This window comes from Gigantopelta aegis, chromosome 1 (assembly GCF_016097555.1).
Source record: "Gigantopelta aegis isolate Gae_Host chromosome 1, Gae_host_genome, whole genome shotgun sequence".
NCBI lineage: Eukaryota > Metazoa > Mollusca > Gastropoda > Neomphalida > Peltospiridae > Gigantopelta > Gigantopelta aegis.
In genome coordinates this window covers 13,591,732-13,735,910 of record NC_054699.1, presented here as the reverse complement: position 1 = coordinate 13,735,910, position 144,179 = coordinate 13,591,732, and positions in this window count along the sequence as shown.

Here is a 144,179-nt window from a genome sequence, read left to right as displayed (position 1 = left end):
AAAATTACGACTTTGATTTAATTTATAAAATGATTAGAAATGTAATTGCAGTTAGAAAACACCTCTATGACTGGAAGATTGAGTCTACTCCGAAGTGCCTTGTGTGCGACGGAGTGGACTCAGTCTTGCACGCCTTTTTTCACTGCAACAAAACAAGACTATTTATTAAACAAATTGAACCCATTTTCAAAAAACTTCTTGGTAAGAAATTCAAACTAAATCCATACGCAATGATTTTTGGAATCAAACATAAACCTGGTAATTATGCGTCGCAATTGGGAATTTTTCTCTGGAGTAAAGCTATAAGGGTAATTTGGACAACACGTAAATTATTAGAGGATGATAAGCCATGTAATGAAATGGCACTTTTCAAATATTTAGTTTATTCAAGGGTTGAAACAGAATACTTTGCCGCATTAGAACGGCCCAATAGAAGAGAAAAATTCTTAAAACACTGGTGTTTCGAAGGGGTCATTGCCTCGTGCAATGACGCCTTCGACATTACATATCAATTATGAAAATTAATGGCTAAATATGCACAAAATGTAGAAAAACTAGGCCTGGACCCCCCGGCTTGTAGCTTTGGGGGCCAGGCCTGCAAACCAGGTTAATTTCTTGTAAATATCTACTCTTTTTAAATAACACACACTAAAGAAAGTAAAAGAAAACAAGAACACAAGCATGCACTAAACAATTTATTTATCATAATACAAGCACAAATACTCCTATGTACATAAATATTTTTAACATTCAAGGAGAACCTGGTTCATTGTAAATAAGTAGGATTTTGAAAAAATAAATGGGGCACCCGGCAAATCGTCCGGAAATGCCCGAAACGAAAAAAAAAAAAAAAAAAAAAAAAAAGTAAGCATCAAATATACATAATACACATACCGAATTACCGTACGTTAAACAACTGAACATTAATCAATCGCAGATAATCTTAAATCATTATTTACAGCAAACAATTACACATATGGCGATATATAGTATAATAAAATAAAAGTAAGATACACAAAACATTATCCTCAGGTGATACGGTTACCTAGACTCTGAAATACCAGTACCTTTAGCTGTGGGCTTTAGGGCGGTAACACCAAAAAACCGTCAAAACGTCTACAAGAAACAAGTAAAATAAAACTAATACCATTCTAATTTATTATACGCAAATACACAATATTCACATACATTTCTAAAACAATAACTCATTTAATTATGGCTTGGCCACGCCCAAATTCTAACACTTACATTAATTCAGTTTATTCCTTTATCAAAGTAAATGCTAATTGAAGTAGTTATTTATTTAAACCTTATTTGTAGTTTATAAACTGTACTTTATGTATGTTAGTAAAATAGTAAAGTGAATTAGAAAAGTAGAAATATAACTCACCAATTATCCCAGTGTAAGATTAAAGCAGATGAGTGCGTGGCCTGTGCAGCTCGTGACAGTTAAAGGAATGTCAGGTGAGTGACAATGAATAGCCACCAACTGGGGCAAACACAGCTGGCCAGTCTATTGGTTGATCGTCACTGTCCCTGGTCAGAGGTCAGATGTAAAGACAGGTAAATGCATATCCCTACAGCTCCTAGCCAAAGGTTTAGGTGCATGTGCGTTGTGCATAATAAAATCATTAAAACAATAAAACCCACATGGTTACATTCTTCCCCTATTAATTAAAATAACGTCCTCGTTATTACTCATTCTTAAGCACTAACGACAACAGTGCTTCTCGAGCACTGTCAGGCATGCTGCTTAGAACGCCAGTGGTTGCTAAAGACGTTAAAAATGTTGCCCGCTCTTTCCAGTCTGGTCTACGATTAAGAAATTGGACTTGTGCAGACTGACACATGGATAAGTCACCTGACCTTATCCACTCGGGTGGTTTCCTATCCCTCGGTGATCTTCTTGGTGGTGGTCTTGGAGGTGTTCTATCGACGTTGAGAACATCTGCACGGTCCTCCTGTACCTCATTCTCTGAATCACGTGATCCCTCCGTGATGCCCCCCTCTGGTAAAGGATCTTCTTGAACAGGAGTGTCTCCAAGTTCAAGAGGAATGTTCTCAGGAACTGGAGCAGTGTCCTGTACTACTTCCTCAACAGGAGCACCGAAACCTGCTGACACTACCTTCTGTCCAGATTCCATAAACTGCACAGAATCAGCATCTGACGACTCATCATTTTCAGATGGGGCTGATCCATCTTGCTGATCTGTGGCAGGTTATATCTTCACGGGTGCCGCTGGCCTGGTGATCCTTGGTGGCGGTACAGGCTTAATATTCACTTTTGCAGGAATTGGCAGTGAACTGACGGGAAGAAGGAGATTTCGATGCAAAGTCCGTGGCTTTCCAGGTCCTTTCTCCTTCTTGACAACAAACACTGGAACATCTGTGCTTGGTTGACTTTGTACCACATAAACATCCTCCTCCCATCTGTCTGCCAACTTATGCTTTCCATCAAAAGCTAATGTTCGGACAAGCACCCGATCTCCGACCTGAATAACAGCCCCGCGGACTCTGGAATCGTACTGCTTCTTCTGCCGAGTTCGACTGTGATCAGCAGCCTCACTAGCAAGTTTGTACGAGTCTTCCAGGCGTTTCCGCAGAGACTTGATGAACTCAGTATGATTCTGATTATCATCATTGTTATCCAAGCCCAGAGCAATATCCAGTGGTAGACGTGGATGCCTACCGAACATTAAAAAGAAAGGCGATGTTTCTGTCGATTCATGTCTTGTACAGTTGTATGCATGGACCAATGGTGCATCATCTGATTTCCAGTTGGCTTTCTTGTCTGGAGTCAAAGTCCCCAACATATCCAGTAGTGTCCGATTAAATGTTTCACACATCCTATTTCCCATTGGATGATAGGGTGTGGTCCTGGATCGGTCTATCCCGGATATCTGGTACAACTCCTTCATCAGCTGACTTTGAACACCTTTCGAAGACTCCAGAGTTAAATAATCCATGCACAGCAATTCCAGCGGCTGGTTTGTTCGGATGTTCACCAAAGGTGCTCGAATATTGGTTGGAGATTTTCTCCTCAGGCATCTGTCGCATCCATTGATCCAAGCATCCACAGCTTTCCCCATGCCTGGAAAATAAAACCTATCCCTGACCAAAGTTAGGGTTCGTTCTTTACCCAGGTATCCTGTGTCGTTATGCAGACCTTGAAGAACAGTGTTGACAAACGCTGTGGGAAGGACTAGTTGTCTCTTCTCAAGACCACTGACCACTGTTTTCCTATGGAGAACACCTCTGTGGATAAACAGATGGACAAATTCCTTCAACAGAGCTAAATGCACTGATAAAGAAACATCGTTTCTTCTTGGTCGTTTACCCTGGGCAATATCCCTAAGGATGGGACTAATGCTAGGATCTCTCATCTGAGCTTGTCGCCACTCCTGAAAAGTCATTTGTTTCAGATCACCAGCTTCATCTGCATCTACAGCATGCATCTGCAATCACTGAAGACATGCAGATACTTTCCACCAGACTCGGCACCTGTAAACCTAAAGAAATCGCCTTAATTGAATCTGATGAAATAGTTTCTACATTGTCTTCTGGTGACCTTACTGGCAGTCGTGACAACACGTCAGCATCAGTGTTGGCTTTACCTGGTATGTATTGTATTACAAAATCATACGCAGACAAAGCAGCTAACCACCTATGACCCGTAGCATCGAGTTTAGCTGTGGTTAACACATATGTCAGTGGGTTATTGTCAGTAGGAACAGTAAAGCTATGTCCATAAAGGTAATCGTGGAATTTTTCAGTCACTGCCCACTTCAGTGCTAAAAATTCCAACTGTTCTGTCTTGCTTAATCCTCGGCTTGCATAGGCTATCACCCTTTTACCATCCTGTTGTTCTTGGTAAAAAATGGCTCCAAGACCATGGTGACAGGCATCTGTATGTACTTCAAAGGGCAGTGAGTAATCTGGATACCCAAGTACAGGCTGTGTTGTTAAAATCTTCTTAAGTAATTCAAACGCCCGCTGCTGATCTGTTCCCCAACAAAATCTGACATCAGGCTTTGTCTTCTTGCTTCTTCTGTTTTTCTTGGTTGTCGGTGGTAACAGATCAGTCAGTGGTCGATAAATCTTAGAAAAGTTGGGAATAAACTTCCTGTAATAGCCGGCAAAGCCAAGGAATTGCCTGACCTGTTCAGGACTTTCTGGCTGAGTCCAGTTCAAAACCTTGTCCACCTTGGCAGGATCTGGCTTGATACCATCACCAGAGACGATGTGTCCTAGATATTTCACCTCAGACTGAAAGAGTTTACATTTCTTCGGAGACAGTTTTAAACCATTCTCACGAAGTCTTTGAAAAACACGTTTCAATCTGGTAATATGTTCCTCGTAGGTGTCTGAAAAAATAATCAGATCATCTATGAAAATCATACAAATACCAAAATGCAAATACCCTAGGCAGTCTTCCATCAACCGTTGATAGGTAGCTGGGCTGTTGGTTAATCCGAATCCCATTTGGTTATATTCATAAAAGCCCAAAGGTCCAACGGTAAAGGCAGTACGAGGCTTGTGCTCTTCCAAAATCTCAACCTGGTGGTAACCACTCTTCATGTCAAGGACAGAAAACATCTTTGAACCTGCCAACCGATCAAAAATTTCCCCCGTTCTTGGCAAAGCATATGCGTCCTTGATAGAGCGCTGGTTGAGCATCCTGTAATCTGCACACATGCGTAGACTACCATCAGGTTTCCTGGCTATGACCACAGGCGAAGCTAAAAGACTTTCTAATTATCCCACAAGCCAGAAGTTGTTTCAAGTGTTGCTTCACTTCTTCAAACATCGAAGGTGGAATTCGGCGATGAGGAATCTTGAATGGAGTCTCATTTGCCAAATCAATTCGGTGTTTAACATGTGGACAGAATCCAGTGTCGTCATCACCTCTGGAAAAGATATCTTTATACTCTAAAATGAGTTGTCTTCCTTGTGCCAGTTCATCTTTGGAAATGTCAGTCGACAAAGTAACTTTAGAAAGATGTGATGCATCAGGACTAAATTCTTCTAAAGCTTCGTCTTCAATAGTGACTGGTTGCAGCTCGCAGATTACAGCTCTCGGTGCTATCACTACCGTCCGGGTTGTTGTATTAGACAGCTGAACATCTATTTCCCCGTTGTCTCTGTACCTGTATTGCACAACACTTGGTGTAATTTCAAGATCTGAAACCGCTGACTTGCTACATGCCAGTACAACAGCACAATAATCTCGAAAAGGCAATCACTTGTCCATATAGCCTCTCAGTAGTATGGTTGAGTTTGGCCCACCAGCTATATTCTGTGTCTCGGCGCACCTAACAAGACAAAGTCGACCCTTCATCCGAGACAGCTCTTTCTGCTGGAGAACCATGGATTTAAAGGCTAAATAATACCCTGTATGAAGATCTGCTGATTCAAGAAATTTATCTCCATACTTCTGGCGACAACCCTACGTCGGCTCCATTGTTACTTCCCCCGAACAGACAACTGGACTCGGTGAAGAGAGTTTAACAGGGTTCTTTATTCCGGAGAATATAAGTATATAGTCGAATAAACCCTATAAGCAAAAATGGCATTATTAAAATGCATTCACAACTATACATAAACAGTCTTAAAACACCATATTAAAACGCATTAAAATATATATAAATACACTCTGCAGTCTAGTTATTATCTACAGATAATAGCAAATCGCTTAAACAAAAGATATACAACCATACACTGAGCAATATTTAAGATCGCTCCAATAAGCATGAAATATACATAATACACATACCGAATTATCGTACGTTAAACGACTGAACATTAATCAATCGCAGATAATCTTCAATCATTATTTACAGCAAACAATTACACATATGGCGATATATAGTATAATAAAATAAAAGTAAGATACACAAAACATTATCCTCAGGTGATACGGTTACCTAGACTCTGAAATACCAGTACCTTTAGCTGTGGGCTTTAGGGCGGTAACACCAAAAAACCGTCAAAACGTCTACAAGAAACAAGTAAAATAAAACTAATACCATTATAATTTATTATACACAAATACACAATATTCACATACATTTCTAAAACAATATCTCATTTAATTATGGCTTGGCTATAGGAATATTCATTTGTTGCAATGTAAGTGCCACGCCCAAATTCTAACACTTACATTAATTCAGTGTATTTCTTTATCAAAGTAAATGTTAATTGAAGTAGTTGTTTATTTAAACCTTATTTGTAATTTATAAACTGTACTTGATGTATGTTAGTAAAATAGTAAAGTGAATTAGAAAAGTAGAAATATAACTCACCAATTATCCCAGTGTAAGATTAAAGCAGATGAGTGCGTGGCCTGTGCAGCTCGTGACAGGTAAAGGAATGTCAGCTGGCCAGTCTATTGGTTGACCGTCACTGTCCCTGGCCAGAGGTCAGATGTAAAGACAGGTAAATGCATATCCCTACAGCTCCTAGCCAAAGGTTTAGGTGCATGTGCGTTGTGCATAATAAAATCATTAAAACAATAAAACCCACATGGTTACATGAACATTATAGCCCGCCAGTGTAGGGTACTACACTGTAGGAAGGTTATAGCCCACCAGTATAGTGTATTACACTGTAGGGAAAATATAGCCTACCAGTATAGTGTATTACACTGTATGAACATTATAACCCACCAGTATAGGGTACTACACTGTAGGGAGATTATAGGCCACCAGTATAGTGTATTACACTGTAGGGAAAATATAGCCTACCAGTATAGGGTATTATACCGTAATGACAATCTAGCCTACCAGTATAGGGTATTGCACTGTAGGGACAATATAGCCTACCAGTGTAGGGTATTACACCGTAGTGACTATATAGCTAACCGGTGGTGGGTATTACACCATAGTGACAATATAGCCTACCGGTATAGTGTATTACACTGTAGGGAGATTATAGCCTACCGGTATAGTGTATTATTCTCTAGGGAGATTATAGCCTACCGTTATAGTATATTCCACTGTAGGGAGATTATAGTCTACCGATATAGTGTATTACTCTGTAGGGAGATTATAGCCTACCTGTATAGTGTATTACACTGTATGAACATTATAGCCCACCAGTATAGGGTACTACACTGTAGGGAGATTATAGCCTACCGGTATAGTGTATTACTCTGTAGGGAGATTATAGCCTACCAGTATAATGTATTACACTGTATGGAGATTATAGCCTACCGGTATAGTGTATTACTCTGTAGGGAGATTATAGGCTACCGGTATAATGTATTACCCTGTAGGGAGATTATAGCCTACCGGTATAGTGTATTACACTGTAGGGAGATTATAGCCTATCGGTATAGTGTATTACACTGTCGGGAGATTGTAGCCTACCGGTATAGTGTATTACTCTGTAGAGAGATTATAGCCTACCGGTAAAGTGTATTACTCTGTAGGGTGATTATAGCCTACCGGTAAAGTGTATTACACTGTACGAACATTATAACCTATCGGTATAGTGTATTACACTGTCGGGAGATTATAGCCTACCGGTATAGTGTATTACACTGTATGAACATTATAGCCCACCAGTATAGGGTACTACACTGTAGGGAGATTATAGCCTACCGGTATAGTGTATTACTCTGTAGGGAGATTATAGCCTACCTGTATAGTGTATTACACTGTATGAACATTATAGCCCACCAGTATAGGGTACTACACTGTAGGGAGATTATAGCCTACCGGTATAGTGTATTACTCTGTAGGGAGATTATAGCCTACCAGTATAATGTATTACACTGTATGGAGATTATAGCCTACCGGTATAGTGTATTACTCTGTAGGGAGATTATAGGCTACCGGTATAATGTATTACCCTGTAGGGAGATTATAGCCTACCGGTATAGTGTATTACACTGTAGGGAGATTATAGCCTATCGGTATAGTGTATTACACTGTCGGGAGATTGTAGCCTACCGGTATAGTGTATTACTCTGTAGAGAGATTATAGCCTACCGGTAAAGTGTATTACTCTGTAGGGTGATTATAGCCTACCGGTAAAGTGTATTACACTGTACGAACATTATAACCTATCGGTATAGTGTATTACACTGTCGGGAGATTGTAGCCTACCGGTATAGTGTATTACACTGTATGGAGAATATAGCCTACCGGTATAGTGTATTACTCTGTAGGGAGATGATAGCCTACTGGTATAGTATATTACACTGTATGAACATTATAGCCCACCAGTATAGTGTATTACAGTGTAGGGAGATTATAGCCTACCGGTGTAGTGTATTACACTGTAGGGAGATTATAGCCTATCGGTATAGTGTATTACACTGTATGGAGAATATAGCCTACCGGTATAGTGTATTACTCTGTAGGGAGATGATAGCCTACTGGTATAGTATATTACACTGTATGAACATTATAGCCCACCAGAATAGTGTATTACAGTGTAGGGAGATTATAGCCTACCGGTGTAGTGTATTACACTGTAGGGAGATTATAGCCTATCGGTATAGTGTATTACACTGTCGGGAGATTGTAGCCTACCGGTATAGTGTATTACACTGTCGGGAGATTGTAGGCTACCGGTATAGTGTATTACTCTGTAGAGAGATTATAGCCTAACGGTAAAGTGTATAGCCTACCGGTATAGTGTATTACACTGTACGAACATTATAACCTATCGGTATAGTGTATTACACTGTCGGGAGTTTATAGCCTATCGGTATAGTGTATTACACTGTCGGGAGATTGTAGCCTACCGGTATAGTGTATTACACTGTCGGGAGATTGTAGGCTACCGGTATAGTGTATTACTCTGTAGAGAGATTATAGCCTAACGGTAAAGTGTATTACTCTGTAAGGAGATTATAGCCTACCGGTATAGTGTATTACACTGTAGGGAGATTATAGCCTATCGGTATAGTGTATTACACTGTCGGGAGTTTATAGCCTACCGGTATAGTGTATTACACTGTCGGGAGATTGTAGCCTACCGGTATAGTGTATTAAACTGTATGGAGAATATAGCCTACCAGTATAGTGTATTACAGTGTAGGGAGATTATAGCCTACCGGTAATAGTGTATTACTCTGTAGGGAGATTATAGCCCACCGGTATAGTGTATTACTATGTAGAGAGATTATAGCCTACCGGTAAAGTGTATTACTCTGTAGGGAGATTATAGCCTACCGGTATAGTGCATTACACTGTACCAACATTATAACCTACCGGTATAGTGTTATACACTGTAGGGAGATTATAGCCTACCGGTATAGTGTATTACACTGCAGGGAGATTATAGCCCACGGGTATAGTGTATTACACTGTAGGGAGATTATAGCCTACCGGTATAGTGTATTACACTGCAGGGCGATTATAGCCCACGGGTATAGTGTATTACACTGTAGGGAGATTATAGCCTACCGGTATAATGTATTACACTGTAGGATGATTATATCCTGCCGGTATAGTGTATTATTATGTAGGGAGACCGGCCTCGGTGGCATCGTGGTTAGACCATCGGTCTACAGGCTGGTAGGTACTGGGTTTGGATCGCAGTCGAGGCATGGGATTTTTAATCCAGATACCGACTCCAAACCCTGAGTGAGTGCTCCGCAAGGCTCAATGGGTAGGTGTAAACTGGTTCCACAACGGCCATGGTTTGTGCTATCCTGCCTGTGGGAAGCACAAATAAAAGATCCCTTGCTGCTAATCGGAAAGAGTAGCCCATGTAGTGGCGACAGCGGGTTTCCTCTGAAAATCTGTGTGGTCCTTAACCATATGTCTGACACCATATAACCATAAATAAAATGTGTTGAGTGCATCATTAAACTAAAACATTTCTTTCTTTCTGTAGGGAGATTATAACCCACCGGCATAGTGTATTACTGTAGGGAGATTATAGCCCTCCGGTATAGTGTATTACTCTGTAGGGAGATTATAGCCTACCGGTATAGTGTATTACTCTGTAGGGAGATTATAGCCTACCGGTATAGTATATTACACTGTAGGGTGATTATAGCCCACCAGTATAGTGTATTACACTGTAGGGAGATTATAACCTACCGGTATAGTGTATTACTCTGTAGGGAGATTATAGCCTACCGGTATAGTGTATTACTCTGTAGGGAGATTGTAGCCTACCGTTATAGTATATTACACTGTAGGGTGATTATAGCCCACCAGTATAGTGTATTACACTGTAGGGAAAATATAGCCTACCGGTATAGTGTATTACACTGTAGGGACAATATAGCTTACCAGTATAGGGTATGACAATGTAGGGACAATATAGCCTACCAGTATAGAATACTACTCTGTAGGGAGATTATAGCCCACCAGTATAGTTTATTACACTGTAGGGAAAATATAGCCTACCAGTATAGGGTATTACACTGTAGTGACAATATTGCCTACCTGTAAAGTGTATTACACTGTAGGAACAATATAGCCTACCAGTATAAGGTATAAAAATGTAGGGACAATATAGCTTACCAGTATAAGGTATTACACTGTAGGGACAATATAGTTTACCAGTATAGTATATTACACTATATGAACATTATGTCGTTCCAGTATAGGGTATTACACCGTAGTGACAATATAGCTTACCAGTATAGAAATAGCAATGAGGTGATTAGAACAGAACATAACAGATATTTATTACGCTCAGGCAAATATAAGGAATATGAAAAGTATCACAATATTAAACTATCATAAGTATAATATAATATAATATGAAATACAGAATACAAGGGCTATAACTGACAAACATAGGTAAATTGCCATGAAAGTCAAACTTGATCTGTAACAGTACATGATAAAGCTATAGACAAAATTTCAATTTGAATATCTTGAGGCATTGTGAAAACAAAAAGAGATAAGAAAACGTCCAGGAATCTAAATGTGGGACAGACAGACAGACAGACAGCTAGGACGGATATGAAAGCCCAGAGTGAGGTTTCATAAGTAGTATTTGGAGTTCAATATGAGTAATGGTACTTCAGGTTAGAGGCCACAACAAAATGGTAAAAGTTATTCAAACACATGTATCTACTATCAACCCAACAAATGGGTTGTCTCAACGCAACCATGTCTGAAATTCTGTGTGTTGTGCCCGTGCAACGCGTTCTCACCATGGGTATAGAAGTATTCATGCACACTTTAGTAGTTGAAAATGCGTCGTGTTTTGACTAATGATGAGAAGGGCAATGGAGTAGGTCTGATACAGGTTGAACACAGTCAACGAGAAGTCACGAGGAACTTTAATGTCAGTCAGAGTGTGACTGGGTGGCTGAGGCAACGACTTCAAATGACTGGATCCGTTTCCTATGCACAAAGACCAGGGCCAGCATTAAGCAAAGCACAAACACGACGCACTTTAAACTGAAGTGTTCGTGAGGTCGGGTTAGTACGGACTACTATGTAGAGGGTCTTAAATCAATCCTATTTACTATGTAATATAAACAATTCTTTCATAAATCTGCCGATTGAAACACGACCCCCCACCCCCCACGCACACACCTTAGCAATATGCCATTATAAAGGAGAGCTATACTGACATACAATGAAAGCGCAAAAACAACTTTTCATTGCAAATAACGACACACTATTAATGAATTGATGGATAATGTAATATGGCATTAATGACTGGTATCCATGAGATACATTCACATGGAAACATGGCCAGTTATCATCAGTAATCGAGTTGCATTCGTAATTGAAAAGTTCAACCCCCCCCCCCCCCCCCCATATCAAGGTCAGTATCTGGTGTGTCCATCGTTGGCCAGTGAGCATGCGTGAAGACGACGGGGAAAGAGTTGGCACACACATCTCAAATAAGTCACAGGAATGTTCCTCCACTCCTCCTGCAACGCCTGTGCAAGCTCAGCGACGTTACGCGGTGTTGGCTGGCGGTGACGTACACGACGTAATAACTCATCCCACATGTGTTCAATTGGGATCAAATCCGGTGAAACGGTGGGCCAGTTCATAACGGTGATACCGGTTTGTTGCAGGAATGCCTGGGTAATTCTTGCAGTATGTGGATGGGCATTGTCTTGTTGAAACAGAAGGGCACCTCCTGGTCTTCGGTGACGGCGCAAAAGTGGCTGGAGAACTGGTCTTAGAATAACGTCAACATAACGCTGGGCTGTAAAGGCATCGTGGACAATGATGAGATCACTCCTGAAATCACAGTTGATTACCCCGCATACCATCAGACAACCGCCGCCAAACCGATCACGTTCCCTCACACATCCGTCAGCGTACCGTTCATGGAGTCTCCTGTACACACGTGCTCTTCCGTCGGCAAAGAAGACAGAGAAACGGCACTCATCTGAGAAAACAATGCTCCGGTAAAAGGCTGGTGGATGATTACCATTCTGGAGAGCAAACTGTAGTCTCGCAGCACGATGTCGTGTTGTCATGATGGTACCATTGTACGGGCGTCTGTATCTGAGTCTAGCCGTTCTGAGTCGACGGATGACCATCATCGGATGGATATGCCTTCCATGACGTCCTATCGTGTTGCTTGCTGTCATCGTCGCAGTCCTGAACCGGTCACGGAGGTGGTGTTGTCGAATCTGCTGATCTTGGCGTGGGGTCGTAACGGGACGTTGACCAGGTCGAGATCGATCACGGACACTACCGGGCTGTTGATGACGTTCAACAAGTCGTCCAGTAGTTGATGGATGGAATCTGACGGTCCTAGCAACTTGGCTTTGCGAAGTCCCCCCTTGAACCATGCCCAACGCTCGCTCCCTTTGTTTTTCTCTGAATCGTGGCATTCTTAATGTGACGAGGAATATGACACCGTTACGTGACTTGTATGTGTCCACATACTGGCATTTCATGTGCATTGTATGCAGCATGATTGAGCATGTAGTGAACGCATTTCACTCCATTTTGTGTTTCTGCTGCTGTATGTGTAACGAGAACAAAACCAGGATTAAAACCCAGACAAAAGTACCAATCAATGGCTTCCTCTCATAAATTGTTATTTTAAGTCCAATAAATATATTTTTCATTAATCACAACAAAATATTGAAAAATATCTGTTTTGCGTTTTCATTGTGTGTCAGTATATACATCAAACTAGAAATATCTTTACTGTGCGAAAACCATAAAGTTTAATCTACGTTTTCTATATTGTTATGTCAAAGCACAATGCATCAGCCCAGTCACGTACTCAAATCAATACAACTATTCTCGAGGAACTGGGAAAGTTCACCACGGACAGATAAACGTGTTTAAGATTGACTGGGAACTATTTTTAAAATCCGGAATAGTATGACTGTAACTTGTAGATTTTTCTATTTCACGTTACTAACAAAACCCCACAAAAACAAATCAAATGACTAGACGTTTGGTACGTTAGGATTGTTCAATAGAAACTTTCACCTGCAGTTTAGTTGCTAACAAAACTGCAAATAATAATAATAAAAAAATAATACAACATAAAAATAAATAAAATAATAATAAATAAAAATTAGACATCGACCCGACCCCCCCCCCCCCCCCCCCACACACACACAAAACTCTCTCTTTGATAAATGTCGTGTACCGAAACAATGTTCCACGTTTCTGCGTGTATGTGTGTGTTCTGTGTGTGCGCGCACGTGTGTGTATTTTTTCTGTATGTATGTTTGTGTTTTTAATGCATGTGTCTATGTGTTTTCGTATATTTGTGTATGTATGTGTGTATTTTTGAGGATGTATTTATGTGTGTATTTTTGTGTTTGTATGTATGTCTGTGTGCGTGTCTGTGTCTGTGTGTGTGTGTCTGTCAGTGTTTGTGCGTGTCTGTCAGTGCGTTTGTGCGTATCTGTCAGTGTGTTTGTGTGTATCTGACAGTGTGTTTGTGTGTGTCTGACAGCGTGTTTGTGTGTGTCTGTTAGTGTGTTTGTGCGTATCTGTTAGTGTATCAGTCCGTGTGTTTATGCGTGTCTGTCAGTGTGTTGGTTGTGTCTGTCAGTGTGTTTGTGTGTGTCTGTCAAAGTGTTTGCGTGTGTCTGCCTGTGTGTTTGTGTATCTGTCAGAGTGGTTGTGTGTGTCTGTCAGAGTGTTTGTGTGTGTCTGTCAGAGTTTTTGTGTGTGTCTGTCAGAGTGTTTGTGTGTCTGCCATAGTGTTTGTGTGTGCCTGTCAGAGTGTTTGTGTGTGTCTGTCAGAGTGTTTGTGTGTGTCTGTCAGCGTGTTCGTATGTGTCTGTGAGTGTGTTTGTTTGTGCCTTTCAGTGTGTTTGTGTGTGTCTTCCAATGTGTTTGTGTGTGTCTGTTGGTGTGCTTGCGTGTGTCTGTCAGTTTTTTTTTCCGTATGCCTATCAGTGTATTTGGCTGTGTCTGTGAGTGTGTTTGCATGTGTCTGTGAGTGTGTTTGTGTCGTATGTGTGTGGTTGCATGTGTATCTGAGTGTGCTTGTGTGTCTGTGAATGTGTTTGTGTCGTGTGTGTGTGTGTGTGTGTGTGTGTGTGTGTATGTGTGTGTGTGTTTGCATGTGGGTATGTTCATGTGTTTGTGTTTTATGAGTATGTATTTGTACGTATGTGTATGTGCGTATCAAGTAATTATATGTATGAATGTGTGAGTATTTGCGTATGTGTGTGTTTGCATGTGTGTAGGCCTATGTATGTCAATGTATTTGTGTTTTTATGAGCATGCATTTGTAAGCGTGTGTATGTGTATGTGCGTGTTTGTGTGTTTTTGTGTATCTGTCTACAGACGCGCGTGCGTGCATGCGTGCGTGTGTGTGTTTCCGGAAGACAAAGTCCAAACATCCGCCGGAATCCTCACCTGTATCACAAACACATGCAACATTATGATTGTTTTAAGCATTAGAGTTTAGAGTTACTTCATACAAATGCCACTATTAAGCAAACGATATAATGTTAATGCATAAAGCAAAATAAAATGGTACACCAATCTCAAAACCGAGTATTGATGCAGCAGAAGACTAGAAGGTGACATAGTTATTATAAAAAAAAAAAACATTAGCTGTTTTTAAAATATGAAACATTACAAATGTTCTGTTTCCAATGGCTTTACAGCGGAGTTTCAAAACTTTTTCTGGAATGATATTGATGAGTTTATTATAAGGTAAATCAATTACAATTACAGTATAAGAGAAATACAAAAAACGTGTGCTAACGTTGTTGAACTGTACGTACAAAATCGCATCTGGGTGTTTTGCAAACCGAATAAAAAATCTAGTAGACACAATCATCAAACTGGTTTCATAAAATGCGGATATTATATAGGGGAAATCATAAGGTTACTGTATGACATAATACAGTTCACAGTTACTATTAATATATTTAAAAAAAAGAAAAGCTTTTGACTCTCTTTTTTGTAATTTTATTGGAAAACTTTAGATTTGTTAAATTTTAAAAGATCTATAAAATATTGGATGACATCTTTATATGATAATTCAAAATCAAGAGTACTCCAAAACGGATTTTTATCTGAAAGTTTAAACTTAAAACGTGGATGTAGGCAAGTTGATCCCCTCTCGCCATATGTTTTTATTACATGTGCTGAAATTTTTACAATATTCATTAGCAATTCCGACAAAACAAATGGTTTAAAGTAGGTGGAGAGAAAATTATCCCACAATCTTTTGAATACACCTTAATAATCTTTGATTTATTTGCTAATGTTTCTGGCTTGACTATAAAGTAACAGATATAGAAAGTCATATAGATAGGCAGAAAAAATACTCAAAATATGTTTAACATGATGAAAGATAGAAATCTAAATGAGGTGCTGAGCATTTTTAAATGTTAGAACTAAAGTCTTCAATTTACTTTGCAAAATCACTGCAATCAATTTTGAAATAAAAATTAATGAAATGGAAAATGTAATAATGAGAAAACTTACCAGTTAGGGAGAATAGTTGTTTTCATATCTTTAATAATTCCTAAAATAACTCACCTATTAATGTATTTGTCTAACCCGCCAGAACAAACAATAAAACAAAGACATAAAATGTATTTTAATTTTATCTGACAAAATAAACAAGATAGAATAAAATAAGAATGTTTTACTCAAAACTATCCAAATAATGGCATTAAAATACTAAATATTTACAATTTTATGATAGCGTTAAAATATACACGGATTAGCAGACTACAGGGATTAGCAGACTCTTCATCTAACGCAAAATGAAAAGTATTGCCTGGCGTTACTAAAAAGTATCTGTATAAAAATTATTACGTGTGGAGATTATTTTATCAAAATGCATATAAAAAAACCCCCAAAACAAATACGTTTTGGGAAAATGTTTTACATAACTGGCTGTTAAATCAACAAAAATACATTCCAGAAAGCATAAATGAAATAACCACAGTCAATATTTGGTATAAACGCAAAATAACTAATGACCAGAAACCCATATATTATGAAAATATTATTAAAAATGGTGTCGTATGTAAACAAGATATAACGGATAAACAGGGTCGGTTTTCAAAGTATGAAACATTTAAAATTAAATTTCACATACGATCGATTTTCTTTTGGAATTTGCATCTCTAATGATCTATAGGCCTTGACAAAAATCACTATGAACATTCGTCCACACAGATGGTACCGACTAAAATAAAAGCTAGTATTTTCCCAACCTCTACCTTGTTTTAGCATAATGCAGCACCATGCCTCACTAACTAGCGCAATTCTGTTTTAATCAGCGTCATGCTGCCCTGATATTAAACAAATCTTGTTCAGTAATTAATTGTAAAAATACCTTTATAAAGCACTCAGAAAATGTATTAATAATTTATTAAATATCCCTGTTACATATTTTGTCATTCATTTATTAAAGCAAGCACATTTATTTCTGTTACTTTTTTCTTTAATGAATGAAATTCTGAAACAGATATGTTATTTTAAACATTATAAAAGGTAGAATACAAAGTAAAAAATAAACACTTTACAAAATGTGTCAGTTTAAAGAATTTAAGGAATATTGGACACCTTGGTTAATATTCCTGGAAACAAGACATAGCAATATATTGTTCTATGGGTAATTATTACAAGACACAATTTACTTTCTATTCAAAATATGATCTTATTATTCATTATTTTTCTTTCCTTCCTTTCTTCTGTCCTTCTTTTTAAAAACATTTTCACTCTTTACTTCTAACTTCACAATTAACCCCCTATATTACCCATTTCTATTTTGTTTGTATCCATGTTTAATTATACTATTATAATGTATCATATATATGAATTTATCTTGTGTTTATATTAGCTTATAGCACGACTGTAAGGTAATGCTAACAGGGCCCCCAACCCTGACACTATCATATGTTTTTCTGGGATTAAACTATTTTATTTGTTTTAAAGAAAGAAAGAGTGGAAATATGAATTTTTAAAATTATTATTAGTATTTATTATTATTATTTTTTTTTTTTTTTTTTAAATTATTATTATTATTATTAGAATACTTATTTATTTATTCATTTATATAGTTTTATTGCTATCGCATTTATCTGCATTATTGAGATAACTGACGTCCTTTAAAAGTAGCCATTAGCATTGTTTGAATTAAAATGTCATTAATTGATAAATGTATTTATTTATATTTAACAAGGCTTCTAAATTATGTTAGCCCCACTCTCATGGCTAGAGGTATTCAATGTTCGGCGAGTACATAAGTACTATTGCCATGCCCTACAGCCAGTGAAATTGTTTTGGTCAAATGTTGCAGTTAAATCTATTCGTATATATGAATATGCTGCCCCCACACCAACCATCCAGTGTTAGTGTTTTTAAGCTCTATCTCTCTCTTTAGGTGACATGTCTGCCTATTACTATTATTTAGTAAAATTGTATTAACCTAAAGTAAAATAAAGTAGGGCTAGTGAATGTTTAATCGTGGCTGGTAAATGTTTTAAATCACCGATCCCATGGCTAGTAGATTTTATAAAACAAAATCTAGAAGCCATGTTATATTTATGACTTTGTTATTTTTAATTTGTTTTATTTCATTTTTGTAATAAATATTAGTGTTTACATAAGTAACTGTAGATTGTTTTGATGTATATTGTTACCACGTCACGTGTTTTCTGCATTTCTCCTTATTGTTCGTTCATACACTCGATTGATTAAACTTTGGCCTAATAATTCCATTGTATGTTCTCTTACATCTCACTCAATACTATAATATTAAATAAAGTGTTTGAAGTTAACCAGCAATTTGTTTTGTTAAGTTAGAATGCAGTACTATTATAACTGAAAGGCGGAGCGTAGCCATTGATAAAGCGCTCTTCTGCTGCGCTGTCGGTCTAGGATCGATCCTCGTCAGTGGGCCCATTGATATATTTATCGCTCTATCAAGTGCACCACGACTGATATATCAAAGGTCGTGGTATGCGATTTCCTGTCTGAGGGATTGTGCATATAAGAGATCCCTTGCTACTACTGGAAAAATGTAGCGGTTTTCTGCTCTAAGACTATATGAGAAATTTACCAAATGTTGGACATCCAATAGCCGATGATTAAAAAATCAACGTCTTGTAGTGTTGTCGTAAAACAAAACAAACTTTTTTATATATCTTACTGCAGAAGAGAATGTACATGTGTACATGTATAACCTTCATAGAGGCAGCCCTCATATAAACATCAATGGGTGCATCGTACACCAGTCACGGTCTTGTAAAACTATCCGTTTGATTCTGTTTTGTACGGAGAGACACATATATTGTTATTTGTCCGTGACTCTCTTGAGTCCATCCATCCATCCACCCCTACATCAATCCAATAGTCAATATATATACAAAAACGATTGCATGGATAATCCGTGAACCACAACACCAAAACACAACATATTGCATGCATAGCATGAAAAACGTAATTTGAATGGGATTATCATGCTGAATGGGGGTATAAAAGATGGTCTCTGGAAAGCCACTTTCATTTATGAAGTAGTCTTTGAGAGAACGTTAAACAAGTAATGGCAAGGTTGACGCTTCAAGTCGGCATTTCGAGTACAGTCATCGCACAGCGGTTTGGATGCCACCATTCAACAAGCACTAGACTCCACAGACAGGAACCACTAGGGACCGTCCACGCCCAGGCCAACGACGTGTTACAACACCACGACAAGATTGCCATATTGTTCGCCTCCATATTCGTGATCGAACGCTGCCAGCTGCCAGGACTGCACCAACTGTTCAAGGTCGACGAGGGGTTATTGGCACTGAGCGTCGCCGTCTTCACTCTTCTGGGTTGCGTGCTCATTGTTGGACCTATCCTGACTGATCGACATCGAAATGAGCGCCGACGTTTGGCAGGAAGGTATCGACATCGGAGATTACAACGTTGGCATGGTGTGCTATTCTCTGACGAATCCCGTTTCCATTTAACAAATGCTGATGGTCGGTTGCGGCATAGGCGTGGAGAACGTTACCACAATGACTGCCTTGTCCAGATGGATCGACGAGGTGGAGGGAGTATCATGGTGTGGGGCGGGATCAGTTATCATCACCGAACAACACTCCATGTTTGCCGTGACAGAATGAATGGCATTTACTACCGGGATAACGTCTTGCAAAATCATGTCATTCCCTTCTTTCATCAGCATCGGGATATGCGCACATTTCAGCAAGACAACGCCAGAGCGCGCACAGCACGTGTTACAACACAGTATCTAGCGAACAATAATGTCCCTTTGCCTGAATGGCCAACACTGTCTCCTGATTTATCGCTAATAAGGCATCTTTGGGATTACCTTGGTCAACGCATCTCACGTCGTCCACATATGTATTGTGACCCCATGCGTCTTTCATACGTAGATTAATTAAAACTAATCAATTATGCATCGTTTTTGTTTGTTGTCATTATCAACCATCCATCTATTGCTGTTCACAAAAAAAACATTTATTGCTCAAGTATTCTTTTCGAAATCCAAACATTTCTTGGTGGTGCGTTTTCAATGCTGGTAACCTAAACATTACAACAATATATCAGGCAGATGGTAACCCACCACCAACATAATAAATGCAACAGAGCCGAGAGTGTCGATTAGGCGACCGTTTGGGGTGATATTTATTAAAATCAAGACATAAATTGTAGCTCAAGTGTGAACATATTAATGTTAACTAAATACTGTTTAAATATAGCACTAACTTGCATTCATAGTGGCATTTTAATATTTTATGTGCGTGTGTATGCTTAAAATATACGAAATTTAAATAGCTGAAATGGTTTTGGGGCTGAATGCGCCGCATGCGGCGATCATTTAAGCCCATTAACTTTTTTAATGTCGACGCATAGCCCCAAATGAAATGTAACATAGGCAGGAATTACACCGCAGATTAAGACTGGTGTACGTCAAAATGTACAATGTAATATATTAACAAGAATACTCCCAAAGAATAATTTTTCATTAACTGACCCGATAACATGATGCTATGTTTATCCCCCGTATTACATGGTGGTTATAATTAGAACACTCAACACTATGTGCCCAAGTGGAACGTAACTTTTAAAACAAACCTCATATGCTACGGCCTTTGATATACCAGTCGTGGTGCACTGGCTGGAAGGAGAAATAGTCCAATGGGCCCACCGACGGGGATCGATCCTAGACCGCCCGCGCATCGACCGAGCGTTTTACCACCGGGCTACAGCTAATGGAAAGTGTTCTGCAAATACAGGTGAAAGGACACGGGACTCTAACACAGACGATTTCTAATTGTTAAGCTGTCAGGCGGATCCTAATCGCAACTGTTCGTTAAATGACTCGTACCGCTTTCACATTCATACTCCCGTCAAGTACAAGTCTGTCAATGCTATTAAAAGCTGCTCTCTGTTGAAACAAATAATCGTATATACCATCTACCAGGACCTTGTATTGCAGTGTCTTGATGACGATGGTGATTTTGGAATGTTTGCCAAGCTTCAAAGGAAAAACACATTTGTGTACAATTCTTCACTTCCCCATGCACCAGCTACTAGATGATATTGAAGACGTCGCTTTCTTTCCGAATCTGCCTTGACGGACGTTCCAATTATCTCTAGAAGGGAATTCGTGTTTAGAGAACACGGAACAGGAACCGTAAAGGGTGCACGTAGGTCTATAACAAGGTTGTGCCAGACATTTTGGAAACAAGAATGGTTCCACAGTTCCCAGGATCCATTGGTCTGACACTTTATAAGATGATGTCCACCACAGATCAGGTAGTCAGAATTACATATATCCTGAGCATGATTCCCCATTACCGATTCAAAATGCTCCACAGTAACATTGCCTTGGAGTTTGAGTCTGAGGAAGTTTCTTCTGTCAATCCAACACATTGTTTCATTTTGGCAAAACAGTTGTTCACACGATCCTGAAATAACATCTGACCACGTTGTTCGATCTCGAACAATTTGTTTGTCTTCCACCCTGTACCGTTCCCAAAACGTTATTCCTAGCAGACGACATTCGAGAGTTCGACGACCAAAATTGATCGACTCACAACGAGAATTCATCTTGCGGCTGACGGCACACGAGAACTGAGATGAGAATGGCAATGACCCTAGGACATCTGTGTCTTGTTTTTGAGGTTCTTCTCCACTTGTTGTGTTTGCCTGTGAACCAGATGATAGATTTGACAGCTGGTCTGTACTGACTTGATCAGCAGATCAACGGAAACAGAATGAATGATTCAGAAGCAGTTTCTCGTATTATCCATCATCTACAAAATATGATTGAAATAACACCCACAAGTGCAGAATTCACTCAATGATGCATAGTACAGAGAGAGAGAGAGAGAGAGAGAGAGAGAGAGAGAGAGAGAGAGAGAGAGAGAGAGAGAGAGAGAGAGAGAGAGAGAGAGAGAGAGAGAGAGAGAGACAAGTAGACAAAATATGAGTAATGCAATCATACATGTTGACGTATGTGTATATGACAACTGTGACTAAGTAATGTTGTTGTAAAGAGGTGTTTTCAGACATCGGTTGCACGTTTGTTCCTAAGTTGCACTGACGGCCTCTCTCATCCGTATATTATTTATGATGTAATGAAGAGGTCTTAATATAGGCATGGCCTGTTGGCCGATCCATGACCATTATAATTTGACAATAAATATATTTAAAACAAACTAAGAACAGAAAAAATCCGCTTATTGAGATATCAATTTGTATTCAGTTAATCAGCATTTTTTGTATGATTTTCTTTAAGAACGTTATGGTCGCTCGTTGTTTTATAGGTAATCGGAACCACACCTATTATTCTGTATTCACTGCATTTTACGCCTGTGTGTCTCTGTAGTTAAATTTTATATTAAAACATTATTTCTAAACATTGCAGTATAGACGTTTTTGTAGAATAAATGCAACTTTTGTTTGTGTAACGTGAATATACCATCGAACCAATTTCTTTATTAAATAGTTTGATATGAAGATAGATTTATGTGCGTGCGACACACACAGTCCTTGTATTATTGTCGTCGGAAGATGCCAGCAATTAAGGCGGGATGCATCCCTGTGGTAAAGCGTCCGCCTGATGTGCGGTTGGTCTAGGATTGATCCCCGTCGGTGGGCCCATTTGGCTATTTCTTGTCGCAGCCAGTGCGCCACGACTGGTACATCAAAGGCCGCGGTTTGTGCTATCCAGTCTATTGGATGGTGCATACAAAAAGATCCGTGACACTAATGGAACACACCGGCCTCGGTGGCGTCGTGGCAGGCTATCGGTCTACAGGCTGGTAGGTACTGGGTTCGGATCCCAGTCGAGGCATGGGATTTTTTAATCCAGATACAGACTCCAAACCCTGAGTGAGTGCTCCGCAAGGCTCAATGGGTAGGTGTAAACCACTTGCACCGACCAGTGATCCATAACTGGTTCAAAAAAGGCCATGGTTTGTGCTATCCTGCCTGTGGGAAGCGCAAATAAAAGATCCCTTGCTGCTAATCGGAAGAGTAGCCCATGTAATGGCGACAGCGGGTTTCCTCTCAAAATCTGTGTGGTTCTTAACCATATGTCTGACGCCATATAACCGTAAATAAAATGTGTTGAGTGCGTTGTTAAATAAAAGACTTCTTTCTTTCTTTCTAATGGAACACTGTAGCAGGTTTCCTCTCTAAGACCCCTGCGCGTCACATGATTACGTAATCGATTATTCAAATAAATGTCAAACCAAAGTAATAGCAAAAAGAATCCACGTTTTACAATTCTAGATATTGTCATGTCTAGCAACATCCTGCATATAAAATTATAGACCACGTGTTATATTAACCCTTCTTCTACAACATGTTAGAGCATGTGTAACAATAATACTGTTGTATATAACACTCTAGACCATGAGTACCAATAACTATTCTTCTGCAACACTCTAGACCATGTGTACCAATAGCCTTTCTTCCACAACACTTTTAAACATGTGTAACAATAACTATTCTTCTGTATCACTTTTGACCATGTGCAACAATAGCATTTCTTCTATAAAATTCTAGACCATGTTTAGCAGTAACTATTTTTCTATAACACTCAATACCATGTATAACACTAACCCTTATTCTGTAACACCCTAGTCCATGAGTAACAATAACGCTTCTTTTATAACACTTGACCATGCGTGACACTAATTATTATTATAACGCTCTAGACCATGTGCGACAATAATTATTATTCTGCAACACTCTAGACCATGTGTAACAATAACACGTCCTTAACAACAAAACAGACCATGTGTAACAAAGCTTATTTGGTAACACGTTTGACCATGTGTATCAATAACGTTTCTTCTATAATACTCCAGGAGTAGCTATGTTTCTATATCACTCTTGATAACGTCTAACAATAACGCTTGTTCTATAACCCTCTATGCCATGTGTTAGAATAACACTTTTTCTGTAACATTCTATACCATTTGTAACAATAACACTTCTTCTACAACACTCTAGACCACGTGTAACAAAAACATTTCTTCTATAACACTCTAGACCATGTGTAACAATAGCTTCTATAAATATCTAGACCATGTCTAGCAGTAACTATTTTTCTATAACACCCTAGATAATGTATCACAATAACGCTTCCTCTATAACACTCTAGACCATGTGTAACAATAACGCCATTTCTATAACATTGTAGACTATTATTGATATTACAAACATTTGGAGCGGGTTATCATGTGATGTATAGCAAATATGTTCTACATGTGTCGCTCCATCATTCATTCATTGATTTATTCATTAATTAGTTCGTTATTTCGTTCATTGATTCAGTAATTTATGCATTAATTTACTCCCATTCATTCATTTATCCATTCACATTCATTCGTTATTCGTTCATTCTAATTGTATTTTATTACTTTTATTCAGTGGAAGTTCAAACATGTTGCCCTGTATGTGTAAACATCGTTCCCTGTATATACACCGACACAGTGGCTATTAGTGGTTAGAGAGAGAGAGAGAGAGAGAGAGAGAGAGAGAGAGAGAGAGAGAGAGAGAGAGAGAGAGAGAGAGGAAGAGAGAGAGAGAGAGAGAGAGAGAGAGAGAGAGAGAGAGAGAGAGAGAGAGAGAGAGGGAGAGGGAGAGGGAGAGGGAGAGAGAGAGAGAGAGAGAGAGAGAGAGAGAGAGAGAGAGAGAGAGAGAGAGAGAGAGAGAGAGAGAGAGAGAAACAAACACGTTTTTGTGGTTTTACACCTTCCCCGTGCAGGTTCTAACAGACCAAAGCAATCCCTATTGCCGATAATGTTAATGTTTACTAATAAAACTGATATAAGCAGTGTATCAGCACACCTAAGAAGTACAGCAATAGCAAGTGTGGTACCTCGCATCTAATCTACCTGCACGAAAATGTGCAGTCACGTACCATTTAAGAGATTTAACTAATATTTTTATTAGCAACCGTCATTTTTGCTGAAAATTGCAGTTCCATTTCTTGACGTTGTAAATCTGTTAAGGGCAGTTTCACGGGAAAGGTTGCATAACGAGTCTCACTGGGACCCAAAAATGAACTTTGCAGCATTCTATAAAAAAAAAACATTTTTAAAAAGCAATACTACTAATGAAATGTTTTATTAAAAAATTGGACCTACAGCTGTTACGGTTTATAAAATAATCAGTGATATGATTACATGCACAGCATAAAAATATGAGGACACATAGGTACAGCATAATCATAAGCTTTTATGTGATACATTTCTAAAGATAAACTGAGGTGTGTTTTAAATAGGAAACTGTTAAGAGTAACTATGTTTTCATTAATAAGTTTTATGCTGAGTTTTGGTAATATTTTAGCAATATTCTTCTATTTAAAACTGATTTTAGTTAAACAGAAACCATTAAATACTAATTTTCAAACAGAATGTCTATAACTGAATTAGAAAAGAAATTTCAATATGTTTTTTAGAATACTAGTTAAAAATAATGTTGATTGTATTAGTATTAGCAGTAATATAAGATTTCAAACAATGCAGTGTGAAAATGGCAATTTCGTTTAGGAGGGGACTTTATTTTTACGTCCTGCAACTGTGGCAGAATAAAAGGCTCATATCCTTCAACCGTTAAAGATCCAAGACAGATGAAACAACTTTCTAAGCACTCCACTCCGACAGTCTGAGAGGACCTTGTCCGTGGCCATTTAAATGTTGATGTCACTTTACACTCATGAAGGAATTTCATACAAATATGATCACCTTCAAGCACTTTAAACTTGCATTGTCAGGGCTTCTAGGTTATGGGAGTCCCACTCCCATGGCTAGTGATATTCAATGTTGGGCTAGTAAATAACTACTATTGCCATGCCCGACGGCTAGTGAATTATTTCTGGTCAAATGTTGCAGTTAAGTCTATTTAGTAAATATGAATATCCTGCCCCCACCCCATCTCCCAATGTTAGTGTTTTTGAGCTCTATCTCCCTCTTATGTGTTATATCCGATTATTACTAGTATTTAGTAAAATTATATTAACTTAAAGTAAAGTAGGGCTAGTGATTTTTTTTATTGTGGCTAATACATTTTTAAAAATCACTGATCCCATTGCTAGTGGATTTTATAAAAATTCTAGAAGCCCTGATTTTGTATTGGTTATTCGTCCAATGTAATAACCCTCGTCATAGTAAACAGTATTCTTAAAAAAAACATCAGATTCTGTAATAATATAAACTGACCTGCATTAAGCAGCCACCTGTATTAAACAACCACCTGTGTTAAAAGGCCAAGTTGATACATGTCCTCCTTATGGTGAATGTTTAACACAGTTTGACTGTATTTATACGCATGGCAGAATAAAGAACCAAGATTGATCACTGCACAACTTTCCAAGTGACAGAATAATACACAAAGCTGACATCTCTCAGTCAAACCCACTAACACCTGCAGATTGTCAACAAATGTCTCAGACTTCCATACAAGTCACATGTACATAGCAACACCCAGACATGTCAATATCAAATCTGCTCAGCTTTAACATGTTGTAAAATGTCCTTTCCGGAACTTGAACATTGTGACATAAAATTACCACTGCATCAGTGAATTAATAGTTAATTTTAAATGAATTTAATTCATACATATAAGCATGTTGGGTTTTGGGTTGTTTTTTTAATTATCTCAATAATGCATCATATATCACAACCATTTTACAAAACATCTATCAAACAAACTTCATATATATTATGAAATTGGTATAGAATTGTATTTTGTATCCATTCAAGTAAAAAATATTAATAATGTAATGAAAGCACTTTGCAAAAAGATGTTTAAATATACATGTTAAAATTGTGTTTAGGAGGGGACATTTTGTTTAACATGCGAAATATTGTATATTTACAGAACTACAATCCACACAAACACAATAATTATACAAATTAGTTTTGTAGGCTATTATGCATGTACTATATGATTAAAGTTTTGTAACCTGCCTGTATATATTTATTTGACCCATGTTTAGGAGGGGACATTTTTTAACGGACATTTTTAGGCTCTATGTTACAATAAATATCTCAAAGTAAATAACAAAGTTACATCGATTTTTGTTCTTGTCACAACTGTAGGTGTCTATTGTGATTATAGTAATACAAAAATAATTGTTGTAAAATGTTATTTGAATTATTTATAGGTCAATGCTCATAACAGGACATCTTCAAAGAATGAATGAATGTTTAACGACACGCCAGCACGAAAAATACATCGGCTATTGGGTGTCGGACATCTTCGAAACAAATTTAACGGAAAACAGGGTTAGTTCTTTAAAATACTGTAAACTTATAACACAACATCCAGTTTTGATATGGTTGATACATTTTTTTTTATCAATAGTCTAGTATTCAAATAAATAAAAATAAAAGTATCTATTTCACATTACATTATTATTAAAATAGTAATGGAATAACGCATAAATGCAAATGAGACTCGTAAATGTGTTATTTTGATATATAAATATTCACTACTTGATGAAAAATCAAGTTATTGCAATACAATTTGGTTTGTAGGTTGCAATACCATCCACACAGGTACGTAGAATAGAGCTTTAAATTTTAAAGTTATGAAAATTTTATCCAATCAACGACCAGTGCAACCTTTCTCGTGAAACTGCCCTTAACAAGTATGTTTACAAACTAATAGTAGTGTATTTACTTGGCACAGATAAACAGTGAATGCTTGACCTCACTTTCAAACGACTTTGAAAATGGACGACTGAGAAGAACAAAGTTTAAATCCGATCGATCAAGACTAAACAAAGGAAACTTTAACCGCCACCCCAACTCCCAGTTACAAATAATGAACATTCTAAATGCTATTTTAGCCATGTCCGTAATGATATGGGTTGTCATGCCACGAGCTGAACAGTTCAGGCCCTTGTAAGGGCCCCTATGGACAACCTAGAGAGACAACTCAACGCCATCTAGGTTCCCTTAAAGAGCTACTCTCAGTAGGTAGCTCCCTTCTTTATTTTTTGGTGGACAGTTCAAAACTGCGCCTAAATTCCTACTAAAAAAATGTGCACTAATTCTCTTTGGCTTAATCCTACGAGACTTTTCAAATTCTATAACACCATACGACCCCCGCCTGTTACCGGCTCCGGTCGGACTGCTGGTGCTCCCTTGCACCTGCCAGTGCAGGCGGTTCCCCCCCCCCCCCCCCCTCCACCCCTCCCCACCCTTTTCCTCTCCTGGACGCAGGAGTCGGCCGAAGCCGGCACCTGTGCCTAGGATAAGCGTGCGCTGCAACATATTGTTCTGAATGTGCACATTAAACACTCTGACCTGACCTCTGACCTCTAATAATACCTGACTAATATCAATCCAATAGGAATATTTTGCCACCGCTTGTGCTGATAAGGAATATTACTTCCCGGTCAATACTTTGCAATAGGGATCCGTAACTAATATGGCGAAACTACAAGTCACAAAATGTATTTGTTTCTTTATTATTATACATTTCATACAATCTTTTCGAGAATCGCAAGGTAAGTCGTATATATATTTGAGGGTGTTTTTTTTATATATAAACATCAATAGGAATAGAACTGTTAATACAACGTCCATAATTATTTTGTCTAAATAATGTGCGAAGTGTATACTACTACTACTACTACTACTATTGCTACTACTACCATGGGCGTATCAACCCCTCCAGCCCCCCCCCCCCCCCTAAATCAAAGAGTCCCCATACGCCCATGACTACTACTACTACAACAACAACAACAACAACAACAACAACAACAACAACAACAACTACTACTACTACTACTACTACTACTACTACTACTACTACTACTACTACTACTACTACTAATTATTATTATTATTATTATTATTATTATTAATTTCGCAGATTATTTAAACAAAATAATGATGTATTCTATTCCTATTTAATAATGGCAAACTAAGTTAACTTATTACATCACATTACATTAAATTGCATTACTGTTTTGCATAATAATATTTATCATTATCACGTTATCACTATTAATATAATTATCATCATCATCATCATTAATAATAGTAGTAGTAGTAATATTAGTATCACCATAATCATCATCATCATCATCATATTATTATTATTATTATTATTATTATTTTTATTATTATTATTATTATTATTATTATTATACGGACAGAATACAACCTGACAGATCAATAGTTCGTTTATGTGTTGCTGATCTCTTGCAGCCATGTCATCTAGGTTTTTTACGAGTCTACAAAATGAGTTCTAACGTTGTTCTTTCAAGATGCACTCCCTCCCCCTCCCTTCATATATCAGTCCGTTTCGTACATCCCCGGGACGTTAATGAACTATTTTGGCCAGCATGGGTGGGATTTTGCCCAGTGGTAAAGCGCTCGCCTAAAGCCCGTTCGTTTTAGGATCGACTCCTGTCGGTGGGCCCATTGGGCTATTTCTCGTTCCAGCCAGTGCACCACAACTGGTATATCAAAGACCTTGGTTTGTGCTATCCAGTTTGTCGGATGGTGCATGCAAAAGATGTCAGAATCACCAAATGCTTAAAATCCATTAGCCGATGATTAACAAAATAATGTGCTGTAGTGGAGTCATTAAATTTAAGCAAAACAAACGTTTAAGTTGTTTTTAAAGATAGCCCATGAAGTGGTTTCCTCTCTCAATAGCTGTGTAGTCTGTAACCATATGTTCGACGCCATATAACCGAAAATAAAATGTGTTGAGTGCGTCGTTAAATAAAACATTTCCTTCCTCATTCCTCTAAGACTAACTACATGTCAGAATTTCCAAATGTTCGACATTGAATAGCTGTGATATCTGCTGCCCTGTCTGTGGAATGGTGCATGGAAAATCTGTCAGAATTACCCAACGTTTGCAATCCAGTAGCCGATGATCAATGTGATCTAGTGGTGTCATTAAGCGAAACAAACTTTAAACGTTTTTTCTTAAGATTCCTTGCTACTAATGGAAGAAATGTATCGGTTTCCTCTCTAAGACTATATTACAAAATGTTCGACATCCATTAGCCGATGGTTAATGAAATTCATTGTGCTCTAGTGTTGTCGTTAAACAAAACAAATGGGAGGGTGGGGGCAGGTTGATTATTAAGCGAATGAAAATGTCCGAATCCGGATAACAATATGTATTCCTATTAGCGCTACTGAAAAACTGTTATTATATAGTTTTCGTGGATAACAATAAATATTGTGGTAAAATGATGGGCATACATGGTGAAAAGGTTTCAGGCACGCTTATTTTTCCTGAGTATCTATATTTTTTGCCCTAATTTGAAGATTTGACCAGTTCTGGGGGGGGGGGGGGGGGGGGGTTGGTGGCAGTTGGTCCCTCTATCCTCCTGTCTCGTACGCTTAAGGATCCCTCCTTTATTGAATATTTATATGTAATATTTTGGAAGGCAGATTCACACACATGAATCTTCACTAGCCAATATCAGTGTTGATCGTATTGTTCCCTAATGAGATTGACTGAGATACCAAGAAACGATCAGTAGAATGCTATTTATCCTCATAATAAATAGCTTGAGATTGCAGCGGTCAACCTGTCATACAATAAATTGACGTGTTCTAAGTTGTTTATTAAGTAAATACAGCAAGACAAGTCGCGTTCGTGTTGGGAGAAAGGTTCTGCATGGCACGTCATAAATAAAGTTGTTTTTATGTGGGAGCGACCGGCCTCGGTGGTGTCGTGGTTAAGCCATTGGACATAAGGCTGGTAGGTACAAACCGGTACCAGTTCCCACCCAGAGCGAGTTTTAACGACTCAGTGGGTAGGTGTAAGACCACCACACCCTCTTCTCACTCACTAACCACTAACTCACTGTCCTCGACAGACAGTCCAGATAGCTGAGGCGTGTGCTCAGGACAGCGTGTTTGAACATTAATTGGATAGAAGCTCTGAACCAAACCCCCTCTCCTCCTCCAAACCCATTCCTGTCCCGGACGGAGAGCCGGTGGAAGTCGACACCTCGCCCATGACAGGCGTGCGCAACAACAACTTGCTCTGAATGTGCACGCTAAATCATATGGCCATGATGTGGGAGCTCTGGTTTTCTTTGTGCGCGCGCACACACACACACACACACACACACACACACACACACACCACACACACACACACACACACACACATATATATATATATATATATATATATATATATATATTTCTTTTGTTTTGTCTCTCTCTCTCTCTCTCTCTCTCTCTCTCTCTCTCTCTCTCTCTCTCTCTCTCTCTCTCTCTCTCTCAATCCTTCTGTTTGTGTGTATGCCTGTCCTTTTTTTAGTAAAATCACTAATTCTAGATACAGGTTCCCCATCAACAAATCACAAATTGTGCTTGTTGTGTAAAGGAGCACAGTTCTACTAAAACAGACAGTATATTTAAGTGACTATGTCCACTAGTTCCCCGGCTACCCTACAAGCTGAAGAGAAAGGAATTGAGAAAACTTCCTTAAAGCATCCGATACGGGTAGACTATTGGTAGAACTTAACTCTTTGTGGTGTTGTTACAAAAACACTAATGAAGATAATTAACTTATATGTTATATAATGCTTCTGTTTTCTCGTTCAATTTCAGGAAGATATCAGTGTCACTGTGCTGAAGAATGTACAGGAAATATCGATGAGTACGAGTGTACCGCGTGTGAAAATGGCTATTACGGACGTTTTTGTCAAAATGGTAACGGATAGACTAATTTTTAAACTTTTATTTTTGAGAACTAAATTTCCATAATGCCATGGATCAGATGTGATTTTGCTTCCAAGATTTTCTCTTTCTTCTCTTATAAGTAGTTTGACATATCTCAATGGTGAAGCACTCGTTTGATGCGTGATCAGTCTAGGATCGATCCCCACCGGAGCGCTCATTAACCTCTTTTCTTTTCGCAGTCAATGGTGATCAGCTTAGGATCGATCCCCGCCGAAGGGCCCACTGGCCTATTTCTTTTCGCAGTTTTATGCACAACAATTGGTGTAACAAAAGCCGTGGTATGCACTATCTTGTCTGTGGGATGGTGCATATAACAATCCTTTATTGCTAATAAAAAGTGGAGTGGCGGTAATGGGTTTCCTATCTCATTATATGTGTGGTCTTTGCCACATGGCCGATGCCACACAGTCGTATATAAACATATGTTGAGTGATTTGTTCAATGAAGTATTTCTTTCTTCCCCGCCGGCGGGCCCATTGGGCTATTTCTCGTTCCAGCCACTTCACCACGACTGGTATATCAAAGGCCGTTGTATGTGGTATCCTGTCCGTGGGATGGTGCACATGTCAGATCCCTTGCTACTTACTAATGGAACACATGTAGCGGGTTTCCTGTCGAAGAATGTATGTCAAAATTAACCAATGTTTGACACCGATGATTTAGGAAATAACCATATGGAGGTTTTAGATTTGCGCGTGTTATTGTCTGTTTGATCCTGCAAATGTCATTTTTGACCGAAGGCGTTAGCCTGAGGTTACAAATGAAATATTTGCGGGTATCAAATAGACAGTAACACCCACAAAAACTCCATATGGTTATATCCATTGTAAACAGAATTGTTTTTCTACGGAACTAACTGTATATTATTTCTTGAACAAAAAGTACCTGGCTACAATCTAACTGCAGACCCATGAACCGTCAACATAGCCTGTTCCTGTTGCTAAATACGTCACTTTTAATGACGTCATTAGCTTCCCGGGTGTTATTTTTATTTGATCCCGGAAAGAGAATGTAATTAACCATTCACATTACAGAACACACTCGCTATAAGTTTAGAATAATAAATCAATGTGATCTAGTGGTGTCATTAAACACAACGCACTTTTAAACTGTTATTCCTCTTATGAAACCCACAACTTCATAGATTTGTTTAATACACTGTCACATCGCGACCACATATAAATAAATTATTCATGATTTGCTAGCAGCATGTAAATAGTTTCGTGTAATTGCAATAACACTGTATTTTATACATATTCAGAAAACGTGGCTCTAAACGGAACAGCTCAGCAGTCGGCAACTTGTCCTATTTTTGAAGGCGAAGCTTGGTTAGCTGTGGACGGCGACACTCGAACAGATTTGGTTGATCGTCCTCCTTTCCACTGCACTTGCTCACAAGGCGATCCGCGATTCTGGGAAGTTGACTTGGGTAGAATGTACCAGCTTAAAAGAGTAAAAATATACCAAAGGAACAAGTGTAAGTGTTGCAAATACATTAGTCAGAATGAATGAAACATTCCGCTGTGATTTCAACCACAAGAGTAGTTTGTCGTGTGACTGAATTAGAAAATATGCGGCTGCAGCTGCTGCCGGTGCTGTACTAAAACCACTACCACAACTTTAAACAAAATAGAAAAAACAATATATTGAAACACCGCATTTTAAATACGTAAATGGTTTATTTTACATACCGACACTTAGACATGTAGAGAACACACACGCACACGCACCCGCCCCCCCCCCCCCCCCCGCCCCCGCGAGAATTGGAGTTCTGCCCAAAAACGTATAATGTTTTTTATTTCCTATTATAAGTATTTTAACGTTTACCCTAAATGCTAGTTTATTTGCAACCATTATTGGTAGCCAGCACTCTGATATTATTTGGCTCGTCTCTGTAGAAGCTCAAATATTAATTTCAGCGTTCGGAAATTTCCGTAAATATTTTTTGGCCTTAAAATTAAAATGGTACATGTGTTACACGAATGATATTACAAGGAGTGATTATGGGTATATTCAATTGACAACCAGTCTATCATGTAAGTAATTGTGGCGCGCTATTTTGTCGACTTAAAACTACGACTATCATGGGACGACCTGAGCAAAGAGAGCGAAGTAAAACAAACGTGCATCCTAGAGCTGCCAAACGATGGACGCTTTTCTTACGAAAAAGAAAAAATGTATAATACAACTGGTCAATAAATTAAATACGTTTACCAGGCCTCACGCGAGGTCAGGACCCATATTCACAAAACATCATAAGCCTAGTTTTACACGTAAACGTAAATCTACGACTAAAGAGCTATTCGCGAAACAACAAAAACGTAAGTTACGTGTAAAGTTGGACGTAAATATAAGAGTGCCTCCGGTTACAACTAACATGGGGGGGGGGTTCGATGGGTTCGACCCAACCCCCCCCCCCCCCCGAAATCGCTTTTTTTTATAATTTAATATATCTGACATTGATATCTGACATTATTATATTTACTCAACATAGAAATATATGCCCAATATCTCTGCAATCTATTTTGGAACCCCCCGTTTCAAAATCCTATGTATTGGAACCCCCCTTTTCAAACACCGTCATTTTCCACCTTGTCAAATTCATTATTATACAAAATATGCCATAACAGCTGACTTGGGATAGGAATTGTTACATTTTTAAAGAATACTCTGAACTAGACGGTGTTTATATACGATGTGACTATATATACGAAGGCCGTGTCTATAGCCTCCACTAACGAGGGCTGGCTATATTCACAGCAAAAATGTATATAGGCGGTAAATAAGTACATGTATTTGATTGATCCATATTACCGAACCATCTGGAACAGGAGGAATACATACGAAGTACTGTACGAACAGCGCATTTTCTGAACAGGGGACGGGGTAGGGGAGTATATGAATTTAGCGGACCCTTTTGTGTACGTTTTCCATATGATGATGATGATGATGATGAAATAAATAAATAAATAAATAAAAATAACAATTACAAATTATCAGTGGCTGAGGTAGATTAACTTAAAAAGAAACTAACTACGGACAGTACACAAACTAACAACAGAGCTTGAATTTAATAACTTTGAGACTGCTTACGTAAAAAAAAATTAAAAGTTAATTTTACCGTAAATAAATATGACTAAAAGGTTATTTTGCTGTATTTAGTCACATTTCAAATGCTCAAAATTGTAAGGGCCAATAAAACTCAAAATATTTTTTTATATAGGCTACTAGTAAAGCTTAGACCACTCCCGGGTCCCCCTCTAAATTTATGTAACGTTTCTGTAACAACCGCCCCCACCCACCCCACCCCATCGCGACGTGATTTTACCAACATTATAATACAAAATTATTATTACTATTACTACTACTACTACTACTACTATTATTATTATTATTAGCCTACTACTACCTGTTTGGGGTGGAGGGGCGTTGTTTTATCTGGAGGAGTTTTGGCTATAAAAATGCTAGATTAACGTGCGCACACGCACAAATGGCAGGCTACTACTACTACTACTACTACTACTACTACTACTACTACTACTACTACTACTACTATTATTATTATTAGCCTACTACTACCTGTTTGGGGTGGAGGGGCGGTGTTTTATCTGGAGGAGTTTTGGCTATAAAAATGCTAGATTAACGTGCGCACACGCACAAACGGCAGGCTGAACTTGTCCTTGCACGTAGAACTGGATTCAACTGGGTTAAGTAATAATTAGCCAACCTTTGGACGACAAAACATGCAACAGTACACTGTGTTTTTTTTACGCTATACATTAAAACCGAAATGCCACTTTGCGAACCAGTCAAAATAATTTGCACACGCGCCTAATAATAATAATAATAATAATAATAATAATAATGGTGAGTTCATGTTCCGACTGTTTATTATTTAGCACTATCAAACAGCTATATATAGGGTTGCAAACGAACCACTACGCGTTTTACATGGATTACAATTAACGAATATTAAAGTACAAAATAGAAATGTATTGTTTCACTGTGTAATTAGTTCTGTTCTCGCCCCTTGCTTCTGCCAAATCTGTCAATGATCGTATCCATATTTTGAGCGATGGTGATATTGGAGTACGATCGCTCTATGTTATGAGTGCGACACTGCTCAGTCGTACTTGGCTCACAGTCGAGCGTAGGTAGGTTTTCACAACGTGTCACACATTTAATGTATTTAGAGTTTACTGCTGCTCTTGAAGCCTTATCAAAAACTTGATATATATAAATATATATATATATATATATATATATATATATATATATATATATATATATATATATATATATATAGAAAAAGAAAAGGAATACAAAAAAGAAAGAAAATAAGACAAAACGCACGATTACATTACATTTCTCTAATTAGTAAATAAGCTTTGGACTACAAACTGTAGAATATCGAACTCTATTTTATTTTATATTTTAAGACAATTCTGCGTGTATAATATATACCATAGTATGTTTAGAAACAGTTAACGCAATTTTGAATGCAATTATCCGCATCTAGAGATCACTTTACACAATAAAATTGATGGGGTTTTGGTTGTTGTTTTTTTTTTTTTTTTTTTTTTTCCAAAACAGTTTTACTTTTCTTCTTACATCGAACCAAACTGAAATTATTGACAAAAAACACCCCATTATTATAGAATAATGGGACGAACTATAGCTGTTTGTTTCTTTCAGATCAGTCGAGACTCGGTGGATTCCACATTGAGATTGACGGGCACGAGTGCTATCGGTGGCAAAATGCATCTACCCCCCCCCCCCCCCCCCCCCCCCAACTATCTTTGAAGTAAACTGTAACCACCGTGGTCGACAAATTACTTTCAGATTACCTAACCAGTATTGGCTTACTTTGTGTGAAATTCAAGTGTTTGGTAAGGTTGGGGTTTTTAAAACTGAATATCATTGTATAATACCATGAACACTTTAAATATTAACTTAATGATAAACCAGTCATGAGTGATATTTAAAATCAATTGCGTAAAATCTGGGAAAACAGAACAAATGTATATTAAATGATAAACTAACTGTTACACGATTTAAGTCTTCTGTAAACGATATTTCTGTGATATCAAGAACATATATATATATATATATATATATATATATATATATATATATATATATATATATATATATATGTATGTATATATATATATATATATATATATATATATATGTATATATATATATATATATATATATATATATGTATATATATATATATATATATATATATATATACATACATATATATATATATATATATATATATATATATATATATATATATATATATATATATATATATACTCTTCAAAAGAAGAAACGCAAAACCACATTGTCGTAACATTTGGAGAATTGATTTTAATTATTGAATGGTGAGTCCGATAATTACCAAATGTTGCAGGATTGTTCACAATTCACTCTAGTCCATTGTGAGTAAGTGATAGGACACATCACCAAGGTCAAGGTCATCTGGAGTCAATACCGGGTGTGGCCTCCGCGTGTGTTGACAACTGCCTGGCACCGCCTGCCCATTGAAGCAACCAGAGTACGGATGACGTCCCGGGGGATGGTGGCCCACTCGGCCTGCAAGGCTGCTGCCAGCTCGGGCAGGGTCTGGGGCTGTGGTTGTCGCTGTCGGAGGCGTCGGTCCAACTCGTCCCATAGATGCTCAATTGGGTTCAAATCCGGTGATATCGATGGCCAAGGAAGGACATTAATGTTGTTGTTCTGTAGGAAAGCCGTTGTGAGACGTGCTGTGTGAGGCCTGGCGTTGTCATGTTGGAACACTGCGTTGGCGTTGGCCATAACTGGAACGATGTGTGGCCGGAGGATCTGGTCAATGTAGCCCTGTGCATTCAGGTTGCCCTGCACGTGGACCAGGTCAGTTCTGCCAGTGTGTGAGATGGCTGCCCACACCATGACACTACCCCCGCCGAATCTGTCCACTTCCTGCACGCAGTTTGCCGCATAACGTTCACCACGACGCCTATACACGCGACATCTTCCATCATGACGTCGGAGCAGAAATCGGGACTCGTCACTGAACCACACCTGTCTCCATCGCAGTTGAGGCCATTGTCGATGAATCTGGCACCACTGCAGTCGGAGTCGACGGTGTTGTGGTGTTAAGATGACACCTCGAACTGGACGTCTGGCACGAATTCCTACCTCACGTAGGCGGTTCCGTACGGTCTGGTCGGATATCCTGCGCAAACCTGGTATTGCTGCGGCTGTGGAGGTGGCAGTAGTCAATCGTTCCAAGAGGTGGCGTACCCGGATGTAGCGGTCCTGCCCGGGGGTAGTGACCCGTGGTCGACCGGATCTAGGGAGGTCACGTGTTGATCCATGTTGCTGGTAACGGTCCCACAGTCTGGAGATGGTGCTTGGGGACACATGGAATGCCCTGGCAACGGCCGTTCTGGATTCGCCTGCGTCTAGTCGGCCGATGGCATTGTTTCTCTGCGGTTCACTGAGACGTGGCATGTCCTGGATTGTCAACTGTCGGCCAGATACAGAGGCCAGGCAAGCGAACACCCTGCACTTTTATACTGTCGGTGTTCATGTTGCACGTGCAGACAACGCACGTGCAGTGGTGACATGGTTTGCACGTGGCTGCGTTTTTGCGAATATTCACATTTTGGAACTTTATTGTACAGTAGCTGCGTTTTATCGAATGTAACCGTGGGAATGTGTTTGGGACATGCAATGACCTTATATTCACAAAGCATGAACCGGTAGGAAACATAAAATCGGAGTTATAACCCATTTGTACCCTTTTGCGTTTCTTTTTTTGAAGAGTATATATACATATATATATATATATATATATATATATATATATATATATATATATATTTATATATATATTTATATTTATATATATTCATACACACTTGTTACTGAGGTTCTCGTTTCACAAGTCTATACTCTTTGTACAATTCACTAAACATAATACCACACAATATAATAGAATTAATGTTTAACAACACACCAGCATGACAAATATATAGGCTATTGGGTGTCAAACTATGGTAAGTGCCAAAAAAAAAAGTGATAATCAACATCAGTATAAAAATTCAGTATAAAGAACTGTGCACAAAATTCAAATATCACAGATAGATGAAATTAAAATCTACAATAAAAGTCAGTACCTCAAAGAAATTGCAATAACAGTTCTTGATGGAATCGAAAGGATTCTATCACATTTCTTTGACCAAAAATATATTTTCTAGTTTCTTTTAGACGACTACAATCCACCAAAATGTGGCGTTTCCACGGATCAGAATCCATGAAATACAAATGTGCCAAACTGCATGGAATTTCTAAGGATCTTGCGAAAGAAAACTTTTGTTTTCACTCTGGGCTTACACTTGGCAATGCACAGTAGCTCATTTAATATCCTTTATGTAACAAATGTTTAAAATACTAAACTACATGAACATGCAAGTGCATGCACTAAACGTAATATTACTGACACAAATGATGAATTGATATTATGTGTAAGTTTTGATATTTTATTTTGAAACGTTAGTGTCTCCGATCTGAAAATTATTTAACTGACATTGTAATATGAACGTGGTTACCCAGAGGGAAGGTAAGGTACATGTAGTGGCCTTATACCTACCCATTTACCCATTAAAAGTCATATATGCTATGTGTTGCTCATGCTTTATTACAACAGTGTGTACCGATTTCTGGTATGGTGAAGACTGTGACAATACTGTAGAGATGAGACTGAAGTATGTGACAAGATGACAGGGAATTGTACAGCTTGTCCTGATGGGTGGACGGGAAACGCTTGTGACAGTAAGTGAAATTAAGCTTTAAAATTATATATGTATAATTATAGGTGTTTATGACAAGTTCGGTGCTTTATTTGAAGCATAAGAAACAGAAGCTGTGGAAGTATTACTTTCAAATCTGAACGGATAATCATGTATGCAGAATGTTATTCTATTCGGTTGTATTTTCCAGCTTGCAGTGATGGCTATTGGGGTACATCCTGTGAGAAGTGTGGACATTGTGAGACTGGAGACAGCTGTAATAAAACTACAGGAAATTGTCAGCAGTGTCAGACTCGATGGGCGCTACCATTATGTACTAGTAGGTTTAATGTTTTTCCCTGGTGACCAGAGAAATAGAACATAAAATTCATGTTTATTAGATCAACAGAATTAGCGGCATATACACATACACATATAAAGCAAAATAGATAGGGTTTTTTTAATTATCAGAACCCAGATGCATTACTATTTAATACGAGACATTTCCAAACTAGTGTTATTGTTCAGCTTTGAAATAATTAATATGTAGAAAGATATTGTAAATAACAGCTTAAACTAAATATGAGATATGATGACACGTTACACCTTCCGATCAACGTCCTCATATAAGCAACTGCAATTTGTCTTAAACATATTTTGATTTAGTAAAATAGTTTAGGAGTGGCAGTCTTTTGTTTTGGTGGTGCACCAAGTATGCAATCTGCAGTAAAGGGTTAGGATTAAACTGGAAACCCAGTTAACCGTAGTTACGAATGTGTGCTATCAAAACAGCATATGAAACGTTTAGTAAAATAATATAATATAATGCACTTTTATACGATACATTTCCAAACAGAGTGTATGATTCAGTTTTAAACTTATTAAGAATATATTGAAAATAACAGCTTGAAATAAATGTGAAACATGAAGACGCCTTACTCCTTCCGACCAATATCCTTAAATAATTAATAGGAATTTTAATCTAATGTGAACGACAAAAACGTAATACATGACCAGGGCCGTATCTTTGCACAATGCAGAATCAAATAGGCATTCATTAAGGAAATTGATTCTATGAATCTCTATTGCGTGCCTCATCTAAAATGTTCCTGCAACCAAAGAACCTCTGCTGAGCATTCTACCGATATAATACGTCGAAATCAAGATAGTAAGCCGAGAGGTCGATATCTCATCAGAACAACAAAAACATTATACGAGATCAGGGCCGTATCTCTGCACAATGCAGAGTCAAATGGACATTCATTTTGGAAATTGGTTCTATGAATCTATATTTAGAGCCTGATCTAAAATATATTTTATTTCAGCTTGTATTAATCACTACTGGGGTACATCTTGTGGGAAGTGTGGGCATTGTGAGACTGGTGATATCTGTAATACAACTACAGGACATTGTCAGCAGTGTCAAACTGGATGGGAGCTACCAAGATGCACAAGTAGGTATTATACGGAAGCTAAGATTTGTAATGTGTCATCACCTTAAAGACAGGTAGCAGTATTTTACTCAAACAAACAATACTGTGACAGTTATTATAAAGGTATTATTATAGTATTCTGTCTGATGGCGAATGCATATTTATCAATTCATTCAAATAAGAAGTATACTGGGGTACCACGATATTGCGGTACTTAACTATTTGGAAGCAATAAAGAAAAGTACTAACATATATGAAGGTAAATATATTTGGGTTGCAATTTTTGCTATATCTGCATCACGTGCATGACATTGTGTCGAAATAAATGCAGTGCTAACATTAAAACAGTTGATGGAAGTACACCATAGCAATGGCTTCCGTTCAAGGGAGGTTACCACGATATCGCGGCAGATCGCAAACGTTACAATACGGTGGACCGCACGGGTAAAAAAAATGGCTCTTTTTGTACACATATTTGTAGTAATGTCTATTAAACAAACTTCAACACAGGAACGAAGAAAGGTCAACTTAAAACGTTTCGTTTTTCAATTGTAGTAAAACATTTACATTTTCCAATGAAAAAGTCGGTAATAATAATTATTATTCTTCTGCAAGACAGTGTGGGCATTTTTTAAATTGTTCATCATATTAGTAAGATTCATCAGTTATATAATCAATATTTATCGAATGTAATCAAGAATAGAACATATTAAGTTATGTGTTTTGTTTAAATTGCCAATAAATATAGGCATCGCCCTTAAATATTTCCATACTTTTCTAGAGGTCGTGCTTTATAAATATAGTAACACTGTGATCGTGTATAGCCTCATTTTGATTGCCAACGACCAGACGCCAATTGGATATCTGTCAGAGCAGAATTGTATGCGTGTATGTTAAGTACTGGGGCTATTTATAAGCATGGGGGGTGTCAGTAAAATCACACTCTGTTATTTTATGACCAAATAGTAAAGCTATGAATACTTGCCCAAAATTTTGACATTTCTTCAAATTTGTTAACGGGCAAAACAATGTGTTGTCTGTAATCACATTTCTAATAATAAACGTGCTACCAGGGGGCGTTGCGCGTGCTAAACCGCAAAAACGTAAATGCTGCGATATCGTGGAACCCGCGATATCGTGAGCAAGGAGTATACACATACCTTCCTTCAAACCAAATTATGTTAAGTCATTTTGTTGATATAATAATTCAAGCAATTTTCAAGAAAGGCAATCGTACGGCAACTGATTAATTTTAACATTTATAGCAGCGTTAAAAAAATACCAAATGCGACAATATTTGAGGCTTTCGTACTCAAATCAGATAACATATATTCATGAAAGTATTGTTCGTTTCCAATTAGTTTAAGGAGATCAGTGGAGTCGCCAACTCCTTTCCGTTTTGATCGTCCGTCTGAGCTGTGGGAACCATATTCGCGTACAATTTCCTCATAGCCAAATCTTCAATCAAAAATTTGGGAATGGATTATTTATTCTTGTGTCAAATATCAGCCATCAATCTAATCCTACTGATCGGTGCGATATTTTCATTGGTTTTTGAGGTTTTGGGTTGGATCTATCTTTCTTTTTTTTTTTCTTTTTTTTTTGTGACACAATACATAACGATACATTACGTCTTTTATATGTAACATCCCACAGACAGGATAGCATATACCACAGTCTTTGGTATACAAGTCGGGGTGCACTGGATAGTGTAAGAAATAGCCCAATGGGTCAAACAACGGAGATCGATCCTAAAGCGACCATGGGGTTGGTCTGGGATCGATCCTCGTCGGTAGGCCCATTAGCGTATTTGTCGTTCCAGCCAGTGCACCACGACTGGCATATCAAAGGCCGTGGTATGTACTATATTGTCTGTGGAATTGTGCATATGAAAGATCCCTTGCTGTTAATCGAAAAGAATAGCCCATGAAGCGGGTTAAACAAAGCATTTCCTTGCTTCCTAAAGCGACCACCTTCAGGTTAGGTTATAATGTTGTACAATATGGCACATGTGCATGATAAATTAATGGTTGATTTTGTTTGTTGTTTTTCTAATGATTAAGCAGCCTAGTGTAAAGCGTATATATGCCACCTCCACAATTGCCCCTGTCTTATAAAGTTAATTTATTTTTAGCACTAGCACATTGATTTATTAATATTCAGCTATTGGATGTGAAACATTTGGTTATTTCTGACAAAGAAAATCCGCTACACGTTTCCATTAGTAGCATTTCTTGCATTTTATATAGTTTAGTACATCTTTTCTCTTTATCTGATCCCCGAGTCCCTGACAGTTAAGGATGATTATTTGAAAACAAGCCATGGCATATCCATAAGTAAATTGTTAGAGCTTTCAGATAGAATGCACAATGTACGCATACTCGTAGTAATAGGTATTTTAAAGGGACATTCCCGAGTTTGCTGCGTTGTAAAATGTTTCCGACTAATAAAATAGTTCTACGATTAAACTTACATATTAAATATATTTTCTTGTTTAGAATATTAGTGTCTGTATATTCAATGTGTTTCTGGTCGTCTTAATATTTGTAAGAAGCCCAAACTGGATTTTGTTTTCAAATAATTTCGTACGTACGAATTTTTTCTTTTTTTAGGAAATATAATGAAAATTAACCTAGTATCAATATTAGAACGATCAGAAACACGTTTAATATACAGCCTGTAGTATTCTAAACAAGAAAATATATTTAATATGTAAGTTTAATCGTAGAAATATTTTATTAGTCGATAACATCTTAAAACATTGCAGCAAACTCAGGAATGTCCCTTTAAATAACATGTGCGCATATGGCTTGCTTTAAGACAGCAGGTTAAATTTAAGAGATGAGATAGTATTAATGCCACAAATAATAGAGAGAATGTACATGATCATTGCCAAAACAAAGGAATACCGATTTTGGCGAAAATCAAAGAAAGCAGTAAACAGTGAAAGTAATATAAAAAAAACTAAATTGGGGCCAACGTTAAAGGCATTATATATCACAATGACTCTTTCCCACACATTTACAAAGGATCGGAAGAACATTCAGTGGTATAGAAAGATAGCTAAACGAGGAGAGGCACTAATATGCAATATACAAATACAGGTACACACCAACAAATATATCACAAGCCTCCAACACAGTATACAGGTAAACAAAACGAAGTAAGCCACAATCTTCACACATGAAATAGAGGTACCACAATCCACACAAAATACAGGCACACAAAACGAAGTACATCACAATCCTCTCACACAAAATACAGGCACACAAAACGAAGTACATCACAATCCTCCCACACAAAATACAGGCACACAAAACGAAGTACATCACAATCCTCCCACACAAAATACAGGCACACAAAACGAAGTACATCACAAACCTCCCACACACAGGTACACAAAACGAAGTACATCACAATCCTCCCACACACAATATACAGATACACAAAGAGAAGTGCACCATAGTCCTCACACACAAATATATGTTTAGAGTGGTGATATTTATTGCTGTTTTCTAGTTCCAATAGTCGTTATCGTTATCGGTCTCAGAATCATATGCACCTTCGTTCAAAAAAAGACGCCGGATCCACTCGCGTGCTATGTCCAGATGATTTCATCTTAACAAAGGACTTTATATCACGCGTCCATGCTGCTTCTACAGTCTCGTGTTCTTTTAGTTTCCATAAATATTGCATATTTTTCGCTGTCAGATCTTCGCTAATCCCCATCGTGGTTACTTTCAACTTATGTCTCTGATACAGTGCTTGACTTTTATGCTTTTGTGAAACAAACTTAACAATAATGGCCTCGGTTTTTCCTGTTGAAATTTGCCAGTTCAGTGGGCAATGTCGATGTCTGAACTCGTGATTTTTACGTCTATTTTCGAAAGAATGTTGACTGTAGAATCTGAGACTGGTCCACACTCTCTTTAACTTGTGATTGGCGCATGTTTTTTGTATCTTGTTTTACACTGTTATCCTTTTGTTCATGACTTGCGCTATCGTTTCTATGAGTCTCAAAACTTAAATCGCTTGTAGAAATATTTCACTTATTAGACTCGATTTCCAAGACCCGACATGTTTGGTTAATAGCTATTTTAGTTCATAAAGTCACAGCTGACAGTGTCTACTTTATCGGAGTTTGTTAGTACACGTTGTCGTATAATACATCAGTCTTAATTAGTGTGTAGCTTGGGTCTGCTCCGGTGATCGTGGCTACCTGTTCACCTTTGTTGACACAGTGTAAACGTTCAGTGATAAAATATATCAAACTATGCTTAATAAGGTTGCACAAAATTGTCTCCGTGTGGTCTACGATACCTTACACGTGTGATGTGCACATTTCGAACAAATTCTTACTTATATACCTGGCTAGAATTATGTTTCTTTCTGGAGCATTGAATTTTCCATTTCTTCTGTCACTGACCTTTGACCCCTACGTCGGGACTAAACTATTTTGTAAGCTAATCTTTCTTCTAGTAGTTTTTGTTTTGCAACACCAGCATGTTACTGTTTTCAGCATGTGAACATGGTTATTATGGTGCAAACTGCACTGAAACTTGTGGACACTGCATTAGTGGAAATGCATCATGTGATACTCAAGATGGAGTCTGCAGTGGAGGGTGCACTATCGGATGGGAGGGAGATATTTGCAAAACAGGTATGGTTTTGATTTGTATACGCATAACCACAACGTTTGTAAAGTATGGTTTCCAGTGAAGATTAAATTATACCAATTGTTTTCAACCCCCACCCCTCTCTCTCCACCCCCCCCCCCCCCCCCTCTCTCTCTCTCCCTGTGTGTGTGTGAGAGAGAGAGAGAGAGAGAGAGAGAGAGAGAGAGAGAGAGAGAGAGAGAGAGAGAGAGAGAGAGAGAGAGAGAGAGAGAGAGAGAGAGAGAGAGAGAGAATGTAGGTTAGGCCTACATATTGAATTAGTGCGCTCTGGAGTTTAAACGAAAATATGTTTTTATTTAAGTTTGAAACCTTAATGCAAAACGCCACTCTAGAATACTTGTGAAAAAAAAAGTATTAAAGGCATATTGTCACAGACCACTGACCTATTAAATGGCCTAACAAAGTATTACCTAAACAAATATAAATTTGATCTGTCCCTAAATGTACTTTATTCAACCATCTATGTAACCACCATACTCCACTTAATAATGATATTTTGTAAAAAAAAACAAATATTGAATTATGGCAATGGTCCACAATTCAAAAATTGATATTGCCAAGAGGGTTGATTTGGATTTCACTCCATCATGGTTCAGTTAGGGTGATGCGATAGCTAGATTTGGTTTCGAAAAATTAAAGAAATTGTCATTTATTATAAATGTTTATAGAAATAAGGTCCTTAAATCTGTGACAGTATGCCATTAATGAGTAATTATTAAACACATTGTGCCGTGTTTCTACCGTCGTTTATAATTTGCTTGGGCATGCGTCAATTTGGACAAGTCATAATCAGTGTATAATAAAGTTAAAGTGTGTTTATTAATCATCGGCTATTGAACGTCAAACATTTTGTAATTTTGACATAATTATTATAGTCTAGGAGAGGAAATCCGCTACATTGTGTTCCATTAGTAGCAAATCATATTTCTATAGGCACCATGGTATGGCATGGTATTAGATACATGGTGTTATTTACCTCTATCTTAAATGACACCAGTTGTTATTTTTCTTGTGGTAATTTAATTTTGTATATTCCACTGTAGCAAGCAGTAGCAGCTGTCGTTGCCAAGACAACGGTGCCACAATCACAGCAGTTTCTGTTGTAGCTGGTGTATCTACCGTGTCTCTTATAGCTGTCACTGGTGTTTTAGTGTGGTAGGTATTCAAATATATCAATTCATTCCAATCATAACGGTACCAGACGGGAGGGGGATTTCAGAGGTGGGCACCTGCTCTCTAGTCCTGGTACATATTCTCAAATTCTGGGAAAACAGATAGGTATTTCCAAGCAAAATGAACTGGACTGAGACCTTTCCACCTTATGTTTCCATACACACAGCATCAGTTGTAATGCATGCGACTCGATTTAGCTGTTAAGTTGATGAAAATAAATAATGTTATACAAATTCGGGTATTTGCGTTGAATTCGGGGGAAATTCAGACTCCCCACTACAAAAATGGGAGCCCGTGATTTTCGGGCTTATTTTCCAGCAATGTTTAAGCACGCAACTTCAGCTATCTGAGCTATCTGTCAAGGGAAGTGGGCTAAAGGCTGTATGTTCGTTTGTTAAGGAGGTAAGTCGAGGAAGTGACCGCGCATCTCTCCACCGAGCCGCTTCAATCCACTATGAGTGCGAGCAGGTACCGTAATGCGAACCTAGACCTGCCAGGAACACGATGGATGGTTTAATATAAATATACAAAAAACATATCGTGTACATTGTATGATTTCACATTAGTATTTCGTGTTCTTTATATGTTGATTGTCTGAGCACATAATATGTTAGTTTCGGAGAAACACACACACACACACACACACACACACACACCAACACCAACAACAACAACAACATAAAACAACAAAAAACGAAGCCAACAACAACAATCCCAAAAACAACAACAAAAATAAAACATACAAACAAACAATCAAAATAACTATATGAAAATGTATATACAATATCATCTGCTGCTTTTTTTTCACTTTGTAAAATCTATATATGTGGTTTTAGCATATTCTCTCTTCACCCTCTTCCCCCCCCCCCTCTCTCTCTCTCTCTCTCTCTCTCTGTCTCTCTCTCCCTCCCTCCCTCTCTCTCTCTCTCTCTCTCTCTCTCTCTCTCTCTCTCTCTCTCTCTCTCTCTCTCTCTCTCTCTCCTAAGCCTCGACACACACACACACACATATATATATATATATATATATATATATATATATATATATATATATATATATATATATATATATGTTTAAACCAAGTATCTGCAGTTTAAAATGTGCCGACATGCTATCAAAACATATATTCCTTTCCCTCATTTTCTACATTGTAGGTATATCAGACGGACTCGGATGACGAAAAATGCGTGTGGTCCTAGAGAGACTCCCAAAGATGTCGACCATGTTTACGACGAGGCAATCGAGGAACCGATTCCAAATAATGACGTTTATCTTACAGCACACAACACTTATTCCAATGCTGATGTGATCGACTTGACTACTGCAGGGGACAACTATGATCGCTTGGGACCGCGTCAAACACAAACAATGTCACAACAGAGAGAAGATGATGGACAATATGTTTATCCAACGTGTGATAGTCAAATTCAAAAAGCGAAAATATTGATAAAGTAATAATGTCCTAATGACACGTTTGTAATTAGTAGTTCGCATACGAATTATACATATATTTTTCAACAAAGGTAGGGGAACTCGAATACAAATTTACAATTACAAGAGTAATACAGTAGGTTTCATGACCACAAAAGTTCTTGAAGGACGATTGCGGTCAGAAGTGAAATTTGAAAGTTGACGTTTTTTGTCAGTAAATCACAAATTCAAACAATAAAAATGACTAAAAGCAAAACAATAACAACTGTATGATCAACTGAATGAAAAAGATTGACAACAATAATGTTCCGCAGTGATTAATGGACCTTTTTGGAAATTTTCAAAATCAAGAATGATACCCCACGCACATGCATGGGACAACTGAGTGATGCATGTGCAAACTATGGAATGTGTTTCGGTGTGTTGATAAACAGACCAGAACGTTCTTTGCTAGGGTGTCTGTGGTCAAAACGTATGTTCGGTATAATAGTTGATATTAACATTAATATTTCAGGTTCCCCTACTTTTCTGAAGAATATATATATATATATATTACCCATATTGGCTCAGAATTCTTCTACAACCACTGATTGGCTGGCTTAAAAATCACGACGTTTGGTTGGTTGCTTGCCATGGCCGGAACTTTCATTCATATAATGTTTCCAATCCTAAGTCAGAGTGCACATACGTTATACGATCTACAAAGATTTACAAAAAGAAATGGACTCATTTTTTTATAAACATGAAATAGTGTATTTTCATAAGCAACGGCTTTAGTAATATATAAACATAATTATTTTCAAATGCAAATACTGTTGTATTATTTTGTATTGTAAACATTAGGCTGTAAAAAAATACGCCGTTATGCTATGACGTCACTTGCATTACGGCATGTAATGCGTGTAAGATTATATGACGTAATGGCTGATGTCTTTGATGTAGACTTCAGAGGACTTTTTACATTACAAATCAGTTAAAACTGGCAATGGGTAATAACGAGAATAACCAACTCGCTACGAATTATCTGTCCCTCGTGAATGAATGTTGTAAAACCCTCGCCAAAGGCTCGGGTTTACAACATTAATTCACTCGGAAAAGATCAGTCATAATTCCTGGTTGCTCGTTAGTTATTCTCTCTCTCTCTCTCTCTCTCTCTCTCTCTCTCTCTCTCTCTCTCTCTCTCTCTCTCTCTCTCTCTCTCTCTCTCTCTATATATATATATATATATATATATATATAATTGTTATATGTATGTATGTATTGATGTATGCATGTATGTATGTATTGATGTATGAATATCTATATACATATTGTATGCTTGTCGAGGTTGACTATTGCATACATAGATATTAACGCAATGGCGTAGGGGATACTTAAATTTATTCTGGCCTCAGAAATTGTCCCATACCGTTGCTGGGACTCGAACCTATGGTACCGAGTCGCCCGCAACATGCAGACTTGCCACGATACCTGTTTGAGCTATTGAAGTATCCATATGTATGCATGCATGTATGTATGTATGTATACATGATATAGATATATAGATTTAGCTATATAGCTATATAGATATATACATACATACATACGTGCCTATGTACGTATGTATATATATATATATATATATATATATATGTGTATTTCTTATAAATCTGTGTATCCTTTTATGTGCTGTATGAATATATTGTGTACGTTCATTTAATGTATTATAATTACTGATGTACTCCTATAATTGCCTTAAGGGTTAGCTTATATGGTATTTTAAATTAATTTTTTTTATTTCTTTGCAAAAAGTGATTATAATACTTAAATACGTACCCGTCTATCTGTTTGTGAGCCACCTAGCTGTGGCAAATTATGGTTCTGTGTGCAGGCTTACCATCTAAGTATCTAAGTAAGGTATACCTTGAAAGTGGAATATCACTACAGAGATACGTGTATATTATTTTGATTATGCATCCTCTCTTCAGGTGTTACATAGATTTATTACCTAGCGGGAATTAGAAACTGAGGAAATAAAAATAGCCGCTTAAAAAGTTTTGCTTTGCTGAATTCACATTTACTGAGATTGACGTTGACTTTCTGAAATCGCATGGTGTCCGTCGCCAAGACTACATCGTCAATGTATACACTGACGGTCTCCATGTTTGCCAATACACAGTTCATCATTCTTTGAAACGCGACGGGGGCGGTTTTCAGCCCAAATGGCATGACGTGGAACTGGTACAACCTTTCAGGCGTAACGATAGCGAGTACTTGTTTTGCTGTTCGGTCAGCGGAATGGCGTAATAGCCTTTTAGGAGATCCATCTTCGAAATGAAATTGGCATGGCCCACCCTGTCAACACAGTCCTCGAGCCGCGGGAGGGGGAATGAATCACCCCTTATAACTTGGTAAACCCTTCGTAGGTCAGCACATAAGCGGAATGAATCATCACCTTTAGGAATTAGAAGCACTGGTGACGCCCAGGGACTGTTCCATGGTTCCACGATACCTTGAGTTAACATGTAGTCCATCTCTATTTTCAATAAGGCCTGTTTCTGTGGGTTTATGCGGTATGCATGTTGTTTAATTGGTATAACGTGTTTGTCCACAATCACATCTTGAATTACCAGATTTGTCACACTGGGAGAATCTGGAAACAGACAGCTGAATTCTTTAATCAGCTGTGCCAGTTCTGGTTTGTGAGCTGGCTCTAAATGATCTAGCGCGTTGTCCAAGTTGGCCAGTACCTCACTGTTTGACAGTTTTATATCTACTGTTTCAAGTTCGTCTGGTTTCCTTTCATCAACCTCGCTCAGGATGGACAACACTGGTTTGATCGGCAGTCTGTCACGATACGTTTTCAGTAAATTAATGTGACATAATCGTGTATTTCGTTCTCTTTCTTGGGTGTCGATAACGTAACCTGTGTTACTAAATCGTCTATTGAGAACATACGGTCCGAAATATCTACTTTGTAATGACACCTTTAGAATAGGTAAGTACAACAGCGCTTTATCCCCATGTTCATATTCGCTTTCCTTAGCCCGTTTGTCAAACTGCCTTTTTAATGTTAATATTGGGAATTGGTTAGGTGTTTTTTTAGCCAGTTCTGTATCTCGCCACAGTTGATCCTTAATTCTAGCTACATAGCTTAGCAAATTTTCTGGTCTAGTTTCTGTCAACCATTCTTGTTTTATCACTTTGATGGATCCCCTCGGGGTGTGTCCAAACACCAACGCAAAGGGGGAAAAACCCAAGGATTCCTGCTTGGCGTCTCGTGCGGCAAACAGCACATAGGGCAAAGATTCCTCCCAATCAGTCCCGTTATCCATACAATGACATTTAAGCATACTTTTAAGACTTTGATGAAATCTTTCTAGGGCTCCCTGACTTTCTGGGTGATAAGCACTCGATCGAACTTGATGTACTTCTAACAGACCCAAAACTTGGTGGAACAATTTACTTTGTAAATTGCTTCCTCTATCTGACCGTAATTCAGTTGGGAGCCCGGTCATGGTGAAATGCTTAATTAATGTCTTTGCTACAATGGGTGCAGTTACTTTTTTCAAGGGGATAGCCTCGGGAAACCTAGTTGTAACACACATTATGGCCCCACTGTGTCTATCAGTACCTTTGAAAATGCCTCCCCGACAACTGGGACTACCTCCAAGGGAATAGGTTGTATTTTCTGATTAGACTTACCCGTAACTTGGCACACATGACAACTGTCACAAAACTCACACGCCTCTCTATACATCCCAGGCCAGAAGAAATCGGACACAAGTTTATTATAGGTCTTAGTTCTACCCAAGTGTCCAGCAAAAGTCCCTTCATGAGCTAAACTCAGTAATTCCCGTCTATATTCGGTAGGTACCACTACTCTATACCTCTCAATCATTTCCCCACAGTCAGGTATAACTTCCTCACAACTCTTTTTCATCAAAACCCCCTGGTGCACATAAAAACTTTCTTTGCTATCTCTAACTTCCTTATAATCCACAACTTTATCCCAAACAACTCTTAATGACTGGTCGGCCCTCTGTGCCTTCATTAAACTTTCCTTATTCCATGGCTGTGGAGGAATGATGTAGAGACCACCGGGTTACGTAACCCCGGAGTATGGAATATCCTCCCGGTGCTACGCTTCCCCAACTCGCTCTCGGCCTCATCACTCAGGAACGTCTCTGATAGGTTAATATCGTCAGCTGGTCTTATTTTGGCCTTTCTGGTCATTGGTCGCGTCGTGGCGCAGGCTGGATACTTGATATCCCCTATGTCCTTATCTACTACGCTAATGGGTACTTCTTGAACCTCCAATTGGTCACAACGTTTTTGACAACATTTGTCAGACAAATCATTCCCAAGTAAAACGTGAACATTGGCAAATGGTAGATGTAGTACTACTCCCACAATTACCTTTCCAGTCACAAACTGGGACCTTAAATATATCTCATGCAAAGGGACAGTCATACATTTACCCCCTACTGTGGTTAATACTACACTTTTCCCGGTGTAAGAATGAGGAAACTTATTCAACTCTCCCTGAACAATTAAATTCTGACCTGCCCCTGTATTTCTATAAATGGTCACCGGCGTTGGTGGGTGATCCAGTCTGACGTCACAAATCTTACCAGAAGAAATATAAGCTTCATACATATTGCTCTCTGGCAGACCTGTCAAACGCGATTGTTTGCACCTCTCTTCTTGTTGAACAAAGTCGGGCAAATTATTAATTTAGTTAATTTTATTATGAATAAAGGATATATTATAAAAATGGAATGGGTTCCAGCCCATGTGGGTAACTCTGGCAATGATATGGCATACCAAAATGCTAAAAAAGCACTAAGACATGATAAAATTAATATTAATATTAAACTAAATTGTAATGAAATTATGTCCACATCACATAATAAACTAACTCAATTTTGGCAAGAAGAGTGGGACCGGAACAAGAGACTGTGGCACTATTTAATTAAACTTAAATTTAATAGTGATAGTCCCACTTATTTAGACCCTCTGACCACTAAAATAATAACTAGACTCCGTCTGGGAGTTTCTATGGGCCTAAACGAGAGTAGGGCGAGAATGAGTAAACTCAGTAAACCAAATGCACACGTTTTAACAGTGAACGCTCGTTTCTTAAAGATATGTTTTTTAAATGTAATATTCCATTTAATCCAATAATATTGTTCAATCCACCGAAGCAACATAAACATAATATTAATAAATCAATAATTAATTATGTGCGGGCTACAGGAGCTAGGATATAACGTGTATTCTCTAGCTAATTCTATTTAATGTTGCGTGACAGTGGGCTGGACTGGCGTTGGACGATGAAGATTTGGTTAATTTTATAATTTATGTTAACATTGGCGACATCGGTGAGTTATATAGTGGTACTCTCCCTTTGTTTATTTATATTTCTAGTTTACAAGAAGTTACTACTGTTTGGTGCACTATCTTGATAGAGGCATGCAGACAGGTACAGTACGGTAAAGTTTTAACGTGCATATGTGCCACGATAGCTTCACACACGCCTACCACGGGCTTAATCTCTGACTTTCGCCAGTGACTAAGTCGGGGACAAGGGGGGGGGGGGGGGGGTAAGTTTGAAGTGGGCGGAATTTGGAATCATTTTTTTAGAAAAGGTCAAAAAAGCCTAAGTCCTACGGAGAATAACCTGCATCCTAACCATGTCCGGACTAAGAAATTAAAACCAAAAGTATTTTTGACTGCTCGGTCTAAACGGTTTTAAGGTAATTTGAGTAATTTAACGGGCGCGAAAGTAAAGTGCGTTGGACTATTTATAAAAAAAATAAACATACGAATTTTGAGCCACGACCAAAAAATTTAAAGTCCAACTAAGCCAATAAAAGGCGGTTACCTGTCCTAGTTAACGTTGGTCTACGTTGGGGAGCTTGGAGACTCCCGGAGGTTCGGCAGAAGATTTTGGCGATTGATGAGAGCACGAACTACAGTTCCGTAGGCGGGGCCGCAGACCACCCGGATCATCATGTGCAGGTTCCGGTTGTCCAACTTTGGATAAAGTATGACCTGTCTAAAGGTCTGCTGCCTCCTGTGAGTCACGACTACGGTATGGTGACTGCCAAACACCTTGTTGTGCAGCTCGTACTCGCTGCCGTCCTCCAGGGGTCTCCAATCTGCGTTGAGGTGGCTTCCACGAAGAGTCTTGGGATCAGCTGTGTCCCCCTGCAAGTATTGATGCAGCGTCGTATGCATCTTGGCGATCGCAAGTGACCACTCGTCTTCCTCGGTGGGGGGGGGGGGGGGGGGGGGGGGGGGACTACCGCAGCTGATGGTTTTGCCTTGGCTGGTTGGACGGTCGGTGAAGTCGCCTTCCTCTTCAATGGAGCCGCAACAGCAACAGCAAATTCTGGTGCCGACTCAACGGAGAGCGCACGTTTCCACGTCTTGTCGCATCGTCGTAAGCTAGAGAAGTGATCCAGACAGGAGTTAAAATCAACGTTTTTGTAGTGCCTACTTTCGAGTCCGCGTGATCTCTTCGCCTTTCGTCTCTTGGGCTTTAAAAACGCCTAGGGTTAGAGTGTGTGTGTTGGTGTGTGGTTTTTCCACTGCGGCTTGGTGGCCGCTGCTGTATCCTGTTTGGCAGCGCTACCGCCCTCGGCCTGGCGTCTGATGAGGTATGTTATTTTATATTGGAAGACAGGAAGGTTCGCGCCACATAGGTGCCGTGTAACCTTTCCACTTCGAAACTTAAATATATATTTTTAATTAATTTATTGTAAGAGATGGCTATATGGTGTATGTATGGGCATAAGACGGCGCACTTTGGCTGTGCTTACACCTGGCAGTGTTGGTACTTCCTGTCTGCCGCCCCTGGCAAAATATGTTTGTATGTGTGGTGTATTGGTTGTGGTGTTAGTTAGTATTAAGGGGGGTGGGGGGGGTGGTTAGGGTCGGCTGCACATAGGTGCTGCCGATCCCCCTCCTCTCTTAATTTTGTTTATTTTTTAAAATTATTTTAATTTTTTTTTATAATAATAATAAAGTATGTTGTTAACCTCCTCTTAGCATTTTAACAAATGTTTTAACCATACATGTACTTCTTTTTAAAACTCGAACAGGTTTTAAACTGGCATTAACTTAATCAGTCTCTATTTATTATAAATAAAAGAAAATAGCCGGACTGATACTTGGGGCCGTCCATTTAACGACAAGTGGTCATCTGGACGACCTCATGGCTTATATAGCAATGATGTTTGTCATCCGTATAGGTGACGCACCCTCCCGGGTGTTGTGAGAACGAGTGCTCGAGGAGTTTTGTGGGACGCCATGGAGTCAATACGTCGACGTCATCAACATCTGACGCAATCATCAACAAAAGAGATGTTTCCACCAACTTCGTCTAGGACGCGACTGGCGGGCTTTCATCAACACATCATTCTCTTCCAATCATTCCCTCCCTTCCTTCCCTTCATATATTATCTTTAATGGCCGGTTAGCTGTATGGATAACTTGGGGGTAGACGGGATGGGGGAGGGGGCGGGGACGCCGTGTTAAGGTGCGTTTTGGGTGCGGTAGGTCGTAAGCGGTTTCGGCCGATAGTTTTGCCTGGTAGGAGGCCTCCCCACCCCGGCGCGCCTGCGCCATGGAAATCCGGCCCGGCTACCGTTGGGCTCAGCCTGGTGTTGGATCGCACTCTGTATTGAGCGCAATGCTCCCCCCCCTTTTGTGAACCCTTTGTCCTTCAGGGCTAAGGATAACAATGTAATGTTTATTGTTAATAGTATTATTATATATATTATATTTTAGACTAGCCCGATCTAAATTAGCACCAGATAATATAATACATAACAGTACATAGCCTGAAGTAAATCGGTTTTTCCTTTGGTGCGTTCTAAATTTATATATATATCTAGTGATATATAGTAATTGTGATTTTACCCCCTCTCTTATTAGGATAATTAGAACTTGGTCTTACTATTCAACTTTGGTAATTGTCCACATTAGCCTATCACCTAAACCCTACCCCCCCCCCCCCGCCATGGAATCGTGGGCTGGCCATGTCAGAAGCCGAATCCATGGTGGGCGTGCCTGAACCGTAAGGATGTGGGCACGTTAATACAGTCCCCTTCCCTTCTGATGGAATTAATTAGTAATTAATTTTCTAATAGAAGCAAGTGTGTATATAAATGGAACTTTATAAAAGTATGGACATTTATAGGCTGGTGTACCACAAGGATCCGTTTTAGGTCCATTATTATTTTTAATTTATGTTAATGATATTGCTGATGAATTAGACGTTAAAATGCTTATTTGCTGACGACACAGTTATTGGAATTTCGTAATTTGAGAATCCATTAATTGAACGCTATCTAAACATCATTTTGTTGAAACTTGATAAATGGTCCAAAAATGGTTAGTCACTTTTAATCCTAACAAAACGAATGTATTGTTATTTTCTCTAACCAAAATATTCAATGAACCATTCCTTGTATTTGAGAACATAATTTCAAACAAATAAAAAAAAACAATAATAATAAATAACATACATAAACTTTTACGTTTAACTATAATGGTCTAGTCGTATTCAAACTTTATGCACATCAGTATCGGTAATGGTATCGGTATTAAGGAATTACAGACTGCTATTAAATTGTCAAACGTTAAAATGATTATATAGTGGTGTTTGGTATTCCACCTGAAAATGGTATTCAAATATTTGATGGAAATGATAAGTGAATATTCGAATACCAGAATACCAACTAAACAACAACAACTAGTCCAGTCAGAATACAGGACCCCGTACGTTTTTTGAGAGGACCTTTTTTTATGATTGAAATTCATTAATGACGTCCCTGTGATGAAATTTAGCCTGGGAGTCTTTTTTGTTTTACCGTCGTTTGGCGGCCATATTGGAAAATGGCCGCCATTTTGCGATTCATTGAATAAATAGTGATATCTCGGTAACAAGTGAACATATTTTCATTTCTTAAACGGTGTTGGATAAATAATTAAAACGTCTATAAATAATTCTATTGTTACGTTTAAATATATCTAATAGTGTTTTTGCAATAAACGTTTTAATGAAAAAAAAGGGCATTATTTAAATATTTCTATCATTACATTTCACGGTAAGTACCTTGTGGGGTTTTTTTTAGGGGACCTTTGTTTTTCTTATTAGAATTCACTACTGAGATGCCCGTGATAAAAATTAGCCTAGTAGTCTTTTTTGTTCTTTTGCTGTTTGGCGGCCATTTTGGAAAATGGCAACCGTTTTTTCATTTCATTGAATAATTTGAGATATCTTGATAACTAATGGACAGATTTTCATTACTTAAATGGCACTGGATAGGAATTTAAAAGCTCTATAAATTAATCCATTATTGCATTAGATAAACCCAATATATTTTTTGCAATAAACATTTTAATGCCAAAAAAGGTATACTGTAAATGTTTGTACCATTGCATCCGAAATTGTGTTGGGTTTATAACATAATTCAGTTATAGTTTGTATGGCAAAACAAAATGGATGTACTGTTATTAACATTAAATAGCATGCTTTTGTAAGAAAACTTGTACTAAACTGTTATACAGTTTTGACACTGCGTCTCATTCATTCACTGAGAATTATATGTGAAACATTGTGTTTTTCTCATACATATTTTTATAAAAAATATTTCTGTCAATTATTTCTACAATGTTAAAGTAAAATATGTAATTCACAGTGAGTTTATATTTAGTAGCATTTAGTCAATATATTACTTTCAAAAAATTATGGATGAAACCATGGCAGGAACGTCTAAGCTTACAAAGAGATCTTCACTCTTACTTGTAGAGCCACCAGAGTTGGCGAGGAAAAAATCTAAAACATGTTCTGATGTTATGTGTGTGATTTGTGAGGAAAGTACAACTTCAAAACAAAATCCTTTGCAACAACAATCTCAAGATTCGTGGAATAATTTAGCAAAAAAAAGTAAGCAGTGGAAAGGTTTAGGTACTGCTTTTGATAATCTTCACGAACGAATAATAATTGATGAAACTCCTAAAAAGGTGCACAAAATCTGTAAATTAGATATCACTGGTATCAAGTTAAAAAGAGCACAAGAGGCTCATTGTGTGCCTGTGACAAGTGATGCACAAGAAACTGAAGTTACTGATCAGTCTGTCGAGTCACGAGTACGAAGTAGTCGTGGAAGTTCTGAGTTGATATCAGTGTGCATATTTTGTGAGGAATCCCTGGAAGGCAAAATTAATAGAAATATCTTTGGTGAAAATGTTCCTATAAAGACCCACATAATAGAAACAGAGATAGCTTGGAATACATTCACTGAGGCTGTCCCCTACATTGAGAATAAAGTCAAATGGGATCGTTTGCAAGCACTTGTAACTTACTGTGATAATGCTAGTGGCATATTAAAAGCTGCTGCCTTGGACATTCGTTATCACAAAAACTGTTGGAAATCACACTGTAGACCTGTATACAACACACGTGCAAATGATATGAGAGGAGAGGAACGTCGTCTTAGAGAACAATGGGTTATTGAAAAACAGAATGAAGGATTTCAACATCTTTGCACATATCTGGTTGACTGTCTAGATACCCGGAAAGAAATTTACACCCTCAGAGATATACTTTCTGAATATGAGCAAATACAAAAGGATTTGTTGATCACCAATGATGAGATCAGAAATACTTGTGATGACAGGCATGCATTACGTTCACTACGCCAAGAACTTGAAAAACATTTTGGGCAGAATATTGGGTTTCAATCAAGGTACCGCAAAAATGAATCCTCAATAGTTTTTTCCCAAAGCATGGAGGAGCATATGCTGAAAGTGCCATAAATTGTTGGGGCGTTGAAAGTTCACAACTGATAAGCAATGTAACCAAGATTATACACTGTAAGTTTCGAAACGAAGGAGGAATCCCATGGCCATGTGCAATCAATGAACTTGATAAGGATAATACACCCAATGACATTCACAACCTAGTTGCACTTCTAACTGATCCTCAGTCAAAATTTGTAGATGGTCGTGCAGTTGTTGCAGAACGCTTGCAGCCATCTATTCGTTTTCTGTCTGAAAGCTTGATGCATCTCATCACTGGTAAGCGACAGCCATTGCATGTAAGTGTATCAATGTTTGTTCACAACTTGACAGGAAGTAAAGAGCTCATTAAAATTTTGAGACAACTGAGAATTGGAATTTCAAATAATGATGTTCTAGACCAACTATCAGCATGGGCACTACATGAAAGCAATAAGTCAGAGCACAAGTCAGTGTGTCCAACTGACAGGCCCCACTTGATTAAGCATGTCCATTTTTGCCCAAATGAAATTGCACCACATCAGCCCTGTACTGTCGTGATGGACAATGATGATTTTAATGAAGATGGACTGACAGGCTCTGAGACGAGTCATTACACAAATTTCATTATGGCACAACCAATATCTTCCCGTTATGAAGGGACTTTGGAAAAAACAACATTGGTTGTACCAACTCGTGAAGTTAAAAACAATCTGGTCTGCCCAACAGTTGCCAAACAATCTTACACTTCCAGTTCCCGTGCAGAACCTAAACCAAAGAAAATAGAATGCAAAGATCAGTCAATGATAGCATATCGAGTAACTGCCCATGCACTTCTTCGTGTGATGCAATCAAAAGACAATGTTCCGGCTTTCACAGGATATCATACTTCTCTCGCTTGCAATGTTGAGAAGTGGGAAACGTACAATGTGAAGTGTTATGCGCAGCCTCCAAGTAAAGAAGTTGTTTTAGATGTGATGGACTGGTGCCAGAAAGTTGCTGAAATGAAGGAAATGCCATTAATTCAACTCGTTTCTGATCAAGCTGTGTATAAATATGTTGAAGAGGCACTTTTTGAAGATGGGGAGAGATGGTCTCGTGTTAAGTCTGTAATTGGCGGTTTTCACACAGAAATGTCTTTCCTTAATGCAATTGGAAAGCGATATGCTGGTAGTGGTCTTGAAGAATTGGCAGTTTCTGCAGGAATTGTGGCTGCTGGCAGTGCACACAGGACATTAGCTGGAAAACACTATAGGGGAATGCGTTTACATAAACTAGTAGCTGAAGGCTTGTTAAGCATGCTGATTCAGGAATGCATCCAGAAGAACTGTAAAATAACAGGTTGTTTGAAACACTTGGTTGATATCACCACTGAAGAAGAACATGAGACATTCATCAAATCAACTGACTTCACTGATTTTGTACATGAACTATGTAAAGACGTCTTAGCATCTGGATCGGACATGGCTAAATATTGGATTTCTTACATTCTTGATGTGGATATTCTTTATCAGCACTACCATTGTCTGAGGAGTGGAACAAATTTTGATGAATACCTAAGCAGTTGCCGTAAAATGTTGCCTTTGATGGCAGCATATGGAAACATCAACTATCTTCGGTATCTGTCCATCTATTACTAGCGCAGCATGTCCACACTGAGTGACGAAGAGAAGAAGAACATGGCTGCGATTTATTCATGTTCACTGAGTGGCAGAAGCTACAGCAAATTATCCCCCGATCAGGTTATTGAAATGACTATGAACAAACAATCCAAGAACCGAAGAAGTGGGGGCTGGGTTGGATTTACCAAAAACTTGTCGATGGTTGCAATTAGCATCCTCAGCAGGCCAGTTGTTATGCAAATAAGAGAACAACTGCAAAAAGTGACACAATTCAAGAAACCGCTATATCACCATCCTGAAATAGGTCCATCAAGACAGTCCAAAGACAGCCAGGTACTTGATGCTGTGAATGTAGCTCTGGGGGAATGGTGCACAAACCCATGGGATCTAAGCCGACCAACTCTTCGATCACTCTGTACTGGACAACCGGCATCAGAAGAGGTGAAACATAGTCTTGAAACAGCTCACGATGAAGGCAATCAAATGGTTGAAAATGTACTAGAACGTCTATCTTCTGGTACTCGATCAATACACAACACAATTACTAAAAGGAAAAGCAAAACATTTGTAACAAAGACAACTGCTGTCAAAAGCAAACAAGAAAGTAGAGCCATTATTGACCACACTGCAACAAAAAAGATAATTGATCTTCTAACCAGTGGGGATGAGTCCAGTATGACTCTGGAGGATCTGATGCAGTACAGAATAACTTCCGTGAGCTTGTCTCTATTTACAGCAGATGGAATTTTCCACAAAACTGTGAAAGCAAAGTTCATGACAATGCTGACCCTCACAGCTGCACAACCACCATCAGATTACCACGTAATGGTAGACATGGGAATGGCTTGGAACAAAATACCTGCAAACAAAACATGGTCTGACTATGCTTTTAGTCTCTTCCACTACATAGTGGGTCGTCATCCAAAAGCAGTTGCATTCCATTTCATAAATGATATTTATGATGAAACCATGTTGATGCATAGCCCAAAGCAACACGAACAACAACGTCGTGCAAAGGCGTATGGGTTTGTTGCTAATGGATTTCCTGTTGCTGACCAACAAATGCCAACAGGGTCATCTTGGCGTTCATTCCTGTCAAAGCCATCTAACAAACAAAGATTGCAGCATTTTCTCCTGAAGGAATGGCATTCCTACAATCATCATGCTGATCTGTATTTTACTATGAACCTTGTCTGCTACAATGTAAAAACAGGAGAATGTGAATCTCGCTTTGAATCCAAGTCGCCATGCGAGGCAGACACTAGAGCTTTCTTCCATGTAGCTCAAATGGATAACTTGCACAGTTATTTTTGACTTTGAAGATACAGATGTTTGGATTATTGCATCATACATTACTCATGTAACTGGACAGTGCATGTACATGTACAAGAAGAAATCTGGAGAGGCTCCTACATACTACAGCTGCACTTCATTCTTTCCGGACACCAATGTGGCATCAGTTGCTCTTGGAGTTTATGCATTTACAGGTGTAGACATAGTTGGTGGCCTTTTTGGCTGTGGGAAGGTCGCGGCCATGAAACGGATTCTAAAGTCAACTGATTTGTCATACAGGAAGACGATGGAGTCACTTGGTACAGATGATGAACTATCTGATGAATTCTTCTCTCAACTTGAGTTGTGTACAATCAGGATGCTCTACAATGACCCAGTTAGCACAACTCTGTCCAGTGCTCGTGCGCGCAAATGGCAACAAATGTTGATTTGTTGTTGGGTTTTTTTTTTTTTAATAAATGGAGTATAGCGGACTATTCTTAGCGATTCAGCAAGATTGCCTCCAGACCAGGATTCCTTCAAACAGCACTGCCTCCGAGCTCACCTGCAGGTATATGAGTGGTCACTTTAAAAAAAACCTAACTTATTTAAAAACTCAAGATGTATTAAAACATAACTTATTCCAAATAACTTTGGATGGGAAAAGAAAAAACTCAAAGGATGACATATTACAACCAGTCACAGACACTATAAAAACGCTCTTCCTGATGACACACACTTCTCTGTACTTGAAGAGGATGAATATGATGAGGAAACTGATGACATCGTTTACCAGTCTTCGGACGAAGACAGCGATGCAGATGATGATGAGTAAATGATTTCAAACATGTGAGTGACAATTAAGTCTAATATAAAAAAGTGCAGTGTTGTTAATGTCCAAAATCTTCCTTACATTCCGTCTAAAATATTAACCCACTTTTCAGTCTTTATTTTGCATTAAAACTGTTATAGCAAAAATACTATTAGATATATTTAAAACTATCAATGAAATGATTTATAGAGTATTTAAAAATCTATGCAATAGTGTTTTAAAAATTAAAATCTGTCCACTGGTTATCAAGATATCACTGTTTATTCAATGAAATTAAAATCGGTAGCCATTTTCCAAGATGGCCGCCAAATGACTAAAGTACAAAAAAAGACTCCCAGGTTAATTTTCATCATAGGCACCTCAGCAATGAATTCCAGTCACAAAAATGATCGCCTAACAAAAACCCACAAGGTTGTGTATTGTGAAATGAAATGGTAGAAAAATTTACATAATGCCTATTTTTTAAATTAAAACGTTTATTGAAAAAAAACTATTAGATATATTTACATGCAACAATGGAATTATTTATAGACATTTTAATTACCTATCCAACACCGTTTAAAAAATGAAAATCTGTTCACTTGTTACCAATATGTCACTATTTATTCAATGAATCGCAAACTGGCGGCCATTTTCCAATATGGCCGCCAAACGACGGTAAAACAAAAAAGACTCCCAGGCTAAATTTCATCACAGGGACCTCATCAGTGAATTTCAATCATGAAAAAAAGGTCCCCTCAAAAAAACGCACGGGCCCTGGAATTCTGACTGGACTAAACATACTCATCAAATTGATATTTTTTTTATAGTTTGAATTTTGCAATAGACTTTTAATAACCCCTAAAAACAAGTTACGACAGAAAATCGTAATGCAGTAGGGATTGGTAGCTGACCTAGCTATACATTTTGACTTCTCAAAATTATAAATACTGAATTACAAATGTAACAATATGAAAAACATTAAGATCAAACCAAATATACGCCGGGAATTCACACAGATAACCAGTAGATCAAGTTACATGTTGTTCTTGTTGGTTGTTTTTGTTGTTGTTGTTTTCTTCGCTAGATAATTTAGCATTATGGCAGTGCTCATCTCTAAACGATTTCTAGACGCACTTTGACCGGATTCGGATGGATTTAACAACACTCAGAAACATTTCAATATGTAAGAAATGAACAGTGCAAACACATAGTTAATATACAAGACAAAATGACAAGAACAGACATCGACACAGAATAGTTAACAATGAACATGAGGTACATAATCAAGATAGCTAAAATGCGAAAGACAAACATCAATTCACAAGTTCACAGGACTAGATTTAAAAAAAATAAAAAAAATAAAAATAAAAATAAAGTAAGGTTTTTCAACAATAGTGCTTTACACAAAATTAACCTACCTTTCATTTTAAACATGCTAGGATTACCTATATATTCATCTTCTGTCTTCAGTATTTTGATTCTTTACAATTGAATAAATAATTGTATTTATCTCTGATATCGGTATTAAAAGTTTACATATAATGTTGTCTTTAGGAATATTAAATCATATACCTGTCTCTAGTCTCAATTTAAATAGAGTTATACAGTATTCATTTTAGTATGACTATCTCGTGAAATAGGTTTCGAAACCCTACAATTTTTTTTTTTTAATAATGAACAAATGTCTCCTAATTTCTTAACTAATTGTAGTCCCGAAACATTAAAAAAGGTCCCTTGCATGCTAAGAAATCGGAACAACAGAACACCATTTTGCTAGAAAAGGTTGATTAAAATCATCATTAATTGTATTTACTAAGACATAGAATATGTCTTTAATCCATATATGTTTAATTATACGTGTTTGTGACAAGTTAGTGCGCACGTGCGTGTGTGTGTGTGTGTGTGTGTGTGTGTGTGTGTGTGTGTGTGTGTGTGTGTGTGTGTGTGTGTGCTTTATTACCTTCAAATCTGAAACGAATTCATTAGTGTCATTTGAATCGATAATTATGCATGTACACTTTGCATGTAATAAAATATGTAGAATTTTCCAGCTTGCAATAATGCCTTTGGAATACACCGTGTAAGAAGTGTGGATAATACGAGACTGGTGATATCTGTAATAAAACTACAAGACATTGTCAGAAGTGTCAGACTAGATGGGCGCTATCATCCTGTACTATTAGGTTTAATGTGCATCTCTGGTGATGGCATAATTAGGACCAATATAATGGATGAGTCGTCATACACTTATAAAGCAAATATATAGGGTTTACTACAAAGAGGAAACAGTGGCATTAATATTTAATAAGAGACATTTCCACACTAACACTTAACATTCGACTGAATGAACTGTAAATATAATATATAAAATAGCAGCTTTAACTAAAAGTGAAATATGAAAACACATTACATATTCTGATCAACATCCTTACAAAAACTGCAATTTGTCATCTAAAATGTCTCAAATTACAGCGTGCAGTCATGGCTACTGGGGTACATCTTGTCGGAAAGGTTGACATTGTGACACTGGAGATATTTGTAATAAAACTACAGGACATTGCCAATAGTGCCAAAAACGATGGTCGCTCTATACTAGTAGGTTTAATACCGAACGCTTGTGAAGGCAGAATTAGCACATACAATGCATATTTATATATATAAAAATCTTAAAATATAACGTACTTCACACTGAAACTGTGTCTATTTTTCATATGATAGAATGACAAGCTTCAAACTGTAATCTGATTAACAGTTTTATTTTAAATTACATATACACCACGATAATGCATAAATATATTTTTTATTAATAATATAAAACAAATTCAAAGGAAATTTTAAATTGTGAATATTGCAAAAAAGATACACAAATTCAATAAATCTTCTGTCTGCTAATTGTACTAATTTTTCTTTAAAATAGTTCTACTACATCACAAAAAGAACAAAAAGAAGAAGAAAAACAAAAGAAAAAGAAACCTAAAACAAGCACAACCCCCCCCCCCCCCCCCACCACCACCACCACCAAATTCCACGCGTTCATTATTGTTCCTGCAACATCATGTTTCTGCAACATCATGTGTGTGTGTGTGTGTGTGTGTGTGTGTGTGTGTGTGTTATTATGGTAATGATCTCTTTATGATATAATCTCAAGCTTAATACACAGTGTTTTGTAAATTGTACACGCAACTTTAATTCCAGTCCGCCATTACTAGATATTCAAATGATGTAAGAATATGTGGCACGGTGTATTTTTAAATGGAAATTACGTTAAACTCGAATGACGTCATTTTGGATGTCCTTTCATTAAAATAAACTACTGCTTAACGGGGTTTTTTTCGGGGGGTTTTTTCCTGAACGCTGGACAGAAGACTCTGTTTAGACCTTCAGATTGCGTTAATTTGGTATGGAATAAAAAAAAAAAAACATCACAAAAAAGCCCAAAATGCACACACATCTATGATATATATTTTGGCGCATACAAGTGGTTAACATACGAAACATCAGCTTGCGCAAAGGTATCACGTAACAAGTTGCCCATCTGGGCTAAGTGCATTTGGAACTGCACACGGTCCTCTAAAACAATTAGTATCGCCACAGGCGAAAAGAAATTAAGAGCATGTACCGTCACAACGACGGATATCTGTTTGTTGATTAGATCTAGTACACTGTTTTAGGATGAACGAACAAAATGTAAGATAACACACACAAACACAACACACACACACACACACACACACACACACACACACACACACACACACTATTTGACATAACTTGGCGAGATATCAATATCATATGTGTTATATCTTATCGAGTTAAATTAAATTTAGTTACCCCAAATATATAATGCTCGCTCAATTTTTCATCATGCTGACCTTTTTCTACATAAGACCAAATTACGCACTTACTGCCATGAATCGGAATGTCGGACATGATTGTTATGAACGCCCTGGTGAGTTCCATCATCAAAAATTAAGGGTGATTTATGGAACATATCATGCTGGCAAAACGTCACCAGCACCAGGAATGACAATATTATGTTCATGAGTGATATAAGATTATTTTTGCACTTAGATATGAACAGTAGTGTAATATATAAATATACTGAGAATTGACAAAGAAAACTATTATAGCTCATAGATCGGAAAAGAATGGTCAACAGTAATAAAATACGTTCTAAAGAAGTAAATAAACTAATAAAATAAATAAACAAATAAATTAACAAGTAGTATTTGTTTACATACAATACCCGAATATGCAAATATTAAATATATGGACATATTAAAATAAAATGAAATTCATCTTCAATGTTATCCAGATTACAAATACGACATTTTCTCTAATATCTTTCAGTTCCATAGTACCTTCCTTGTTCAATGAGTAATTAGTGCGATGAAACACGAAATTGTGTGATAAGAGATAAATAACAAATAGGTAATGATATCCTCAGATAATATTGTAAACAAAAAATATCTGTTAAATACCTTAAAATATTACATTTTGGTGAATTGTACAATAATTTGTCTATTTCGTGAATACAGTGATCTGTCACGCGCATGTTAACTTTTTTTTTATATAAATACAGTGAAACCCCTCAACACCGGACCCCCTCTAAACCGGAATCCCCTCAAAACCGGACGTTTACCGCGGTCCCGTGATTTACACATCTTTTAACACTATATTTTACCCCTTTAAACCGGAAATCCCCTCTAAACTGAACACCGGACAAATAATTCGGTCCCAATGTGTCAACTTAGTGTAAATCCTACCCCTGAAAACCGGACGATCAAACTGATACCAATCAATATGGCGCCCACCTGTCTGTGAACACCGATGGCTAGTGCAATATGCGCATGCTCGAGATCGCTGTTATCAGTGTAATCACCGCTGCATACAGTACAGGTACCGCTCAGCAGGCAAGATTAGCAACTTCACAATAAACAATTAAAAGGACTGATCGCAAGCTTTGGTATGGAGGTAACTACTGTAAACACATTGATTGTGTTGTAATTATGGTTAACATTAGCGGAGTTCGGGTTTGGGTTAGATGTCTTTATTAAGTTACGAGTGTGTTTTAAGGTCATAAATGTGATCCTTCACAAACATGTCTCATGATTTGCTTAAAAGATTAACACAAATAACAGGGAATTTAATTTGCTGCCTTCCTATTGTGCGAATGTGTGGACTTTTTAATGTATTTTTTATTCAATATTACTCCCATGGATGTTTTTATTGTTCTAAATGCTCATAAATGCACCATTTTTCAACATATTCTTGTTGTTCTTGTTTTAAAGCACTTTAACACTTTCCCTATTTTATAGAGAACGGAAAGTATTTCCGTCCAGGCAGACCCCTGAAAACCGGACACCTCTGAAAACCGGACATTTTACTTGGTCCCATGGATGTCCGGTATTGAGGGGTTTCACTGTATTACATGATTATCAACTTGCTGATTAAACCATACATCTCCAAATCCTAAAGAACATAATAAATGTTTTACATTGTGTAGCCAGTTAAAAGATTCCTGACTTTCTAACATATCATCATATATTGATTTTAAGATACAATTCTTCGTTTCTAAAAGCTTCAACCAATATTTAACAATTCTTACTTTACGTACTACATGTAGAGGCAATTCTGTTAACACATCTGCATTCATTGTACCTTTTTTCACATTCAATATCATTTTACAAAAATCCATATGAACTTGTTTTTTTTCTGCCTTTTAAAGCAGTTAATTGTTGAGTTTTTGTAAATTTACCATTGCAATTTAATGGTAATCCAAGATAATTAAAAGTATCAACCACTTGGATTATATTATCACTGTAAGTTCAATTTGTCTTTAGTGGTAATTTTCCCCGTTTCTGAATACAACATATTTTTATTTATTTTTTTTTTATATTTACATCAATATTCCATTTAGTACTATAAGTATACACAAAGAAACAAGTTAAGCACCCCCCTGTATTTTTCACAATGACTTGTCTTACGAGGTTTGGCGTTGAAAGCCTGATAACATAACCTCGGAAAAACAAATGTGTTTTGCAAGAATACATATTTGACAGTAAGAACACATAACAAGTGTATCCAGTTTTGAAATCTTAATCATGATTCTGAGAAGAATTGCAATATGCTGTATTTGAGCCAAAAACTGAGGCACAATAAGTATGGAGGTGCAGAGTCAGAAACACAAGTCAACATCATGATTGATGATGAAAAATGTCACTTGAAGTTCACAGATGGCATTCATGACACAAATCATCAATAGCGGGTAAACCCACCACGTGCCCGGATGACAACTTCCACCCTTCGTCTCATCCCTCCAGTAAGTTATCTGATCTGCTGCATGGGCAACTGCTGCCATTCTCGATGAAGAGCTGCCTCTAATTGTGCCAGAGTCTGTACAGGTGGGGTCAGTGCCTGTTCTCGACGCCCCAAGATGTCCCAAACATGCTCTAGCGGGTTTAGGTCAGGACTCATGGCCGGCCAGGGCAGGGTCGTCACAGCTTTAGTTTGGAGTAAAGCTGTTATTGCTCGGGAACGATGCGTCCTAGCTTTGTCATCCATGTACAGAGGTCTGGTAGGGAGTGGATGGTTGTCAAAATGTGGCACAACAATTGGTTGCAAGACGTTACGAATGTACCGATCACCATTGAGGCTGCCATGGATGGTGACAAGATCCAGCTTACAATTATGTGATAGGCAACCCCAAACCATTACTGAACCTCCACCATACGAAGCCATAGGTTGTATGTTCCTGGGTGTGTAGGCAGCATTTTTATGTCTCCAAACCCTCAATCGGTCATCTGTGACATGGAGCAGGAACCGGCTTTCATCGGACCAATGGACTCTTCGCCAGGACCTCAGAGTTCATCCTCTCTTGGCCAAACACCACGCTAAACGGCATCTCTCATGATGATCTGCAAGAAAGGGATGCTTGATGACCCTTCTGGCCTTCAATCCCACAAATTTCAGACGATTTCTCACTGTTCTGGCTGACATCTGTCTATTGGGTAACCATTGGCTCTTCAAAACAGGGTTGACGACTACGAGCCGAAGCAGGGCCCTGTCCTCGTGCTGTGAAGTCAGGCACGGTCTCCCTGACTGTGGGAGATCCTTTACAGCATTGGTATGCCCGTGTTTTCGTATCAGTCTGTTGATTATGGTGTAATGATACCCCAGTTGACGTCCTATACTGTTGAAGGTCATGCCGGTCGCATACATACCAATAATACGCCATCTTTGGGTCTCTGATAACCATCGACGTGCTATATTCCACGATTAAATTTCAACAATGCAAGACAGGGACGTTAAATGGCAACAATTGCAGTGTATTGATACTGCATTTTGAGCAAAGCATGGGTGACATGATGCACGTGCATGTCGTTCTGTTGTGGGATGTTACAGTTGTCATTGTCCTCTCCTATTATTTCGATGGAACACCATTCTTGACATATTCGTCACGTAATTTGCAGTTTTTACGAATGGGGCTATTTCATTACTAATTACATCTAGGGGTGCTTAACGTTTTTCTTTGTGTATATTTAACGAATCTAATATCTTTTGTAAAGGCCTACGCGTATTTACCCATGCACTTTCGCGCATTGAGCTAATTCTCAATCCAACTAGTGCTACACATTTGAAACCTATTTTACGATGCGGTCTTAACGCTATGATCACTTTAAATGCACGCCTAGTGGTATCTTATTCCATTTACGGTAACCTAGCGCTTACCGAAGCCGGTAAATACATAAATAGGTGAAACAAAACATATTGTGTCACAATAGTTTTTGCTCTTGTGTTTGTTTTTGGCCCATTGTTTATTTCTCGTCCCAGCTAATGCACCACGACTGGTATTTTAAAAACCTTGGTCACAAATTACGGATGACCACATATTCACTGGTCAAAGCTTCATGCGAATTTTATAAAAGCACATGAAAGAATTATGTTTTACAAATGAGCGTTGTGTTTGTTTATGTTGTTTCCCCACTGGCTATCAGGTTCGACTAAAGTAATTAATTGGTGGCCCAAATCTGACAAACACTGAACTCTAGCTCATACCACCGTCTTCAAGAACCGAACCATGACACCCACTTAGTGTTTGATGCGTATGATAAATAAATGGTGCTTTAAAAATGTCTTGTTATTGCTAAACTGTTAATATCAACATGATTACATGTCGTAATCGTAGAAAGACTTCTGAATCATATGCCAACACCAAAAAATAAGATTAACCCTTATACTCGTGATTTAGTAATTGCAGCACCGCCAAAGACAATATAAATGTTTGCTTCCGGGAAATGTGCAATACACTATCTGTCGTAGGATGATTTGTTGGGGCTGATTTGTGCCTTTCCATGTGTGGTTGTTAAACTGCACCTTCCTCACATTACAATCAGACCACTGCCCAAAATTCCAACATGTGTTTTGATTTGCCAGTGTGCTCGTCTCATACACTGCATGTACCTGATTGTTACTCTAATACGTTTATTTACGATATATTTCATTATAAATGAAATAATATCCAAAATGCGATTCCATAAAATTAAAGACAAACAACAATAAGACAACAAATTATTAGCTCTAAATATAGCATTTGTATAATATATATTTATCACAATTTTTGTTTTAATTCGCAAATTTATTGTACCATGTGTCACCGCTTGACATTTTTGGGAGAAGATAATATTTAAAACAATGTCTTACTTTGTCCTCTTTTAGGGTTCCACACCTCAAGACCCCTGGGGCGTGGTAAGACTATATAGTTTTCACTGGTTAATAACATCTGTATATACATACATACAGCAGCTAGTGAGTAAACGCATGCTTTATTGGTAATAGTACGCACAAGAAAAGAGTAAAGTTTATTTTATTGATTTATTGAGCATATGGTCATCCTGACACTAATGTTTAGAGGAAACCCGCTGTCGCCACATACGCTACTCTTTTACGACAGACAGCACGGGATCTTTTATTTGCGCTTCCCACAGGCAGGATAGCACAAACCATACAAACCATGCCCTTTGTTGAACCAGTTATGGATCTCTGGTCGGTGCAAGTGGTTTACACCTACCCACTGAGCCTTGCGGAGCACTCACTCAGGGTTTGGAATCGGTATCTGGATTAAAAATCCCATGCCTCGACTGGGATCCGAACCCAGTACCTACCAGCCTATAAACCGATGGCCTAACCACGACGCCAGCGAGGCCGGTAGTAAGCACAGTGTCAATAGTAATTGAAAAGCGTCACGAATCATTAAAATAAGAACTGGAAACTTATTCAGTTATTATTTTACTGATAAATGAATGGTCGGCGATATGATAAATTATATTAAACCAATATGACAAACGTCTTGTCTTCTACAGCTCTAGTTGCCAAATGTCCTGTGGAACGTAGACTTCTTGATTTTTGTAGACTTCACATTTTGTATCTAGAAAACAATTAAAATGAATTACCTTCATAGTCCAGTATGATATGATTCGAACTGACAAACATAAATTGCTTCAAAAATATAGGTAGCAAGTCAAGATAGCGAGTCACACTTCAAGATCTGTAGAATGTCGTTTTGTTATAAAATGTAAAATTGCGATTGGAATTTTTGTTTTTCCACATTTCAACCAATTCTAACCAAAATTCTGGTTCTAGGTATTCATATCAAAGCCACCGTTAGCATTACTTTTAAAATAGACTTATCGATGCATGAATGTCCCTCTTTTGACATATGAACGGAATAAAGCTAGAGGACATTTAAGCTAGCTCTTACCTTCTCCAAAAGAATACGGCCAGTGCAGTAGCTGCAACGATGAATACTACTACAGCTACAGAGGCACCAACAACAGTACCAACAGCCACGCCGTCACTTGATGTAACTATTTATGTATACAAAGAGCACAGATATTACAACTATGTAACTAATTTCCACACAACTGAAAGGTATTTAAGAAATAACAAATATATCTATATATAAATATATTCATGCATATACAGTATATATATATATATATATATATATATATATATATATATATATATATATATATATATATATATATAGAGAGAGAGAGAGAGAGAGAGAGAGAGAGAGAGAGAGAGAGAGAGAGAGAGAGAGAGAGAGAGAGACACAGAGAGAGACACAGAGAGAGACAGATATAGAGACTGAGAGACAGTGATGGGCATGGGGAATTACTGGCGTGCATAATACTTTTTTTTTAAATTCATAATGTATGCTATTGACGGTACCGAAACACACGAGGTTAATAATATCTTGATCATATAATTTCAAGTTTAATACAACGTGTTTTTTGTTAACTGTATACGCAACTTTAATTCTAGTCAGGCAGTAGCCGATATTCAAATGGCGTAAGACTATATGTGACGCGATATCTTTTTGAATGGAAATGACGTCAAAATCGAATGTGTTTTTTTGTTATTGTTGAATGCTGGACAGCCTTCTGTGTAAAGTGGCTATTGAAATGTTTTTGTTTGCTGATTATGAACTCATATGTCAGTTATGGATTGCCACCTAGTACATGTGTTTAAATATCAATAAAGGTCGTGTCGTGACCCCGATAAAGTTGCATCTCATTTGCACAAAAAAATCTGAAAGTACGTGATCTGAAAAATGTTTCATACTTTGATTACACTGGAAATGCTAGTTATAATATGATGTATGTATGTATGTATGAATATCTATACATTTTATGTATATCGAGGTTGACTGTTACATACATATATATTAACGCACCGGCGCAGGGGATAATTAAATAATTTCTGGTCTCACAAATTGTCCCGTGTCGTTGCTGGGACTAGAACCTTTGGCACCGAATTGCACGCAAATGTGCAGACTTGCCACGAAACCTTTTGAGCTATTGTGGTGTCCAGTATGCATGTACATGCATATATATATATGTATGTATATATGTATGTATGTATGTATGTGTGTGTATGTATGTATGTATGGGTGGATACATGTATGCATGCATGTATGGATACATGTATGTATGTATGCATTTAAAAATCATTCTATGAATGGAGAAATATGAAATATTATATCATAAATTATATTAACGTATGTTCAAAAAATATTTAGTCTCTATTGAAATAATAAATTAAAATACTTACATAATAATGACCAAATTAATGCAAATTAACGAAATCCTTTAAAATAGTATTTATGATATATATTATGTATATTATAATATGCAATTGAATTTTTTTTTTCAAGTCAAGAAGACAAAAACTATTTTTTTTACGATTGGCGCAAACGACAGTATGACATTTGTCACCAGTTATAACTCGGTTAAGGAGCTGCCACATACTAGCATATATTTGTTTTGCATGTAATATACTATTTTCCCCGTATTTTTCAATATCTGTCTTTCGTATATCATCTCTATTTATCTCTCTCCATTCCTTCTCCACCCTCCTCTGTATCTGTCTGTCCCTCTATCCTAAAATATATGTCGCCCTCTCGGTTTCTCTAGTAAGGACATTTAATTTATTTATTTGCCTTACATTTTACAACTAATCAGCTGAATACAAAACATAAATAATACCAACATAGTTGTACAAAATGATGGTGTGGTTTATATATAATCATGGACAAATAATGTGATATAAGTCACATTTAATACATTAACTATCAGTCTGCATTACTCAATATCTAATTGTATTAGCCTAGGTTTTCCAAATCCTTATTATTATTGGTGGTTAATAACTGTATACAACGATAAATACTTGGCAGCTTATAATAACACAGGTTTTTTTTATATTTACAGCGCAAATATTTGTATTGTGGACGCTCTATTATAAAGTAATATTGATCTTCTGTAACATTAGCCTTACACATAGTACATATTATTTCTAAATGTGTTTACTAAATGTTGATATACAAGTTATTTAGGCGTTGTCATTGTTTTACTCTAACATAATTGTTTAAACGTATCTAATATAATTCATTTGCTTATAATGCAGATACTGTCGTCAGCATACGATACATTAGAAATATAGTGTAATCGAAGTGTATACAGTTCTTGCAAATCATTACTACATATATCTCTGTTACAAAACGACATAGTACAAGCGTGATATTCACATATATACAAATCAATATCAAACCTGTTTTGCAAGTAACTCCTTCCCACCCGGAAGCGCACCCTCCGCTACATACTCCACTATGAGTATCACAAGTTGTATTTCCCCCAATGCAGTAACCACACGTTTCATTGCAGGTGACACCATAATAACCTTGTCCACATGCTACAAACAGTAAATATTGTTTTTAAATAGCATGGATACAAATCATTGATCAGTGTTGTGCGATATTAAGTGGTGATTGGGGTGTAGTATGGAATGTAGACGCATTTCGTTTCACCGCCATAGTCAGTGTCTTTTGGCTAACATATAAAATATCATTGCACGTCTTGCCGTGTGCATATAAAGGAACCTTTGTTTTTTTGGTTGTTTTTCTTCTTCTTTTTTTTTATCCCACTGCCCCCTTTCCATTCTCTCCTTTGAATTCCATCTCATTTCTTCCCGATCTGGCAACTCCTCCTATCTTTCAACTTCTTTCGCTGTCCACCTCCACATCCCAGTCCTTGTGTCTCCAACCGCGACAGGTGCTTGTCTCCTGTGGCTATCTGTGCCAGACACCTGCCATTGCCCATCAGCTTTTAGCTGTTGGCTTAGTCTGACCACTTCGGGGAGTGTTCAGTAGTTACTTCTGGCATTGTTAAGAGGCACTTGCAACCACCTACTATGCACCCCTACTACCAGCAGTCGTTAGTTAGTGCCGTGGGTCAGACCAGCATTATTAGCGGCAGGGAACAAGAATGCCAGGTGGGGGCAGGGAAACACACAGACAGCAACCATGGATGAAGTTGAGACAGGTAGGCGATGGCGTGGACAGCCCAGAACACAGAGTCGGAGGAAACTGACAGAATCGGTTGAAACAGATTGAAATCGTGGACTTGTTTTAGTTTTATTACAGACACACAAAAACACTCAGATACACGTGCAAACATACTGACAGACACACGCAAATACATTGACAGACACATGCAAACATACTGACAGACACACGCAAATACATTGACAGACACACACAAACACTCTGACAGACACAAACAAACACACTGACAGACACGCACAGACACCCTACCACATACACCCTAATACAAACGTTAACACACACAAAAATACACGCATACATACATACAGACACAAAAATACACACACACATACATCCACAAAAAATACAAATACAGATATACACAAACACATAGATACATGCATTAAAATACACAACATACATACATAAAAAAATACACACACGTGCGCGCATACACAAAACACACACGTACACGCAAACACGTGGAGCATTGTTTCGGTACACAACATTTATAAAAGAGGAGAGCTTAGTTGGGGTTGGTGTCGGCGGGTGGTGTGCGTGTCTGTGTGTGTGTGTGTGGGGGGGGGGGGGTTGGGTGTCTATTTATTTATCATTATTTTTATTTATTATTATTATTATCATTTGCAGTTTTGTTAGCAACTAAAATGCAGGTGAAAGTTTCTATTTAACAATCCTAATGTATAAAACGTCGCGTCATTTTTTTTTTTTATTATTTTCTTTTTCGGTTTTTTTTTTTTGGGGGGGGGGGGGTTCGGGGGGGGGGGTGTTGTTTTAGGTTTTTGTATGTGGGGTTTTGTTAATAACTAAAATGCAGGTGAAAGTTCCTATTTAACAATCCTAACGTATACAATATCGCGTCATTTCTCACTACTTCGATATAAATTATAAACGTTAATTGCAAAATAATAGTTACAGTTACAGTCATACTATTCCCGATTTAAAAACAAAATAGTCCACAGTCAATCTTAGACACGTCTATCTGTCCGTGTTGAACTTTCCCAGTTCCTCGAGAATAGATATATTAATATGAATACGTGACTGGACTGGTGCAATGTTCTTTGACGTAACAATATAGAAAACGTAGATTACACTTTATGGTTATCGCACAGTAAATGTAAACATATTTCTAGTTTGATATATAGCTGTCCTTTATAACGTTATCTTCCTAAGGTGTTTGTGTGTGTGTTGGGGGTCGTGTCTCAATCGGCAGATTTATGAAAGAAATGTTTATATTGAATGCTGTGACATTTATTACATATTAAATAGGATTGATTTAAGACCACTCTCCCAGGACTGCCTTAACAGAATGAAGCTTATTCGCAACCGCACCGTCCCAATCATCTTGCCAAGTCGAAAAGATATATTGGTTAATATGAAATTTAAAATCACTGTAGGGGACACCAACATGGACACGGGGCAGTTCAAAGCAGACTTGGCAGCAGCATCTGCCTTTTCGTTACCCCTAATGTCAACATGGCTGGGTACCCAACAAAATATAACATCTTTATTGGCAATAGATAAAACGACACACTTTCGTATCACCATCCCAACTAAGGGGTGCTCCATTTCAATACATTTACGTGGCTGAGGTTTTCCGAATACATAATCAAAACCGGGCGACGCATTCCGAATGGTTTTAGACTGTTCGCTAGACTGGGGAAGTAATCGCTATTATGTCCTATATGGGTTTGGTTGTGCAAGATACTAATAGGAAACCAGTTGAAAACAAAAAATGAAAAATAACTTTCCGATCTCTTACAAAGATTAGTTATTTGCATTTTGATACGAAATACAATATGCGGAAATGGTCGGTCGCCAGGCGGGCGACGCGTGATGAGGTTTTGACTTGCCCAACGCTATTTTGACTCGCCATGGGCGATCGGGCGACCGTAAAGTGCACACCCTACAATGGCAATCAAGACCAAACCATTCAGAACAACACATAATTAATTATTAAAATCAAATCGTTAGGAATGGAATAAAATTGTATAGATGTTTAACGACACCCAAGCACGGAAAAAATACATCAGCTATTGGGACAACTCTTTAGGAGTTGTCTAGCATATTTGTAACATTTTGTGTTATTAATGTTCGGAAAAAGTCCCCTGATCTGCAAAAAATAATCAAATCAAGGAACAAATAACATCTACACAATATTTGAGTTCAATAATTTTAATGTGACAGTTATAAAACAACTAAAATACAAAATCGTTATTTGCAAAACGAGAAAACGCATGCAGAAAGTTCATGTCAGAGCTTCGGTGATCCTCAAAACTTCAAGATGTGTGGAATTGGATGGATGCCGGTCTCGCACTTGGTGCACATTTCAGCTGTGTGGTCCTGGCTGACCAAGGTGATCTAGCCAGTCGAACCGAATCTCATTTGGAACTTGATTGGCAGATGAAACAAATCCTCATGGGCGACCTGAAGTAGCATGACGTGGAGCCCAAGCGAGTAATACTCGCGCGACGGATCCAGTGATTCATCAATGGCTTGTTGTGTAGCACGGTACAGATGCCACGCCTGTTGCACACACTGGTCCATGCAATATGCAAACAATGGCCACCCTCACTTTTTTGTGGGTACGTCTCAACATTTTGGTCCATGCGATTGACCCAGCCTATCGTCCTGTTGTAGTGCTTTATGAGTTGTTCGATGTCCAGTCGTTTTCCCTCAGGCCTGGATATGCAATCCGCTTTCTGCACATGATGGATTCCAACTTTGTTTGACACAACATTCACGATGCTGTTGTCACGACCACAAGCCCAGCCTTAGCGTCAGTGGCGCAATCAAAGCTGACTCAGGGTCACTTTTTCATTTCTTTCACATATTTGAGAGGACACCCTTGAAGCTGGTTGACAGACACAATTCCAGTGCCACATCGTCTAACATACTTAAAAGCTCATGAACATTGAAAGTTCTGCAAACGAAATAACACTTTCTACACAGAAAGTATAATGAAAAAACCCTCCCCATTTGGGACCGCTATCCATTATTTGGGATGTCACATCAGATAGAAAACCCCCCAACTTTTCCACAAATAACTTGTGTTTATATTTTGATATAGTAAAGCAAACTGCATGTTTTGTCTGAGGGACAAATTTGAACCAAAAAAGAAAAATTAGCTTACGTGTTCGAAGTTGTTATGGCTGATTCGAATACATCACATGCACTCTCAAAATGGCTGTTTGTGGAACTTTAAAGGAAGGGAGACAACTCCAAACTAAATTCTCAGATCAGCGATGACCTCCTTTTACCCAATTAGACAATAATATATAACTTAAGCAAATAATATTGCCTAAGATAATGCATCCAGGAATATCCTCGATCACATTTATGCATTTGTGGTTTAACAAATCACCCTCACGAACACGCACGCACACACAACATGGAATATGTACAGTCAAACCTATCCTAACGGCCACCTGTACTCAGCGGTCATCTGCCTTAAGCGGCCATTTTTTCCCTCCAAAACGATTTATAATGTAAATGCACCTGTAATAAGTGGTCTCCTGTCTAACGCGGCCAGCGGCCACCTAAATCGGATCCCAAATCGCTAAAATTCCCATATTAAGCGGCCACAATAAAGTTTTACTATTATATAAACGGGATATTTGAACAACAGCAATAAGGTGCAGAAAAGAACCGATCTACACACCTTCAGGAATACTAGTAGTACCCATTCAGTCCCGACATCTTTACTGTGTATCAATTACGAAAGTAGGACTCTGGAATGCATCTAATTGCCACTGGGCAGGCTACGCTTGGCATTGGTAGATTCACTTACTATGATAATACACGACATGAAGTTAGAATTAAATAATTACATGGAAAAGGAAAACAAACTTGTTGAGAACGGTTAATTTAATACATTTCCATTTGCTTTAACCAGTTGATTTATAGTCAACTGTGAAGCAAACATCCGTTGATTAGCAGTACAGACGGTAAAACAAGAAATGACAACACGTTTTAAATACTATATATGTGGCAACCTGTATTAAGAGGCCACTTTTATCTACTCCCTTGTGTGACCGCTAAATACAGGTTTGACTGTATATATTAATATTTACAGAGGCAGTGTTTCACATAACATACACACCTTAATTATATTATTAATTCAATTTTAAAAAAAATGGAAACAAAACAAAACAACAACCATCCAAAAAAATATAAAGCAAAAACCTGTCCAGTTGTTGTTCAATTGATATAAAATACTATCATTTGCCACTAAATCTAAGAATAATTTTTGTTTTATTTTTACATTTTGTATTCGCACAAAACAACAACAACATAATACGTACTCTTACAGAATGGGAAGTCATATCCAGTTTGGCAGTTCTGACAATGTCCTGTGTTTTTGTCACAGTTATTTTCCGTCAGGCAATGTCCACATCTCTGACAAGGACTACCCCAATATCCCTTACTGCACACTGGAAAATAAAGTAGATATACCACATTACATTGTATACCATGTAGCATATCCGAAAAAATAACGTTAAACAAAATTATGATATTTTTTTTTACATCACATACGATCAGAATTTGATAACTTTGCAAATGAAATGAACATAACACAGATCAGGCGATTACATTGATTGATATGTAAGAAAACCTACGACTAAACACATAAACACGGCTGTAGTGTGGTCGAAATTGGCTGATATTCCTGCCAGATATTTGGTCTGGCAAGCTACACATTTTGCCGTCTCGAATCAAAACATGTCAAACCAAACATGATTGACACTAACGTGTGAATATAAACCTTAAATAATTGCTGTCAGACGGGACGGAAGCCAATCTGATTTTGCATCGGTCCGTGGTGAAGTTGACCTGCACTAACAGATGGAAATGGGAATATGTCGAACCCTGCTGTATAATTTTCTATTGGCGACGCTTATGAATTGACGAATGCATTTGTAGTCATAACCCCCACCCTCCAAAACAACAACAAAACAAACAAAAACAAAAACCCAACAACAACAAACAAACAAAACACCAATAACAAATATCCAAATAAGGTTCAAACACAATGCCCCCCCCCTCCCCCCTCTCTCTCTCTCTCTCTCTCTCTCTCTCTCTCTCTCTCTCTCTCTCTCTCTCTCTCTCTCTCTCTCTCTCTCTCTCTCTCTCTCTCTCTCTCTGTACAGTATTTAAACCTGCCAGTATATAATTCAATATCAAACCTGTTTTGCAAGTAGTTCCCTCCCATCCGCCTGCACAACCTGACTCACAGGTACCATTTTGTGTATCACAAGTTGTATTCCCACCAATGCAGTGACCACACGTTTCGCTGCAAACGACGCCATAATACCCTTGTTCACATGCTACAAACAGTAATTGCAGTTATTGTGGATCATAAATACTGAAGACAAGATAGACAATATTATATATAAATCGGCATAATACGGGATCTAGTTCAGTCGGTAAAACACTCACCAGAGGAGTTTAGATCGCAGAATCATTACACAGTTGGTTTTGTTTAACGAAACCACTATTTCAGTATCAGATGTCAAACCGTTGGCAATTTTACTGCATGGTCTTAAGGAGGCATTCCACTACATTTTTACATTAGTACCAAGGAATCATTTATATGTAGAACGACGCATACAGGATAGCACACGCCACAGCCTTTGATATACCAGTTATGCTGCACTGGTTGGAACGAGAAATAGCCCAGCCCTCTGATCAATACTACACCGACCGCGCATCACGTGAATGCTTTACCACTGGGCTACATCCCGAACCATCGTAGAATCGAATCTTCTCGGTGACACAATTGTTTTATTCTCACAACAATCTGATACTCACGACTGGTAAATCAAATATCTTGAAATGCACTGTCCTGCCAGTAAAAAGTGCATATGCAATGACATTTTATCCGAAGGAAAAATGTAACGGGTTTTCTCTGAGGCGAATATTTGACACTCTATAGCTGATGATTAATCATTCAATGTACTCTAAATAGTGGTGTTGACTGTAAATAAATACTATTTCCCTACATAAAAATAGCTCATGCATCACAATTAATAAACCACTGAATATCCATATTACTATAAATAACCAAGTACATTTAATGATTTTTATATATATCATTTTAGAACTAGTCAGCAGTAAGCGAATCAGTAATTAAAAAAGAAATTAACATATTTTATCAAGATAATAAATACCGGTATACTATTTTCATGTCCATGACGTTACAATTCAAAAAATATAAAATAAATAAATTAAATAAAACAGAAATAAATAATTAAATAAATAAGTACCGTAATGAAATGTGTTTTTCCCCAGAGTAATATATACAAATGAAGTCTTTTATCATACTAGATGGAAATTAGAATGGGGTTCAACTAAGTTTACTTTATTGGGAATTCGCTTCTCTTTAAATCTAAAACATATAGTTAAAGAAAATTTTGAACCAAAAGTATTAGAAATGGAAAGTACAATGAAAATCTGGAGTGCACGAAAATTGACGCTATTAGGCAGACTCACTGTTTTAAAAACATTAATAATACCCAAAATAATAAATTTACTAATCTCATTACCAACTCCTTCTGAACAATTAGTCCAAAAGTTAAAAAAACTGATTTTATAGTTTTATATGGGAAAATAAACCAGAAAAAATAAAACGTGAAACTATAATTCAAGATTATCAAAACGGAGGATTAAGAATGATTAATATTTCAATTTATACAACAGCCTTAAAATCAACATGGATAAGAAGACTACTTACACATGATTCAAAATGGATACATCTTTTTTCATCTATTACAAAGGTATCAATACATGATTTAATTATATATGGGGATCAATTTGTTAGCGAGATAATGTAAAATACAAGTAATCCTTTTTGGAAAGATGTTCTTGAAAGCTGGAGAAAAATTCAATGTGAAGAAATCATTGAAAGTATAGACGACATAGTTGGTGTCAATATTTGGCACAACAGTAAAATATTAAAAGATAAAAAAAACTATTTCCTACAAAAAGTATACCGAAAAGGGAATTATTTTTATAAATGATTTAATTGGTGTACATGGTGGCTTTCTAACTGTTGACGAATTTATGGTGAAGTATAATATAATAACGAATTTTTTAGATTATACGTCTTTAATTAAAGCAGTAAAATGTTTCATTGAAAAATATGGAAAATTAAATTGTCAAACTCTGAATTTTTCCCCTAATTATAAACCAGTTTATCCACAAAAGTTAAAGCAGATTTTAAAGAGAAACAAGGTTGCAAGGAACAATATAAACTGCTATTCAAAACATCACAAATTCAAAATCACAATTAAAATATCAGGAAAAAGGTTTTAACTATTCATTAAGGGAATGGAAAATATATTATAGCATACCCTTTAAATGCACTAGAGATACAACTTTGCGGTGGTTTCAGTACAGAATATTGCATCGAATACTCGCAACTAACCATTTTTTATATACTATTTACTATATAGATACCAATAAATGTACTTTCTGTAATCTGCTGCCAGAGACAATGGAACACTTATTCTATGATTGTCATTTTGTTAAAAATCTATGGAAATCTATTGCAAATTGGATAACAAATACTATGGGTGAACATATTACTTTTGATAAACATATAGTTATCTTAGGTTTGCCTAATGAACAAAACAGCAGTGTAGTAAATTGGATGATTATTAATATAAAATATTATATTTATTCTATAAAAATGCAAACACAAAAATTGAACTTACGATTATTACAACGGACAATTAAAAACAAATTAGAAATTCAAAGGTGTATTCTGCTTAAAAACTGTGAATACGAATATTTTGAAACATATTGGAAGAAATGGTATAATTTATTTATTGACAATTTTACATGCCATTTTTCAACTGTAGTTTAACATACTGGCTTAGAGACAAACATTAAAAGATAAAATTTGCAACCAGTTATTCTTTTCTTTCACTTGTGATATTTTGTTTTTCCCCTTTCTTCTTTCCCTTCTTTATTGCTCCCACAAATAATTAACACTAATTACCGACATGTATGAAAACTGTTGTACATGGATATTTGTGTGTGTGTGTGTGTGTGGGGTGTGTGTGTGGGGGGTGGGTGGTGAGTAGGTGAGTGGATGAGAGAGTTTTTTTTAATGCAGTATATGTTTTAAACATGAACATTGTGTACATGTAAATAGTCTGTATATACAGTGTGTATATATATATATATATATATATATATATATATATATATATATATATATGAAATATAATTAAAATATGTGTACGTCAGTGAGCTCAGGGCACTTCAACCCTGACACTGCCAAATATGTCTGGGGACAATAAAAATTTAAAAATAAAATAAAATAAAATAAATAAAAATAAAATATATACAAATACCTGTTTAATACTGTGCTCCCTGTATATAATTATGTACCAATATCACATATACATACGATAGCATATGCTAACATAACTTGGTTTAATTTATGTATGTAATGTCAATCACACGTATATCACATATTATTCATGTATATATTCCTACCAGTGTTAATGTACAACTGCTCGAGTGTAAATAAATTATTTTGTTATAATTGATAATTGTTATCGCATACCACACGTACACATGCTCACTAGTATTGTCTGTTTCGCTGCACTGAATATGTTAATTTTGAGAGGGTTACTTATAATGCATATGCATAATAATATATCTAAATATATTTAAATGTGTATATACGTTTGTTTTGTAAGAAATTCAAAAGTGTAGTATGCGCAGAAAATAGGATACTGAGGCTTTGTAACGATAAAACACTATACTTGACTATACTTAAAGGAAAATAAATAATAAAAGATAACCGTCCTGTCATTTTCCCGTTGACAGCAAATGGTGTCACCTGTCACTAAGATAGAAAATTATTATTTTATTTTACCTTGCATACACAGAACAAAACAATACCTACTAGTACATATTGGCAACTCCCATCCAGTTTGACACTGCTGACAATATCCTGTAGTTTTATTACAGTGTCCAGTCTCACAATGACCACACTTCTCACAAGATACACCCCAATATCCGTAACTGCATGCTGTAGAATAATAATAATAACACACTACATATTATACATACACCGGGCCTAATTCATTAAACTCTCTCAACTTTGCAATCTCGCAGTGCAATGCTAAAACACTTGCAAAGAGGATGCTTTGTTGTCTAGCAGAGCCTAAGAGACCTTTGTAAATTAGGCTCCACATTATTAACGACTATGTAGCAACGAAAATGTATTTAATATTTGAAATATTGACTATTTCTGAATGACAAAAGCATTATCATCGAGCAAAGCAGCAAAGTTGCCCAATGCAAAGTCGAATTGGTCTTTGGCAAGATAGTGATGGTTTCCATGAATCTGTAGTGTCTTGTTTATAGGATACATAGTATGAAGACAACCTCTAAATAATAGCATATTAAAGATTACCAGCATGGCATATATATATATATATATATATATATATATATATATATATATATATATATATATATATATATATATACTTATTTATCCGTCTGTCCATGTATATATCTGTCTGTTAGTCTGTCTGTCGATAATAATAACACTAATAGTAGTAGATAATAATATATAGAAACATACATAAACACGGGAACAAAAATATGCATAAAGACATATAGACCCACTCACAAGCAATGACAAATTAGTATACATATTTATCATCCATTAAAGGCTTTTGTAGGAGATATCAATGGCACTATAATTTGCAATATCTCCGCTTCTTATTATCTTGATTGGTCAAATTTTAATCACAAGACAATGTTTTGTTACGTCACTGTTTGTTACACGCTACACCTACCATTAGTGACGTCACGCCACTGTCGTTCTGCCAGTTAAAGGGACATTCCTGAGTTTGCTGCATTGTAAGATGTTTTTGACTAATACAATATTTCTTCGATTAAACTTACATATTAAAACTATTTTCTTGTTTAGAATATCAGTGTCTGTATATTCAATGTGTTTCTGGTCGTCTTAATATTTGTAACAAGCCCAAAGTGGATTATGTTTTCAAATAATTTCGTACGTACGAAAAAATTATATTTTAGGAAATAAAATGAAATTTAACCTAGTAAAAATATTAGAACGATCAGAAACACGTTTAATATACAGCCACAGATATTTTATGCAGACAAAAATATATTTGATATGTAATTACAATCGTTAAAAAAATGTTTTAGTCGATAACTTCTTAAAAATTGCATCAAACTCGGGAATGTCTCTTTAACAGTCTACCGCTGACATTCAACCCACATTGTTTACAACTGTCGCAAATGAAAAGAAAGATAATGGACGATAAAAAAAAATATCCCCCTTTGTCTTGTGATATCATAACTTATCAGCACTCGTTGATAAAATTATAAATCCTCGGCAACCCTCGGATTTCATACTTTTGTCAACTCGTGCTGATAAATTATGATATCACAAGACACTCGGGGAGTATCCTCTATATACTCAAAGGCAAAAGTTATTGTGGCATGGATTGTTTGGAGTAATACATTTGTGAATGGATTTATGAATGTAAACCAGAGAAAATGTGCACGAAACAGTTCAAAGACATGCAACCATGCAGTTGTTGCAGCGATTGCATGCTTTGTGCAAGAAACATGGACTATTCGGGAGAAATGCTGTCCAGTGTTCACCATAAAAGGCCACACATTCAGTCGCAAATCATTGTCACTATGTGCTGCCTTCAGAAGTCCAGAAGTCAGAAAAACACCATTAGTGAACTGTTTGGTGCAATTTCGTCACGCCACGCCTCAGTGAAAATGAGAGACGGCGAGTCATATGGAATGAATGAATGTTTGTGTAACGACACCCCAGCACAAAAACACATATATGAACATATTTATATACACTCATGTAAAACCACAGTGTAAGGAGCTGTGGGGGGGAAAGTATAATGCAATATATAAAATCAAGTTAAGTATATCTTAAAATTTTGTATAGAAGTCGAAGTGTTTTAAAGACTTTACAATAAACATTGGATGGAAGTTAAACAATTCCAAAACATTTATGTTGCCAAATATATCATTTATTGTCGGCTTGAGATGATGACACTCCATCAAAATGTGCCGCACAGTCAGTGTACACTGAAAGTGTTCACACTGAGGAGGAGGGTCCTTCTTTAAAATAAATGAATGCGTCAAATGTGTATGGCCGATGCGGGCACGGCATAAGACTACTTCATCCGTCCTGCATCGCCTGTAGGATGACTGCCACTCACCCAGGACTGCCTTGACAGAATGAAGCTTATTCGCAACCGCACCGTCCCAATCATCTTGCCAAGTCGAAAAGATATATTGGTTAATATGAAATTTAAAATCACTGTAGGGGACACCAACATGGACACGGGGCAAGTTCAAAGCAGACTTGGCAGCAACATCTGCCTTTTCGTTACCCCTAATGCCAACATGGCTGGGTACCCAACACAATATAACATCTGTATTGGCATAAAAAGACATACTTTCGTATCACCATCCCAACTTAGGGATGCTCCAATTTTATGTACTTTAGAGCTTGAAGACACGAAAGTGAGTTTGTAAAAATAATATACTTGGATGTACATGAATCCTTAATCTGTTCCAGGGCTTTACTGATTGCCCAAATTTCAGCAGTAAAGATTGATGCTGAATCGGACAATCTCATGGAAATTATTGCGTCTGATGGAAAAACTGTAGCACAAGCCACAGAATTCCCATCCCGTGATCCCTCTATGTAAACAGGAATGTAATCACAATACCTCTCTTGGATTTCCACGAAATGCTGTTTACAAATAACTGCATCTATGCGATCTTTTTTTTTAGATGCACAAGATCGAATACAATATTTGGTGCTTTGATACACCAAGGTGGCAAAATAAAATATGAAGGCGTTTCCAAAATGTCTGTTAAATCAATGCTGGAAACTGATAAAAACTGCTTAATGCGAAGACCAAATGTTGGAATCGCATTCGGGTGCTTGAATCTGGGACCTCGCAGCGTGACGTCGCACGCCAATTTAACGTCCACAGGAAAACCACATGGCACTTATGGCAACGGTATCAACAAAACAACCAGGCCAGGGACCGTCCCCATAGCGGCCGACCACCCGTGACAACTCCTCGCCAAGAAACGTGGATCCGAACCACGCATCTGCGAAACAGGTTCCAGCCAGCAACCCGCACAGCCCGTACCAGCCCTTTATCCAGCATTTAATTGCCTGAATGAGACGACGGTGCCAGGCCACACTCGCTACTGACTGTGGACTTCGCTCTGAACCCCCTCTAGTGATGTGGCTCATTTTCATGGACTATTGCTCATTTCCATACCTTCTGACATTTATCTTACCATATTATAACGTTTCATACACGGCTGTAAAAACGTATCAATTATTATTGTCTTTTGTGTGTGTCACAATAACTTTTGCCGTTTAGTATAGATAATATACAAATGTAGTCAAAGTTCGTCTCTCTCTCTCTCTCTCTCTCTCTCTCTCTCTCTCGAAGTCCATGTACTTACTGTGTTAATAATTGGTTTCGTGAAATACCTGTTTTACAAACAGTCTGATATTAGGCCTACACAGTAATCATGTACCCATGAGTCGTTATATATGTTTATCATAAGTGTACGATGTCGACAGACAGTGCGGCAAATATGTTCTAGCGAAATTTACCCAAACACTGTATTGAGCATGACTACTATAACACCACAACCAATAAAACAACTGTTATAACGCACCGGCATACTGATAGTAAATAAAACCTCTTACTGTCACAAGCGTCTCCAGTCCACCCATATGGACAAGATGTACACCTTCCTGTCTTCTTGTCACACACTTCCGTCTCATATCTACAGTTGCACGTCTTGTCACAGTCTTCACCATACCAGAAATCTGTACACACTTAATTAAAATAAATGTGTAATAATATAAGAAAACGAAAAAACAACAACAAAAAACAACATTAGCTAACAATAACCACGGCATAAATCAGACCATTTGAAATATGAAATGTTTATCAAAACCCTAGAATGAAAAAGATGTAAACGTACCTGTATCAAGCAAAGGTAAATGCGTGGATCACCTTCAAACATATCGGATTTAAAAAGTACATGATTAAATAATAAACATCAGGTGCAAACGATCCTATTATCAACATTTATTTATTTATTAATTTATTTATTATTGTAAAACGTATTTTATAACACATTTCGTGTATGCATTCTGTTGAGTGTAATTCAGTGTCTAAGCCCATGTTCCTGCTATCACACTGATAATCATGACATGACATTCAGTTGAAATAGTAGCGAGATAAAACGGTAAAAAGAAAAAAAACCCTATTAATTTGTAGTCTAATTATATATTTAAAAACAACAACAATGCAGTACAATTTTACTTACCGAAGATTTGAATTTCACATAAAGTAAGAACTCCATTAACGTAATCACGGCCAGGGGGTAATCCGAAGGTAACTAGTTGACCTTGATATATGCATTTTACTTCAAATATTGTTGGAGGAGAAGAATCATTTAGCCATCGATAACACTCGTGTCCATCGACTTCAATATGAAATCCATTTAGTCTAGCTGGGTCTAAAATGATATAAAGCACTTATGCTTCACTCTCTGTCAGATGGTTTACACATTATGGAATAACCATATTCTTTAAAACACAAATGTTAGACCCTTATGCACTCTCCAAGATGGCTTCGAACATTTAGAAAATTTATAGTTGTTAACCACCATCACCATTAGAATATTATTTTAAGACTATTCTCTTGACATAGCCTATTTATCATTTGTTCTACTAGAACATTTCATACTCTTGAACCCAATTTGAAAATATTCAGTTACCCCATGCAACATATCAAGACCATTTTGACAAAATTAATGCTGCGATTGTCGCTTTGACTATTCTTATTTGTTGTTAGTAATGTGTCTAATGATACTCACGCGAACCACTTTGGTATATTTGTATTGTTTGAAGTGGGTACGTTTTACCCAAGTCAACGTGCCAAACTCGTGGGTCGTCTGTTGCGCAAGTGCAGTGGAAATTCGGTTTGGTACCAAAATCGGTACGTGTATCACCATCCACAGCTAACCACGCTTCACCTTCATAATTAGGACACGATGTAGACTGATTAGCTGTTTTGTTCAGAGCCACGTTTTCTGAAAATTTATAAACTACAATGTGAGTAACATTAATATAAACTATATGCATGCAATTGTAACATGGTTAGTGTTTCTCACAACAAACTTGCATTATAGCTAATTCTAGTTGACTCTGCAAATAACGCGAAATTAGCTTGGCTAATCAAATCAATTTGCGACAGTGAAACGAGCATGAACCTGTCGGAAATTTGAGGGATTTTCCAACAGCCTTTTTATATATTAATACGCTACTTCTCGTTGTTTAATTAAACGCACTTGCCTGTAACATACTGAATCTTTGTTCTGAAGAAAAATGCGTGCTCCACTAAATTTCATGATACAAACGTTTGTGTGACATCATGTGTGTGGCGCTGACAGGAATGCCGAAGTAAGTAACGGCAACTATGCCGAATTATTAATTTTCGTTATCGAGCACTAGTTGTGCTGAGTATTCGGAATGAGTGAAATCGGTAATAATGGCTGGCATAGTTGTATAAAACAATAAAATACAAAATCGACATTAGGAGCAGCAGTTGTATGTAAAAAACACGCACTTTTTTTTATCGGCTTGCACTATTATTATTTTATAAGGCAGATGACTTAAAACATAGTAATAGTGACCAGGTTTTTGTTGACGCTGCCTTCAGTTCGAAAAAAAACAAAAACATGATATAATATTAACTATAATCCTTTGGTAACTTTTCTAGGATTAGATGTTTGAAGATGACACATTTGAAAGGTATTTTTAGTCCGGTACAGCTGAAAATCGAAAATGTGCAATGCAAAAATGGCGGAACAATTATTGGTATCAAGCATTTTACGTCCATCCAATGAAAAGAAATAATCGAACTGAATGGAATTGATTATTTATTTTGTTATTTTTGTTTCTATACATATGCTTTGCGTGGGTTTCGTTATATGCATTAGTAATATTTATGTCATTAAAGTTTTTGGAGGTTATTTTTATTTTTTTAATTATTATTATTAAGAAATAAAATTTATCAGTACAGGTCATCACTTATTTTCAGGCTTTCATTTATTTACTTTATAAATAAACTTATTATTTTCTTTAGTATTTTAAAAAAAATATTATTACAGGTCAATAGTTAAATGTATTTCATGTTTTTTTCGTGGGTTTTTTTCTGAAGAAAAAAAAAATTAATAATAATAATAATTGTTTAATTATTATTGCAGGCCATTAGTTATTTTAAGGATTTTATTTATTTATTTATAATTAATTCACAACCCCCAGCACCACAAACTAAACTATTTTTGATTATAACAGTTTCGTTAATCATTTATAATATTTCTATTAACCTTTTATTGCAAGTTCTGGGAAAAGGTGAATAGACACACAGATAGATGGAGAAACATGCAAATCTAAAATATAATGATTGTCAGCTCCATCTAATTTATTCCTTGAAATATATTCATATAACTACTTTTAAAATTTGTACTATAATCCATATGTAGTTACGTTACAAATTTGCACAGCAATGTACTTAAATAAAGTACTGAACAATTATGTTCAGGTACATAATTATCAAGGATTAATTCTCAAATGTTAAACAGAACATTTCGAAATTAACATATATATATATATATTTGTGTGTGTGTGTGTGTGTGTGTGTGTGTGTGTGTGTGTGTGTGTGTGTGTGTGAAACATGTTAAGTGTAAACTTACCTAAAGTAATCAGGGTACCAACAAAAGAACAGGAATGATACACATTCATCACTCTACTTGTATGTTAAGTGCACACCAGTCCTCAACAAGACTGTTAATGTTAAATTCATTCATACTGTTGATAACAACTGCTGTTAGTGGTAATTTATTCCTATTTAACCGATATAACATCAACTGTGTTGTTGAGGATTGCCTCGTAAAGATATGAACACTTATTTTAATTAATGCATAACTTTGACTTGGTAACAATTGCTGCTTGAGCCAACTGCCTCGTACCAATGTGCACATTGCCTACTAGGTGTTAAACACGGGTAAGCACACTAAATTACAAATAATGCACATTAATTCAACAAGAAACAAGCAAATGCGTGATCTCTTGCCACCCCAGTCCATCCCCTCTGTGTCTGTCTCCCACATGTGTTGTGTATCTGTATATAAGTGTGTGTGTGTGTGTGTGGGGGGGGGGGGGGGGGGGGAAACAAACAAAAATCCATGTTTTACTTAGTTAATAATTAAATTAATTAATTTATTGATTTATTATTATTATTATTATTATTATTATTAAATCAATAATTTATTTATGTCATTTATTTATTATAATTACTAATATTATGCAGTAAATTATTATTATATTATTATTTATTAATTAAGTATTAATTAATTATTTTTATAGTGTGTTATTTAGTTGTTATTATTAATTGATTTATTATTATTTATTAACTGATTAAAAAATATATAATAATAATTAGTTTTTATTATTATTATTATTATTATTATTATTATTATTATTATTATTAAACGTGATATTCCATTAAATATCGTATATTGTGGAAGAAACTCGTGAACCTGAGAGGAATACTTGTAAAAAATAATCCTATTCCGCCAACAGTTTACAATCACATTTTAAATATGCTTATAATGGCAGGCGGGATCTTGTTCGTAACTGAAAATTGGATTAATGCTGGATTACTATTTGAACAAACTGTCTATTTATATGTAAAACGTAACTCGGGAGCTTTTCTTTATACAGTAAGTGTTTATATTTGTTGGCACATCTCATATTTCGCCACGAAATAATTAATTCCATGACTTTATCGATTCCGCTTGAAAACAGCACTGACTGACTCGGCATCGATCTTTAGTGCTGAAGTTTGGGCAGTCATTAAAGCCTTAGAAGAAATCAAGGATTCGATTGCATCCAAATTTATTATTTTCACTGACACACTTTCGTGTCTCCAAGCTTTACGCAGTATGAAGCTAGATCACCCCTTATTTGGGATGGTGATACGAAAGTATGTCTTTTTATCCGTTGCCAATAAAAATATTGTATTTTGTTGGGTGCTCAGCCATGTTGGCATCAGGGGTAATGAAAAGGCAGTTTCAGCTGCCAAGTCTGCTTTGGATTTGTCTCATGCCAGGGTTGGTGTATCTTATACTGATTTTAAACATAGTATCAACCATTTTATTTTTTCGACTTTGCAAAGTGATTGGGGAAGATGCGGCTGCGAACAAGCTTCATGCTATCAAGCCAGTCTTAGGAGAGTGGCAGTTCTCCTATAGGCAGTCTAGGAATGATGAAACAGCATTGTGTCGTGCTCGCATCGGACATACTTGAGCCATTCATTTATTTTGAAGACAGATTTTTCACCACAGTGTGAGCACTGTCAGTGTACTCTGACGGTACGCGCTACATTTTGGTGGAGTGTATTTGAATGAAACTCGAAAATATATATTTGGTCAACGAAATGTGATGGAATCATTTCGATTCCATCCAGAATTTTTATTACAATTTTTACGTGATACTGAATTTTACTCTGAATTTTAATTTGATCTATCTGTGACCTTTGTATTTGTTGCACAGTTCTTTACACTGTGTTTTTGTTTGACTCTTGACTTTTATATTGATGTTGATCATCACTTCATGGTTTCAATTACCATAGTTTGACACCCAATAGCCGATGCATTTTTCGTGCTGGGGTGTCGTTAAACATTGATTCATTCGTTCATTCATCCATTCATTTGAAAACTGAGTGGAATCTGCATGCTTGATTTGTCCATTAGACTTGTAAACATTGGAGGTCCAATAAATGTCAAAATGTTAAAAAAGGACCGTAGATGTTTACCTTGGTGAGCTCGGGAAAACTATGTCGTACTTGACCATTTGCGGACATTCATGCTGGTTTTACAGTCACAACTATGTGTTTTACCGTCTCCACTCCACATCGCCGGTAAAACTCAATCTGTGACTGTAAAACTTGCATGAACGTCCGCAAATGGTCAAATGCAACAGTTACCTCCTAAATAACCATTTCCAGCCTGAAGCTCGTCAGTAGGACGCGTCTGTTTCTCATGTGCCACTGTACGTACTCGACTTTTCGAATTTGTCTTTTATTGGCGAAGTATTCAACCATTGGAAGTCTGGTTGAATGCTAAGGCGCTACTCGTGGGGGCAGCCTGCATAAACAGGGTATATATATTTTTTCAAATAAACTCATTACCTCTACGTGATTTTTCGACTAATTTTAGCCCAATTGTGTTGAATTTGTTCATATATGTATTGTTTATCTTTTAGTCATAGGCCTATATTTACCCATCTTCCCAAGCCAACATACCATTCGGTATATACGGAATGATATCTTGGCTTGCGAAGATGATATTTGCTGAAATGTTGGAAATAAGGGAAAACACCTGTGTAAAAAACAGACTACAATGGAAGTTTGAATATTTTTGTAATGGTACGCACTCATGAATCATTTTAATATAGTATCAAATTTCACAATGCATCATGTAATCTCTAAATAATTAAATTTCCGTTATATTCATTACAATATAACGTTACCCTATTGGTCCAGATGTATCAACGAAAGTTTGTTCATTTCTAGACGAAAGTAAGAATTACGTCATCAGAGAACATCATATCTGATGACGTCATTTTATATGCACAAGTTGTCATATTGAGCGTTATTGTTATAATTAAAAATAAAGTATGAACTTTTAGTGCTATTATTAGCAAGTATGATTCAAATTTAATTATAAGTATTTTCTGTTAATTCTTTATGTTCATCTGGGCATGAACAATAAAAATCATCCGCCAACTTATGTGAGAACGGCTTCGATGAACGTAAAATAAATAACAGACAATCCTTAAAGGGACACGCCCTAGTTGTTAACCATTACGCCGTTGTTTTTCGCTATTAGGCCAAGTAAAAATAATTGTTTGGTTCCTGTTACATGCCAAAAACAAATAGGGTAGGTAGGTAGGGAAAACATTTTTTTTCACCCCATTTTCGAGCTAATATTTCCTGAATAGTATAGCAGATTAATATATTAAAAGCTCTTTCTTTGTGTTACATTGCAACTGACAATACATACTCTAATGAGAATCATCAATTATTTTCTATATAAAAAAAACATGTCGAAAGCTAGTCCAACCACAATCGGTATTAATGTAAACACCACCCAAGTCTAATACTACACGGTAAGGTTATAAACTACGATAACACTAAAATAACACTATAATTTGTTCATTGGAAAAACGTTTTAATATCAAAGGTCTGATCTACAATATGGTTACACCCCCTCACAACTACAGCAGCAACACTGATCTTCCCGGCCTATTTCATTGCCAGTATTGCAGTAACAAAATGTACATCATGAACACAACGAAGATGTCAATAAAAATTAACAAAACAAGTTAACAAAAAGATCTCCATACTAACTATCCTCATAGCAGAGACATCAATATTTAATAGAAAAACGCTCGGCCAACTGGCAAACAGTGACGTTTCACCCGTCCACCGCGATATCGTCATCCTTTGGTTCAGCTTTACAGCTGGCTTGATAATGAAATCTGACACCGGGAGGGTGAATGGTAGAAAATAATTCCTTGAATGTCGTTTTATTTGAAATTGATTTAAATAATATTTTTTTATTTGAATGTGCACATTTTTTGACATGTAAATGGAAGAAGCCATTGACACCACATGCTCTCGGACGTGTTCTCGTACTCATTCGGAACTACTCGGAACTTGTGAATCCAATCGGAACACCTCGTCACATTCCGCTAAGCTTATATTTCGTGGAAATGTACGAGGAGTTCCGAATGGCTCTCGGAAGCTTTTCATTTGGAACTCTTCGGAAGTAAAATTACGCGAAGTGTTCCGGGTCTTCTGGTAACGAGATCTTGGACTGACTGATCTCGTGGCATCTCTCTGCAGTTGTTGTTTTTAGAGTCGACGAAAATTAGGATTGATATTAATGGATTATTAAATAAAACAGGTGGAAAAAAAAGGGGGGGGGGGGGGAGGTTAAAAAAAGTTTAGGGTCGGCACCAAAAATCTAGGGACGGTCGGGTAAGCGGAACCAAACCATTTTTTTTACTACGGCTTAAACTCATTTTTTTCACAAATAAAATTGCACTTTACTTACCGTTTGTTATTTAGAATATACATTTCCGTGTTTTTTGGTAATCCTGGTGTTTGTAATACCACAAAATGCATTTTTCGTATTTCTTAAAAAGCCACGGGCCTCTGAGAAAAAAAAAACGTTGAGCAGACAAGGTCTAATCTATTTTTAGAGGGGATATTCCCATTTCAATGTCACAGACGTTGGTATACCACGTGACTGATATCATTTTGGTTCGGTTTGTTTTCTCGTGCAGGGTTCGCGCAATCAACATCCGATTTGTTGTCGTTTGCTTGTTGTTCATTTGTGAGATTTTTCTTCACAGTTCGTGAACATTTTCATTAACAATACAGTTCAGACAAGTAAGTATCTCAATACAAAACGTTACAAACCCTTAAAACCAATAATTTTGCTAAGTCTTACGATATCTGGAGGGGGGATACAACCAGGACAGAACAGTTGGAACATGTCCAGGAGAGGTGAAAGGAACGCACCCCAGGTCTATGCGCACTCTGTGAAATTTGTCGTGATGTAGGCATTGTTGTGCTTCGAGCTACATCTACCGGTGACATCAGAATAATAACTTTCAAAATTATTTCAAGCAATTGGGACATGGGGATTCCCATGGTATTTATCAATATAAAACCTGCTTTTTCACTCCATTTGATACAAACGTGATCTAAGTGTGTTACAGGTTTGTAGATTAACCAAAATTATAATTTATTTTCGCTGGATGGAACTAGGGCGTGCGGCTTTAAATATTAATGTTAAAATGCCAATGTATCAGTTACCATTTTGACAGAACCGTCCGAAATAGCCATGTTCGCACGAGGTACAGTTGTACTTTTCGATATTTCCTATACAATCTTCAGCACAATGACACTGATATCTTCCTGAAAAAACAACAACAACATAACTAACAGATACGAGTAAGATGAATTCACGAGGATATTATTCTGGACCTAAGACGTGGCGTTAAAAGCAAACGCCACTCTACAATCTAATAATAACTAATAGATGCCATTCTTTCGTCGTACTACAAAGATGTTCTGTCACATTCAGTTTCATATCTAAGAATGTACGTATTCACTATTAATATATAAAACAAATCAGCAGGATTTGTGCGGGTCCGTACCTAAGAAACGAAATTCCTAGAAAGATCGATAAACAGATCAACATAATCTGATAGACATAGATACAATCAGCAATAATGCTAATATATGCAACTGTATTGGTGTTTTCCGCCCCCCCCCCCCCCCCCCCCCATTTCAAGGTACTTTGACCTCAAAAAGCTGACAAACATTTCTTCAGTTAAAGGGACATTTCTGAATTTGCTGCAATTTTTAAGATGTTATCGACTAACAGATACTTTTTAACGATTGTAATTACATATCAAATGTGTTTCTGATCGTTATAGTATTTGTACTAGGTTAAATTTCCTTTATTTCCTAAAATATTGTTTTTTCGTACGTACGAAATTATTTGAAGACAAAATCCAGTTTGAGCTTCTTAGAAATATTAAGACGACCAGAAACAAATTGAATATACAGACACTAATATTCTAAACAAGAAAATATATTTAATATGTAAGTTTAATCGTAGTCGGAAACATCTTACTGGCGACTTTACTGGCACGCCCTATATACAAAGATGGACGCTATTATAACGACTGAGTTGGAACCATATATTATATTCCTGGTGAGTACAAGCTCTTCTATCTAGACAACATATCTGACAGCGAATCTTGACTACTGCATCAACGTTTTTTTGTTTTTATTTCCTCATGTTGTAGAGATGCGTTAAGGAATATGTTTCTATTACACACTTTTAATTTCCTTTATTATTATTATTATTTATCATTATTTTTTGTGCGTGTTACTGGTCAGCAGATTAGCGTATCATATCATCAATTTTGTCGAAGAAAACACACCACTTTGAGGGCGAAATGTTTTAAAGGGACATTCCTGAGTTTTCTGCAAGTTTTAAGATGTTATCGACTAACAGAGACTTTTTCACGACTGTAATTACATATCAAATATATTTTTCTGCATAAAATATTAGTGGCTGTAAATTAAATGTGTTTCTAATCGTTCTAATATTTGTAAAAGGTTAAATTTCATTTTATTTCCTAAAAATGATTTTTTCGTACGTACGAAATTATTTGGGCTTCTTACAAATATTAAGACGACCAGAAACACATTGAATATACAGATACTGATATTCTAAACAAGAAAATATATTTAATATGTAAATTTAATCGTAGAAATATTTTATTTGTCCGAAACATCTTACAATGGAGCAAACTCGGGATTGTCCCTTTAATCTAGGGAATAGAACGTTGTTGACACTGCGGCGATGATGAAAAGGCGTGTCTGTATCACGACACGCCAGAATAACTACCGTCTGACATACTGTAAATGCGATACTTAAGATGACTTAAAATTGAATGGATCCACCAAGGTGGTTCGACTCTGCGAAGCAAGCACCTGAAGCGAGCACTCAGATTACTGAGCTAAAGCCCACCCCTAGAGCACATTATGGCATCAGGGGTAATAAAAAGGCAGATTCAGCTGCCAAATCTGCTTTGGATTTGCCTCATGCCAGGGTTGGTGTGCCTTATACTGATTTTAAATATAGTATCAACCAATTTATATTTTCGACTTGGCAACATGATTGGGACGGTGCGGTTGCGAACAAGCTTCATGCTATCAAGGCAGTCTTGGGAGAGTGGCAGTCTTCCTATCGACAGTCCAGAAAGGATAAAATAGCCTTGTGTCGTGCTCGCATCGGTCATACATACTTGACCCATTCTTTTATCTTGAAGAAAGATCCTCCACCCAGTCTGGAGCTCCACGCGGTAAGACGTGTTTGTTTCGCTTGTGCACACTGCACGTGCTTTCGTGTGCTCGACTTGGGGGTCCTTCATTTCGTTGTTTTTGTCAGCGAAATGAAGTTTTCTACTGGGATGTATGCGGCCATTGGAACTGATTGAACGCTGGAACGCTTCTCGTTTCGACAGTCTGCACCACCAGGTTGGATTCTTTTTCAGCGAGATTCCTCGCCTCCACGTCATTTCTCCGTCTGACTATGTTGACTTGTTTTTTCGTGACTCGTATGACGACCATTCTGCAGAACGCCACGGTTGTTCGCGTTTAGTCTCTACATGTCCAAGCCTGTCCTACCAGCACTGGAAGATTGACCGCCCCACTCTAAGAAGAAATAGGAAGCGGGGTCGGCCCCTACTACTCTTTTTCTAGACTTTACATTGCTTTATAATGATACCATCTCGTATCCTCCGGAGTCGGGCCCGTCCGCACCACTATACCAACCCATGACGACTGGACTATACCCTAGTCTGATACTCTACTCGTTCAGACGGATCCGGCTTCTCAAGATCTGTATTTCAGCACAGCACTACACCTTCAACGTCTATCGACTGTCAATCTAGGGGTTTTCTTGACGGGATGCAACCCATCTCGTCCCTTTAAGCTGTGCACCCAAACGGCCTTAACGTGGCCACTCGCGTGGACATATCGATCGGACTTTAAACGTTTAGATCTGCGTTCAAAATTTTATGTCGAAATTACTTCTTTTTTGTAATATTATTAAATAGTCCGATCCTCTCTTCTTTCTCTTACTTAATTTTGGACTGTCCTTCTAAAATGCTCCAAATTATATAAATATTCGGCCGAGCAGTCAATTCTTTTTTATTTTTGGTTTGTAACCTTTTTATTTTTTTATTTATTCTATTAACGTTTTTACTAATTGCTATTTTCAAAATTCTGCCCATTTTCACCCCCCCCCCCCCCCCTCCATCCCGAGTCAGGCTACCGATCTCATCGGAGGTCGGACTCGGGATGGGCGTGTTCGAAACCCTAGTGGTATATGGGCACGTTAAACTAGTTATCATCATCATCATCACCACCTCAGTGTGTGCACTGTCAGTGTACTCTGACGGTACGCCACATTTTGTGAAGTTTAAGCATCCGAAGAAACTAGAAAATATATATTTGGTCAGAGAAATGTGATGGAATCATTTCGATTCCATCCAGAATTACTTTTACAATGTTTACGTGATACTGACTTTTACTCTAAATTTTAATTTGATCTATCTGTGATATTTGTATTTTTACACAGTTCATTACACTGTGTTTCATTTTAACTGTTGAATTTTTATATAGATGTTGATCATCACTCCAGATTTGCCTTTACCATAGTTTGATACCCAACAGCCGATGTACTTTTCGTGTTGGGGTGTCGTTAAACATTCATTTATTCATTTATTCCTAGAGCACATTGATTAATTATCGGCTACGACTACATTTGGTAATGCTGACATGTAGTTAGTAGCAGGGTATCTCTAATATGCACTTTCCTACATACAAGACAATATTTAACACATCCTTTCATATACACATTGTTGGGCAGTGGATGGGGCGGGGAATGGGTCCGCCCCTACTTAAAAGATAAGATGGCACTTAGACTACTGTTTCAAATTAGCAGTAATTGATATTTTTATATATTTGTTTCAGAAATAAAATATACAGATATAACATTCTTAAGCAATCGTGGAACACTAGTTGGAAACACCTCCCGTTTCCACTCCACGACATAGGGCCGATTTCATATGTCTGGGTTTCGAAACACCGGGCTATATCAAAACCTAGGTTTAACACTGGTTTACGCAAAACGCTGAACAACCTGACCAAGACATACACCCGTGGTGTATTTCACATGTGTGTGTTTTACCTGTGTTTACAAAACCACGTTTTTTACATGGGTTACCCGCAGATTTGGAAAGGGACATAAGCGAGGAATAGCTTACACTTTGTACTTGAAACTCGTTACCGGTATATTATTAGCATTCGCGTTCGAGTTGGAGGATTACCTACCTCCTCCTCCCCCCCCCCCCCCCAATAAATAGTGGTTAGTCAAAACACGCTTTAGTGGCTTTACACCTTCCCCATGCAGGTTCTAATAAACCAAATCAATTCCAATTTCCGATAATGTTAACGTATACTAATAAATCTTATATAAGCAGTGTATCAACACACCCAATAAGTACAGCAATAACAAGTCTGGCACCTCACATCTAAAGTACCTGCAAGAAAATGGGGGGGGGGGGGGTGTCACGTACCATTTACGAGATCTAATTTTAATATTTTTATTAGCAACCGTCATTTTTGCTGAAAATTGCAGTTCCATTTTTGAGGGTACCCTCTATTAGTTTCAACCTCTGGTGTATACTGCATAACAACTGTAAAACAAATAAAAGTGTATTTATTTATTTATTGTCAATGGATAATAGTATTTGCACAAATAACCAATGTCGCATATTACGACCAATCACACCCACAGTTGTTTTCACTCAGTAAATGTTTGACGGTACACCTCAGACTTTGACACGGAACTCTCTTCTTTAGTAACATGCAGCCGTTAAAACTCACTCTGGATGGAAACTGCTATCGGTAATCGAACAGAGTGTCTGACAGCACTAAATCGCACGCCTTAAACACTACGCCCCTGAAGTGTATATCTTGAAGCTGTAAATCTGCTAACAAGACTGTTTACAAACCAATAGTAGTGTATTTACTTGACACAGATAAAGAGTTGATGCTTGACCTCACTTTCAAACGACTTTAAAACTGGACGACTGAGAAGAACACAATTTAAATCCGAACGATCAACACTAACAAAGGAGACGTTAACCAGCACCTCCACTCCCAGCACGCCACCCTTCCAGTAGTTACACATAATGGACATTCTACATTATATTTTCGCCATTTCCGTAATGATATTTGAGTAATATCAATGCAATAGGGAAGTTCTGCCACCACTTGAACCAAAGAAGAGAGTTGTTCCGTGTCAAAGTTCGATGTGCACCGTAGTAGTAATATGTGACATTGATTATGTGTGCAAATACTATTATCCATTAACAATAAATATATACACTTGTATTTGTTATACAGTTGTTATGCAGTATATACCAGAGGTTGAAACTAACGCGCAGTACCCCCAGAAATGGAACTGCAATGTTCAGCAAATATGACGGTTGCTTTTAAAACATTAATTCAATATCTTAAATGATACGTGACCGCCCCCCCCCCCCCCCCCCCCATTTTTTTTGCAGGTGGTGCCACACTTTCTATTGCTGTACTTCCTGGGTGTGTTGAAAGGCTGCTTATATCAGTTTTATTAGTAAACGTTAACATTATCGGCGATAGGAATTGATTTGGTATATTAGAACCTGATAAGGAATATTACTTCCCGGTCAATACTATGCAACAGAGATCAGTAACCAATATGGCGACACTACAAGTCACAAAATGTATTTGTTTCTTTATTATTATACATTTCGTACAATCTATTCGAGAATCGCAAGGTAAGTCATACATATATTTTGTAAGGCGATACTCTATATATACACTATTTCTCGTTCCAGTCACTGCTACACAACTGGTTTTGCTAAGGCCGTGGTATGTATTATCCTGTTTGTGGGATGGTGCATATAATATATCCCTTGCTGCTAATACAAAATAATAGCACATGAAGTGGCGACAGCGGGTTTCCTCTCTAAATAGGTGTGCTGGCTGTAACCATATGTCCAACGCCATATAACCGTAAATAAAATGTGTTGAGTGCGTCGTTAAATAAAACATTCCGTTCCTCCTTCCTCTACGAATATATGCCAGAATTATCAAATAGCCGTGATATCTGTTGCTCTGTCTGTGGGATGGTGCATGGAAAATATTTCAGAATTACCCAACGTTTGAAATCTAATAGTCGATGATTAAAGGGACATTCCTGAGTTTGCTACATAGTAAGATGTTTCCGATTAATATTAAATATATTTTCTTGTTTAGAATACCATTGTCTGTATATTCAATGCGTTTCTGGTCGTCTTAATATTTATAAGAAGCCCAGACTAGATTTTTTCTTTAAAGGAGACCGGACACCAAACCATATATACGGCGTAATGAATTGTTTGCCGTCATAAACCACAACACGCAACAACCGCGCTCCCCTTATTGACTAAGTTAAGCGTGCCAGTCTTGGTTGGGTTTTTTTTTCGCCGATCTCCGATGTTTGCCGGAAACTGTCGACAATTGATGAGCTAGACCCGTGACGTCATCGATGAGAGGAAAACTGAAGAAACTACCAAGCTGCATGGTCGAACTTAGCAATTAGAGTGACGAAGAATTGTGTCCAGCTTGTGCTAATGGCATCAAACCGTATCAGTTTGAACCACTTATCAGAGACTTTGTCCCTAATCCTGGAAATGTTGTCTTAGACGAAAATTCGGATGAATCAACTGCCGACGAAGACGAGGAAGCCACACGGTCATAGACTAGCATACAAGCATTTTTTTAAACATATTTTTTTATGACATTTTTAATGTAAACTGAAGTAAATGGACCTAATTAGAAGAAAACCACACAAAACGTAATAATATTTCATCATAATCTTGTTCAGCATAGATGTAAATATGACACGTCAGTGGATATTCCAGAGGCCGATTTCGCAAATTTGCAGAAAGCGTTCCCTCCTCATCAAAGGAAGATATAATAATTTAACAAAAAACTTTGTTCTCTTAACTAGTTACCCTCCAAGTTTGAATGTGTTTGGTTAAACCGTGTATTTTTTATTATTAAGAAAATGTCCACAGCCGGGTACAGAAACACAGAAATGTTGGAAAATATACTGTTGCCACATACTGACAATCACTTTACAACTAATATGTCTTATCGACAATATTATGTAGTCTTTGCATTTATTAATATAAAATACAACAGGCCCGTAGGAACTGGGGAGGGGCGGGCCTAGGGGCTTGTTCTCCATCACACACTCTAGGATGAAAATGTATGTTTTAAATTTCCACTACTTTGCATAAATAAAGATATAAAGATAAAACAATCTAGTTTGCATCCCTCACTAGAGACTGTATCACGCCCCCCCCCCCCCCCCCCCCCACACACACACACTTCAAATATCGTTTCCTACAGGCCTATACAAATGTAGATAATATGTAGAGGGTGAAGTTAGGAACCAGTTCCTTTTATCTTTAGGATTTTGTAATCATGATTTCAAACCAACTGTTTCAGGTAGTTTGCTCCACATACTGACATAAAACACATTTGTTATATAGTGGAATAAAATAAAAATAATTACAATATTTCCAGTGTTATTTTCTTTAATCATTCATGGAGGAAGAAGGAAGTCCTGATGAAAATATATTACAGGTAAAATATATTACAGGTAAAACAAAATAATAATATATGATGCTTATTCCATATGGTAACTATTGTTAATTTTGCTTTAAATTGCTAGATGAAAAAAGTGATTAATTATATGATTTTATGGTAACAGTCGAAAATTAGATGACCAGTTGTTTCAACCTCTGCCAAAGGTACCAGGTTTTCTGCCAGAAAATAATTTGACGGTACGTAATAAAACAGGCCCGTAGGAACTGGGGGGTGGGGGGGGGGGGGGTGCCCCCCGCTTGTGAGCTTTTCATTATCACATTAATTTTTGCCATTGTAACCAAAATCTGATACAGAGTTTATACCCAGTCCGTCAGTGCCCCCCCTCCCCCAGTCGTTCCTATGGGCCTGTAAAAACTAAATATATTCAAAGGAGTATATTGGGTGGCTATAGGTTTGAAATGTTTTTTTATTGAACATTTTATTTAATGCATTTTTATAAATTTTAAACAGCAATTATGTTACTATAATCTATCGAACAAATAAAACATATATATATATATATATATATACATTAATTTCTGAGATTTTTTAGTACATACATATAAGTTTACACTCCGCACCCTCTGGCAGAAACCCAGGGTAGGTATTAAAATAATTATTTGGTGTAGAGTATTTTTAATATGACATACAGAAAGCATTGAAAAGTACAAGTTTATCATACTTTAATAATCGACATTAGCTTTAAAATTATTTAACCATCATTCCTTCTGGCCAGAGTACATGTTGTCCCTGCCAAAGTGTTAGCATTTTAATTTTAATGACAATATACTGAACTGACGATAAACATTGTTAACTAACGTAATAATTCACGTTTTGAAGGTGTTTTGTTATGAGGTTAACAAACCAACTAGATCAAGAGACGTTAGTATGGAGTCATTATGGGCTGTCGGTGAAAATTAATTTGGTAATTATAGGTAAATAAATGTGAAGTTTTAAAACAACTTTCGTTTTTTTGGAAATCGAAACCATGATGTTGGCCGTTTCTTGGGATGCATTGCTGTTACTGTTGCAGTTAACCATCATATAATTATGTCGAAAGTATATAATAACACTAATTATTTTGTAAATTAAATTTCCGATAAACCTGGAGATAAAAAAAAAGAAAAGACGACTGAAAGGCACAACCAAAGAATCAACACGTGTACCGGTATTGCTTGGTAACTCTCACCGATGACGTATTGCCTCGCTTTCGTTCAGATCTATGCATAATCCCGCCCACTTCTTTTTTTACCCCAAACCTAAGACGCACAGCTGATCGGTGCCTCGCAGCGAGCCGGTCGTTAGAGTAATGCGGTCTTTGACGCTAACTTAATCCATTTCACACTACATGTCTTTTGGTGTCCGGTCTCCTTTAATAATTTCGTATGTACGAAAATAATATTTTTTAGGAAATAAAATGAAAATTAACCTGGTACATATATTAGAAAGATCAGAAACACGGGATTATTAAGTAATTGAAAATGCCCGAATCGGGATAACAACATGTATTCATATTGGCGTTAATGCCAAACTGCTATTATATAGTTTCCAAACGAGTAATTACGCATTTTTACATGGATTACAACAAATATTGTGGGTAAAATTATGGACACACTTGGTGAAAAGGTTTCTGGCAAGCTTATTTTGCCCGAATATTTATATGTTTTGCCCTAATTTGAGGATTTAACCAGTTTCGGGGTGGGGAGGGGGGGGGGGCAGTTATCCCCCTGTCTAGTACGCTTAAGGATCCCTCAATTATTGAATATTTATATGTAATGTTTTGGATAGCAGATTCGTTCGTGCGTGCGTACTGTTCCTTAATGAGATTGACTACGATACCAAGAAACGATCAGTAGAATGCTATCTATCCCCATAACAAATAGCTTGACATTGCAGCGGTCAACCTGTCATACAATAAATTAACGTGTTCTAAGTAAATACAGCAGTTGTTTGTCAAGCCGCGTCCGTGTTGGGTGAATGGTTCTGCATGATACCTCATAAATAAGGTTGTTTTTATGTGGGAGCGACCGGCCTCGGGTGGTGTCGAGGTTAAGCCATTGGACATAAGGCCGGTAGGTACAGTTCGCAGACCGGTACCAGCTCTCTCCCAGAGCGAGTTTTAACTCGTACAATCTTTTCGAGAATCGCAAGGTAAGTCGTATATATATATATTGTGTAATGCGATACTCGAGGGAATAGAACTATTAATACAATGTCCATCATTATTTTGTCTAAATAATGTGCGAAGTGTATACTACTACTACTACTACTACTACTACTACTACTAATTATTATTATTATTATTACTATTCATTTCGCACATACTTTAAACAAAATAATGATGAACATTGGAAACAGTTCTATTCCTATTTAATAATGGAAAACTAATAATGGTGGACATTGGAGACAGTTCTATTCCTATTTAATAATGGAAAACTAATAATGATGGACATTGGACACAGTTCTATTCCTATTTAATAATGGTAAACTAAAACCTAACTCATTACATCACGCTACATTAAATTACATTACTGTGTTGCATAATAACTTTTAAGTGGGTTTTTTTAAAGATTCGTTGCTACTAATTGAAAACACGAAGCGGGTTTCCTCTCTAAGACTATTTCTCGTTCCAGTCACTGCTACACAACTGGTGTTACAAAGGCCGTGGTATGTATTATCCTGTTTGTGGGATGGTGCATATAATGTATCCCTTGCTGCTAATGAAACAAAAATAGCACATGAAGTGGCGACAGCGGGTTTCCTCTCTAAATAGCTGTGCTGTCTGTAACCATATGTCCGACGCCATATAACCGTACATAAAATGTGTTGAGTGCATCGTTAATAAAACATTTCGTTCCTCCTTTCTCTAAGAATATATGTCAGAATTATCAAATAGCAGTGATATCTGTCTGTGGGATGGTGCATGGAAAATATGTCAGAATTACCCAACGTTTGAAATCCAATAGTCGATGATTAATACATCAATGTTCTCTAGTGGTGCCATTAAGCGAAACAAACTTCAACTCTTTGCTACTAATGGAAGAAATGTATCGGTTTCCTCTCTAAGACTATATGGTGTCAGAATTACAAACTATTAGACATCCATTAGCCGATGATCAATAAAAGGCATTGTGCTATAATGTTGTCGTCAAACAAACCAAACAAACACAACTATTTTAGCCAGTACAAATCATCAACGACACCGTATCTCCTCATAGGCGCATGGGTTCCCATTTGTTTACAGGGGGGAGGGGGCAGACTGATTATTAAGTAATTGAAAATGGCCGAATCGGGATAACAACATGTATTCATATTGGCGTTAATGCCAAACTGCTATTATATAGTTTTCAAACGAGTAATTGCGCATTTTTACATGGATTACAACACATATTGTGGATACAATTATGTTTCAGGCAAGCTTATTTTCCAGAATATTTATATGTTTTGCTCTAATTTGAGGATTTGACCAGTTCCGGGGTGAGGGACAGTTATCCCCCTGTCTAGTACGCTTAAGGATCCCCGAATTATTGAATATGTATGTGCAATACTTTGGATAGCAGATTCGTTCGTGCGTGCGTACTGTTCCTTAATGAGATTGACGAAGATACCAAGAAACGATCAGTAGAATGCTATCTATCCTCATAACAAATAGCTTGACAGCGGTCAACCTGTCATACAATAAATGACCGGCATTGGTGGTGTCGAGGTTAAGCCATTGGACATAAGGCCGGTAGGTACAGTTCGCAGACCGGTACCAGCTCCCACCTAGAGCGAGTTTTAACGACTCAATGGGTAGGTGTAAGATCACTACACCCTCTCCTCACTCACTAACCATTAACAACTAACTCACTGACCTGGACAGACATCCCAGATAGCTGAGATGTGTGCCCAGGACAGCGTGTTTGAACTTTAATTGGAGATAAGCACGAAAATATGTCGAAATGAATGAAATATGTGGAAGCTCTAAACCAAACCCCCTCTTTCTCTTTAAACCCTTTTCTGTCCCGGACGGACGAACTGGCGGTAGTCGACACCTTGCTCGTGACAGGCGTGCGCAACAACAACGTGCTCTGAATGTGCACGCTAAATCCTATGGCAATGATGTGGGAGCTCTGGTTTTGTTTGTATATAGTGGGGTTTTTTTGTGTGTCTTTCACGCTCTCTCTCTCTCTCTCTCTCTCTCTCTCTCTCTCTCTCTCTCTCTCTCTCTCTCTCTCTCTCTCTCTCTCTCTCTCTCTCGCTACCATTCTGTTTGTGTGTATGTCTGTCTTTTTCTAGTAAAAACACTAATTCTAGATACAGGTTTCTCACCAACAAATCGCAAATCGTGCTTTGTGTGTAGAGGAGTACAACTCTACTAAAATTGAGTATATTTAAGTGACTATGTTCACTAGTTCCCCGGCTACCCTACAAGTTGAAGAGAAAGGAATTGAGAAAACGTCCTTGAAGCAACCGATACGGGTAGACTATTGGTAGAATTTAGTTCCTTGCGGCGCTGTTACAAAAACACAAATGGAGATATTTAACTTATATGTTATATACTGTTTTCCTCGTTCAATTTCAGGAAGATATCAGTGTCACTGTGCTGAAGAATGTATAGGAAATATCGAAGAGTACGAGTGCACCGCGTGTGAAAATGGCTATTACGGACGTTTCTGTCAAAATGGTAACTGATAGCCTGACTAAAAATTTCCATAATACCATGGATCAGATGTGATTTTGCTCTTCTTCTCTTATAAGTAGTTTAACATATCTCAATGGTGAAGCACTCGTTTGATGCGTGATCTTTCTAGGATCGATATCCGCCGGAGGGCCCACTGACCTATTTCTTTTCGCAGTTAATGCAGAGCAATTGGTGTAACAACAAATGTGGTATGCACTGTATGGTGCATATAAAAATCCTTGTTGCTAATAAAAAAATGGAGTGACGGTAATGGGTTCCTATCTCATTATATATGTGGTCTTTGCCACATGGCCGATGCCACAAAGTCGTAGATAAACATAGGTTGAGTGCGTTGTTAAATGAAGTATTTCTTTCTTCCCCGTCGGCGGGCCCATTGGCTGTTTCTCGTTCCAACCAGTTCACCACGACTGGTATATCAAAGGCCGTGGTATGTGATATCCTGTCTGTGGGATGGTGCATATGACAGATCCCTTCCTACTAATGGAAAACATGTAGGGGGTTTCCTGTCGAAGACTGTATGTCAAAATTAACCAGTGTTTGACATCTAATAAATGATGATTAATAAATCAATGTGATCTAGTGGTGTCGTTAAACACAACAAACATTTAAAGGTGTTTTCGTCTTATGAAACCGACAACTTCACAGTTTTGATTCACATCGCGACCACATATCAATAAATTATTAATGATTTGCTAGCAGCATGTTAAAGGGACATTCCCGAGTTTGCTGCATTATAAGATGTTTCCGACTAATAAAATATTTCTAAGATTAATCTTACATATTAAATATATTTTCTTGTTTAGAATATCAGTGTTTGTATATTCAATGTGTTTCTTGTCGTCTTAATATTTGTAAGAAGCCCAAACTGAATTTTGTTTAAAAATATTTTTTTTAGAAAATAAAATGAAATTTAATGTATTTTATAAATCTTCAGAAAATTTGGCTCTAAACAGATCAGCTCAGCAGTCGGTAACTTGTCCTGGTTTTGAAGGTGAAGCTTGGTTAGCTGTGGACGGCGACAATCGTACAGATTTTGGTGATCAGCATCCTTTCCACTGCACCTGTTCACAAGGCGATCCGCAATTCTGGGAAGTTGACTTGGGTAGAATGTACCAGCTTAAAAGAGTAAAAATATACCAAAGGAACATCTGTAAGTGTTGTAAATACATTAGTCAGAATGAATCAAACATTCGGCTTTGATTTCAACTATAAGAGTAGTTTGTCATGTGAGTGAATTTGAAAATATGCGGCTGCAGCTGCTGCCGATGCTGCACTAAAACCACTACCACAACTTTAAACAAAATAGAAAAAAATAATATGAAAACACCGCATTTTAAATACGTAAATGTTTTTTTACATACCGACACTTAGACATGTACAGAACACACGCGGATACACGTATACACACACACACACACACACACACACACACACACACGTCGAACCCACACACATCATTCATTTCTGTATTTTAATCATTTACGATCACCGAAAATCAACTTAGACCTTCCTACCTATCGTTGGAAAAATGGATTTTAATATAAAATTCAACATCTTTTTTTCAATGAACAAATGATGTTTGGGATACCGGGATGGCAAATGTGATTAAACAGTTTAATTTTGATGAAAAAACATTACATTTATAGATATCTCTCGATTACTTACAATGTGTCTTTGTTTACAGAACGGCTAGCCTCTGTAAAATAATATTATATTACTGTTAAGCGTGTTTTGAAAATAACTTTGCAAGGGGACGAACATGTCCCAAATGCGGTCTTTTTATAAGAATAATAGAATCACCATCGATGTATCTTTGTGATTTGTTTTAAGAGCTATTCATTTAATATGGTGTTTTTGGAATTGGTTTCTTTGTTTAGTGTCGAATTGATAAACCCCCACCCCCACCCCCACCAAAAAAATCAATAAATAAAAAAAAAAAAAAAAAAATAATAATAATAAAAAAAAAATCAAAAAAAAAATCATCAAATCAGAATTTAAAACAACAAAAAGCAAGAACCTCTCCCCCCCCCCCCCACCCCCACAACAACAAAGAAAAGGAACACACAAAAAAGAGAAATAAAATAAGATAACAAGCACGATTCCATTACTTTGCTCTAATCAGTTAATAAGCGTTGGATTACAACCTTTAGGATATAGCATTCTGTCATATTTTTAAGACAATTCTGATTGTATAATATATACCATAGTATGCCTGAAAGAGTTGACGCAATTTTGAATACTTCACAACGATCCACATCTTGAGAATAATATATAGACATACAAAGACAAATCGCAAGTTTCAGAATATTTCTCTAAAGACAATTAAGTTAGACTAAGACATGCACGAAGTTCCCACAGGGAACGCTTTTTTTCATACTATAGTAAAATACTACAAGTTATTTATTTCTGAGCCGATTGATTTGTCAATTTCACACTAAAATTTTCTTTTTTTAAATTTCCAAAACACTTTTAGTTTTCTTCTTACATCAAACCAAACTGAACTTATTTAAAAAGAAAAGGAAAAAAGAGCTACATTTTTTTTTTTGTAGAATAATACGTCGGACTATAGGTCTCATTTCACAGACGTCATCTGCCATTGAAATCTATGTTAAATTGCCCAACTTCAAATGAAGATTGCCAATAGAACGGTTTCTCGTTGGCATTAACAACATACACCATTGCGAACATACATTATATAAGCATTTAATTTCACTCTAAAATTGAGAACATTTCCGTATAAGTTTTTTTTTTTTTTTTGGCTATATAACCACATCTGGCTGTAGTACCGCTCCGAACAGGTAGATCATTAACCGATTCACTCCGACTGTCTCTTCTGCTATAACACAAATTGTTTTAGTTATTCCCCAATTCCTAGAAGTGAATATGTGAACCACGACACGTCACAATTAGGAACTATAGTGGACCGTGATGAATGAACTTTCACCCGGAAGTGAACTGCGTGGTGAGACCATAGCTGATTGTCTCTTTCAGATCGTTGGAGACTCGGTGGATTCCATATTGAGATTGACGGGCACGAGTGCTATCGGTGGCCAAATGCATCTAATCCCCCGACTGTCTTTGAAGTAAACTGTAGCCATCATGGTCAACAAATTACTTTCAGATTGCCTACTAACGTAACGACCCATCATCCGCTTACCTTGTGTGAAATTCAAGTGTTTGGTAAGTTTAAAAAAAAAAAAACACCTGAATATCATTGTATAATACAGTTTAAAAATTAAGTTCATGATAAACCAGTCTTGCATGCTATTTGAAATCAATTGTGTAAAATCTGGGGAAAACAGAACAAATGTATATTACATGATAAAAGTGTTACACGACTTGCCTTTAACAAACAGCATTCCTGTGATAACAAGAACACACGCACACACACACACACACACACACACAGAGAGAGAGAGAGAGAGAGAGAGAGAGAGAGAGAGAGAGAGAGAGAGAGAGAGAGAGAGAGAGAGGAGAGAGAGAGAGAGAGAGAGAGAGAGACATACATATATATATATATATATATACATACATACATACATACATACATACATACATACATATACATATATATATATATATATATATATATATATATATATATATATATATATATATATATATATTTATATATATATATACTTGTTAATGAGGTTCTCGTATCAAATTTCTTCCCACACAATAAAATAGATGTTTAGATTGGTGTCAAACTATGGTAAATGGACAAAACAAAGAAAGAATCAACATCAATATACAAATTCAACAGTTAAATTAAAACAGTGTAAAGAACTGTGCAAAAAAATCAAATATCACAGATAGATAAAATTAAAATTCAGAATAAAAGTCAGTATCTCAAAGAAATTGCAATAACAGTTCTGGATGGAATCGAAAAGATTCCATCACATTTCTTTGACCAAAAATATATTCTCTAGTTTCCTTCAGATGATTACACTCCACCAAAATGTGGCGTTCCCACGCATCAGAATCCATGAAATACAAAGTGCCAAACTGCATGTACTTGCTAAGGATCTTGCCAAAGAAAACTTTTGTTTTCACTCGGGGCTTAAATTTGGCAATGCATAGTAGCTCGTTTAATATCATCTATGTAACACACATTTGAAATACTATGCTACATGAAAATGCACGTGCATGCATTAAACACAAATGTTGAACTGATATTATGTGTAAGTTTTAATATGCTATTTTGAAACTTTAGTGTCTCCCACATGAACAGTCTTTAACTGACATTTTAATATTATCGTGGGTATCCAGGGAGAATATAAGGCACGTGTAGTGGCTTTACACCTACCCGTTTACCCATTAAAAGTCTTGTATGCGATGTGTTGCTCGTGCTTTATTACAACAGTGTGTACGGATTTCTGGTACGGTGAAGACTGTGAAAAGACGTGTAACTGTAGAGATGAGACTGAAGTGTGTGGCAAGACGACAGGGAATTGTACAGCTTGTCCTGATGAGTGGACGGGAGTCGCTTGTGACAGTAAGTAAGATTAAGCTTAAAAGTGGTATATGTATAATTATAGGTGTTTATGACAAGTTCGGCGATTTATTTGAAGCATAAGAAACAGAAGCTGTGGAAGTATTACTTTCAAATCTGAAACATATGCATTGGCTCCAGTTGAAAGGATAATCATGTATGCAGAATGTTATTCTATTTAGTTGTATTTTCCAGCTTGCAGTGATGGCTATTGGGGTACATCCTGTGAGAAGTGTGGACATTGTGAGACTGGAGACAGCTGTACTAAAACTACAGGACATTGCCAGCAGTGTCAGACTGGATGGGCGCTACCATTATGTACTAGTAGGTTCAATGTTGTTCTCTGGTGAACACAGAAATAGAACATAAAATTCATGTTTATTAGATCAACATAATTGGCAGCATACACATAAACACATACAGGGCCTTAGCTAGGATGTTCTTGTTTCGGAGGGGGGGGGGGGCGGGGGGGGGGGGGACAACTGAGTAGTTAATAGTCTAAAACTCCTTAAACAGTTAAGAAGAGAATTTTCTATAAGTTTCTCTAATGCTTTCCGATAGCTACGGCCCTGACATACACTACACATATAAAGCAAAATATATACAGTTTTTATTATCAGAATCCAGATGCATTACTATTTAGTACGAGGCATTTCCACACTAGTGTCATTTTTAAGCTTTGGAATAATTAAACTAGAAATATATTGAAAATAATAGCTTAAACTAAATATGAGACAAGATGACACGTTACACCTTCCGATCAACGTCCTTAAATAAGCAATTGCAATTTGTCTTAAACATATTTTGATTTAATAACTAGTCTAGGAGTGGCAGTATTTCTTTTTTTCTGGTGGTGCACCAAGTATGCAATCTGCAGTAAAGGGTTAGGGTTACACTGGAAACCCGATTAACCGTAGTTACGATTGTGTGCTATCAAAACAGCATATGGAACGTTTACTAAAATAATATAATTACATTGGACTTTTATACGATACATTTCCAAACAGGAGTGTATGATTCAGTTTTAAACTGATTAAGAATATATTGAAAATAACAGCTTGAAATAAATGTAAAACATGAAGATGCGTTACACCTTCCGACCAATATTCGTAAATAATTAATTGCAATTTTCATTTAATCTGAACGACAACAATGCAGAGTCAAATGGACATTCATTTTGGAAATTGGTTCTATGAATCTATATTTAGAGCCTGATCTAAAATATATTTTATTTCAGCTTGTATTAATCACTACTGGGGTACATCTTGTGGGAAGTGTGGGCATTGTGAGACTGGTGATATCTGTAATAAAACTACAGGACATTGTCAACAGTGTCAAACTGGATGGGAGCTACCAAGATGCACAAGTAGGTATTATACGAAAGCTAAGCTTTGTACTAGGTAGCACTATTTTACTGAAACAAACAATACTGTGTCAGTTATTATAAAAGTATTATTATAGTATTTTGTCAGATGGCGAATGTATATTTATTAATTCAGTCAAATAAAAGTACAAACACCTTCCTTCAAACCAAATTATGTTAAAAAAACAAACAAATTGATTTAATTGTTTGATGCAAGCAATTTTTAAGAAATGCAATCGTAAGACAAGTCATTAATTTTAACATCTATAGCAGCGTAATAAAATACCAAACGCGACAATAATATAAGCATTCGGACTCAACTCAGATAGCATATATTAATGGAAGTATTGTTCATTTCCAATTAGTTTAAGAAGATCAGTGGAGTCCTCAAGTCTTTTCCGTTTCATCGTCCGTCTGAACTTTCGGAACCATCTTCGCGTACACCTTTCTCATAGCCAAATCGTTTAATCAAGAACTTACGAATGGATTATGTGCAAATTATCAGCCATCAATCTAATCCTTCTGATTGGTTCGATGTTGTCATTGGTTTTTGAGGTTTTGGGTCGGATCCATCAAACTTTTGTTTTTTTGCGCCACATGCATAACGATACATTACGTCATTTGCAGTTTTATTCGACCTGGCTTACATGTTTTATGTTAATTGACTGCTTGATTAATATTATTTGCTTGATTCAAATATAGAAGGACTCTTTAGAATAATTAAAGACCATATTAAACAAATATGCTATTTATGTTTGGGACTAAATGTTTGTTTTTAAATATATATTTATTGTCCCAGATCATATAGGAATGTCGGGGTTGGGAGCCCCAAATCACTGCTTTACATACTTATCCATGTCCCAAGCAACAACAAAATATGTTAAAAATAGCAAAACTAATAGAAACCGATTCAGACTAAAGTTCAACACATGCTTACAGTTGGACATGGGCAGCGATCTATAATGTTAGTATATGCGTTTTTTTATGATCCGAGATTTAAACGATAAAGAGAAAATAGCGAACAAGAGGAAAGAGAATCAGAATCAGAAGGGAGAAGATTTAGAAGAAGATGAAGAAGAAGAAGACAATACAGAGATAGATGGCATAAGAAGAAAACAAAGAAGTTGTTTTGAATTATATTAAACCTGAAACCATGCGATCTTCAAACAAGCTAAATCGGTCTTAATATATATTGCTACATGTATCATTACACTCTACGAATAAATGTGATATTGTTTCAGGATAATTACTACATAAATTGCACTTATTCGAATCGACGTAGCAAATCATATGTAAAAATGTATTAGGAGCTAAAATTCTTTGAAATAGTCTATATTGGAACCATAATAAACTTTTAATCGTTCACGCATTGAAACGGTAGCAAATAGTATTGTTCCCAATCACTTGGTGTAAACTAAATCCTTGATTCGTGTATTTAATTTGTGATTTTGGTGTTTCTGATTTGAAGTTTATTAGATTGTACATACCTTGCCATCCTCTTTGGCTTTGTAACACCAGTTTTAGTTTAAATGGAAGAATGGTTTCATTTATTGTTGTGAAATTGCTATCTTTCAAAGCATCTATTTTTAATGTATGATTTTACTGTTTTTACCATTGAAACGTAGTATATGAAAGTTGTTGTTGTATGATATATATTTATAAATTTATCAAAAGACAAAATATCACCTTGTTCATCGAATAGATCGCTTATGAAAATAATTCCTTTGCTGGTATAATTTTAAAATATAAATGGTTTTCTATCTATAAGTATTTCATCATTATGCCAGGTGTTACGACAGAAAATATCGTTTCCACTTCCAGGATTATGTTTATTTTCTATCTTTACCCAACAAAGTAATGTTATTTAGAAGTTGGTTGGCTTTTCCCGTTATGAAATAATCTCCATATATTATTAATGCATTTGTTGATATGTTTGTAATAGATTTAAAAAGATAAACCCACTTTGAATTATTCACAATCTTCGTATCCAAGAGCTGTTTAAAGTGATCATGAAGTTACTTACATTTAACATTTTGGGTCCTCCTACTTTATAGTCTTGATCACGTTTTAACGTTTCAGGTTTATTCTGCCAAATATATATATATATATATATATATATTTTTAAATAGTGTATTTAGAGTGTTTAAGAACATTTCTCCTGTGTTCGGTAATGATATTAAAAGATGTCTTATAATTGGTATTTTTAATGTTTTAAAAACAGATATTCTACCTAAGACTGTTAATGTTCTTATATACATCTATGCATATGTTTCATGTTGACTGGAAAGTTGATACCGAGTGAATTGAGTAGCGCGTATGGTGATAAACATCTTTAGAAAACTTTGTACTGCCTATCCAGATAGCTTTTGACTAAGAGTAGTTTATTTTTAGACCAAAATATGCTCATAATAGTCTAATACCGTAAGTGTACTGTACAGGGACTCGGCGGATCTTCTAAAATAAAGCATGTATCAGCTGTGTATTGCAATATTAGATATTCCTCACCATATATAATTATGTCTTTATTATTTGAATTATTTCTGACAATAATTGGAAGGATTTCAGCACATATTATGAAGATATATGGCGGCAACGGGTCACCCTGCCTGCATCCCCTTTGTAACAGAATTAGTTCGGATAAGAATCCAGTGTGTATTACCCTAGAAAAACAATTGTTATAAAACGTTTTAACCCAGTTTTTAATAGATGACTTAAAATTAAAAATATCAAGTACTTGATATATGAATGACCATGATACAGAATCAACAGCGTTTTCAAAGTCTCTTGTTAGCAGTAAGCTGGGAATGTTGCGCATTTCGGTATATATTAGTGTTATGTTTTCTCCAATGTATTTTCCTTTTATGAAACCAATTTAGTCTTTATCTATTAGTATCTAAATATTCTGTTAGCGATACGACATGATGCCATTTTGTAAATACAGTTGAATAATGTTAAAGGCCCCCAATGTTTAAGATATTCTTTCGGTTTATTTGCTTTTGGGATACATGTAATTATACCTAAATCTTGGACATTAGATATCTCTTTAATAGAATAACTATAGTTAACAGATCGAACTATGAAATATCCCAGATCTATCCTATACATTTTTAAAAATGCCGTCGAAAAGCCATTCAAAACTTGAATTTGTTCATTTTTCATACCTTTCAAATATGTTAATACTTCCGGATATATTATTTCGCCTTCTAATCTGTTTGCGTCGTCGTCACGAATTTATTGAATTTTAAATTACGTATTTTTCTAATCATTTTGCCCAGAAGGTGCAGAGTAATTTTATTTTTATATAAAAACTTTTGGTTAAAATTTCTTCCTGCTCATTAATTTCTTCTCCATTAATTAATTGCACTTTTGATATTAGTTTACTATAATAATTTCTAGATTCTAAGACGCAAAAATATGTTCATGGTTTTTCACCTTCTTCTATCCATTTTGACTTTGATCTGATATAATTACCTTTCAGTTTTTCTTTACGTAATACTACTAGTTCATTCCTGATTGCCCCAAATTCATCTATTTAGCTGTTTTCACTTTCCTCCAGATTTTTCATTTGTATGCAAAGCTTTCTTTCTAGTTAATTCTTAGTTTTCTTTTGAAAAACGGAAAATGATATCGTTTTCCCTCTTATTTCCATAAGTAATGTACCAATAAAGAGCTGATCATTTATTATAAACAGAATTTCATATGTTTGAATTAGTTGTAAATTTTCTTTATTATATATTGGGATTGATTCATATTGCACCAAATGGAGACTTACAGTGAACTGTAATAAGACTAAAGTTTTAATTTTTATTGAAAATAAGAAAGACTATAAAAAGTAATTTTTCCTTGGGAAATCCAAACTTGATAACATAGAAAGTTACAAATATTTAGGTGTTATATTCCACAAATCAAATAAATTATGCAATATGAACAAGCAAAGAAGGCCATGCATTTTATTCTGAGATAAGGTAGATACCAAACAATTTCTATACAATGCCAGCTCGCACTATTCGACTGTATGGTGTTACCTATTCTTCTACATGGAAGTGAAGTATGGGGTTTTGAGAATTTATCCTCTTTGGAAAAAGTTATACCTCCTCATAGGCTTCACATTATAAACTAGTGAAACATACTGTTGAATTTGAGACATATTTAGCATTTTCCTTTACACTGTGTTTTTATTTAACTGTTGAATTTTTATATTGATGTTGATCATCACTTTATTTATTTGCATTACCATAGTTTGACACCCAGTGGCCGATGTAATGTTCGTGCTGGGGTGTCGTTAAACATTCATTCATTCATTATGTGATATTTGTATTTGTATTTTGCACAGTTCTTTACACTGTTTTTATTTATATCTTGAATTTTTCTGTTGATGTTGATCATCACCTTATTTGTTTCCATTACCATAGTTTGACACCCAATAGTCGATGTATTCTTTGTGCTGGGGTGTCGTTAAACATTCATTCATTCATTCATTCATATTTAGCATTATTAGAAAGAAAACATTGGTGCCCTCTTTTGCGGTTTAGACTTTCAAACCATAACCTCCCTATTGAAATAGGCAGATGGAGAAAAATACCATTATGTGATCGAATATGCCTCTTGCGTAATAACAATGATGTTGGCGACGAGTTTCACTATATATGCTCCTGTACATTCTTTGAAAATGAAAGGCACCATTATTTACCTACATGCTGTAGATCAAAAGCTAGTATATATAAATTTCATAAATTATTTAATTCTAAAAAAGCTGGTGTCCTTTTTTTTTAATAACTCATTGTTGTTTCCATTTCATTACTACTGTTTATTTAAACTAACGCTCAAATCCATTCATATTACTTCATATGTTTACATGTATATATACATACATACATCAATACATACATCAATACATACATATATACTTACATATACCTATAAACATTCAGTGGTATAGAACGATAGCTAAACGAAGAAAGGCACTAATATGCAATCTAGAAAATTAAATTAATAGCTTGCCTATCCATTACATTATATTACAATCCTATACAAGTACATCACAATCCACATACACAAAAATACAGATATGTAAAACGAAGTACGTCACAATCATCACACACACAAACATTAGGTACCCAAGCACAAATATATCACAATCCTCCGACACAAAATACAGGTACACAAAACGAAGTACATCACAATCGTCCCACAAACAAAATACAGGTACACAAAAAAAAATGCACCATAGTCCTCACAAACAAATATATGTTTAGAGTGGTGATATTAATTGCTGTTTTCTAGCTCCAATAGTTGTTATCGTTATCGGTCTCAGAATCATATGCACCTTCGTTCAGAAAAGACGACGGTTCCACTCGCGCGATATGTCCAGATGATTTCATCTTAACAAAGAACTTTCTGTACGCGTCCATGCGGCTTGGACCGTCTCGTGTTCTTTTAGTTTCCATAAATATTGCACATTTTTTTGCTGTGAGATCTGCGCTAATCCACATCTTGGTTACTTTTAACTTACGTCTGTGATACAGTGCTTGGTTTTTTTTATACATTTGTGAAACAAACTTAACAATAAGTGGTATCGGTTTGTCCTTTTGAAATTTGCCAGTCCCATGGACAATGTCAATGTCAGAACTCGTGATTTTACATCTATTTTCGAAATAATGTTGACTGCAGAAACGACGGATTGTTGTGCACTTCCCTCCTTCTTGTCATCGGGTACACCCAATATTCGTATTGTTTGTTTCTTTTCTTTTGTATACTGTTCCAAGTCATTTATTTTTTTATTTGTAACTGAGCTAGAAAACACCGCAGAATTTGTATCAGAATCCAGTTTTTACACTTTTTTCTTCGCATCTGATTTTGTTTTTTCTAGATTATCATTTTTTTATTTCCAAAGTCAGAATTCGGATTCCAAGTATTTTAAAAAAACAATTTCGTCTATTCGACTTAGGATTTCAGATTTTGTCTTTTGTAGCGCGTCATTTAGATCGGGCTTTTTTAATGAGTTGCTCGCTTATGGTGTTTAACTGAGCCATAATCTGCGATAAATGTATCTGTTGTGTGTCCGATTGTTCTGTTGTTTTTGTGAACTTTTGTAATATGTGACTGGTCCACGCTCTCTTTAGCTTGTGATTGGCGGATTTTTTTTAATCTTGTTTTACACTTTTATTTTTTTTTTTTTTTTTTTTTTTTACTTGCGCTGTTTTCTGTGAGTGTGAAAATTTGAAACGAGGAAATATTTCGTTTATTAGTCTCTCGATTTCCAAGACACGATATGTTTGGTTAATAGCTCTTTTAGTTTGTAAAGTCACAGTTGACAGTAATGTTTATCTCCGCTGTCTATACTGTATCGGAGTTTGTTAGTACACCATGTCGTATAATACACCAGTCTTAATTAGTGTATAGCTGGGGTCTGGGCATGGGATCCGGTGACAATGGATACCTGTTCACCTTTGTTGACATAGTGTCAAACTTTCAGTGACAAACTATATCAAACTATGCTTAGAGGGACATTCCCGAGTTTGCTGCATTGTAAGATGTTTCCGACTAATACAATATTTCTACGATTAAACTTACATATTAAATATATTTTCTTGTTTAGAATATCAGTGGCTGTATATTCAATGTGTTTCTGCCCCTTTTAATATTTGTAAGAAGCCCAAACTGGAATTCGTCTTCGAAAAATTTCGTACGTACGAAAAAATCTTTTTTTGGAAATAAAATGAAATTTAACCTAGTACAAATATTAGAACACTCAGAAACACGTTTAATATACAGACACTAATATTTTATGCAGAAAAATATATTTGATATGCAATTAAAGTCGTCAAAAAGTATATGTTAGTTGATAACATTTTAAATATTGCAGCAAAGTCAGGAATGTCCCTTTAATAAGGTTGCGCAAAATTGTCTCCATGTGGTCTACGATACTTTACACGCATGTGTGCATTTCAAACAAGTTCTTACGTACATATCTGGCTAGAATTATGTTTCTTTCTGGAGCCTTGGATTTTCTCTTTCTTCTGTCACTGACTTTTGACCCCTTCGTCGGGACTAAAGTATTTTGTAAGGCAATCTTTCTTTCTCGTATTTTTTGTTTGTTTCGCAACACTAGCATGTTACTGTTTTCAGCATGTGAACATGGTTATTATGGTGCCAACTGCACTGAAACGTGTGGACACTGCATTTGTGGAAATGCATCATGTGATACTCAAGATGGAGTCTGCAGTGGAGGGTGCACTATCGGAAGGGAGGGAGATATTTGTAAAACAGGTATTGTTTTTGTTTGTATACGCGTAACCACAACGTTTGTAAAGTATGGTTTCCAGTGAAGTTTAAACTATATCAATTGTTTTCAAATCCCCACGTCTCCCTCTCTCTCTCTCTCTCTCTCTCTCTCTCTCTCTCTCTCTCTCTCTCTCTCTCTCTCTCTCTCTCTCTCTCTCTCCCTCCCTCTCTCTCTGTGTGTGTGTGTGTGTGTGTGTGTGTGTGTTTGTTTGTGTGTGAAGAAAAACGATGGCAAAACGTAGGTTAGGCCTACATACTGAATTAGTGTGGTTTGGAGTTTAAACGAAAATATGTTTTTAGTTAAGTTTGAAACCTTAATGCAAAACGCCACTCTAGAATACTTGTGAAAAAAGTATTAATGAATAATTGCTAAACACATTGTGCCATGTTTCTACTGTCGTTTATAATTTGCCTACACATACGTCACTTAGGACCGGTCATATGCAGTGTATATCACAGATAAAGTTTGTTTATTAATTATCGGTTATTGAACGTCAAACATTTTGTAGCTTTGACATAATTATTATAGTCTAGGATAGGAACTCCGCTACATTGTGTTCCATTAGTAGCAAATACTATTTTTATATGTACCATGGCATGGCATGGCATGGCATTAGATAGATGGTGCTATTTACCTCTAGCTTAAGTGACACCAATTTGAGTTTTTTTTTTTTTTGTGTGGTAATTTAATTGTGTATATTCCACTGTAGCAAGCAGTAGCAGCAAAGGCAACGATGCCACAATCACAGCAGTTTCTGTTGTAGCTGGCGTATCTACCGTGTCTCTTGTAGCTGTCACTGGTGTTTTAGTGTGGTAGGTATTCAATATAAATCCATTCCAATCATAACGGTACGAGACAGGAAGGGGGATTTCAGAGGTGGGCACCTGCTCCCCAGTGCTGGCACAAATTCACAAATTCTGGGAAAACAGATAGAGATTTCTAAGCAAAATTAACTGGCCTGAGACCTTTCCACCTTATATTTCCGTCACTCTACCCACAGTATTAGTTGTAATCCATATAAATATATTTAGATGTTTGGCTAATATGAATGCATATTGCTATACAAATTTGGGTACTTGTGTTGAATTCGGGAGAAATTCACACTTTCCACTACAAAAATGGGAGCCCGTTATTTTCAGGCTTATCTCCCAGCAATGTATAAGCGAACATCTTAAAAAAACAAAACAGGGATAACAAGAACAACAACAATCTCAAACCAACAAATCAAAGAAAACATAGAAACAAACAATCAAAATAACTATATGAAAATGCATATGCAATACCATCTTCTGCTTTTTTCACTTTGGAAAATCTATGTGTGGTTTTAGCATACTCTCTCACTCACTCACTCTCTCTCTCTCTCTCTCTCTCTCTCTCTCTCTCTCTCTCTCTCTCTCTCTCTCTCTCTCTCTCTCTCTCTCTCTCTCTCTCTCTCCTTAGCCTTGACACATCTATATGTTAAAACCAAGTAACTGCACTTTAAAATGTGCCGACATGTTATCAAACATATATTCGTTTACCTCGTTGTCTACATTGTAGGTATATCAGACGTGCGAGGTTGACGAAACATGCGTCTTGTCCTGGAGAGACTCCCAAAGAAAACAAGTTGGAAATCGTCCAAGGAGTGGATACAATTAATGAAGATCATATTTACCAGGAGACAAACGAGGAACCGATTACAACTAATGACGTTTATCTTACACCACAAAACATTTATTCCAGTAATGATGTGATCGACTTGACAACTGCAGGGGACAACTATGAAAGCTTGGGACCAAGTCAAACACAAACAACGTCAGAACAGAGAGACGATGTTGACAAAGATGATGAACAATATGTTTATCTAGCGTATTGATAATATTGATACCTAAGTAATAAAGTCCTAATGACACGTTTGCAATCAGTAGTTCACATATAAATTCCGCTACGATATATACTTCAACAAAAGTAGGGGAACTCTACTAGGAATTTCCAATTTCCAAAATTGTAAGGTATATTAGGTGTGGGAAATGGATATATGATAATAGTGAATTATTTGGGCAAATATTACAATCGGTAGTTGAGTATTACAGTAGCTTTTATGACCACCAAAGATCTTGAAGGACGATTCGCGTCAGAAGTGAAATTTGAAAGTTGACGTTTTTTATCAGTAAATCGCAAATTCAAACAATAAAAATGACTAAAAACAAAACAATAACATTTGTATGATCAACAGAATAGAAAGGATTGACAGAAATAATTTTCCACAGTGATTAATGGACCTTCCTGGAAATTGTCAAAATCGAGAATGATACCCCACGCACGTGTACAGAGCAACTGCGTAATGCATGTGCAAAATATGGAATGTGTTGTTTCGGTGTGCTGATAAACAGACCTGAACGTTCTTTGTTAGGATGTCTGTGGTCAAAACGTATGTTCGGTCTAATAGTTGATATTAACATTAATATATATATATATATATATATATATATATATATATATATATATATATATATATATATATATATATATATATATATATATAGTCAAACCTGTATTAAGCGGTCACACAATGGAGTAGATAAAAGTGACCACAGAAGACAGGTGGCCACTGAGTACAGGTTGCCACATATATAGTCTTTAAAACATTTGTAATTGTTTCTTGTTTTACCGTCTGTACTGCTAATTAATGGATATGTTCTTCACAATTGACTATAAATCAACTTTTGACATGTGGTCTTCTTCAGAAATAATGCAAATAGAATGTATTAAATTAATCGTTCTAAACAAGTTTATTTTCTTTTTCCATTTAATTATTTCATTGATACTTCATGCGTTGTATTGTCATAATAAGTGAATCTACAAATGTCAGGCGTAGCCTACCCAGAGGCAATTAGATGAATTACAGAGTCATACTTTCTTAATTGATACACAGTGGAGATGCCGGGACTGAATGGGTTATTTGTTGCACCTTATCGCTGCTGTTAAAATATCCTTTTGATATAAGAGTAAAACTTTACCGTGGCCGCTTAATACAGGTATTTTAGCGATTTGGGATCCGAGTTGTGTGGCCGCTGGCTGCGTTAGCCAGGTGACCGCTTATTACAGGTGTATTTACGTTATAAATCGATTGGGAGGAAAACAGTGGTTATATGTATGTATGCATGTTAACGCACTGGTGCAGGGGATAATTAAATCCGTTCTTTGCCTCAGAAATTATCCCATGCCATTGCTGGGACTAGAACCTATGGTACAGAATCGCCCGCAACCTGCAAACTTGTCAGGATACCTTTTGAGCTATTGAGGCATCTGCCGAATGCAGGCTTACCAGGTAAGTTATGCATATCTTGAAAGTGGAATATCACTACAGAGATACGTGTATATTATTTTGAGTATGCATCCACTCTTCAGGTGTTACATAGATTTATTACCCAGCGGGAACTAGACATTGGGGTAATAAAATAAGCCGGTTAAAAAGTGTGCATTTTACGCCAGTAGGTTTACATGGTTACATTGTGTAACAAAATGCTAGTTTAATTATGAAAAAAAATGAATCTTGGTTGTTGTCTGCTTGCTTGCTTGTTTGTTTGTTTCCGTTCTTAAATTGTGTAAACAGAAATGCTATTTTACTCCAATCCTTTATAGACACTTTAACATAATAAATTGAACCTTGGTTGTTGTTTATTTGTTTCCATTATTACATTTTGCAACAAAATGCTAAAACAATTATTTACAGACCACTACACCGACTCCTCTCGCACTAACCAATAACCCACTGTCCTAATACCTGAGGTGTGTGCCCAATATAGCGTTGCAAGGAAGGGGTTAAGGTGGTTGTGTTTGTTAGTTGTTATTTTTGTTGTTGGTTTTGGGGGAATTTGTGTGGATTTGTTTGTAGATTTGTTTGTGTTTGGTTGTTTTGGGTTTTGTTTTGTTTTTGTTATTGTGTTTTTTTTAGGGCTGGGGTGGGTGGGTGTCATTTCCATACATACCTGCATAATATGCTTATGTGCATTGGAAGATGTCATAAACTGGAGTGGGTGTAGGTGAGCCATCATCTTCAGATTTGGGGTGGAGTGCCCCTTGCTAACTCCCCCCCCCCCCCCCCCCCCCGTTCTTCTGAGGCATTGGCACATAGGCTGGTACAAATTTGAACGCTACTTTGAGTAATGTCGAGTGAGCGTTTTCTGTATTACATAGATACATCCTTTGAAATGCGAATACAACATGTGGTCGAGTGGAGTGCGTTTTGTTTAGCGACACCACAGTAGCATATTGGTTTATTGATCATCGGCTATTGGATGTCAAACATTTGGAAAAAGTTGATATATGACACTGTATAAAACTAGGGTATGCCAATGTCTCTTCTACAACACCTGTGTTCATGCATATGTTAAAGCAATCCTTCTGTTGTTACACTAGATCATGTGTTACAAAAAACAACAACAAACAAACAAAACAAAAGGATTCCATCACATTTCTTTGACCAAAAAATTATTTTCTAGTTTCCTTCAGATGATTACACTCCACCAAAATGTGGCGTTCCCACGGCAACAGAAATACAAAAGTGCCAAACTACATGGACTTGCTAAGAATTTTGCTAAAGACAACGTTTGTATAAAACTAGGGTATGTCAAGCAATATCTCTTCTACAACACCTTTGTCCATGTGTATGTAACAGCAATCCTTCTTTTGTTACACTAGATCGTGGGTTACAAAGCAACCACCCCCCAAAAACTGATGTCAGTCATCTGATGTCTTTTTTAACACATTTGTTGCAGATTATAATATGATTTATTGCGAATGTTTAGGTGTTGTTGTGGGGTTTTTTTTGTTTTACCTGTGGTGCCACTTCCTTTGACGTTCGAGCTAATACGCAGTGTTCTCTATACTGAAGATGTAAAAGCGAAAAGTTCCTCAAATGTTCAGTTGAGCAATGCCTTGAAATGGCGATGAAAGAAAGAAAAAGAAATAAAGAAATGCTTTATTTAACGACGCACTCAACACATTTTATTTACGGTTATATGGCGTCAGACATATGGTCAAGGACCACACAGATCTTGAGAGGAAACCCGCTGGCCTCGGTGGCGTCGTGGTTAGGCCATCGTTTTACAGGCTGGTAGGTACTGGGTTCGGATCCTAGTCGAGGCATGGGATTTTTAATCACGATACCGACTCCAAACCCTGAGTGAGTGTTCCGCAAGGCTCAATGGATAGGTGTAAACCACTTGCGCCGACCAGTGACCCATAACTGGTTCAACAAAGGCCATGGTTTGTGCTATCCTGCCTGTTGGAAGCGCAAATAAAAGATCCCTTGCTGCTAATCTGAAAGAGTAGCTCATGAAGTGGCGACAGCGGGTTTCCTCTCAAAATCTGTGTGGTCCTTAACCATATATCTGACGCCATATAACTGTAAATAAAATGTGTTGAGTGCGTCGTTAAATAAAACACTTTTTTCTTTCTTTCTTTGGTCGGTGCAAGTGGTTTACACCTACCCATTGAGCCTTGCGGAGCACTCACTCAGGGTTTGGAGTCGGTATCTGGATTAAAAATCCAAAGCTTCAACTGGGATCCGAACTCAGTACCTACCAGCCTGTAGACCGATGGCCTAACCACGACGCCACCGAGGCCGGTGAAATGGCGACGAAATTTACTTCTTGTATCAAGTCAACTTTTGCATTGGTTCAATCATTTATTCACCCATTCGTTCATCCATTCGTCCATTGATTCCCTCTCATTTATTTATTATTTCATTATTCGTTCATTCTAATTTTATTATTTACGTTTTAGTTAAACATGAATTTTTTTTGTTTTGTTTAACGACACCACACGAGCACATTGATATATTAACCATTGGCTATTGAGTGTCAAACATTTGGCAGTTCTGACACCTAATATATGAATTTTCCCACAAACATGACATCACACCCTACATACTTTGATATATATAGACGTGGTACACTGGTTGGGACGGGAGTTTGTGTTACACAATAGATCCACTAACCCTGCGACTGAGGAACCAACACGCGCTCTATCGAAGGAGCTAGATCCCACCGCTGATACCAGTGACAGATCAAACATATACAACGCAGTGGGTTAGCGGTTAATGAGATAACAAATCGCCATATTAACTTTATATCTTTCCACTGAGCCGTTAAAACTCACTATGTGGGAGAAACCGCTACCGAGAATCAAACTGAATGTCTAACAGCCGTAAATATCACGCCTTAAGGACTACACCTCTAAGGTTTCGTTGTCGAGAATCAGCTAAAATGTTTGTGTACACACTGATATCAGTATAGTCACTTAGCAACAGTATACACTGAATGGTTGACGTGTCAAGACGACACGCATACACGAGACTGAGAAGAAATGATATGGACTTTACCCCCCATGACCCACACTCCTCTTAGTAGATATAAAAAGGGACATCCGATCAGATAGTTTAACCATTTTCATAAGCAACATCGATCCATTCATTTTTACAAGTTTGGAGGGGATTTTTGTTGCACACGCCATATAAGATAACTTGTGTTTGTACTGATAAACAAAATTACTTCCTGGTCAATACCTTTCAATGGAAATCATGAAAATGATGGCGGAACTTCAATCCACTAAATTTTGTTTCTTTATTATTATTATTATTATTATTATTATTATTATTATTACACATTTCATACAATGTTTTCCTGGATCTCAAGGTAAGTCGTGTGTATCGTTTTATAAAAATAAATAAATAAATAATAATAATAATAATAATAATAATAATAATAATTATAATAATAATAATATTATTATTATTATTATTATTATTATTATTATCTTTTTTAAATTAGTAAAACAACAACAGGAGTAGAAATATTAATGCAATGTTCATCTTTAATTTATCTCAATAATGTAGGCATCGAAGTCAATAATAATAATACTAATACTACTACTAATAATAATACTAATAACAAGAAAAAAAAATTATACTGAAACACAGAGTTAACTTATGGCACTTACATTATTATTATGATGATGATGATGATGATGATGATGATGATGATCATGATGATCATGATTATTATTTTATTTTATGTTTTATTATTATTATTATTATTATTATTATTATTATTATACAGAACAAATAAAATAAATGTAATGATCATTTTTTGCATCTAGACAGATGCCTGCTTTCTATTTTTGTTTACTAGTCTTCGAAGTGAGTTCTAAGTTCGGCTTTTCAAGATGTCAAATGCGCATCCCACCCTCCCGTGCATTACACAACTTCGTGCATCTTCATGATGCGGCTGCATTAAATTGACAAGCCAATGCTTTACAACTGGTGTAACAAAGGTCGTGATATGTGCTGTCCTGTTTATTGTATGACACATGTAAAATAGGCCTCGCTGCTAATCGAAAAGGGAAAGAAAGACATGTTTTATTTAACGACACACTTAACACATTTTTATTTACAGTTATATGGTATCAGACATATGGTTAAGGACCACCCAGATATTGAGAGAGGACACCCGCTGTCGCCACTTCATGGGCTTCTCTTTTCGATTAGCAGCAAGGAATCTTTTATATGCACCATCCCACAGACAGGGTAGTACATACCACGACCTTTGATATACCAGTCGTAGTGTACTGGCTGGAACGAGAAATAACCCAATGGGCCCACTGACGGGGAGCGATACCACACCGAACGCTGTGCCGCTGGGCTACGTCCCGCCCTCTAAGCACTAGGCTACGTCCCGCCCCCTAAGATAAAAGTGTATAACCCTATTAAATCACTGTAGGTATGTGCATATGGTGGTTGTATTTCAGTGGTAGAGAGCTCGTCTGGTGTGCAAATAGTCGCTAGATCGATCACCCTCAATCGACTCCGTTATTTCCAGTTCAACCCAGTGTTCCATGACATGTTCATGCTCCATTTGTAAATTGCAATTGAAAATAGCATATTAGGCATGTACTTCATATGTAATAGTATGCATATTGCAGTAGCTTCACGCTTGCAGCACTTTGTACATTAGAGGATGTGTTGCTTCCACAAAATTGCGGGTACCTCAACCTGAACACTTACTGACACCACAGTTCCATCTGATCAGTGCTACCAGTTAGCTTCTGGCGCAGCATGCACCTCCAACAGCACTGCGACATATATACCAAACCCCTTGACCCAACTAAGTCTGCATGGATCAAGAATTTCCAGATTTAGTATGGAATCTTGAGCTCAGATATTTGCTTGGAGAGGTGCTTTTTGGCTGTTTCCATATCCCAGAGGTAGGTGGCGGTGTGTTTCCACACTTTGGTTTGGTTTGGCTTCTTGAACTTCTTTCCTCTCAGAATAGCTGCATCACATGAAATGACCTTGTGTTTGATTCCATGCAGTAAAATCTTCACATTTTCACCGACCTCTTTATATGGTTCATCATCGATTCCAAGATAGTTTCAGTGGTACTTATCTCTAGAGCTTTCATGAATACATTGAATTTTCTTTATTAATGTCCAACATCCAATTATAGCATGGAAGTCTGGTAATCCGAGTCTATATCTGGAATTTGTTATAAAATGGTTTCATGTTAGTTTGGTTGTGATTTGCATATAATTATTCGTGTAACCTTCTGATGATGAAAAGCAAACATCCTGTTTCTTTGACGTAGAAACCCTCCTCATTGCCTGTCCCGATTACTTCACGAGAATGAGGAATCATGAGCATGTCTGCTTCTTCTTGTGTACTGTCACCTATTGAAGGATGGTATTTTGGTACATTTCAGAGAACATCTGTTATTGTGTTTGTGATTGTAACTAGCGTGTTACATCAGTGGATACCTTTGTACGCCAGATGTATTATCTGATGATCCTTTGTATACATACTTGATATCATTGATAGGATAAGCATCCTCCACAAGTGTCAAGCTATCCCCACGACCTTGATCCGTATTTTTGAAGCTAACTGTGCACTATGATGTCGTAAAACAGACGTAGGCTTTGGCACGTGTCATTGTCACATCATGGCCTACGATAGTTTAACGATATCTAAGCTAGCTAAGATAGCTTCAAAAACTCTGTAGCCTAGTTAGTGGAGATGTCTAATATTTCAAACATATTGCTCTGTGTTGAAGATATATCTTACACCCGTGTAATCATCTAATAGCGAATCAGTGTATGCAGGAAATGCTTCTGATCACTGACAACATATCTGGTAGATAAGAAGAGAATTTCTGTTGAGTTCTCATTCTGAGAAGGTTACACACAAAGATCGAACATATTTGGATAATTATAGGTACAGATCAACATGCAACTAATTAATTACGAACCGAGTTCACAAAGAACCAGACTTTTATGGAGAAACTGGAAGTGGCAAAACAAGACAAATGGTGGTGTTGGTAAAAATGTAATTGCATATATTCGGGAAAGCTCCACCGGCTACATCTAAAGCTCTTAGCCAGCTTGGGATTAGTGATGAACCATACACAGAGGTCAGTAGCACATGCTACTAAGCTTACGGGTTATCTGTACAACTGATGCAGCTCTTCTGATAGGAAAGAGGGTTCAGGAAGCCATCACCAAACCAAAGTGTGGAAACACTGCCAACTATATCTCGGACCTTGAAACAGCATATCCAAAGGGCATGTCTCGAAACAAATATCTCAGCTAAAAAGTTCATGCAACGTCCTGAGATCTACACCCATGGTTGGGTCAAGGAGAGGAATATATGTGTACCTGTGCTGTTGAAGGTGTAAGCTGCACCAGAGGCTGCAATAGAACTGATCAGATGCACCTGTGGTGTCAGTAATTGTTCAGGTAGATGAATATGCAATGTACAGAACTCTGCAAGTGGTATGATTGCTACAATAAACAAGCAATTACAAACGACATATATGCCTAATCAGGGATCACTCTGGAAAGAAGTTAGCTTTAGCCAATTTTCAGATGTGTAATATTTATTTGGCACGATTTTGTCAATTGACGTTTTCAATATTTGCACTGATAGCTGGTAAAACTCCCGCACCATTGTGAATTATAGCTTACGATTGATATGTTCCTCTCGTTCATTAATTTAAAATCTAAATTATTTTACGTATGGCTCAAGTATTATGGCAATTTTGAATTTCAACGTGGTTGCCATGACTGGAGGATGGTTATAAAAATGTGACCATTGAATTTAGTGATCATAGAAATGTACAGACAACAAATAATTGTGCTTCTACCTTAATTTCAACGTGGTTGCCATGATTGGATGACTGTAACAATGTCACCAATAATTTAATGTCAACATAAATGTGCATAGACACACAACTACTGTGTTTCTATGTTAACAGGGAGTTGATATGTATTGAAAAATATATTAAAATGGTGGCCGTTTTGAATTTCAAGATGGCTGCCTAGGTCAGACAACATTTTGTTTTTGACAAATGAATTCACTGAGCTCATAAATGTAAATAGATGCCTAGTTTGTTGTGATTCAACTGATAGTAAAGACACTATTATATATGCATTTTAATAACGGGCATCTTAAATTTCAAGATGTCTGTGTCATGTCTAAATAACTAAAGAAAATGTTATCAGCAGGCTCATTGACCTAAAAAAATGTAAATAGCCAAACAAATAGTTTTTTTCTATGTTAACTGGGAGACAAGATATATGTAAAATATCCTAAAATGATGTCCATTTTAAATTTCATGATCAAATGACTGAAAACAAATGCTACCATTTCAAAACAATGCGGCAAGTGACAGTGGCGAAATCGAGCGTCATTCGGCAATGGCAACATAGTGTTGCATGCAATATTTTTCAGATCATCGCGAAATATATTCGCCCCCCTAGAAAATCGCCGGCCGGCGGATTTATTTCTCGCCCCCTCGCCGCCCCCCTCCAAATATTTTCGCCCCCCCCCCCCCCCCCCCCCCCTATATAATGTGTTATATATAGGACGATGATCTATTTCTACCATAGTCCATACGCATACAAATTATGTGCTGTCTTTAATAGTCATCGAAAAAAGAGAGAAATATCCTTATTTATTACATATCCATTCAATCTTAGTATAGTAATAAAGACCATTCCGATCCGTGCAATTAAAAAATCTTTTATTGAACATATGTCCAATAAAAGCCTGAACTATTTTTGGGGGAATCCCCCATATTATTGTTTGAGAGTTAGCTCCCTTGAATGTTTATTATTATTTTATTATTTTATTAATTTTAAAATAAATAAATAAACTAAAGAAGGTATGTAATAAATACAGAACTTCACATACGTTTTTTTTCGTTCCTATTTATTGCACTTGTTTATTGTGCGCAAGAATATATACCACTCGACCGCTACGCGGTCTCGTGCTATATATTATTCTTGCGCACAATAAACTCGTGCAATAAATAGGAACGAAAAAAAAAACGTATGTGAAGTTCTGTGTATATATTACACTTTTTGGAAACAGTTCTCAAGCGAATTACTCTCTAATTATACAACATTACATTAGAAGAATACCCTCTATTTTACCTTTAGTTTACACTGTCTATGATTATAATTAATTTCTATCTATAGTATAGAGACTATAGACGATATTTTATTTCTTTATTTCATTTGTGAATGCAGTGCCCCGATTTCCTCCATAAGGTATTCATACGTCATGCATTTTAAAACATTTCAGAAAGACATTAATCCATGGATATGATTTGAATAAAAACATATACTCTCCGTCAAATATATAAAACTCAGATAATATGTTTCGCTTGTAGTGACGACTTCTATTGTAAACTGAATTATATAATTATAGGGGTCACTTTATTATCCATTATACAAGTGATTCTACTGATGTAGTGGCGTATATTTAGGAGAGTTTTGGGCTATCCTGGCAGTGTACTTATCTAATATGATGATGTATATACACACACAGGGTGAGCTTCTCTTGTTTCATTCTCCTGCTAGTGCACTATTATAATTTGCATAGTAGAGAAAGTTTGTTTTACTCCACCAGTAATATATTGGTCTACTATGATAATGTATTTAGCTCTCCGGTTAGTCTATATAATAAATAACTATGTGATAAATAGAATCTCACATCCGTGCTAATTTTATTACAGTGGGTGTGTGGGGGTGGGGTGGGGTGGAGTGGATAGAGGATATATAGTGGGAACTAATAATTCCATACTTTCTCAGAAGCTCTTGGTATCGTATAACAACAAATGACATTATATTCAAATCAAACCATAAACATTTTATTTCAAATTAAGTATCCATCAGGGAACCAAAATGCAATACTTGCATAAAATATAGTAAATAAAGAGAACGAAAATACGAAGTTATGAAGTCCTATCATATAAACACGAGTCTTTTTTCTTCTTAGATGCACACGATTTTATCCATCGATTTTTTTCTCAGTGACATATAATCGAATGCTCGCATCTTCCTGTCTTCAATACATTTTAAGATATGATTGCGCATATTGGCAATGTTATATTTCACTGAGGGAGACATATCCTGGGCCAACTGGAAGGCATTGGCTATTGCAAAGACCCCACAATCATTCCCATTCGGCTGAGGCTGAACATCTAGAACTGTCACTGTAAGTGACCCATCTGTGTTCAAACGATTCTTGAAAATTTCTTTCATTTGCCGTTTTATGTTGTCAGTAATGGGATGAGATGGAATGCTGTCAGCGAATTGAATTCCATCCTTACTCCCAGAAACAGTCACCCAGTGATCATGGTCATGTAAGATTTGCACAGTGGTATCCATTGGCTTGAATGCTGTCTGCTTCAGTAGTGTAGACTGATTTTGAATACCAGTAGACTCTGTGATGAGCATATGGCAAGCATCAATCACTCTGTCGCTCAACCATGCACCGTTGAGAATGTCGCATCGATCACTCTCGTTCAGTTTAAATTTTGGTACCCATTTCGACGACCTTTGTGGCAGCTCTTCTGTCCTGACAGATTTTGTTGCACTTTCAGGTTTGTTCCACCTCTTAAGATTCACGGCATTGTATTTGGTTTTCAGCACGGCATCACCCTTCTTCAATACGTAGAGTCCTTTCCCTAAAGTTTGCGTCACTGTATATGGCCCCTTGAATCGTGGTGCGAGTTTGTCTCCCTTCCTGGTATCTCGTCGACGGTTGACTATCGCCACGTGATCGCCAATCTGGTAATTAAAATATATTAAATTTAGTAAGATGTAGTCATTGCAAACATTGATCATTTCGGTTGAACCCTGAGAAAGCCTACAGGCCTTGAACTTAACTTTTTACAGGTAGCCACCCGGGCTACCAGCTTATGCCTTTTGGTAGCACTGAAACAACATATTAAGTCAGTGATTTTAAAAATGCACTGGCTCAGACTGAAAATTCACTGACCCATAATATATTTTATCATATGCATGTATACCAAAAATAATTTTTAAACTAATACAACTCAATACAAAATGTATCAGTTAATATACGTTTTGATAATATAATGCTCTTTTTTTACCAAGGAATATGTTTAAAAAAATATATTTTTAAGAAATGTTTCGGGTTTTTTTTTTAATTGTATAGTTTACGTATTACAGCACAATGCTTGTCTACGAAGCAACAAGGCATACCATAAATTAATTACCTCAAATATGGATCCTCTGTGCTTAATGTCGTATCGTTTCTTTTGTTTCTTCTGGGCATCTGATATGTTGTCCTGGGCGGTGTCACGATGCTTGGTCAGGTCTGCCAGCTGCTTCATTCTGGTGCCGACATCATCCATGTCCACATCACATGTTGCATCGTCTACCTGGTATTCTAGGTCGACGGGGAGTCGGGGCTTCTGACCATAAAGCAATTCAAATGGCAAATACTTTGTAGAACTCTGTTTGTTTGTACGGTAGGCGAAGGCTATGGCATGTATGTACTGATCCCAGTCGTTGCACTCATCGTTTACCAGCTTCATAAGTTGAGTAACCATGGTTTGATTAAATCGTTCTGTTAGACCATTTGTCTGAGGATGATATGCCGATGTCATTGTTTGGTCCATGTCCATGATATCGCACAACTCTCGCACTAGTTTATTGCAAAACTCCCGTCCTTGATCGTGCAGCAATACCTCGGTTGAGCCGTATCTGTATACCAAACTCAATAGAAAGGCATGGATACTCTCGGCAGATTTGTTTTCTAATGCTCCTACCTCGACCCATCTTGTCAGATACTCTGTTGCGACGATGACGTAACGCTTTCCGTCGGAGGTCTCCTTCAAGGGTCCTACAAGATCAATCCCCCACCTGTGAAACAGTCCTTTCACAGGAACAGGGTGAAGGGTGGCAACCTGCGGCTTATTACTTGCATTCGATCTCTGACATCTTTGGCACTGTTGACAAAATGTTTTGATATCTGCCGTCATCGTTTTCCACCAGAACCTGTCAGATAATTTCTTGATGGTCGCGTTTTGGCCAAAGTGACACCCTCCTATAAGGTGACTGTGAAGGGATTGCATTAAGGTCATTTTTTTTTCTTCTTCTCCGATAACAACCTTCTGACGCTTTCCATTGTGTCCTATGTGGTACAGCGTACGGTCTTCAAGTGTAAACACCTTTGCCTTTTCTCGCAGACGTCGCTTTTGACTCTTGGTATAGTCTTCTGGATAGTAGGACGAAGCAAGATAGTTGATCAAAACCCGAGCAGCAGTGGAGTTCATATTGCGTAAGATAATTAGCTTCACATACAGCAGCAGCAAACGTTGGCAAAATTACATAAGAATGAGTGATGTATTGTGAACAAAATTTTACCTTCCTTATATAGGAAAATATTAAATAAGTTTAGTTACACTGTATCAGTCATTATCCTTGATATTTTCTAATTACTACATTGTATATCTAACATCAAAGTGGACAGGAGTGTTCGTGGGTGTGAAATTGTATTTATTGTATCACGCTTTGGAGTCGGTACCTTTGATCTTACCCGTGGTGTATCCTATAGTTAAACGATGTGCGCGTCTAACCTATTTTTAACATTGTTTCAAAGTACGCTAGGAACTCATGAATGAAAAATAACATAGTAATACAAATCCCATTGAACATAACTGAGACGTGAAATAGAACATTGCTTTTAAATGTAACAATGACACCGACATTGCACAACAATATAAATCGGTAAATGATTTATGTTTTAAAAAAACATTAAACACACAAAACATTCGGTCAGATGAAATCCAAAATTAACGGTAAACGAAAGTTCAAGGTTTAATTATTACACTTCAAACATTGTACATGTATTCAAATGTGATACTCATTTCCTCCTGTGGGTGTTAGAAACCATTCTTATAGTTCTCATTTTTAATATGTACTTTTAGTGCGCTACATCTGACCTTAAACAATACTCATGGAATTATACTTATACATGTACGCTGTAAAATATCATCTAAGAACATCATTTTAGTAGCGTTATAACAGATATAAAATGTTTAGTACCACCACATTAAGACAGGTGTTTACTGTTTGCAGAAAGGAAACAAACAATTCTTGAAGAAGTATCTAGCTATAAACTTTCATTATATTTGCTTACAAATATTTGACAATTCAAATGCATAATTAATAGGCTACATTATTCCAGTAACTGAAGTTGGATGTGTGCGTGTGTATGTGCGTGTGTTTATCTTTGCGAGGGTCTGTATCATATGTGTATATGTATGTATATGTGCGTGTGTGTGTCTATGTATGTGTGTGTGCGCGTGTGTGGCATGCTCACGTGTATAAAACATAACAGTGATATAAATATGTTCAACAATAATTTACCTGAATATTGTTCATTAAATGACAGAATAACTAAAAATGAGTAAGGGGCGAATATTTTATGGGGGTGATTCTATTTCGTGGGTCGGGGCGATTCTATTTCAAGGGGGGAGGTTTTATTTCGAAATAGATTCGCCGGGGGGCGAAAATGTTACGGGGGCGATTCTATTTCGTGACACCGGAAACAAATTCAATATAAAATTTTATATAAGATTCCTTTCAAGACAAAAAAAAAAACCGTGATGGGATAGCCATAAACTCTGTTTATACTAGTATACAATTCAGAGTTTATTATTGCAACCCCCAGACTGGGAATGTAATCAGATTGGCATACTTTAAGAATTTGATAACTTTGCAAATTAATCGAGGACACACACTAGGCTTATGGACATTTTAAGCAAACGTACTAGTGTAACACTCCATAATTGAGGTATCCATTCCTAGTCATGAAACAAAAACTTTTAAAAAATACAAAAAGATAAGCACTAGTCTATTTTGATTTAATGACATTCAAATGACGTCATTTGAGTACACTTTGTATTCCTAATATATGATATTGATGATACCGAACTCTCTCTCTCTCTCTCTCTCTCTCTCTCTCTCTCTCTCTCTCTCTCTCTCTCTCTCTCTCTCTCTCTCTCTCTCTCTCTCTCTCTCTCTCTCTCTCTCTCTCTCTCTCTCTCTCTCTCTTATATAATATATAGCAATTGTCAGTGCAATCAGTGATATTTTTCAGATCACATACTTTAAGAATTTGATAACTTTGCAAATTAGATGTAAATTAATGGAGGCCACAGCACTAGGTTTATTGAAATTTAAGCAAACATACATGGGTGACACACCACAATTGACGTATGCATTCATAGTCATCAAATAAAAACATTTCAATAGCAATATTACACTGAAAGATGTCCAGTATTCAGAAAAAACCCACACAAAAAAACCCCACATGATGTAAGGACATCCAAAATGGCACATATTATTACTTCATTTGAAAATAATGGCGGACTGGAATTAAAGTTGGTGTACAGTTTACAAAAACACGTTGTATTAAGCTTGAGATTATATCATAAAGATATTATTACCCTCGTGTGTTTCGGTATCGTCAATATCATATATTAGAAATACAAATAATGTATTAATACAATTTTTATTCCTAATATATGCTATCGACGATACCGAAAAACACTGGTAATAACATATATAGATATAGATGTAGATATAGATATAGATATAGATATAGATATACATACAGATACACATACACGTGTAGTTGTGTGTGAGTGTGAGTGTGAGTGTGTGTGTGTGTGTGTGTGTGAGTGAGTGTGAGTGTGTGTGTGTGTGTGTGTGTGTGTGTGTGTGTGTGTGTGTGTGTGTGTGTGCGTGCGTGCGTGCGTGTGTGTGTGTGTATATATATATATATAAAGCCACAAGCCTCTTTAATTCAAATTTTCGCCTGCCCAGGCTTCATCAGGGATATCTATCGAAAAAAAAAAAAAAACACACAGAAAACCACTAGCAAAAACAGAGTTAAAGCTGTAGCTAAAATAACAAATAATATACTTAAGTCTATATAAGAAAAGGACCTACAAATAAAGTAACGTAAGATAAAAGCTGCAGAACAAACTACTGGTCAAAGATTAAAAGTATGGTAACACTATGACTGAGGTAAAACTAAGTGGGGGATGGGGGTAGGGATAAAATAATAATTAAGGGTAAATAAAACAAGGAACAAAATAATGAACAAAATAATAATGAACGAATGAATGCATAAATAGATAAATCAATAGCAAAAACAATCTGAATGCATAAAATGAATTCCCCGGATAAATTACAAGTAATAAAGACGAAACGTTACTTGAGTATATGTGTACAATAAAAGCAAGAACCTTACTAATATTAGTAGGTATGACAAAGTTTGACGTCACTTTACGCTGCATATCTGCCACCAGCTTAAATGACCCACTTTTCAACACACATATTATAGCTTCCCAATGAAATACAGTGATATTAAATAGATGTACATACACATACATATACATGTAATTCGGTTAAAACAACACCAACAACGATTTTCAAGAGAGCTGTGTCAATGACGTCGCGTAAAAAGTATGACGTCGCGGCCATTTTTACAGCTGATAGGGTCACATGATAATTTTGTCTTAACGCGGTGTCTGACGTCAATGGCTTCTTTTAGAAGTGTTTTGAATCATTTAAAACGTGGCTCATTATACAGAAAGGTCGATTTTGTCACTGATAACGAAATGTGATATTACTGATAACGAAATGTAATATCAGAGGTGAATCTAGCCCAAATACATAATGGCTAGCGAGCTTTAACCCACAATTACATTGTTTTGGTTGTTTCTTGCATGGGAATTTACTTCCTTTTTTTAAGCTGCAATCTCGACTCACATTAATTAGCATAACTTCATAGAAACACACCTACAGTTTTTATAAAGAATTGTGTGTGACAGTAACACAATTTTAATAGTTAAATACATTTTTTTAAAGATATTCTAGGGAATATTCCGATCAGCACACAGTACCCTCCCCCACATGCTATATTATTCTTTTTTTAATGTATTTTCCAGGGAAACATGAACCGACCCCCACCCCCCCCCCCACACCCCCACCACACACACACACACACACACACACACACACACACACACACACACACACACACACACAAACCTTTGCTAGTCAGTCTATAACTCTACACAATTTCCTGCACAGGCGCCTGTTTTACAAAATATTTCGTTTCAATGCTTCAAATTAATTTTATCTGTACATTAAATTGTATTATAAACATGCTAAATTGCAAATTTTGCTGTAATAACAGCAAAAATAATTTATCCTAAAAACATCAACCTAGTAACTGTAACATCAGTATTTGTATAAACATGTTTATGTTAGTCTGGCATGTCGATTTTTCAAGATAGGTAGGTCCTAGATGGCCAACATGTTAGAATGAAGATATTGTTGTACACATGATTGTAAGCATAACTGGCAGGCAAATCAAAACAAAATAAATAAAACAAAAGCAAATAGCCAAATCCACCCCACCCCCCCAAAAAAAATACTCCCCCCAAAAAAACAAAATACAAAATACCCTCACCCCTCGACAAACACACACGCCCCGCCCCCCCCCCAAAAAAAAAAAAAGAAAAAAAAAAAAAAAAAGAAAAAAACAACAAAAAACAACAAAACGAACAAAAACAAACATATAACCCAGACGAACACGTACATTTTCTATCTATATTTACAGTGGCATGCAATAATCACATTTGTATTATTATTATTATTATTTATTTATTAATTTATTTAATCATTAAAACAAATTAGCCTTTTATGTTTTGCCAATATATTTTATTGTTGCTCAGCTTAAATTAAGACCTCTCCCACCAAACATTAATTTTTCTTCGAAATATTTTTACTATCATTAATCACATTTGTATTATTATCATTTAAAAATATATATTTTTCAGCCTTTTAAATTTTTTTCCAAATGTATTTTGTGTTACTCAGCTTAAATCAAGAACTCCTCCACCAAAAAAAAAACATTACCACCACCACCTCCAAAAGACCCGTCACCCCCACCCCCCACCACCAACTTTATTTTTCTTCAAAATGTTTTCACTATCATTAAACAGTCTGTTTTATCCTATGGTATTACAATGGACTAGTCCCTGTCACTAGCTTTCGTCACGTGCTCATTCAAACGCCCATGTGGACTGCCTTTATTTTTATGTAACATTGTTTCACTATTTATGCATAATAGAAGTTGGAAATGAATGGTGTATTGTTGCATTGTCCTAATAAATATATTAAGTTGTGAAAGAATAACGTCGCTTTGTATTGCTTATTTTCCGATTTTACGTCTATAACGACGTTAGGGTTGATGATAACATTTTAACATTATAATGGTATATGTTAGCATTTTCCAGTGGCTTCAAAAACACTATTACATATTCCAGAATAATATTTGGCGTGTTTCAGTTCCATTTTAAAGTGCAATATACACATGGCGATCAGTAGTTGAGTTTAACCAGCAAGTTTAGAAAAGCGAGTCAAAATGTGGCAGACATATTTCACAGCACGCCAAAATTCAAAGGACTATAACTTTCTAACCACTAAATATTTTTTCCGTTCGGTTTTCATTAATTTACATCTTTTGGTTCATGTGTTTGTTTAAAATACAAAACGTGACCACATATTTATTTTTTTATTTTTCGTTGTTCTACATACTATTAGGCCTAAATATAACGTAACTAGATAAAAATAATTACTGAGCTAATAACTTTTTTTTATTTTTTTAATTAAAATTTAATAAAATAGTCTTAAAACATAAAAAGAAACTTACTTTAAAACTAAGCTAAAAGAAGTCAAACCCTACAGCACGAAAACATGAATATTCCACGCGGCCCTCTTTTTGGCGGTGCAAGAGGAATAAAATCTACAGTAAGGTATGTTACTCTTCGAGAGTGAGTGTTTTAATTTAACTGTCGAATTTTTATACTGATGTTGATCATCACATTGTTTTTCCATTCCCACAGTTTGACACCCAATAGCCGATGTATTTTTCGTGTTGGGGTGTCGTTAAACATTCATTCATTCATTCTTCGAGATTAAGGTATGTTACTCTTCGAGAGTGATGTCTCCCTATAGACGAGACACTAGATAGACGTTCATGGAATCAACCAAAGTTTTGCCAAATGCCCATTCGATTCTGCATTATGCAGAGATAGGTCACTGTCATGTATTACTGTTTCGTTTTTCAGATTTTTTTTTAAACACACGTAGCGATGATGTCATCTAATTTACCAAAAAATGCGACAACAGTGTTTGCTTTTTCTTATTTATATTGAACCAATGACCTTAAAACTGAATAAAACTTATGTTGGCTTGTGATAGTAATGCAGTTCTGATCTGTTGTGCTCCTCGTCAAGGGAGATTTGCGTTCTGGAAGTTAACCGCTAATTATACATTCAACTAACTGGGCAACTGCTATATCTCCTCGTTGTGTTAGCAGATTAAAACAAAAAGGTATTTGTATTATGATTCAAAAACTGATTTATACGGAATTGGTTTGGCATGGCAATTGTCTCTTTCCTGCATATGATCGACTACAACATTATGATCACCTGGTGCATCTACTACATCATCTGCTCGTGCAGCACGCTGCCATCCAATATGTTCTAATGCAGGTATGCCTCAACTAAACTTAGCCTAACAAGATCCTTTGATACTTACGATAGTCCACATCAAAGAGGCATGTCTATGCACGCTGACATGGTGTTAACAGGCTTATGTCTGCAGGAGAGCTGCCTCCAGAGCATCATGTTACAGGCCTCGGTGGCGTCGTGGTAGGTACAGGGTTCTCAGCCCGCTACTGGCTCCCACCCAGAGCAAGTTTTAATGACTCAATGGGTACGTGTAAGACCACTACTTCCTCTTCTCTCTCACTAACCACTAACAACTAACCCACTGTCCTGGACAGACAGCCCAGCTAGTTGAGGTGTGTGCCCAGGACAGCATGCCTAAAGCTTAATCGGATATAAGCATGAAAATAAGTTGAAACGATGGTTACAGGTTAATTAGATCAATTGTGACACAGGTCAGTCTCGAATGGACGGCCACATATTTGACAGGTGCTTATATCCAGTAGATGTTCAAGAATATCTGTCATGGACACATGTGTTTGAAATGGCCATCACTGAGACAAACACACCTGTTTGGACTTGGGTGTAAACGTCTATGCTAGTTTAACATTTTCTCGATTCCATTGTTTTATGATCAGCATTTTGATGAATGAGTCAAGTCATATAGTCCGTGATGAATATTGTCGTAGTCGTTTCGTTGTCCTGTATAGTATGTACATATTGTCTTTATGCCATATTTTCTAATTCAACCCATGACACGATGATACCTAACAGTTACACATTAATCCTGGGAGTGTGGGTTTTTTACCGGAAAACTTCATAAGTAAAATGAAGTTTAGTGTGGTGTGCTGTCGGTTACTATAGGTGTCCCATTTAAGCCGACCTGGCCACACATCTTCCACTCTATAAGATCTCTGCATCCATCACCGTATAATCAATAATCGCCATCAGTCGATATCTACATAGCGGCAAGGATTTTTTCGTTGAATGTTATTATAGTGACATTCTAAATATAGTATAAGAGAATATTGTCACATCTAGCAGACGGCCTAATAAGTTGTATAAATACATATGTAATAATATTGACTTGTGGATATTTGTATATAATTATTGTTTTATATTAATGCATTGATTTTATTTGTTTTCATGTAATTAATTATTTTATTTCCATAAACAGGTAATGAATTACAACAGATTGTGTACCTTTAATTATTTTATTCTTAATGACAAGTTGATTACTATTTTCAGGTATCTTGGCTTGTTACAAATTGCACAAGCATGTATGACATTTGCACAACTTAGTAACAATAGCACTATCACCCATGCGCCGCGCCTGTCCTATTGTTTCCAGCTTGGGTACAGTGTAAGCTGATGTGGTTTTAGTGTTCTTATCTGAAATGATAGCTTATTACAGTTCACTGTTTCCTTAAATACTGGTGTACGGCTCTGCCCTGCCATGGCAAAAGGAAGTAAGACACATTTTGGACTTTTTGAGAAA